General features: G+C 45.7%; 3 protein-coding genes across 6 annotated transcripts; all 3 read right to left on the bottom strand.

Annotated features, from left to right (window-relative positions):
* Positions 1–7,800: 7,800 nt before the first annotated feature.
* On the bottom strand, positions 7,801–23,165 carry RCC1L (RCC1 like). Its single transcript, XM_082068456.1, has 11 exons — positions 22,847–23,165; positions 21,809–21,938; positions 19,552–19,680; positions 18,614–18,680; positions 17,449–17,500; positions 15,749–15,833; positions 14,602–14,783; positions 13,136–13,220; positions 11,912–12,085; positions 10,513–10,598; positions 7,801–8,935 (listed from the first exon to the last, which is right to left on the bottom strand). Exons 1-11 carry the CDS (start codon positions 23,150–23,152, stop codon positions 8,858–8,860), a joined length of 1,374 nt encoding a protein of 457 aa, XP_081924582.1. The 5' UTR covers positions 23,153–23,165; the 3' UTR covers positions 7,801–8,857.
* An 839-nt stretch (positions 23,166–24,004) lies between these two features.
* NCF1 (neutrophil cytosolic factor 1) lies at positions 24,005–31,907 on the bottom strand. 2 transcript variants are annotated; one of them, XM_082068610.1, is made up of 11 exons: positions 31,814–31,907; positions 31,265–31,345; positions 30,865–30,940; positions 29,757–29,922; positions 29,563–29,618; positions 29,174–29,296; positions 28,535–28,642; positions 27,651–27,768; positions 27,054–27,161; positions 25,314–25,456; positions 24,005–24,685 (listed from the first exon to the last, which is right to left on the bottom strand). In XM_082068610.1, the coding sequence occupies exons 1-11, from the start codon at positions 31,883–31,885 to the stop codon at positions 24,567–24,569; spliced, it is 1,170 nt and encodes a 389-aa protein (XP_081924736.1). In that variant the 5' UTR covers positions 31,886–31,907; the 3' UTR covers positions 24,005–24,566. The 2 variants fall into 2 exon arrangements, with proteins under 2 accessions (XP_081924736.1, XP_081924737.1); XM_082068611.1 differs by having other exon boundaries at positions 27,058–27,161.
* A 4,110-nt stretch (positions 31,908–36,017) lies between these two features.
* GTF2I (general transcription factor IIi) lies at positions 36,018–96,729 on the bottom strand. Of its 3 annotated transcripts, XM_082068340.1 has the most exons (33): positions 96,473–96,727; positions 90,154–90,259; positions 88,749–88,887; positions 79,640–79,774; positions 79,041–79,224; positions 78,847–78,875; positions 77,638–77,686; positions 75,812–75,852; positions 74,484–74,561; positions 67,421–67,483; positions 66,702–66,806; positions 63,464–63,529; positions 61,063–61,246; positions 58,692–58,750; positions 56,672–56,743; positions 56,306–56,489; positions 55,929–55,987; positions 54,844–54,915; positions 53,153–53,336; positions 52,622–52,680; positions 51,253–51,336; positions 50,685–50,780; positions 48,735–48,800; positions 47,618–47,801; positions 46,992–47,044; positions 46,069–46,179; positions 45,208–45,291; positions 43,092–43,275; positions 42,476–42,504; positions 41,050–41,106; positions 39,932–39,970; positions 37,866–37,941; positions 36,018–36,600 (listed from the first exon to the last, which is right to left on the bottom strand). In XM_082068340.1, exons 2-32 carry the CDS (start codon positions 90,250–90,252, stop codon positions 37,883–37,885), a joined length of 2,907 nt encoding a protein of 968 aa, XP_081924466.1. In that variant the 5' UTR covers positions 90,253–90,259; positions 96,473–96,727; the 3' UTR covers positions 36,018–36,600; positions 37,866–37,882. The 3 variants fall into 3 exon arrangements, with proteins under 3 accessions (XP_081924466.1, XP_081924465.1, XP_081924467.1); XM_082068339.1 differs by lacking the exons at positions 36,018–36,600; positions 37,866–37,941 and adding an exon at positions 38,540–39,301; XM_082068341.1 differs by lacking the exons at positions 36,018–36,600; positions 37,866–37,941; positions 39,932–39,970 and having other exon boundaries at positions 41,090–41,202; positions 96,473–96,729.
* Positions 96,730–103,692: the final 6,963 nt, after the last annotated feature.

Here is a 103,692-nt window from a genome sequence, read left to right as displayed (position 1 = left end):
AGCAGCAGCAAAGCCAACGTGGAGCAAAGCTGCGGCTCCTCCGCCGCTGCGAGGGGCAGAGACACAGCCGCCCGTTCGCAGCATCGCGTTTTCCTGCACAACACCCTGTTCCTCTTCAGCTTGGTGCCCCGAGCACAGAGACTGTAGGAAAGTTGCTCCTTTTTCTTCATAGATATTTAGCCCTGAATTGCTTCAGCCCGTAAGCAGCGACGGTTTGTTTGCAAAGTGCCCGCAGTGGGGTTTGCAATGGGGCTTCCAGCACCTCCGAACCTCCTGCCACCTGGTCTGGGGTGGCCTGTGCTTGTCACCGTGTCACTCCATGGTGGCCTTTCCCAGCGTCTCCGGCTGTTCTGCGGGTGTGTGGTTCCCTGGGACGTGGCTGGTGGTGGTTTAGTGGCCAGGAGACACCCAGGGCTGACGCAGAGAAACTCGCATTTGTTGACCTATGAGGAGCTTTACATCGGTGGGTTATTTTTATTATAAAGAGATGAAAGTGTTGGAGGGCTAAAAGCAAAGAGCTGCTGTTTGGACTGCATCGCTGGGCTCTCTGCATCTCAGCCGCAGTGTCCTGCTCAGCTGTTTGGCAGGTCCAGCTGGGACGAGGTTTTTACCCAAAACATCCCTGGTTTGATATTTCAGCTGCGCTTCCCCAGGTGCAGCTGATCTCCCGGCTCTTTGAGGCCCCTGGTTTTCAACCCGGCCCATCGGTGTCTCCTCACAGTGGTTTGTGCAGCGTTTTGGTTCGTGTCAGACGTTGGAGTCAGTTTGGTTTGCGGTTGGTAGAGTTTCTGAAATACTGTGGTTTACGTGGCGTGTGGTGTCGGTGCCGTGGCCAGAGGGGTCAGTCACATCCCTGCGGTTTTCCCTGTACCCACATGTCCTGTTTGAGAGCACCGGGATGTTCAAGCTCTTTGTACATCCCGGGATGTTCAGACACTTTGGAGCCAATCAATGACTTGAGTTGACGCCAGGTCCTGTGTTGGCACAGTCCGTGCTCAATGAGAGAAACATTCTTGTCTTGGCACTGGATAATTGGTATTTTCTGATAATGACAAGGGAGAAGTTCTTCGTTCAGCCCGAGCCCGAGCGTCTCTGCCGGCTCCCGAGCGGAGGTTTCTCACAGCAGCGCTCGGTGATGGACAGGAAATCATTTTCTGATGAGGATTTCATTTCTCTCTTACTATGACTGTTGGGGACATCTCCAGTAAGCAGCTTAAGGCATCTCACTTACCTGTTCCAGTCCTGCCTGCAAACATTGGATTGGATTAAACTTTTATTCCCTGCTAGAGAGTAAAACCCAGTAATCCTTTGCCAAATAGTATTTACATTGTATAGCAAGTGCTGGGATGTGTTTACATTGGCTGAGGTGTGCAGAGCTGCCTCCAGATTTAGATACCTTCTCCCCATGAGCGCATCTGTCTGTCTGTCTGTCCCCTGCCTGGGCTGTATGTACCAGGGGCAGCGATACCAGTGATACCAGCAGCATCCCTCGGGCATCCTGGCAGCCCTGAGCCACTCTGGAAATGTTCTGTGCACGTCCCCACCGAGGGCTGTGGGACCTTCCCAGGAGTGAAGGGAAGCATTTAACTGTGAATCTTGAGTTACTCTGTTGTCTCCAACCCACGCCCATTTGCCTTCCCTCCGCCGCCTCCTTTATTTAATCCTCATGAAGCACAGCTGGGTGGAAATACCAGCTCTGGTGAGCACAGGTGAAGAACGATGGGGTTCTGCACTGGAGGCTGATCTGCAAGTCCTTGCTGTGGCAGCAGCAGCCCCTGCAGCAGCTCTGCTGAACATGGAGCGATGCACAGACCCCAGTGAAGCAGGGGAAAGAAATGAAGTATGTGTCAAACATAGTATATTATAATGATAGGGTGTGAATGTGCAGGCAAGCATACCTCTTTGGAACATATCGAGCCAAGATGTCCCTTTCTTGGTCTCTCTAGACAGCACCAGCCATTTCTCCCTCAGGTTGGGGAGATGACGTGTGCACTGAAGCCAAGGACTGAATGTTACCTGGGAACTGCAGATCACAGGTAGAAGCTTCTCCCCGCTCTGTAATTCCCTCTTGGAGATGATCTGTGGCGCTGCCTAGTTTGCCCAGGATGGAGCACGAACCCTGGGCAGCTCATCCCCCCTAAAAGCCCCTAAATTTAGTGTTCAAAGTGGGGGGACAGCAGCCCCCACCTCCTGCCCTGGCTCCAGCCCAGCTCGGCTCTGCCCCAGCTGGCACCAGCTGCCTAATTCCCTGGCCTCCCTTGGGGTGTTTTACCCTTTTTTAGCTTTCTGTAGAATTTTGTAAATGAAGTGTGGGTGGATTTTGGGATCAGCGACGGATGGAGCTGCCCAGCAGGAATCTGGCAGGGTTGAAGTTTTGAAGTATCCCGGGAGCGGAGCAGCAGCGCGGTGCTCCCTGTCTGAGCTGTGTCCCCCGAGCAGAGCTGATCAGTGGCTCTGTCCAGGGAGACCCAGCGGTTTTACCGGTGTCCTCCCACCCCTAAAAGAGAATGCCAAAAAAGGGCTTCTTCCATCCTTCATTGTGCAGGGCTGGTTGTTTTTGTCCTCCCTGGGGCAGCGTCTGTGTCTCTGGCGTGGCCCATTTAGCCAGACGCAGTCGGGGGCTGGCTGCAGCGCGGGGTCACGCTGCTCCCCCGGCTTTCTGCTGCTAGCTCAGCATCCCGAGGATTTGAAACCAGCTTTCTGCCTTTTGTTTTTTTTTTTTTCCCAAAGGATTCCTACCAGCTCTTCTGTAACTTGAAAAATGCAGTTTTTCCAAGGACCCGCTGCCCCGGCTCTTGTGGGAACGGCGCTGGCAGCACCCGCTCGCTGGCACGGCCGCCCGGGGATTTAATGCTCCCGCGGGTCCCAGGAGGGGAGTTCAGCCCTGTTTGCCGGCTGAAACACCCACTGGAGCGGCCACGGGCTGGGGGGCTGCCCTGGGGAACGGGTTGTATGGGACATGCAGCCCCGGCAAAACGAGCCGCCCAGACCTGGTGTCCCCGCTGCCCGCACAGTCTGTCCCAGCGGCTGGGAGGGAATTCCGCTCTTGCTGAAGGAAATCAGCAGGCTCCGGTTTGGGTTTGTGGTCGGTGGGACGAGCAGAAGACCATTTGCCATACGGGAGGATGAAGGAAGGGCCGAGGGCGTTGTGTGCATGGGGCAAAGGAGAAAAAACCCACAGCCTTTTGGTGTAGTTGCTTTTGTAATTATTTTTAAGGGGATTTTTTTGAATTATTGAGGTGACTGAAATTACCTAAAGAGCTGTCTCTGCTTCTACAGCTGCAGGAACCACAAACCTTCCTCCGGCGGTGTTGTCTCTGGGCAGGACTGGGCTGTTGGGGGCGCAGGGACCGTTCGGACCCTTCCCACCGCAGCTCCCGCAAGGCCCAGGGTGTCAGGGCTCTCCCATCCAGCCCCACGGTTCATCTGCAGCAATATGTGTAGGCAGCCAGTTTAACTAGACTTGTTCTTGAAGAATTCACTGGATTTTGAATGTCTCCTCTCATGTTTCCCTCACGGTGCGTGTTGGTGGCTCCAGCCTCGCGTGGGATGGTGCCCGGGTTGGGGGGGGTTGAGCGTATGAAAAGGACGGCTCTGCAGTAGGAACTCCCTGTTTATCCTTTGAAGGGTAGGAAGAGACCTCAGCCTTATTTTAGTTTAATCATAGGACTAAAAAATGAATTGTGCCCTCGCTCTCCCCACCCCGACCCTGCCTGCCAGGGTCCCCTCTTGCAGCCCCAGGGTGCCCAAGCCACGTCTCTGTTCTTCCTTTCTCCAGGTTCTTATTGGCATTTGTGAGCTGCTCTGATAGCATGGGGGGGGTGGGGAGCACAGGAGCTGCAGCTCCCAGGGGACAGGCTGGGTCCTTTCCCCGTGTTCTGGTTGTGCTGGAGCTGGGACCCAGACCCACCCTCGCCTCTCACTCACAAACCTCGCTGCTGCTGCTAAAAATATTCATGCGAATTCGGTGGCCGTCACTCGCGGGGCTGTGAGATCTGCATTTCGGTGCCGCTGGTGCCCAGATCAGGGCCTGGTGCCGCAGAGGGAGGTGGCCCTCGCCAGTGCTCAGTGTCACAGCCAGCGTGGTCCCGGCCCCGGTACTTCGCCCGTTGTCCCTCCTGCGTGGGGGCTGCAGGCTTGGATTTGGGGTTCATGAGACATGAAGTCGAGGCGTGGGCCCTTTGTTTTTGCACTGTGGCAGCCGTGTTTGCTGGGCGTGGCGGTGACAGGGAGGGGGACACTCGGGGACGCTCATCCTGCCGACTCGAATGGGACAGGCAGGGAGCAGGAGGCTGCTGGGCAGTGACTTGCGGCAGGATCAGGCTTTGGATGCTCCGATTCAGCCTTTGGAAGAGCCCATCTCCCTCCCTCGCCATTGACTGCCCACTCTCCCCTTTTTATTTTTCACTAAAATTAGGGACTGTGATGATCCCAGTTTGGTGAACACACACAATGCTCCCACCACCGAGCTGTGCCAGCAGGTCCTGGTGGCACTGGGATATGGCTCATCTTGTCACCTCCTGCTCCTCGGGCACGGGGAGGCACCGGGAGGGTTAATTTGGAGGGAGCCTCATCATCCTCATCAGTGCTTAGGGACACGTTTTCAGTTTGGTTTCTCTGTTGCGCAGCGGGGTCCCAGTGCAGGTTCACACTGTAACTCCCCTGTGTTGGGCACCTTCAGAGCTGGATGAGTCTGCGTCAGCCCTTTATAAGTGTCTCAACTGGCTTGAACAAGACTAAGGAGTTCTTTCTTTCTCCCCCTTTTTTTTAACTTAAGAAGGAAACCAAGTTGTCTGCAGGTGCCCAGGACAGCTGCAGCATTGACCCAAATTTCTAGCGGGCAGCTAAGAGGCTCCTGGTGCAGCCTCTGCCCAGCTCGGACCAGGGTCTGCTCCCCAGGGCCCACGCTGGCAACACAAACCTTCCAAAAACTGTTATTGTGTCATTTCCTCCGTCAGTGAAATACCACTTCTGGCCTGGGACACCCACCAGACTGGCTGAGGACACCGGCAGCCCTGGGCACCCCTCCTGCAGCCCCCACTCACCTCTGAGAAACCTCTGGGGGGAGCAAATAATGCTTTTTTTTCCTCTTTAATTACCAGACTAATGGAAAGCGAGTGGAGGGATCGACCCTGTGCAGGGGTCTGTGCTGCACCCATGGGAAGGGGCTGCGCTCCGTGGGGCAGCAGCTTGTGCGAGTTTGGGGCACAAGGGACGGACAGAGTCAGTGGCCTTTGTGCTGGGGCAGCAGTGGCCTTGGTGGTGGCTTCTGCGTGGCTGGGGGGACGTTACACTGGGGGGACGTTACACTGGGGGGCAGGAGCGGCAGCAGATGAGGATCGTGCTCTGGGCACAAAGCGTGGAGCTGAGAAGTGGATGCTTTGCTTTCCCAGCGAGTGCACACGCTGCTTTTCTTTGCTGGTCTTATGCTGAAAAGCTGAGATTTATGTACTGTATGGAAAAACTACAAAACAAAACAAACAACAAAACACACACAGAAAAAGAAAAAAGAAAAAAAAAGTCCTAATGTTCCAAAATAAATGACAGTATATTTTGTACTTTGTAAAGTGTTAATTAAAATGAAAAAGAATAAAAAGTGAAACATACGCTATCTGCTTTTGTACTGATCAAACTGATGAAAATAAAGCAGAGCTTGGCATTGTCTATAAGCTGTAGCGCTCTTTTTGTTCACCCTACAACCGCGCTGACCCTTATGCCCACCCTTCACCTCCATACACCCGTTGAGGTGTCCCCAAGGCACCCAGTGTCCCACGTGTGCAAGAAAAACCAATGAAATTAGAGGCATCACCACCCCATCACAGTTACAACCTTTTACAATGGATGTTTAAAGGAAAGCAGCTTGCCGACACAAACCGAGATCAATTATCCCCTTTTTTAGCATAGCGTAACCCATTTTTGACTCTTCTGGTCAAGTGCAAGAGCATTCACATCAGAATTCAGGGTGGGATTGCTAATCTGGGATGCGGCCTTCATGCAGAGTGGTGCTGTGAGAGTTTAATCCCGTTTAAAATAAAATCAGCACCCGCAGTGCTGTGCAATCCAGGGCTGCCTGCAGCCACCTGCAAAAGCAACGGGTGCCTTAGGGTAAATAAGGCTTTAGGCTGTTAAACCTCCTTCCCGCCCTGGTGCAGGAGATGCTGAGGGGGCTCCAGCCCCTTGTGAAAAACAAAGCAGCTACAAAAATAGATTCTGATGAGTCATGACAAAGTAATATCATTTCAGGAGTATTTTCAACACTTCGGGCTAGTCATTAGTTCTCTGAGTCATTTGTTTTTGAAGGATCCTGTAGAGAAAAGCGTTTGCTGTAATAAAGCAGTTGCCTGGAATAATCTTTGTTTTTATGGGCTTGCTTGTGTTTTATCCGCTCCTGATGGGTGTCGCAGCCCCGCGCCGAGGTGCCACGATCCATACGTGTACACGGCTCCGAGTGTCGTGTCCTGAAGCATTTCAGGCTATTTTAAGCCAAACACAACAGCACAGTGGTGTTTGGAGGGCAAATTACTCTTGCTAATCAATGCAAAAATCAAGAAGGTTATTTTAGTTCTAATCTGCGCTGCTCCTCGTTTGCATCCCTGGCCTTTACCCACCCTCACTGCAGGTGTGTTTAGGGATGCAGGTATATTTGGGGCTGGCTGATTGATGACCTTGAAGGACAAAACAGTGCAAAGTTACTTACCTGTGATGAGCTGGGGTTGCTGCACCTGCATGGGCCTGATCTCCACCCACACGTTTCCCAGTGTATTTTCTCATTTTCTGTTGACAGAGAGGAGGACAGAGCAGCTGGGGAACACCTGGCCAAGGTCAAGACCCCACTGTAGCCCAAACAGGGGGCAGTGCTGGTGTTTCCAGCCTGCGGGCTCTGCCGCTGACCCAGCTCCATCAGCCGCGTGTTCCGTAATGCCCACAGCCTCTGCAACAAAAGCGCAAACGCTCCCACCGCCTTGAGCCACACAACACACACATCTAGGGCTAAAGTCCTTGCTGGCATCTAATTAACACACAGAGTTTGCAATTTACTGCACAGCAAGACTGCAACACAACCAGGTACGACACCGCATTAATTCTCATCCCAGGCCCCGAGTGGCATCAGGAAGCGCTTCTGAAGGAGCGGCTCACACCCCACAGCGCTCCCGGCACCTCCAACAGCAACATCCACCAAGGGAAGTGCTTGAAACACCTTTGTACCGCCCTTTTTTCTATTTGTTTTCAACACTTTAATAAGCTTCCTCATGTTAAAAAGGCATAGTTACTCCCACAAGGCCAACCAGACCTTTGGGCAGCTCAAATTGCCCAAGTCACACATAGAAGGGATAAATTAAAGCTAAATTAATGGGAATTCACAGCAGTGAAAGTCTGCCACAATTTAACAGCAGCTTTCTGCTTGTTCTGCCTCAACCCACCACAGCAATACACAGTCACATTAATAACTCACACACTCTTTATTTCTGTGTACTGTTTCACCTTTCCTATATTTTATGCAAAGCCCTTCAAGAGTCATTTAATCAAGGCAGAGTTTACCCCCTGAGTTTCAGTAATTACGCAACAGATCTGATACAGAATTCCAGTTCATGGAGGCAAAATACAAGGCCATGGTGGTCTGTGGATACGGTGCCTGCCTACAAAGTCTCAGTTCTGCAGGTGTGGAGGGGTCTCAGCTGGCAGAACAGGTTCCCCTGTCACATCACCGTGAACCAAAATGCTTGTGTTTGAATGCAGAGTGCAAGACAGAGCAGCTCATGGGTGACATCAAGCTCAAGAATACTTCCATCACTCCTGATAAAGACTTCATAATAACTTTATTAAAAATATATTAGCTTGGATTTTGCCCATTAAGCCTCTTTCCCCTGCTAGGCACTACCAAAAAACCTGGCTTATTTAAAAGGGCTCTTTGCAACTAAGAGCCACCACACACCTGAAGACAGAGAGCACAGGGACACCCAAAAAATAATCTAAGGCCGCTGTTTGTGATCAGCACATGAAGACACAAGGACCCCATGAGCAGCAAGCGCTGCTCGTGTCCACTGCGCAAGCACCGACCCCGCTGGAGCCAGGAGGAGCTTTGTTCCAGCTGACCCCACGAACAGGCTCCACTGGCTACTGCCACTATCAGTCTCCTTGCACAGCAACGGCAGCGCAGACAGCCTGTGATTTATCTTCCTGTGCTTAGTTAACAGTCCTTTCCCCCTGCAGATGAGTTCTCACCTTTCCAGTGTAACAAACATGTTCCTTGGGTGTTCAGAGTCCACGCAAAAAGCCGCCACGGCCTGGGTGAAGAGCACAGTGGCTGCGCGACCAGCTTCTGTGGGGACAGCAGCCTGGGCAGGGTGCAGCTGGCAGGGGACACCCAGGACAGCCGTGCTGCACTCCAGCAGCCAGCATGACTTCTCTTCCACATAAAACATAGTTATTAAAAAACCCCTTTCCCTTGAGAAATGGTTTGGCTCAGCCCAACACCGACACGCCGGAGCTGGTGACAGGGAAAGCCTCCATAAATGTGCTACAAATTTCACCTCGTGCCAGTTTTCCCTGAGGGAGCTGCTCTTCATACTTACACGAGGGAATCACCAGCTGCGGGCTGGGCCTCGGAGGCTTTGGGAGATCGCCATGAACCAACCAGAGCTCTCCCCACATTTCCAGTCTCCTCAGGGAAACGCAGATCTTTCCTGCAGGCGGGCTGGAGCATTTCAACAACACGGACATGACAACACGCACTGCTGTGGCTGCCTCTGCTCGCAGTCACTTCTTGCTTGGCTTCACGGAATGAGTCTTCCTTTCCAAGAAGCTCGTCACCAAGTCCCCCATCTTCTTAGCGCAGTGCTGAGGCCCAGCAACATGCCTAGATGAAAGACTTAACCATGCTCACCATATGATCCACTCCACACGCAACATCCACCACCTCGCCAGGTACCGTCACCTGCAGCAGACACACAAGAGTGGATTACTTCTCAAGTACCTGATACTTCCTATTTCTCATCCTCCTTCTGCTTAACACGCCAGTTGGTTTCACATGTACCTATGCAAGTGCCATCTTGAAAACCCAGAGAAAGCAAGATTCAGCACCAGACATGCGTGTGCCCTGAGCTGTGAAATATTCCACTTCTCCCTCCGCAGAAGCATGTCAGCCTTGGGAAGGACAGGGAGAGAGGTCTCACCAGCAGACAGCGAGGAGGCTGTAGCCTCAGCCCATCTGTTCCGCAGCAGAAAGAGCATGACGGAGCAGAGAGTAATCCACACAGCAGGAGGATCTGCTCAAGCATCACAAGGATTTGCCTCTTCTCTCATCAGCAGGGACTGGAGGGAGGCAAAAGCTCAACTCAGCCTAAAGCAGGTTTTACTTTGATGCTCAGCAGACCTTGCTCGCTCACGACTGTAGTTACAGCTCTTCCACTTACAGTTGACTTCAAACACAAGGAAAGCAGAGGCTGTAAACACCAGTTTTTCCTTACAGCTAAGGGAGAGGGCTGGTTCTAGGAAAGGAGGTGACAGATAAGTACCCTGGTAGCGGCCCTTGTTTTGGTATATGGCTGTAGCAGTGTCAGGCGTTGGCTGTTTGAGGGAGCACAACCCTCTGTGTCCACACAGGGAAACCTGGACACGCCACGCTTGGTGAATCCAGAAGCTCCACTCAGCCACAGTGAGATTTTAAGCAAATGCTCCAGAGTTGGTTTTGGTTTTTTTGTTCATTTTTAAAAGAAAGCATGCTGAAGAAACACATCCACACACGGGTGGATGTGGGTGGTCCAACTGATTGCCTCCCTCCTCTCCTACTTGGCTTTCAAGAAGAGCAGGAACATCTGTTGGGCTGAGTACTGAACTCCAGAGCCAAAGACTCTTCTACACCCACAGAGTCTGGCTCTCAGAGCCACCCGAGAGAAGGGTGTGGAACTGGAAGTGTTGTGAAAACAGTTATAAAACCAGTTCATGGCTAAGGATCCCCTGTTGAACCACACGGCGACCCACCACCAGAGCTGCTTGGCTCGGAAGAGCAGCAGGGGAGGGCAGCTCACTGTGGTGTGGACCTGCTGCCACCATAGTCTGACCACCAGGACTAAAACATTCATCTCATTCAGATGTGCAAAGCAAGTCTTTTGGGTCACAGATGACCAATACTGGTGGTTTTCTTTGCAGCACGTACAAAAGCAAAGTGCAGGTTAGAAGGGGAAGGGTCAGTAAGGGGAAGCAGGTAGAAGACTGTGGACAAGAGCAAGTGAAGAACCACTCAGAAGTGATGGCACAGCATCGGATTTTCCTTTGGAATGTGAAATCTATACTGAAACAGCAGAAACAGAAGACTAAAATTTACTGAGTATCTCCATCCCTAAGTAGGCTAGGCAAGGATCTCTGGAAAATGAAGCAGTTCTGCAGTCATCTTAGGCTTCCACTCTTTCAAAATTACTCTACAAAACCATGCAGCACATGATGTTTCTTAACCTCAGGATAAAAAAGACCAGCTAAAGAACATACTCATGGCCTTAATACTACCATCCTTACCCTCCATGGGAAGTACTGGTCTTCCATTCTTCCAGTTCCCAGGCACCCTCTTAGATTCTTGCCCCATACAAACAGCTCCCCTCTGTCTATACAGGAAAAAAAAAAAAAAAGAATAAAAAATAGGGCAGAGACATTAAAAAGGAAGAATTCTATTTGTGATGCTGGCAAGTGTGGCTTCAGTTCTTCTGGGAGTATAAAGGGTTATACATGCAGCATGAAAGCCATCGGGTTTAGTCCCAAGTACAATAAATGTACTTGTGCTTGGAGAAAATGATGCCTAATGAGCAGGACAAGCATCAAGTTCTGGGCACAAGTCTTTGCTTCCCCCTCTTGCAGCTCTTGCTTTGGAATATTCTTTGAAGAAAGAATGCAGCAGAAGAGATTCCAGGGGATCATTTGTGGTGAACTGAATCATTTGTGCTGGAAGTCAGACAATTAGAGCTGATCCACAGCAGCTACCAGCACAGCAAACGGGGTAAGCACGGCGGTGAAATCTGCCCCCAGTCAGCACCCAGGGACTGGTTATTCAGCTGCCTGACAAAAGTGACCTAAGAGCAACTGGGGAAAAGAAAAAAACTTGTGTTCAACAGAGTTGGAAAGTTTTAAGCTCCTCAGCAAAACATGCAGATCTCAAAAGCATTCAGATCAGCCCCACAGCAGAGGCAACCAAAACAGTCTATAATTAAGATTTAATGGGAACACAGTTTCTAACGCTTCCTGAATACCCATGTCACGCACGCGGCTTCCCCACGAAGGACCAAGCACTTGGCACTTTTCACCAGTGCACGGTGACTTTTCTCTACCAAGCACATGAGTTTGTGCTGCTGCCCTCTGCTGCCCATTTTTAAATGACCTTCACATTCAAAACTTCTTTAAAGGCTGGTATCAAGTACATGGTGTACATACCTTGTATCGTACCCTGTGCATGTTAAATGTGCAGGTCCTCTCACCTCAGATTCCTAACTGAATGGGCCAGAAGAGCCAAGAAACCCTGATATCTACCTCTGATTTAGACTCCCAGTTTTGTCCATTTATCACACGAATTCCTGCTGCTTCTAAAGTGCAACTGACTGTCATTCTGTACAAGGAAATGAAAAAACCTTCCTGGGTTTCCTGTCTGAAATTTTTTGTTTGCTTGAGAAGAATAACACATCCTTAATTAAAGCATAAATTACTTCTAGAAAGGACAGGTATGTAATAGCCTTATGTTCGCATTGTAATAAGCTTTATCACAAGAGCACCTATGGTAAAAACCACGCTGACACCTGTAAATGTGCTGCCCGCCCCTCCTGTTGCGTTCCAGTCTAAGTTTAAATAAAGATGGGAGGGGTTTTTTTCCTTCTAACTACCAGTAACCTGGCAGCGCAACATCCCCACAAGAGCAGGACTAGCAACTTACTTGTGAGTGCTGCAAAATGGCTGAGTCCACAGCGAACGTGAGCAACGCGGATGTCCGGGTTGAAGTCCGACCAGCCAAAAAGACTGGGTGGGATCATCTCTGGCACTGCTGTCTCTATTAGGTTTGGTCCTTTCCCAAGAATTCCATATCCCCAGACAAAAACATTTCCTTCTTCTGCATTACAATGAGAACACATTCTGTAAGAAAGTCTGTGCTTGTGCAACGCATGCCATGACCAAAAGTTAATCAAATCCAAAGGGATATTTTCCTTTCTCCCAGAGCAGTCTAGCACCTTTTGATTATATAAATTAGCAAACAATGCATTCCCATCCAAATGCCTTAATTTTTTCCTAAGCTGTGCAAGTAGATCAGGTTTCACAGGCAAAACTTTCATGGGGAAATAATGTCAGCATAGTGCTGGCTAGATTAAATACCTCAGCTTAATGACTGATGGGACAGAGGTTGAGTGTTTATTATTGCCGCTTTTTCCTTTGAGGCATGGCCAAAAGAGCAGCAACTGGCTGCTCTGCCTGGCATCCTGCCTTACCTGGCTGCCTGGGAAAGGCAGCAGTCAGACAGCACAACACAGTAAGGTGCTGTGTCTGCTCGCTCTGCTCCCTTCGCCCCAGAAGCTCCAAAGTCTTGTTATCACAACAACTGCATCATATATATGAAGGTCTTCCTCGAGATGATCCTTCACAAAGGTAGTACACTCCTCTCCCTGTTTCTCAGTGACTTTGAAACTATGTTCTCCTGGCCACTGCCAATCCAAAGCAGCACTCAATAAGAAGCCTGCTGCAGAGTTTCACTGTTCTCAGAACTCTCTACTCTTCACCCCAGTTTTTCAATATTTATTTACATGTCAGATTTACAGTAAGACTGAAGGGCTCTTCTATCTCTCAAGTGTTGCTCTACTTCCTATATCCATCTTCACTACAGACCACACATGTAGTGATCAGCAAACAAGGGATCTGAAGAACAAGCAGTGACCACGCTCTTGTTCTAGTTTGCGTGAGCGCTCACAGCAGCACATACTGGAAGCTCTGTGGCTACTGAAAATAACTCCCCTAGTACATTCCTAAATCACAGGTTTCCCAGTCTTCCAGCTTTCCTCCTAACAGACAGTACTTCCCTGTTTCCATTGAATAAGATGTCTTTCCATGATGTTCCAATCCACCTGCTGCACAGCTTTGCACAAGACGACGATTGTAAAAGCAAACTCACCTGTTAGTACGACATTGCCAGTCCCTCCACACGCAGCCTCCTTTATCTTCCCAATCTTGAACGGCAAATGTCTGGGAACATTCACCTGTATGAGGTTGCAAGAGAATCGTTAGAGATAAGGTAATAAACTGCAAACTAGAGGTACACTTTTACCTTGTTCTTTAGTTCTGGTTAGAGCTCACATACACTCAACTCCTGATAGAGTCAACCTTTATTGCCTGAATAACAGAATGAATGTAAGTCCAAAGGTTAAAAAAAACTATGTGAAATTCATTAAGGCTGAGAGTGCAGACAAAGTGGAAAAAGTTACCCACTGGAAAGCCTACGTGCATGGCACAGAGCTGGGAATGCTTAAGGTCCGCTTATATCCCTGGCTCTCCAAGTCAGACACAATGGAAATGTCAATAGCTGACACTAAAATTGGTGGCATTTTACATGGTAATACAGTGGCATTTTTAACATACTAGGGAAAAATCACGTGAAGGAGAATCACTCTTATTTTGTACATTTTAACACAACAGGAACCTACATGGCTTGACACATGTAAACAGTGATCTCAGATTTCACAGACAACATCCAGCTCTTCTATTCCACAATTTGGACTTTATCTATATTGTACCTAAAACTCGCGCTAACTTGCCATTCATCTGCTTCAGACATCTGACCTCCACCAAGCACCCAGCCAGGAAACTACTGCACTATTTAGCCTGGTCATTGTCGTCAGGCCTTACGGGTCTCAGTAATTAGCCCTACATTGAGGATGCATCAGGAGAGGTGTGAATAACACAGGTACGTATTTTACTACAGCAACTGTCCACTCTCAGCCTTCTGTCAAGAACAGCTTGAGAATTAATTCCCTGATTCAATTTCCTACACTAACTGTAAGAAGACACCAACTGCCTAATGACCTCAGTACTACAATGCTTAGTGTCAAGTCAGTGCTACATTTTTCCACTATGTAAGTTTGCTCCAAAAAACTTTTATCTGTGAAACACTGGAATTTGTTAAGGATTCAGCTATAAACCTACTAAGGTCATTGGTGAAAAATTCACCAACAAAAGGGTTGAGTGGAAGGGACTTTCAAGGGTTACCTGGACCGACATCACGCTCAAAGCAGGACGGCTCAAAATTCTAGCTAGCCAGCCAAAATACTAATTCCTGTCCAGCACAAGCACTCAAGCTGGATCTCAATTTGGTGGAAAGTCCATGGGATGGGGAAAGGAGAGAAGAGGGTGGACTCCTCCTTTATAACAAATGACACAAACTAGGGTGAGGCGACACAAAGCTGTACAACAGTTTCAGACAGATGCGGTTTGTAAACAGAGGTAAAACCAGCCTGCTAGTGGTGTTAAATTGATTTATGCTGCTGTCAAAAGAACCCTGAGCAGGGAAAAGTGTGTGATTTTTAACTCTGTGTGCAGCAGTTGAACTGAAACATGTAAAAACACACCCTCAGGCTCACTGACCTGAGTGGTTTCTGTCACAGATGCCAACTGCAAGTATTCTGAATTTCCCCAGCCAAAGACGTCTCCTTCATCTGAAACAGCCAGACAACAGTCCCCATAGGAAGAGACCTGGATAATGTTCACTCCAGCGATGTCACCACGTAGCTTAGTAGGAACACTGGTGATGTTGTAGTGTCCAAGACCTGAAAGGAAAAAAGCAGAGAGATGACAGAAATTTTTCCAGACAAACTTTCAACACCTACATAGGACCATTTTGTCATGTTATAACCCAATCACACTTCCTCCAAAAGAAATCTCTTAACTACTAGCTTCAACAAGCAGTCACAAGCACCAGTTCTACTGGTCAAAGCTATGTCTTTAGAGTATGAAACAACTTTATACAATCACATCTGGAAAACTGTCCACATCCTCATCTCTCATCTGCGTGGACCAAAGCGTTTGAGAGAGCATCAACCAAGCTAGGCAGATATCCTGATGGAGGTCAAGATTCTCAAACTAGCTGCGTCCTGCAAGGAGACCCACGAGCGACAGCACACTGCCATCAGGTTATACAACAGCAAGTGAAGCAGCAAGAGGCTGGGAAGGACAAACAGCTGTCTGGACAAGAGGCCTGAATGTAGATGACAAACAAGATGTGCTACAGTATGTCCATCCAAGAGAACCACGGGCAGAACCCAGCTTCAGCAGCAGCAGGATGGAACAGCAGGAATGACTGAAGCTCTCTGACAGGAGGAGCAACCAGAAAAATGGCCTGGCGAAAGATCCCATGATAAGAGCGTGGTACCAGCCAACAATCTCTGTTGGTTCAAAAGAAGGAAGAAGTAAAACAGACCCCAAAATGAGAATTGGTAAGGCAAAGTCTGCACAGAATGAGGGAGCTAACCTTCCCATGCCATTTCCACATCCCTCCACAAGCAGACACATTCTCCTCAGACTGCATGCTTGGATCACCAGCAAGGCACCCTAAAGCTCCTCTAAAAATGAACTAGTTTGTCTCAGTTTGGTTACACAAGAGTATTGGGAACATCTGCACACAGCTGGAAATATACCAGCCCCTTTCTGTCCACATATGCATGACAAATATATGTCACAATCTCTGAATCAGGACAGCTTGCTCACTGAAACACAAGCTGAGCTGAGCTCCTACCTGTTTGTCCATCAGCTCCCCAGCCACACGCATAGACCGCACCTTTCTTGGTTCTAAACAGGCTGTGGTCCTGTCCGCACACAACCTGCACACAAACAGAAGGTCAGAGTCGGTCAGGAATGGCCACGTGTTCAGAATCGATTCAATGAAGCATTACTTGGCAGACAAACTGAGCAATGAACCTCTAACAGAGCCCATCTGCTCAGATTTTGACCTTTTTCTCTAGATCGAATGGCTCTACAGGCAGGGCAGGCCAAGAATAGCACGATGCAGCACAGAAAACAGCAGCATTTTCTTGTGGAAAGTGATTCTGCAGTTGATGTGCTCTGAGATCCACAACAAGGCCTAGTTAACACAAAGCTCAGTTCAGGAGTACAACACAATAAACGAGCGAAGAGTCAATAAGAGATCTCCCTTCCCAGAGTGCTACTGCATGGCTCTCAATGCCAGCTCCAAACTGCTACCGATTCCTTGCCATGCGAGCACTCTAGGAACACATCTGTTCTCAAACTGACATTGATGTTGAACTAGCAACCCTGTCTGCCACAGGCTTGGCGTGAATTAAAGCCAAGATCTTCAAAAGCAGACATTAAAAATTAGCCAAAGATTAAAGGGATCCAACAGTTAAGAGACTGATTACCAAGAATATTAAGCACATAAGTGCTGCCCTCAAAATACAAACAGGTACCAATTATTCAACCCCCTTGAAAAAAATAAAATGATAAAAATCCAAACAGAAGTTTACAAGCCTAATTTAAAACATCATTAGAATGTACCACAGCACATTCTCATCACGTGGACCTACATGAATGACCTTTGCTTTCTAGGATGCTGCATGGCACAGGAGCAATGTTTGCCCAGAGCACTGTTCCAGTGGCACAGACCAGTGAGCTGCTCCTGTGTCTGGAAATTCTGCAGCTCTGCAGTCCCTTGCCCTCCTACAAACTTGGCCCTAGGGAAATGCTGGCTCACCTAACAAGACAGTCTCACAGCTCACTGTGGAAATGGGGAAGACAAAATTCAAAATAAAACAATTCAAGTGGTATAGAAGTGCCAAAGGGGAACAAGAGCAAGGAACCAGGAAGAGATGACATTTCAGAACAACCTCCCTGCCGCAGGTGTTACCTAGAAGTCGAGCAAGCAAATGCTGCATCGAAATTCCCAACAAACTCTTCAGGAAGGTCAGACCCTGCACTGCCAGTTGCAACTGCTCCACTCTGCAGAGGCACGGAGCAAAATGCCACCTTGTGCTTTATATAAGCAACCATATAGTAGATCACCTTATCATTTCAAAGAGCTTCAACTACTTCAAAATCACAGACTGGTTGAGGTTAGAAGGGACCCCTGAAGGCCACCTGGCCTAATCCCCATGCTCAAGCAGGGCCACCTACAGCAGGTTGTCCAGGACCATGTCCAGATGTATCTGGAATATCTCCATGGATGGAGACTCCACAACCTCTCTGGGCAACCTGTACCCGTGCTCAGTCACAGTAAAAAAATGTTTCCTGATGTTCATCGAGAACCTCCTGTGTCTCAGTTTTCATTAGTGAAGATGATCGGACCCAGTACTGATCCCTGGGATACCCCATTAGTTACTGGCATTCCACTAGTCTTCGTGCCACTGATTACCAGCCTCTGGGCTCACTTATTCAGCTAGTTTTCAAAGCACCTTCAGAATTCAATAAATAAGGTCCTCTTACCTGGACAACTCTGCTGTCAAACTCCTTCAGCTGATGAATTAGATGGCTTTCACTGGAGAGCAGCAAACAACCACCGAGAAGAGAAAAGGCAACACAGAGGATTTCAGAGGACTGCAACTGGAAAACGTGAAGGTAAAGCCTGGCTTTACTGAGAGCCTCTTTGTTATTACATGAAGAGAGATTATTTCACATATTCTTTAATACAGACAAAGAGCACAGATCCAGTGTAAAATTACCGTGCAAAGAAGGAAAGTAATTTTGCGTTCTCTTATTTAAGTAGTTCAGAGCTGTCACTTTTAAAATATAACCTCTCATGGGAATTGGGGGTGGGAGCAGCCCCCAGACACGTTCCCTAGTCTGGAGTGAGCACAGACACTCGATAATACTGCAGCACCTACATAAACACTGCACTTAACTAGCAATTAACCAGATTTAAATCCCAGAGCACAAACAGAGTAGTGTTAACATCCATTTCATTCTTTTACAAAAAGAGGAATCCTGAACAATCCAGCTACAATACTAACTTTCAGTATCAAGGCAAAAAAGCAGGGTAAATCACAGCTATTTTCTTAAGCTGTACAGGCCAAGGCTCGTGGATCACAGAGAACGATCAGCAAGATCTCTTCTACACCCTGCCAAGGAATCAGTAACTGTCAACATATTCCCACTATCCACTTACATAGCTACTTTACAGAGCATTTTGAGAATATGCCTTGGTGTGGCCCACAAAACCCCTGTAAAGGAAAAGCACTACGGATTCAAAGGCAGATACAGCAAAGAGATTTGTCAAAAGGATGCCTCTTTTATCGTTAAATGGCATTTCTAACACCCTCAGAAATAGCACCTGCACTCTGACAGGCTGAAGGGAAAAAGAGCGACTGCTAACACCAATTACCTCAGGCTATTTATGAAGGTTGGATATTCTCACTCTGCCTTGTGAAAACTGCCACCTGCTGACATCATTCTGTCTTTTGTGAACGTGGTCACAAGAGAGCTTGTGCCCAGCCTGGGTTTAAAGACAGGCCGTTTATATGACGCCTGCAACGTTCTCAAGCTCCTTAATCTTAAATGGTACCTTATGTTACCAGATTTTTCCCACCCCCAGGTTGTTTTCATGCAATTTTGTTTTTAACATTAAGGAAGTTCAGGATCTTTGGATTCTCACCTGTAAGTTTCATCTTCAACAACCTTACGGCCACACTGTCCATAAGAATTGTTCCCCATGGTGAAAACTGAAAAAGAACGATAAAATGCACTAGTTTTATTACTGTCCAATCCCGTGAAAGCCTCTTTTCAAGTACACAAAATACTTTCACATGGTCCTCAGTGTGAAAGCTGGAACACAGCACTGTAAAAATTGGCATAAGGCTCCTTCAAACCAAGTCCACCTCAATTCAAGGGACTGAACCCATTTTTCATCAACAACATCCCGGTGATATTGTTGCAGGCCCAGTAGCGGTACCTGGAGTCCACTGGCTGTTTGTCAGTAATTGCCTGCTTCACGCTGCCGTTGCCAAGGAGACGCAGAAATAGATCAGCGCTCCCACAGGAGCCTTAAATCAACCAACCAAGCAGCTCACCCGCTGATAAGCAGCACTGGATCACTCAGCACAGCACGGAAGCCACTGCACAAGAGAATTCTCAGAGACGTGGAGAGCCAATTCACAAACAGAATCTTCTGTATAAAGGCCTACTAATTAATCGCTTTTATAAATGTAGCACTCTGGGGCTTCCAGGGGAAAGTAACACAGGAGTATTGGCATAGCCATCCAAAACTGAATTCCAAACGACATCAAACTGAACAAGACAAATCGGCTATGCTTAAATGAGGCCTGGGGCTAGATAAACAAACAGTATTTTGCAACACTTGTAGCGAAAAAACTTCCAACACATTTACAGCTGAAGCTAAGCAGAGCTCAACACACAGTTATCAGCTCACAACTCCAGGGAGCAATTGCAGCAAGGCCAACAACCACCTGCACCACATTTACAGCACAGACAGCCCACCAGGGTCTAGCTTGGCAGGACAGAAGACACTATTTTCCAGAGGTTTTAATGGAAGCGGTGAGGTGTCCCCTGTCAGCAGCACAAGCAATACTGTACCTCCTTCGCTGTCTGTCAGGACCAGGGAATGGGCTCTCCCACAGGACACTTGCAAGACTCGAGTCTGCTGCGGCTTCTCCAGTGGTAATGGAATTGGAGATGGTTCCAAGACGTATTCATAGCCTTTAGCTTAAGGAAGAGAAAAATTCTAAAAGTCGGTAGCTTCCACAAGGCAAATTCATAATATATTTGCCAATCCTGTTGTACTTACACTCGTATTTTGTTCCAAAAGCAGATACATTTTAGAAAGCCATGATACTAACCAGAGTAAAAGGGTGACTGGGATTCATCAGGGGGAGGCGGAAGTTAAAAACTATAGGGATGACTGAAACCAATAATCACTGCCTAATCAAAAATCGTCCATACTTAGAATCTGAACATTATTAAGGCTTGAGGTGGCCAGACCTGAGAAACAGAAGCTTTCAGCCATATGTTCAACCACTTTGGTGAACCAGGCTGGATTACTGGAGAGCTTAATGACAAGCACCAAGTAAGTACTCTCTGCAAGTGGGGATATTCCAAACGAGGTACAATCACCAGCACCAAACCACAAAAAGACAGCACGAAAGCTGAACAAAAAAATCTCAGGGCTTCATAGTTAAAAAAGGGTAGATTAAAGGCCCTTTCAGAAAAAAAGGAATGCAAGAAAACATTAGCTAGCCTGGCTCCATAGGGGATAAGAGAACTAAGGTTTACAAGAGAAAATGACAGGCTGTACTAGAAAAAGAAGATTTAGTAACTTGAAGAATATGTAATCAGTTACGGTCAGCTGGGGAAAAAAAGGAAAAAAAAAAAAAGAACAGCAAAACATAAATCAGTACTAGAGAAAAGGTTAAGGGGAGATAAAAAGCTTTGATATCAAAGAAAGTCACTCTAACAAGTGAAATCAAATCCCAGAGGACCCAAAGCAGTATTCCGCTCACATGGAGCAGTGCTTTAACTAGTTCTCACTGCTTTCAATTAAAAAAATAAAATAAAATAAAATAAAATAAAATAAAATAAAATAAAATAAAATAAAATAAAATAAAATAAAATAAAATAAAATAAAATATCCACACACTCTTTTTTCCCTTTTCCAGTCAGACACTACTTTATGCAAGGATGGGCATCACAACTGGCTGTTTACAATGGCAGGAGCTGCCATGCAATACAGCAGGAACTGAAAGACAGTAAAGTCTGTATCCGTCTAAAGATGTGGAAGTCAAAAAGCAAAAAACCTTTTCCCCTCTCTCTGTTCTTTCCAGCAGAGCAACAGAGGCTACCGGGATCTGCGGGAAACATCACTGATATCTGAGGGATTCTGGAAAAAAAGAGGCAATGAAGTGGCTAAGGCAAAGGAAGGCGAGAGTAAGGTATTAGTAGTCTAGCTCAGGAACAGCTGAAGTCAGAGCATGAAATACGACCACCTGAGAGAAGGTTGCAGATTGCCCTGGAAACGAGCCATCTACAGGGACACAGCGTGAGAACTCACAGGTGCCAAAGTGAGGTTACGGAACTGAGTACCGAGCAGCACATCCAACGGGAAGCTTGTCTGTGGGAAGTTAAATACAGAGCAGTAGCAATCCCGATGGTCTGCGCTGCTCTTCCTACAGATCCTACCAAGCACTGAACGGTCCCCGACTTAGAAGGGCTTGAACTGCATGACCATTTAACCTATTTCTGGATTCTCTGGCAAAAATAACCTGCAGGTCAGATGGAAAACAGGAACAGGTTTGAGAGCCTGGTATGCAAGAGAATGACTGAATCAACATGTTTTTCCTTCAAAATGTAATTTGGTATTAAAATTTAAAAAAAACTACAGTTTTACCAAAAAAAAAAAAAAAAAATCACTGACTGTATAACATGATCTCTGTGGGAAAGCAAATTAGTTTATAGATGCAAAGGCAACAGAAGCGAGCAAACCACCTTGCCAGAATAATTTTATTAACTAGTTTGCTACATTGTCTAGTATCAAACTATGGAGAGTCACAGCAACGCCTTAACCAAAACACATGCACTTCTGCAGAATAAATAGTTACTTAGATTTCAGTTACATCCAGTGCAGTGCAAAGAATTGATGTATATCTTGACCAACTACAAAGCACACAAAAAAACAAGCTAAGTTCCAAAAACAGAGCTCTTTAAAAAAATAAAATAGAATAAGCACAGTCCTGCCATCTGCAGCAACACCTCCTAGATGTTTCCACGCCTTCTAATGCAAAGTTTCCCAGTAAGGGAAACTTCGCCCTGTAAGTCTTTAAAACACCCCAATCCTTACTGCGATCTCTCCTGCTCCTCTGGAAGCCGAGCTGGGAATCCTTGTTCAGCCCCATGCCCCACACCTTGATGATGTCCGTGGTGGAAGAGGAGAGCAGCGTGAATCCGTACCCGCAGGCAGCAGAGGAGATCTGTGAAAACACACCAAAAAAAAAACGCACACCGTGAAGTTATAAATTATGGCCTAGAAAAACAAGAATCACCATCACTCATGCTTCTTTAAGCTATACCCAAATATGGCCCAAATTCATGGCACGTATGGTCTTTGCAAAAATGACCAGAAACATGCACAATGGTGTAAACTTAAGTCCAGCGTTCCTGACTTAGAGTTTTGAGTTTGTGTGCACACATCTTTATTTTTGCATTATTTTGCAGCCACTCAAACACAACAGGAAGACCCATCTGCTGACCTGCAGCAGCAGCAGGTTAAGAAAAGCCAAACACAAAGAGATACTAAGAGAATAACCTTCTCCCATTGTAGCCATTTTGCCAAAAAAAAAGCCGTATTACAGCTCTGACGTTTGTTAAACTGGACCGCACAGAAAGGGCTGCGGGGCACTGGAACAGGCTGCCCAGGGCAATGGGGAATCAATCCCCGAGGGGTTGAACAGCTGCGGACATGGTTTAGCGCTAGACTGAAGTTACGGTTGGACTCGATGATCTTAAGGGTCTCCTCCAACCAAAATGATTCTATGATGTTTCAAACACATAGGCAAAAGAATAACATGACTTTTAACACAAGGTTTCAACTTGGTCAAGGTAAAAATAGCCTCGAAAACCACTGAAAATGAGGCCTTATTGCTCTATAATGGTGTTTACACTCTTGCTCTCCTATGGCTCTGATAAAATTATACGAGTACTTTTTTTCCTGCCTGCTACTGCTGTTATACCAAAAATCACCCTGATGAACAGCTCCACGCCAAGAAAAAACAAGAACAAAACTACAACCGAAACAAAACAATGACAAAACACTCACCAAACCAAACCAAACCCCACAAAACACAAAATCCAACCCGCGTGGCAATCACCCCCCGCCCACCTTCTCCGCCGTCTCCAGCCGGTACGGCGTGGACTGGATCCGCCGCGGCTTCTTCCAGCCCGCGTCCGGCCGCACGAAGCTGGGGACGCCCAGGGCGCCCGAGTAGCTGAAGCCCCACACGAAGACGCGGTCCTTGCGCTTGGCCGCCTTCCCCGCGTACTGGAAGACGGGGGCGGCCTCCTCGGCCTCCCGCAGCTGGCGGACGCTCCGCGGCCGCGCCGCCTTGGCCAGGCCCCTGCGCAGGGCGGGCGGCGGCCGCGCTCCCCTCAGGGCTCCCCTCAGGGCTCCCCTCAGCGCCCCCCACATCGCTCCCGCCTCCCGCTGCCCCTCAGGCCGCCGCCGCCATCTTGCCGGCCTCCCGCCCCCTGCGCGCACGCGCCCAGCCGCGGTGTCTCGGTGACGTGCGACGTGAGGGTCGCGTCTTAAAGGGGCTACACCGCCCCGCGCAGTTGGTGGGGCCCACCGCACACGCTGACCCAAACCCAGATCTAAATCTAAACCTAGACCCAGACCCAAGTCCAAAACCAGAACCAGACCCAGTGCCAGGGTCAGACCCAAATCCAACCCCAAACCTAGTCCTAGACACAGAACTAGACCCAAACACAGACCCCAACCCAGACCCAAATGTAGTCACATACTCAGAACTAGACCCAGATTCAGACCCAAATCCAAATCCAAACCTATTCCTAGACCCCAAAGCAGACCTAAAACCAGACCCAGGCCCAAATGGAGTCACACACCCAGAACTAGACCCAGATCCAGACCCAGATCCAAACCCAGCCTATTCCTAGACACAAACACAGAACCCAATCCAGATCCAAATGTAGTCACATACTCAGAACTAGATCCAAATTCAGACCCAAATCCAAACTCAAACCTATTCCTAGACCCAAAACCTAGCCGCTCACCCCTCATCGCTCCCACCCCAGCAAACACCGTACCCCACATCCCAGCCCTCGCTTTCCACCAGAGGGAGCGAAGCTGCCGCCCCCAGGAGGAACTTGCCGTGGTTCATCCCCCCACAACCAAATTCCGTCCCCACCGGCATCTTTCGAAAGACACCCTTGCCCCAACCTCCGCCGGACATGCAGGGGAAAAACGCCTTTCCTGCAGCCATGCGGTGTCTGCATTGACCGAACATCCATACAGATATTGAAATACATCTATAAAGTGTCTCTCCTTTATTGGAAAACCATTCAAAATACAGATAGGGGATAAAGGTGTTCCAGTGGCGAGGGGTCTCCAGTGGCTGTGGAGGCCTCAGCCCCCCAGGAGCCAGTGGAGGGCCTGGGTCACAATCATAGACTCGTAGAATATCTCAAGTTGGAAGGGACCCACAGGATCATTGAGTCTAACTAGATCGGGACAGATTAATGTACTCCACTTCTTCACTTCGTAGGAAAAACAAGGGTTATCATTACTTCTCAAAAGAGCTCATTTACAATAGCAAGATAATACTAAAGCAATACCGAACACTTTCTAGAGTGTATTTGGAATTTTATACAGTTTGGCAGCAGAATAATTATACCTATAAATGTGCAAAACCCTCCTCATGGCGTCATTAGGACAGCTCGGGCTCGCCGTGCCGGTGGGTGAAGACGGGCCCTGGGCTGAGCTGGTCCGGCCGGTGGCCACGGGGATCCCCTGGTCCGCTCTGAGCCCCAGCCGTGCAGGAGCTGGTGGAGGTGAAACGTCGGCCCGATGGTGCGGGGCTGAGCCCTCACAGGATCTTCCTCCGGGTGCTCTCAGTACAGCGGTTCAGGATGAGATCTTTGCTGGGTCGGGGAGGAACAGCAGGTTGAGCTTTGGGCTTGTTCTCCTCTTGCTCATTTTTCTCAACTGCGGATAAAGCAAATGTACGGATGGATCAGAGCTGTTCGCTGCCCAGCACCTTCATGTGAACGTTCAAAACTGTTATGACCACCAAACCTCCTGTCTCAGCCACGTATGAAGGCCTTCCCAGAGGTCAGGGTAGTGGTGTAAGCCCACCAGCTCCCGGCTGGGAGCTCTGCTAGGGCAGGAGCCCAGTTCCAGGTCTGTGCAAGGAGCTGCTGTCTCTTGGGACGGTCATAGATCCCACATGGGGACTATCGGATCTAAAGCATCGGCCTCAATAGCAGCCTCCTCCTTTATGCACCACCTCCCTGTAGGTGCTTTGCTGACAGCTAACGTACACGATAATGACAGTAACAGCAGCACAGGTGAGGTCAGGTGCACAGAGGAAAGCACAAGTCCCAAACGTGGGCTGACCTCCCACCAGCACTATATTCTGCTCCTTCTCCATCAGTCCTATAAGCAGAGGTGAGAAACCTCATTGGAAAGAAACATCTCCCTGCACAAGTTTTCTCCACAGGAGAAGGACGGACAGGCACGGTGTGACCTCCATGTGCTGTCCTGCTCCAGCAGCCAGCACTGCAGAGCACAGGCCGTGCCTGCAGGACTTCAGCCGCATCCCCCTGAGACTTACGGATGACGTTGGCCTTGTTCTGGAAATCTCCCTTCGTGCTCCTCCGGCTCTGGATGTACTTCTTGCTGTTCCTCCTGTAGATCTCCTGGCTGATCTGCTTCCGGCTCTGCTTGTGGATGCTCTTCGCATTCCGGATGGTGGATCTGCAGCAGGTTAGAAATAAAACTTTCAGTTCCCAGGTCAGCAGCTCTCACACTGTGCACTTTTCTCACTGAGGACTTCCATGCCACACTTCCTCCTCTTCCTCACCCAAACCCCAAAATCTGCTTTTTTGGTTTTGCCTGGCAGAGGCAGAGGGTGAATGCCAGCTCTCGAAAGCAGCTGGAGGTGAGACGTGATGTACAGCACATCAGGAGGCGGCTGGAGCAGCGCTTTGGAAGCAAATACTGAAAGGTGAAGCTGAGAACAAGCCTGGAATGTAACCATGGGGGTGGTGAGGCAGATTGGGCATAAAGCTGAAAGGATGAGATGGGCATGAGATTTGTTCAACAGAGTTTGAGATGCCCTGGAAGTGATCTATAGCTCTCGGATGGATGGAGATGCAGCATCTATGCTGGTTGCAATGTTGGGATCCCTGCTGTGAGGTTTGGCGGGGCTCTCCAACACGCGAGGATCAGGGAAGGGCATGTGGGGTACGTGCCAGCCTGCACCTGCATGTGCCACGTTGAACCCACAGCACAGAAACTACTGAGAGAAGTGAAAGCGGAGCAGCCCGGGGCTGTGTGTGCAGCCTCAGGGGAACCCCCCGCGTAGGGGACGTCCCCAGGCAGGCAGACAGATGCCACCACTGTGTCTTTATTGCCATGGGCGAGGTGGCTCCTGACATCCCCCCGTGGCATCGTCCCCCTGCTCTTGCAAGGCAATGAACACCCCTTGCTGTGCCCACCTGCCTCCACCTCCCTGCTCGGAGCCCCTGTCCACCCCAAAGCAAAGCTCTTGCCCACAAGGGCAGGTCTCCAGCTTTGCAGCAGAGCTCAGCCTAGGGACAGCATTCACCATGGCAGGGCAATCACTGTCCTTGAAACAGGCCACCTCACCTCGCCCAAGGGTTATCGGGAGGCATCACTGCGCTCAAATAGGTGGATTTGGGACATTTTACACTGTTTCACACTCAATTTGTGCTCCAGCAGAGCTGGATTTTGTGAGGTTTTGTAGCAAGGCTGCTGTGTTTTCTTGTAGGCAAAAACAGATAGCAGCAAGCTCTGCCTTTCCTAGCAGTCTTCTTTGCATCGTAATTAATGAGTTATTTTTGCTTTCTATCTTTTTAATAAATATAAAATCCCTTCCATTAGCTCAAATCCTCCCATCAGATTAGGCCATTTAGCAGCTCTGATTACTCAAATCTCCCCTCGCTTCTCAAAGATTCAGTGGATGCACTTAGGAAATAAGAAAAAGGCCAATTTGAAAATTAAACGAGATTAGCCCAGAAAAGAAACTTTGCAGAAGGACAAGGAGAAATACACCAGGCTGGAGGCCCTGCTGGAGCAAGGACCGTGCAGCCCCACGTCAGTGATGCTGGGGTGCCTCTTGGCCCATGGAAATTGGGGAGCACAGAGCTGTCTTTGCTGCAGCCCTTCAGGATCTGCCTCCTGGTCTCTCTCTGCCCTGCTCACGTCTCTCCTGGGCAGTTCCTCATTGCCAGGGCGAGCAAGGGACACCACAAACCACCGTCTGGTTTCATTTCACCCCCTTCGAAGAAAAGCTTTAGTCCTCCTGCCCCCCCGCCAGGGCTGCTTCTACCTGCGTGGAGGAGCGCCCCGGTTCCCCAGCTCGCTCTTCACAGGGGTGTTTGCATCCCCGGATTTCTGCAGGTACATGGCGGGGTAGTAACCGGTGGTTTCGTCCTTCCTGCAGTGCAACACAAAGCGACGTCACCAGCGGTCTTGGCTCTGCAACCAGCACCTCCCAGCCCGTGTCCCCGCTCGCCGGGGCACAGGTGGGGCAGGAGGATCCCCAAGGTTTGCACATCATGTCCAGTCTGTGACTCTCCAGAGCACAAATGCAGCTGAGGTTCCCCTTGGAAACTCCTGAGTTTGTGGGGCAGGCCAGGGCTGGGATGAATGCTGAGGTTTTGCAAAGCAAAATGTGACAGAATACTTAGAGGAAAATAACAGATACTTTATTTTCCACCGGCCTCCTCCTTGGCTATTTCTGAAGCCCCCAGCTGCAACGTTTAACATCTGGCAAAGCCACAGGCTACTTGAAGCAGCCCTGCAGGTGCTGGGCAGCGGAACCAAACGGTCCGTGGGTTTCACAGCCCCAAGGCACAGAACCGCTGGTCCATCCCTTCCCTCCGCCTGAATCCCGCTTGCCTGGTTTGTTCACAGCATCTCTCACCTGACGACCCACCAGCCATCAAGGAGCTTGTGGATGACTTCAATGGTGTCACCCTCCTGCAGGGTCAGCTCATCCTCCTCCACGGCTGTGTAGCTTTTCTGGACAATGTACTGCTCACCTGCAGAGAAAACAGGCTGTGTGCTACCAGCCCAGGATGGGCTCAGCCTCTCCAGCCCCTGGGAGGAGGCACCAGAACATCTACCCTACGTTTTAGGCATGGCCCAGAGTACTTCAGGTCTCCAGGTTTGGGTTCAAAATTCCCCCAGCCGTGTCAGTGCCTGTGGCTCATCCCAGCCCCTCTGCAGCAGAAAGCTGGTGAATGCAGGCAGCGGGAGCACACCCGTCTCTGCTGAAGAGCATGTTTATAATTCGGGCGATTAAATGAGGAAGAAGAAAGTGTTGTGCTAATAGAGCCTGTTGCAGTGTTTCGAAAACCATGAAGACAAAGCCCAGAGAGCAAGCGGCAAGAGTCTGCGGGATCCTCCCTCTGCTCTGTGCGGTAAGGCGCCGCTGTCACAGCAGGATGATGCAGGGCGCTGATAAGGAAAGTGCAGAAGCCAAGTGCTTGGAAAGCCTGCGTCTCGGTTCGGATGCTGCACCGAGCTCCTTTGCTAACCCAGCAAACTCAGCTTGCACCCATCGAGCTTAGGACGGACACTGGACGAAGATGTGCATCTGTGATCAGCCAAGCAGGATTTAATTTAGAGTTGCAGGTCATGGGAAGCTCCTGAGGTTGATGCTGAAGCACTAAACCATGAGATTTATCTCTCCTGGCAGCTCCTACAGCAACATCTTTGTGCCCAGTGGTCCTGCTGCAGTGGGGGCTGCCCAAATGGAGCGGGAGCTGTGCTTTGGTGCACACCCTGCTCACCCCAGCATTTTACCTGCATAGTTGGGCTCCTGCTCTTCAGATTCATCAGGACCATCCATGGGCTCCAGATAGGCAGCTGGCACCCAGCCCCGTTTATTTTTCAACTGGCAAAACCACCACCCTGCCAAAAAAAAACCCAAAAAAAGCAGCTGTAGCAAGAGCAGAGTGTGTTGTGGGAGCAGCATGGGGGCACCAGGTCTGTCCCCAGCCAGGGTGGGCACAGAGATCCCTGTGGCCTGGATGGTGCTGGGGCCGGTCTCTGTTTACATGGTGCTACCATGGAGCTTGGCCAGTTCATCCAGTTCCCTTCTGGGCAGGAAACCTCACAGGCTGAGGCATGCGAGGAGATTGCAGGGTTTTCTAGGATTGCCCCACACTGGCCAAAACTGACTGTCATGTGGCTCCATGTGAATATGATATGTGTCCCAAGGGGGTGGGAAGTGCCAGGAGGTTCAGTGCTGCCAGTTGCATTTGCTCTGAGCTTCTCCTCTCCATCAGGAGACCCTGACAGAACCGCCTCCCTTTTGACACATGCACCCGCATTAACTCGCATGCTGCATTTAGATGTGAGCTGCAAGCACAGTCCTCATGCTGAAATGGTGGCCAGGAGGGGTCTGGCCCTTGGGGGCTCTCTGGAGAGATGGACACATACCGCTCTCAATCTTCTCCACGACATCCACCATGTCCCCGGCTTTCAGAGCCATCTCAGACGTGGAGCTCTTCTCGTAGTCGGCGATGGCTCGGTACGTCTGCAGGACGATGGGGCCCGTGATGTCTGCGGGGCAGAAGTGAGACATGTTCCCTTTCCCAGCCCTCTGGCACAGAAATACTCTGTTTCAGGCAGGCCAAAAGCAACCCAGGACAGCCCAAATCACTCTCCCAGCATCTTCTGGACCTAAACCAGCCAGACCCCAGGACATGGACTCATTGTCCCCAGGCTGTGATTTCCTCCCAGATGCAGCTCTGGCTCAGGAAGGGATGGTTCTTTCCCCATGATCTCGGCCACAGAGGCAGCTGCTCATACCCCTCAAGGCTTCTTACCGCTGGCGTTTTTCTTGGCATCCTTCGGCAGGAGGAAGACCTCGGGCTTCTTGATCCTAGAGGGTTCAGAGCAAAGGCAGCTCGATGTCGCAGCCCCTCACCACCAGCTGCCATCTGCTCCCCACAGATGCTGCCAGCGCCTGGGGCCGGGACGCAGGATTTTCCCAAAAGAAGTGGCAGACGGGGGGACTCACTGGCTGTCTGTGACGGGGTTCATGTCATCGGGACGGACCTTGAAGAAGTTGACCACATGCAGGCACCGGGAGATCTTGTGGGGCAGGTTGACCAGCGCATAGCAGTACTCGGACAGCGTGCCCTGCCTGTTCTGTGTCGAGCGCTGCCCATCAAACCACTTTGGGGCTGCGGGAGAGGGGACAAAGCAGACAGACCACCCGGTTTTTACAAATTTCGCAAGCAGACTGCTCTGAATAATTATTTCTGTCCTGAAAAAGAGTAGATTTGGCCCAAGGGTGCTGCATGGTGTCCATAGGGTGATCCTGGTCCAGCCTCCCCCTCGCTGCTCTGCCCCTGACAGACGTGGGGGCCACGCGTGGTGCCAAAAAAAAGGGGAGAAGCTGTTCCCAGGGCCACAGCTGTTTTGCAGAAGTGCTGAAGCTGTGGGTTCCTCCTTTTGAAAGCTCGGCCGGGGAGGCCATGGGCAGAGCGGAGCAGAGCGCGGTGCAGCCGGACGGGACCCGCAGCCCTCGGCACCCGCTCTGCAGCACCGCGCAGGTTTATTCCTCCTCGAGAGGCGTCAGCCGCCACCCGCAGCTGTTTCTCATGCACCTTCCCACCTTCGTCAAAACAGGAAATTAAATAAAAGGGGGAATTTTGCTGACCTACACCATGCTTGGGGACAAACTGCCTGCTCTTTGCATCGTTTCTTTCCCTGTGATTGAAGACATATTGCATCACTTCCTCTTAGAATTCTCTGTGTTGCTGCAACGGCACTGAAACCAGTCCCAGTGATGGTGTCACTGAGGAAGGGCTTAGCTGAGCTCAGCTCAGGCTCCCCAAAGCCAGACCCTTTGCACTGGCCACTGGTCACAGCGGATGCTGCAGCTCGTGTCCCTGGGGTGCCCAGCTTTTGGGGAGCAAGGATGGGGTCTGCAGGGCTGGCAAGTGTTGGGAGAAACCCCCACCGCTGCTCAGACCTTTCTAGGGTTTTGATTCCAAGCCTGGCGAGCAGGAACAGAAATCGCAGCGAGCACCTGCGTGGGAGGCGGCCGGCAGAGCTCGGCCCGCAGGGGAATTTCCCAACCAGCTGCAGTTTCTATTTCAGCCCCAGCACCTGCCCCTCACCTGGCAAGTGCGGGATGATCCGGTTCTCCATGTTGATGTCCCCGGATTCGATAGGAAACATCTCCTTCAGCGCTTTCTGCGGAGCAGAGCCAGGCTGTGAGACCGGCACCGGGGGACCCCAGTGACACCCACGGCCCTGCCCGTGTCTCATCCCCTTCCCACTGCCCTGTGCTGGCTGAACCCTGCAGCTCAGCCCCAGAAACCAGCCGAGGGAGCACAGAGCTGACAGCTCCCCGTTTCAAGAGACAAGGGAAACTGAAGCACTGGGACACGGGAGCATCTTTTGAGCCAGATTTGTTTTGAGGCAATTTCACCTTGAATTTGCCCTCCTTTTATTTTCCCCCACCCCATGCTTGCGGTGCAGCAGTCTGGGGCCATTGCCCACCCCAGCATGACTCACGTGGAACTCGTATATCTCGGTAAACCGGCGGTAGATGAGCTTTTCAGAGAGGTCATTCCACTTCACCAGGAACATGTAGACCTGAGGGGCAAAGCAGAGGCGCTGCAGATCTGCCGGTGAGAGGGGCCCCGCGCCCCACTGTGACCAAAGCCTCTGGGAACCCCGTGGATGGTTCCATTTCAGATAACTTGCGTGTTCTTCTTCCACCACTCTGGTGGGAGCAGCTCGGCTCAGGCATCAAGCAAGGTGGGCATTAGGGAAGCTCAGCAGGGAGAGAGAGGGGACAGAAACATGCAGACGGGTGGGAATCAAAGAGAGAAAAGCCCTTTCCAAGACTGCAAAGTAACCAATGGCTTGCAAAAGATCTGCCCAAACTCTTGTGTATCCAGTACCTTTTAGCCTCTGGCTCATGCCAGCAGCCATGACCCCCCCAAAAAAAGGATGCACTTGAGCCCCAGATCACATTTATCTAAAGAAATTTGCTGGCCAGCCGTTTTACCCCAACCAGTCCTGGCTGCTCAGCTTGCCGGAAGGTCGCTGCGTACTCACATAGTGCTGGCTGGGGAAAAACCTCTTCTCATAGCCCAGCAGCTCGATGTGCCGGATGAAGACGTCCCCCATCGCTGCTCCCCGCTCCGGCCCCTGCTCCCGCCCGTCTCCACGGCCCAGCTCCCCTCTGCCTTCGCACGGCTCCGCTTCACCGTTAAAGCCCCGGGGAAGAGGAAGTCCCGCTGCAATCGCACCCGTAATTGTTTACCCGCTGTGGTTTGTATTGAGTCGGTGTTTCCCGTGGGGAGTCTCCAGCCTGGCCCCTCCAGCAGCTCCAGGGCTGCAGAGGAGGCCTTGGGGACACCCCTGGGATCAGACAACAGAGAAGGTCCAGGGCCAGGTAGGCTGCCCCGATGGCCAAGTGGTCCCTCTGACCGCTGATGCCGTTCCCTGACGGCACAGGGTGCTGCAGCGCCTGCTTTGCAGAGGGTCAAGGACAGACAAGTCCCTTGGCAATGGTGACCAGAGTCTTTACACTTTGGCGCAGAGCTGGATGGGCTGAATGAAGCACACAACTCTCCCCCAGAGCCCAGGGGTGGCAATGCCATCCTCTGCATGGCTGGGAGACCATCCTGCGCTCCCGGGGCAGGTGGGGGGGCGCAGGATGGGCCAAGAGCTCCTGCCCTCACATCACCGTTTCCTTTCAGTCACCTGCAGCTTCTCCAGAGTCTGCCACCCTCAAGCAGCCCCCAAGGACCTGAGCCAGCCCTCACCTGGGCACAGGGACACCCAGAACACGGGGGTCCCCAAAAATACCCTCTGAAATTGCACCAGCGTCCTCATCAGCCCGCAGCTTTGAGCAGAAAGGCCAGAAGGGAGGTGAGGGCTGCGCGGATCCATCCTGCGCTGCTCGCAGGCAAAGGTGCACCCGGGAGCACGTCTGTCCCCAAGCAAGGGCACCCTTGGTGGCTGCTGAGGGCACACAGAGCTGGGAACCCAGGGTCAGCCCTGCTGCCCTCACGAGCTGTGAAGAAAAAGACTTGCTCTGTCTGCATTAAAAAAAATCAAATACTAACTATAGCTTTCCCCTGGATCACAAGTATGGTGCTTTCAGGTGCTGAGATCAGAAACATTGGCATTTAAATTTGGTTTCGAATTATTTTAACACGGGGACTTCCCTGTACACAAGGCAAAATTACACAACCGGTAATATTAAAAAAAAAAAACCTCTGGGGCTGTTCAGCTTGTGCTCGGCTAATAGCCAGATCACTGCTTCTTATGCAGAACCACCACCAACTTTGTCACAAAAGCTAATTTCATAATTGCAAATTCTTTGTACTACATTTAGAACTGCTTTACGGACAGCGCATCGCTGGGAACCACTTCATTCATGTTTCTTCCTGTTTCCTCATCTTGTGATGTGAGAAATGAAGCGGAGCTTGCAGATCTCCGTGCTGGCGATGGGTTTGTCCGCAGTGAGACAGAGCCTGGAACTCTGTGACACAACGTTGGCGTTTCCACCAAGCGTCCCATGGTCACCGGGCATCAAGGACGATTTTAGAAGAAAATTCTTGGAGGAGTAATGACCCATCAGACGGACGGGCTGAGTTCATGCAGTTAAGGAGCTGATTCATGTTCTGGACAAGGCTGCTGTGTGGCTGCAGGACCTGATCTTCGAGAAATGAACTTGCACTGGCCTCTGGACAGAGAGCTGGTACCAGAGCTGCGCTGGAGCGACAACAGTAGATACAGGACATCAGGTGACAGATGCCAATCAAGGTTATTGAAGACAAAGCACTGGAGGTTCAGCCTCTTAGGCAAAGGGACTATTCTCATTTCTGCAGTGCTCCACCCAAAACTAGTACCAAAACCTCCAACAAATTGAAAGCTGAGGAAAGGAATGACACCCTCATTTTGTTCAAAATGTGATTTTTAAAATTTTTTTGGTAGTTTAAAATTAAGCTTAATTCAATCTAGAGCCACGGGAGGCCTTGCTTACTTCACTGATGCCAAATTGCTGTGTGTGAACAGCACGATGTGTCCTGACATCACAAAAGCCCAAGTCTGCCCTTAGTGGTCTGTCAGAAATGAAGGAGAAAGGGTTCAAGTTTTGTATGTGGAAAACCAGTGGCGAGCAGGCAGATGCCAGAGATGCTGGAGCCCACCTGAGCTCAGGCGGCCGGCGCTGTGGGACCATCGGGGTGCGGTACCCGAGCGACACCCCGCTCCACCACGGAACCCCCGGCTCCTGCACTGCTTGGATCCGAAACCCCTGTTGGACAGAAAGGAGCCGGCCCAAGGCACAGGACAGGCTTTGAAAAGTTCAATAACACCTGGGGAATAAACATGGTTTGCTGCTTCATCGCCACAAAGCTTCTCTGCTGGAACAAAGAGTATTCGGAGCTCTGGTAAGTTGTTTCAAGTTTATTTATTTATTAGTACAGCCAAGGGTTGTTAGGGCATTATCACTCAACACCCAAAGAGTGACAACACCTCATGTATTAGTAATTTGGAAATGAGATTTTCATACATGGTCAACATCATAAAAGTCTACCTGTTAGGACTATATATAATCTTTAATATAAAATTTATATTTAGACGGTATAAATATTGGCGCAATTATTTTGTCGGTCTATTTTTTTTCTATTGAACACAACTCAAAAACGTCTGACAGCAAAAAGAAACCTCAGTGTTGAACTCAGGCGCACCCACCAGCATTACTGCAAGCCCAGCGGCGGGACACACACCACCACCAACTCCCAGTCCTTCCAGTAACACCACTGCAGCAGTTTTCACTTCATTTTTCTTCTCCCAGTTCCTGCACACGAAGTTGCGGGGTGTCCACACTCTGCTGCTACACACCTGACGAGGCAGCAGCCTGGAATTATTCCACAGTTCTTTCTATGATGTCTCACCCTCATTTGGCGTGAGCCCTAATGACTCCAGCAGCAATTTATAGCAGGCAGCTATGCAAAAAGTGTCCCCCAAGACAGCTGTGAAGGAGGGATGGACCATCCTTCTGCTTTTGCAAAAGGGGAAGCGGAAAGCAGCTGAAAACCCAGGGAAAGCTGCAATAACTCATTTCCCCGTTCTACACATTTTTAGCAGCAATCACGAAACTGGCTGTTGCTCCGATAACAACCTGTTTATGGAAGGTGAATGAACGGAGCGTGTCGATTAAAGTAATCAGCACTGAAATACCTTGGTGTTTGTAATTCGGGACAGTACCCACAGGTAAGTGCCCATGGGACTGAGACTGGGGCTGTCTGTGCTGCAGATCACTGGTTCCACTCTGGAGCTGGAAGGTACAGCTGGGACCAGCGCTTTCCAAAAGCCTCAGTGCACAACTAACCCTGCTCCTACTGACAGCAACAGCACAAGCTCCGAACGTTTAAGTGGGAGCTGCTAGATCTGCACAGAGCAATCGTGAGGACGCGAGCACACGTCCTACAGCGCGCCCTTGCCTCCAGAATGAGCTCGGAATGCAGCTGCTGAATGTCAGGTGGCTCCCTGGGAACAGACACTCCACCCAATTGAATTTAAGGCTTCAAAATTTTCCTTGCAGATACAACGATCTCACCCACCCGGAGCTGCGTTTCTGTCTGAAAGGCACGACTGGAACTTAAGTTCCTTCGCTGGAACGAATATGCTACAGCGTGTTCTACCTGACTACAGAATTACTGCTAGAACTTGACTTGTTGTAAAATATACTGCATGGACAGTCATGAAAACCACCAGAAAGGTCTTTATTTCTTAATCAGGGAATAAGATTTACCATTTGTGCATAATGCAGTCATCCCAAACTCATGCCAATAAAAGAGAAACCTTGATAAAAATCTGCATGTTCTCTCTAGAGATTATCATTGAACCAGAACTTTACATCCCTTATGGTTTGTGAAACTTAAAAAAAATGTATACATGAGTTTTTAATATGATGTGGGGTGCAACCAGGACTATAAGAAACTTATCTTTTGACATAGTGAGACTTGGAGCAGCTTGTAGCGTACGTTTCCATAACTAGTTCTGGATGACCAGAAGAGCATCTGCCACAGCTCCAAACAGCTCTCACACAGCTCCACGCAAGTTCTGCGAGACCAGACCCATCGTATCTAAACCATCTGATATTCTGATAAAACATGCACTTACTACTTCGAGTTAAATGGAACAGACTATAACAGGGTTTATTTTAAATTGGTTCCTAATCCACACGCTGAAATACTGGCCATTTCACAGTCCATCTCATTAATGCGTACTGACGGTCAAGTGAACCACTTTATCTTTTATTTATGAAAAACATATGAATTGTGATAGATACCATAGGAAAAATTAGTTCAAATATACAGATACTATTGTCCATTAAAGGCGTAAGAACCAAAACTTAATGTTTGTTTGTTTGTTTTCTTTTCCCCAAAGTAAAACTAACAAACTGAACTACTTGCAGGAATTTTTCTTCATTACAAAAGCTGAGATGCATTCAGGTGGGGTGAAATTCAGCTTGGGAGATGCAGACAGCCTCTGTGATGTCTTTGTTGATTTTAGCCCCTGTCATCTCCCCAGCACTGTTGCAGCAAATTTAGTCCTTATATTCCAAAGGAAAACGAGCTATTCCAAACCACAGAATAGTTTGGGTTGGAAGGGACCTCCAAAGGTCATCCACCCTGCCATGAGTAGGGACATCTTCACATCTCTAGTCCTTCTTTAAGTCAATTCACAGAACCGCTGAAAAAGTAGACATTTCTATCTAAAAGTACAAAACTGGTTTGTATAGAAGGTACTTCTCTTATACAGTTATATTACACAGCTCAAGACAGTCCCAGCGGGCTCTTCTCAGAACTGGATACTTCTGACTAGAAAGAAAAATTACAAAAAGGAGTTAGTTTCATCGCAGCTCCGTATCTTATTACAAATACGAGTAGTTTGCGTTTCAAAACAGAACTTTGAGTTCTTTAGGCCTCGGTTCAGAGAGCACGCAGAAGCTGAATATTGCTCTCAAGAACTATGAGATTAAGTGCGTGCTTGAGGGCTCTCTGTAAGAATTTAAATCCAATATTTGCTTTGGTATGGCCTAAAACATTCGAAAATCCAAATCATGGCGCCGCTCTTGGCTGCTCAGGCTGGCAGAAATGAACCTGAGCTGGGTTGTGCTGAACGCTCGTCTATGAACAGAACAGTCCACACGCATTTTCTTCTCTGGGACAAACACAATGTCCTTTTCTTACTAAACCCAGGTTACAGCTCGAGTGGACTAAACAAATGCACCTGACTTTATGTCAGCCAAATGACTGAAGTATCAAACACCACGGAACAAGGAAAATACTTGGTTTGGGGCATTATCAAAAAACTGAAATGGGAAAAAGTATTACAGAGCTGTGATCGCTGAACATGGCCCTTTCTGTGGCTGAAGCGCACAGACTCACAGCCCAGTGGGTCAGCACGTAGTGACACCACAGCACCACTAGCATTGCTCTCCGCCTCCAGCAAAATGTCATTGTTAGGAATGAGCAAAGTTAAAAATAGTATAAGAGAAAAATCTGGACATTTTTGCATTGGAAATGAAACAAAGCTTTTCATAGAAGTTACTGGAAAAACAAATTTAAATTAACTTTTAAATTAAATCAACTTTCAAGTTGGTTTGTCATCACAGTTAATAGCGTTACCAAGCGTCCTGAGCTTAGACAATATTGCAGCCATAGTGAAGAGCTTTCCTGCCCAATTACAGTTTGGAAATACACAGGGTTTACCAAGAATAACAATTCTCTTTCACACAGCCACGTCAGAGCTCTTCACAAACACTAATTCCCTAGGCTTTCATTTACTCTGCCTCCGAGGTATGTAATTACCATCACCCGCTTTTCCTTATAGGCCACATTTTCCCAAGACTCACTGCCTGACCAATTTGAACACAATGTGATTTACGTTGCATCTGGATAAAGTAGTGAAAACATCCTACATTTTATAGGTGAGAAACAAGACAAATAAAATAATTCACAAGTAAAGGACTGGCACCTGCTGGCATTCAGTCATGGATCTCAGCCCTCTCCTTGCCCCCCCAAAATATAAAACCATTATTCCTTGACAGGTGTTGACTTAAAGAAACACTAAATTCTTTTACCCAGTATTGATGAGGTCCTACCACGTTGGGCCCGGTTCTTGCTTTATTTGAGAAATTTCTTCTGTTTCTGTGATACCTGTTGAAAAAGTAGTAATGAATGAAGAAAAAAGGGTCCAGGACTAGGGTAATTCACCACTACAAGGCCAAGCCACTTCACCATATTTTACACCTTCCAGCCTAATTCTCAAGTGATTTTGAGTTCCTTAGCAATCGCATGCCTTTTCTCAAGATCATTCCTCTGGTAACGGCGTGTGAATCCAGTTTGAGATGATAAATTCAAAAGCACATTTCTTCCAAACCACCACTTTGAAGGCCCATATCTAGATTTCCTTCACACAAGGGTATTCATGAACAACCATCTCTCCTCCATCATCTAACAACTTGAGTGATCCCACATGGTTTTGGCATTATAAAGGCATTTGATGTTTCAGCTTTCAATAACTGTGACTTTAAGTTTTGGAAGAACAACAACAGTCCCCTCCCCAATGCACCCTCCCAGTATATTCAGGCCAATAAGGCATTCAAATTCCCCAATTATGGCAATAATTCATTAGCATAAATTGTGGAAACCACTGTGCTGAATGACTAGATGCATCACTCAGGACACGATCAATCACTCAAAGCCTACCCTATTTCCCCGAAAATAAGACAGGGTCTTATATTAATTTTTGCTCCAGAAGATGCATCAGGGCTTATTTTCAGGGGATGTCTTATTTTCCCATTAACAACAATCTACACTTATTCTTGAACAAAAAAATAACATTTATTCAAATATAGTCATGTAATCACATTCTGGAACATCATCACAACTCTCCAAACCCTGAATTCCATCATGAATTTCTTGTGACGCTATTTCCTTTTTCCATGTACAACAATCTACATTTACCGATATTCATGAACAAAAAAGAAATCAACATTTATTCAAATACAGTCACGTCATCATCTTCTCGAACATCACCGTAACTCTCCAAAGCCTGAATTCCATTGTGAATTTGTGACTCTATTTCCTTTAGAGCCCTTGGCCCATCTTCTTGGAGACAGTTCGCATCGCTGCAGGAAGCCATCCAGCCAGTGTTGCGATGCTTTGAATTCTCCTGGGGAGATTTCCAACTGCGGTGCCACCGCGAGGGCAAATTCTTGGATATCAGCCCTGCGCACAACCAAAGCCTTCGCTCTCCTGTCCGCGACCCACTCACAGATCACGTCTTCCAGCTCAGGAAACAACGGCTGCCGACCCGACCCACACTTGCGCTTCTCGGCGTTGCCCTCATACGCCTGTTGACTGAGGTTATTGTACTCCGCTCGCCATTTTCGGACCATTCGGATATCCAGCATCTTCTCTTTGCAGAAAGCAGTCAGATTTTTGCCCTGGGAGTCCTCCACGATTCCTTTCTTGTACTCGACGGAATAGCTCTTTCTCTTTGCGCTCGTGTTGTCTGGGGGTCAAAATACCAGTACGGTATATTTCTTGTTCATCTGTCTACATATGGCACTGTATGTAGTAAATGGTCGATAGACCCTTCCCCAGGAAAAGCAGACACCCCCAAGAGAACCACACTTAAAAGACCCCACAATTGTTTTGGGGGTGTCTGCTTTTCTTGGGGAAGGGTCTATCTGTCCTGCCGCATTCTATTGCCAATTAATCTTACTTTTTTACATGTATAGCTAGCTCCCTGGACACTATTTAAATTGACTTGTTATGAACTGTAATGAGGGCTTATTTTTGGAGTAGGGTTTATATTTCAAGCATCCTCAAAAATCCTGAAAAGTCATGCTAGGGCTTATTTTCGGGGTAGGTCTTTTTTTCGGGGAAAAAGGGTATGGTCACGACTTACCAACCAAGAACGAGAGTTCACAAACTTCCCCTGTAGAATTAATTGAATAATAACTTTTGCTGCTGAGCAGTTTTCACATGATGCTGCATGACATTAATACAGATGAAAAAGTGTCCTGAGAACCAATAAAAGCCCTTTTTTTTTTGTTTTGATTGACCTGCCTCCTTTAAAAAAAAACATGCAATTTTCTTCAAAATGACTTAAAAATATTTGTTGAAGACAAACACTCACCTCCTACAGATACTTCTATTCGGCTTGGTTCAGCTGGATCTTAAACGAAACAAATATAGTCAAATGAATACGAATATAGTTTCAACAATATCATATAAGTATCATAGACAAATAAGGGAAATTGTTTTCCCTAAAAAAAGCTTCATTTTTTTCTCTTATGATCAGACTCAAGTATATTTGTCTGCAATAAACATGTGTATCTACAGAGTCTGCAGCAAAATAAATTACAGACTGACAGGTGCTGGAAAAGCCATTTAACCTTTTTAACACTGCGGGTGGGTCAAGGACAGACAGAATTCAGCATGCTCCCTGCCCATCAGCAGCTGTTTTCCTCCCTCCTGCCACCTCCAAAGGTAAATGGAGGAACCTGTAGTTTCCTTTATAGTTATTTCCACCATACAAGTGTCCCTTATTCTTAAAGTGTTTATTGAACGTTTTCATTTAGCTTCCCAGTTTCTTTGAGTAACAGCTTATTCAGTCAATTGCTAAACTATTTCCCCCACTACGCCAACTTGGGATACACACTTTTTAAAGGCCTGTGAACACTCAGAAACCATATTGGGTCAAAAGGAAGTTGCTCAACTACATTTACTTCAGCTATTCATAGCATAAAGCTAAGTTCTTCATTCAGACTAAGCGTGGTGATGTCTGTGCACTCTAGACACAGTCTAGCAGGGGTTTCAGAGCTCTGCAGTGGGCAGAAATACCATCAAGATCCCATTCTAGGTCCTGACACGTTACACAGGCAAACTGCACTTGGCTGAACATCTATCTGGCACAGACACACACTTGGAGTTAAGCAGGCATCAATAAATGGATATTGAATTGCCTTTATATATTGCCCTTACTAATCCTTCTTTTCAGCTCACTCATCAGCTGCAAAAATCAAATCAAGGAACACGCCGGTGACAGAGCCTGAGGTACGCAATGGCTCTTTCTATTAATTTATTAATATTTAATAGCTATAAAAGTCCCCGTCGCACACCATCTGTCAAAATAAAACGGCTCATGATGGGCAGCGCGGGCCCGGGACATGATTACTAATATCATCTGCCAATAAGATGGAGAACTCCGCTCCCTCCCCGTCCTGCAAGGACACGCGTCCCGCTCTGCGTCACCTGGTAGCACTGGTGCTGCTGGGGGTGCTGCTTCTGCTTCAGCTTTTTCCATCAGCTCTAAGATGAGACATGATCACTGTTTAACTTCACAATGAAAACGGTCCACATGCAACACAAGGGCAATCTTACTTGTCGAATCTGCAAATCCTGAAACTTGTCGCATGAACAGGTTACTAACACTTGTGATTGAGCTGCAGTTCAGCATTTTTTGTTACACAAAAAACATTCCCTGTCTTGCCTGCAAGCACCAAAAAGTTCCTTTTAAGTTCTGACACATTCAGAAGAATAAGGCATCATACCTATGAGCAGTAGACTCAGAGCCTTTCAATCATTCACTGCAGTATTTATCAATATCAGATCATCATGATCTTAATTAATGGATATGGATAATGCACAAACCCCATGTGTTGAATGACCAATCGTCTCCTCCAGTGATGGAAGATGATCGATATCTGTGTCGTTATTACTCAGCATATGATCTCACACCAAACACACGCTGACAGCTACGCTGGATAGACAACAGTTCAATAGATCCCTTCCTTTCTTATTCAGTCCTCTAGAAATGCTATTACACACTTATCTGCCTGGAAGGTCCCCTGTTACAGAGGGATCTCTTTCCCTAGGACTGCTGAGCAGGTCAGCACGAGTTACTGGCTGTAAAATCCTCCTGAGAACAGTTCACAGGCCTCCCTGTGGCTGGATGCAAATGAACAAACGCTGGGTCGCTAAGGCCAAATTAACAACAGGAGGTTCTATTCGGCCTCTGAATTTCTAATCTGACATTGGCTCAGAAAGAACATGACACAAGGGACACTCTAATGACAGTATTTTGCGGTTTGTTTTCTCCCTTAAATAAGACCTAAAAAATCAGGTCACCATTATTTTAGGCAACTGAAAATACTAAGACCTTTCCCCCCGCTCCGACAACAATTCGTTAATGTGGCCAAATTGGCCACAGCATGTCAGGTAATTACACTCTGCCTCTCTAAATTGTTCCAGTTTCAGTAGAATGCAGAATTTTTCACTGGAACGCAGTTGTGCAGCTACTGGAAAGTTCTTGCTTATTAACTGCTACTGCAATGGGTTGATTAGAACCCAAAACGTAGGGACTCCCATGTAAGGCTGCTGCTCAGTCTGTGTCCTAAATCTCTTTGGGACTTTGCAGCTGAAAAATACAAAATCAGTGTCTTGCATTTTCATATCAAAGTTAATGCTAATATTATACTGTTCTGTAAATTTACCACCCTGCTCTCAAGTTAATTGCACATGCATGTTTGGTCAGGAAATCTTAATGAGAGAGACACAGACAAGAGTTATACATAGACCTTAACCACGGTGATGCCTCTGCCACTAAGCCAAAATGTAGAAAACTAATCTCAGTAAATTACAAAAATAAATACGCCATCAGTGTCTCATAAATACTTACGATTGTTAATCACAAGTCCTGGAAATGGTCTGTAAAAACGAGAAGAAAAATTACTGATTCTAAAATGTACTGCATGGGGTCTTCCTCCCAAGGCAACCTCCCCAATGTTTTGTAACAAGAGGTTGTGCTAAAATACGAACAAAAAGTCAAACAAAACAAAGGAACTGTCATAGCAGCTCTTGGGCACCGTGGTTTGTTCACCAGCGTTTTGAAAAGCAACATACACAGAAAGATCTAAATCCTTCCCTTGCTCAGCACTAATTAACAAGGGAGTCACCTCTTCTTCAGAGCCCAATTAAACAAAACGTATCATGCAAGGGTCCTTTCAGTCAGAACACTTGGTGATTAAGATATTTAAGAAATTTCTCTCTCTCTAAACTGACGCTTTCAGACTTCTGAGAAAGATAGAATGGACATGTCCTTCAATCTTACCATCTTCATTCACACTACGAACATTTCGGCTTCATTTGTCCTGATATATTGTTATCCAAAAGAGCCAACCTCTTCCACTATTTAAAGACGCACTGCAACTTCTATTCTTTCAAATCTTAACTTATCCAAGCTAGAGAGTTGTCCTCGCAACACCTGTACCATCTGATCACTGGCAATCACATACCGAATGACAGTAAATTTGATGAACTCTGCTGATTCCAAAATCTTCCTCATCGAGCTGATTTCCAGGTAACTGGGAGCTTTAAACACCACGCCGGGCGGCATCCCGTCCACCACCACACAGCCGGGGTTGACAGTGATCTTCCTGTACGGGACTTTCACAGGAAAATTCATACCGATGGCTTCACCTAATCGAGAGAGCTCATGTTTATTTTCAAGTCTGCATATTTATGATTATGTTGAAGAAAAAAAAGTCCTCAGATGTTTAAGAAACTAAAAGCAAAGCCAAGCTTTCTATCTGGTCTGAAACTATGGAAATTCACTGGACAATGAAACAATTACAGTGTTAGAAATAGATGTTCTGAATTACACTCATGAACCTTACTATGAGAGCATTAGCTACAACTCCAACTCCGACAGCTCATCACATAAAGAACCCAGATTCTGTTTTTACCAAATAAAAGGTATAGAAGAAGAGGATATCTAAGGAATCAGCTACCTGAAGGAAAACAAAGCGTTTCCTGCAATGCCATGAAAAGCAACTAAACACAGCACTAATGAAGGTATTTCAGATAAAGAAACTCAGGTCATTATTGCTGTACAATGCAAATAAAAAGTAAAAAGAGAGAGAAAAGAGACCTATACACAGCAAAAAGGTTAAGTTACACTTTTAAAATGACCTTATAACACTACTATTAAGAGGTCAGGATTATGAAGCCCTAAGAATCATGGATTGCCAACAAAGTAAATATTTCATCCATGTTTGCACAGAAAAACCACGAGGGGCAGGGAAGAACATAAAGCAACCTATATTCTTAGGACTTCTTGTTTAAAACACCAGAGTGCATCACTTACAAAAGACTCTTTTTGAAGTCAAAGCACAACATCCATATACAATTCTCATATTTCACAGAATCCCAGAATGTCAGGGGTTGGAAGGGAGCTGGAAAGCTCATCCAGTGCAATCCCCCCATGGAGCAGGAACACCCAGATGAGGTTACACAGGAAGGTGTCCAGGCGGGTTGGAATGTCTGCACAGAAGGAGACTCCACAACCCCCCTGGGCAGCCTGGGCCAGGCTCTGCCACCCTCACCAGGAACAAGTTGCTTCTCATCTTTAAGTGGAACCTTCTGTGTTCCAGTTTGCACCCATTGCCCCTTGTCCTATCACTGGTTGTCACCGAGAAGAGCCTGGCTCCATCCTCCTGACACTCCCCCTTTAGATATCTGTAAACATTAATGAGGTCACGCCTCAGTCTCCTCCAGCTCCAGAGCCCCAGCTCCCTCAGCCTTTCCTCACACGGGAGATGCTCCACTCCCTGCAGCATCTTGGTGGCTGCGCTGGACTCTCTCCAGCAGTTCCCTGTCCTGCTGGAACTGAGGGGCCACAACTGGACACAAGATTCCAGGTGTGGTCTCCCCAGGGCAGAGTAGAGGGGCAGGAGAACCTCTCTGACCTACTGACCACCCCCTTCTAACCCACCCCAGGTACCATTGGCCTTCCTGGCCACAAGGGCCCAGTGCTGGCTCATGGTCATCCTGCTGTCCCCAGGACCCCCAGGTCCCTTTCCCCGACGCTTCTCTCTAATAGGTCATTCCCCAACTTATACTGGAACCTGGGGTTGTTCCTACCCAGATACAAGACTCTACACTTGCCCTTGTTATATTCCATTAAATTTTTCCCGCCCAACTCTCCAGCCTGTCCAGGTCTCTGGATGGCAGCACAGCTTCCAGTGTCAGCCACTCCTCCCAGCTTGGTGTCATCAGCAAACTTGCTGACAGTCACTCTATTCCCTCGTGCAAGTCATTGATGAATATATTGAATAATACCAGCCCCAGTACTGCCCCCTGAGGCTCTGCACTAGATCCAGGCCTCAACTGGACTCTGCCCACTGACCACGACTCTCTGGCTTCTTCCCTTCAGCCAGTTCACAGCCACCTCACTGCCCGGTCATCCAGACCCAACTCCCTCAGTTTAGCTGTTTGTTTTAACGATCATATACATATTTGTTTGTTTTAACAATCATATATATCATTCACCGTGATGTTTCCGTAAATTCAATATGAACAACCTTAACTGCATTCACACCTATGTAAAAATGGAGAGTAAGAAGCAATTACCAAATTTCCGGCTAAAAAGGTCATTTACTTGCTCTCTCAGTTGTCTTGCCTTTTCTACTTTTGACAGCCTCTCACTTTCATCATCTGGAAGAAATTGTTATAATAACATCAGAATCAAGCAATTATTTTTTTCCCCGAAACTCATTTATCTCTGCATGTTTACTCAAAGCAGCTACACCCAAGTGCTTCAAAACAGGTGCTGCCTTTGCTCCTGGTTTTAGCAGTAATGCAGAATTGTAGAAATATGTAAAAATAGATGGTTCTTAAGAAATCCATGAGAAGCTTCAAAATATTTGCACAAACAACATTAGCTTTACTGCCTAGAGATGATTTTTCAAACTTAATCTAAACCCACAGATTATATTTTATTTTCTTACAGTATATATAAAGGTGGGGAAAGCTAAAAGCAAAGTGACCATTCAACAGACGGCCACAGCATGCAATGTTCCTCACAGCTTCTAATGAATGTAATAAATGCCTGAGAAAGTACTAATTAGCTTTGGGACAGAGCAGTTCAGTCTGCATGGTTATTCAACTCAGATGGAATATTTATCTCTTGAAGTTGAGAAGAAATCAGAAATTCAGTATTTAATTTATTACATAAGAAAAAAGGGAAAAATGTGGATACTTCTTAACTAGGGGGCCGGACCAAGAATATTCTAGAGATGTCACTGCACAGATATTCATGAGTGTTAGAAAATACTCGACATCTCAGCACAAACAGAATACTAAATTATGCTCTTTGTTGACTGTATTTGCAATTTCAGTGAACCAGCTTGACCGCAGGAAAAGGCTTCAGGCTAAACAAGTGTCATGAGGAATGGGACAAAATGATGATGTGAAACCAGACAGTGTACACACCTGGGATAGTCACCTGAATGATGTTAAGATCTTCAACACCTGCAGCTGTGTTCACCACTGTGTTTGTTGGGGTGCTTGCTGTATTTGCTATATTGGATGAATTATTTTTCCCTAAAAGTAAAATAACTAAATTTTAAAAACATTCGTAGAGAAACGAAAATCTTGAATATCATATATAAAGAAAATACTGCAAAATAACAGATGTTTACAAGTTTTGAGAGCAGACCTAGTTCCATTTCAAAGCAGGACATACTGAAGGTACATGTTACTGTCTCTTTGCAACCCAAGGGAAGAGCTAGATTAAAAGTAACGCTAATCTTTACCTAGCTGGTTTTCTAAGAAGTTTATAAGATTATTAAGGGGGCGTAAAAAAAGAGTATATGGAGCATGTGTTTTGGTATTCTTATTACCAGAAAAATCATAGCACTTGCAGTTAATTCAGTAACTGATCATTCACCAAAGAAATCCCTTAGTTATATTTGTGAGCCACACTGTCCAGTAGCACAAACCAGCACAGTTCAAGCAACTCAGCTGAGTTGTGCAGAGTTTACACATAATAATACAACTCAAAACCTTTCATCCATGACCTGACGCAGTTCTCCTATCAGCACTCCTGACTCTGAAGTGCTTGTCATTTCTTAATAGATGACTTGCGTATTAGGAGCAAATAATTCATCTCTAGACGTGAATTACTTCTGTGAATCACACATTACCTGTCACATTTTGATAGAAGGTATTAAGGAGTATATTAGAGGCATACTCCCTTGCTAAAGCATAATTTAAACTGTAACTGGTAGGTGTTTTTCCCATCTCAAAAACAAACCAACCAACCACAATGTAGAATGAGTCTTTCAAGAATTCTTTAGCATCATGCAGCTCTCCTGATTTGTATTTAATCCTAGAATGGTAAGCGTAAAACTCACTTTGGGGGCTTACAGCAGAACTTTCCTTAACAGCTGCCTCAAGCATCTCGGGCCTGCAAACAGATCGAGCATATCATGTACAATAATAACATTACATTCATCAACATTCTGACATTAATTTACTAAAGACAAGGACCAAGTTATATCCTCTCAGCCAAACAGCCAGCCAAGAATGCAATGGCGGAGAGGCTCCACGACTTCTCTTGCCACTGTTTCTACACTTGCACGTGGGTATCTAAGCCTGTTCTAGACAAGAAAAATAAATTCTTACATTCCCCAATACACCAATCATCAGTTCTCAGCTCTTAGTATGCTGCCAGCAAGTTTTGTGAGTAACCCATAAGCATTCCATGCAGTACAAACTAAACCAGTGGTGTGATAACTGAAATGGGTTAAGAAATCTGGACTTGCTCTTCCTCCCAAAACAGGCTGTGAGGCTCTTTCAGAACAGATTACTGTATCTCGCTCCACCTCCACAAGAGCTTTCTGACCATTTCGTCATTTACTAAAAATACTCTAGTGCGTACTCTAATTAGTAATTTAGCAACTCGGCAACACAATTTCATTTTTTGGTCTACGTTTCAATTCCCATAGAATAGATTATCAAAGATGCATGGCAGTCTTACTTTTTAATAACGAATTTTATCTTAGATTTGTTTCTCAGGATCTTCTCCAGCCTTGGAATTCCGAAAGTGGAGGGTCGGCGGAACGGCACCCCCTCAGGTAGCCCTTCCACATAGAAAGCCTCCGGGAAGGATTCGAACAACGCAAACGGCACCTGCACTGGTTTAGTCAAGCCCAGCGCTTCCCCTGAAATGCAACAACAGAGCAAATGAGCCACCAGCCAGATAACTGCTGTGTATCCAGAAAGGAAAACCTCAGGTATAAATGGTATGTTGTAGTGGGCACATGCATAGTAGATTAAGCGGAACCAGCAGGCTTTGCGTTTTTGTGGTTGCAGTTATGAGTAAGCTGGAAGAAAATGAAAAAACAGTCTCAAACAGAATTCATCCTGTTACAGTAAATCTGATCATAATTTGCAGTTGAAAATGAATAATCTGCAGCCAGCTCATGCCACTGGCTTGGTCTGCACACCAGACTGTCCCATTTGTACTCCGCTTTCTTACAGGCAACACAGAATCACAGGATGTCAGGGGTTGGAAGGGAGCTAAAGCTCATCCAGTGCAATCCCCCCATGGAGCAGGAACACCCGGATGAGGTTACACAGGAACACGTTCTGTCTCTGCTAGAGAACAGCACCAAGGGCAGGTGAGATCAGCGCTCTTGTTCCAAAAAACACAGTGATAAGTCAGTATTTCCAAATTCATCAGCTTCCAAACAGCCTGCGCTAGAAGAAGCGCTGGGATACGATGGAGCATGTCTCTGCAGATCCCATCCATACGTTGAGTCACGCAGAGACTGATGTCACACAAAGTCCCACTCATAGGAGCGAAGAAAGCTCAAAAAGATGTGCCAGGATGTGGAGTCACTGTGTCCCTGGGTCATTAAAGAAGCAGTAATCCAACCACAACTTCTCCATTTCCACACCCAAATAAAAATAACTAGTGGAAATGTGACACAGAATTGGAAGCAACCTATGTGAGAATGAATGCAAATGAGAAATTGCCTGGAGTACACAGGGACTGCAGGACCTTGGGAATAAACGCATGAACGTATCTCTCATACATCTAGCTGCATGTTCGTAAGGAAGACATCTCAGAGAAAAAGAATCAATAAACTTACCACATTTTTCATTAAAAAGGTTTTCAACTTTCTGCTTTAAGTCAGTAATTTTGGCATTCCACGCCTCTGCCAGGAGGAAATTGGAAGAATTAAATCAATACTCACACAATCAATCAGGCCTTGAAGAATATTTTAATAAAAGTTTAATAAACTATTATGCTTGATAACTGACTTACTATGGCAGTAAAATGAGCAAAAATGGCTTTCATTCTGCAGACGGCACTGAAACCTCCTGCTGCAATCTGAACTTACATCCACGTCAATCCTCATTTTCCTAAAGCTTTGAAAGACACTGCTACTACACACAGCAAGGGCAATTAAAAACTAAATTAATCCAAGCGTGATCGAAATTTACGGTATCAGGCAGCAAAAAATTTACTCATCTGAACCAGCACTCAAAATAGTGGCAGAAAGTTCTTCATATGTTCCATGACACAGCCCTGAAACACAACTGCACGGCTTCCAGTCTGGTCTGGCTTTTCCTTTACTGTTTCCCAGAACTGGAGAGGTCTATAATGGTGACCTTGTAAAATCAGCTCCAGTAGATCACAGCTCACTCATGTTAATTCACAGAATGTCAGGGGTTGGAAGGGACCTGGAAAGCTCATCCAGTGCAATCCCCCCATGGAGCAGGAACACCCAGATGAGGTTACACAGGAAGGTGTCCAGGCGGGTTGGAATGTCTGCAGAGAAGGAGACTCCACAACCTCCCTGGGCAGCCTGGGCCAGGCTCTGCCACCCTCACCCCCAACAAGTTTCTTCTCATCTTTAAGTGGAACCTCCTGTGGTCCAGTTTGCACCCATTGCCCCTTGTCCTGTCACTGGTTGTCACCGAGAAGAGCCTGGCTCCATCCTCCTGACACTCCCCCTTTAGATATCTGTAAACATTAATGAGGTCCCCCCTCAGCCTCCTCTTCTCCAGCTCCAGAGCCCCAGCTCCCTCAGCCTTTCCTCACACGGGAGATGCTCCACTCCCTTCAGCATCTTGGTGGCTGCGCTGGACTCTCTCCAGCAGTTCCCTGTCCTGCTGGAACTGAGGGGCCACAACTGGACACAATATTCCAGGTGTGGTCTCCCCGGGGCAGAGTAGAGGGGCAGGAGAACCTCTCTGACCTACTGACCACCCCCTTCTAATCCACCCCAGGTACCATTGGCTTCCTGGCCACAAGGGCCCAGTGCTGGCTCATGGTCACCCTGCTGTCCCCAGGACCCTCAGGTCCCTTTCCCCTACGCTGCTTTCCAACAGCTCATTCCCCAACTTATACTGGAACCTGGGGTTGCTCCTGTCCAGATGCAACATGCTACACTCGCCCCTGTTCTATTTCATTAAATTTTTCCCTGCCCAACTCTCCAGCCTGTCCAGGTCTCTGGATGGCAGCACAGCTTCCAGTGTCAGCCACTCCTCCCAGTTTGTTGTCACCAGCAAACTGGCTGACAGTCACTCTATTCCCTCATCCAAATCGTTGATGAATATATCGAATAGTACTGGTCCCAGTATTCAAATCCTTCCTAGGTCTTGCACACCACTCGGATATTTCCCCACAGCGATGCCTGATATCTCAAGTGTGTGGAGCTTTTATTAAGCTAATGCACAATATCCAATCTCAGCTGGGTTTCTGCACCGTGGTGGCACCGTGCAACAGGCAAGGGCTCCTCAGCACTGTGCAATATTAATAACAGAGCCGCAAAGATCTAAAGGGATTTATTCTGAACCCAAGTGAATAAGATCTAATGGACCTGTGCTGCATTGTACAGTATTCTCACCCAGAATTTCTCCAATGCAACTTATCCTACATGATGAAGAACCGAGTGTAGATGAAAACATGAACTTCAGTCACTCACTAACTGTAAAATAAAACACAAATTCAAAATATCTTTGATACGTAATCACTAGAATTTTCGGTACCAACATTAACAGAATGCATGTGTGCTAATTCCCACAACACTTACCAAAAGAGAATTCTTTTCCTCGGGGCTTGAAACTCGTACTGGACCCATTGGTTTGCGAATTAGTTCGAACATCTGGTGTTTGTGGTTTGTTAGGACCTGTAAAAAGACATTAGATATATACATGCAGACAGCAGCAGCAAGCCATCATATGAAAAGAACACCACATCAAACTTGATTACTAGAGAGAACTTAGATTCCGAATCAAGAATAGAATTTAAAAAAACCCTTAAGAACTAATTCTAGGGTTTTATTTGAGCATTTGATACTACTGATCACAGCTGTCGTGTCTCTGCTCAGGACTGCATCAGCTTCCGCATCTCTGCTTGGAAATAAAGGCCCAAGGAAACTGTTAAGCTCCAACATTCTACATAATCATCACCTGCACAGAATCCACTGGTATTCAGAAACAAAAAATAAAACCGTTTCTATAGAAAAGTTTATCTAAATCCCTGAAATGAAACTGAGTTTGCTGCATGAGGTGCATGTATAAGTTAATTATGGGCTACGAAAACTGAGAAGAACAGAAAACATTAGAAGAATAGAACATTAGAAGATATTCCTTCCATACCTTCTTCAACAGTAACTTCAATCTCTGGAACCTTTGAATTCCCTGGAGGACTTCGTGACCTTTTCGATCTCTTTGGACTCATTGCTGGAAGTCAACACAATAAAAGGTGTAAAGCACAAACGCCCTATCGTTGTATATCCTGCACAGCTAATGGAAAAGCAGCTGCATTCTGAAAGTTCCAACAGACCGAAGAATCACTTGTGTCTGTACTAAGTACAGTCTGCATTGTAAAATTTGAACAATACAGTGATGCTCACGGCCTTAAAAAGTAGGTTTAGTGCTCTTGAAAAAGGCAGGTATCACACCTAGATTTTCACTCCATTAATTCAGAACAGAAGACTCGAGGTGGGTGCCCTGGTGACAGAAGATACAGAGAAGGCAGAGTTACTGAACGCCTTCTTTGTCTCTGTCTACTCTGCCGGAGCTGTCCTGAGGAGCCCCGTACCGCTGAGGCCCCAGAGGAAGGCAGGACAATGGAGGAGTTTGCCTGGGTTGATGAGGACTGGGTTAGGGAGCAGTCAGGCAATCTGGACATCCATAAATCCATGGGTCCGGATGGGATGCACCCGCGGGTGCTGAGGGAGCTGGCTGAGGTCATTGCTGGACTGCTCTCCATCATCTTTGCCAAGTCTTAGGAAACGGGAGAGGTGCCTGAGGACTGGAGGAAAGCAAATGTCACTCCAGTCTTCAAAAAGGGCAAGAAGGAGGACCCGGGTAATTATAGACTGGTCAGCCTCACCTCCATCCCTCGGAAACTGATGGAACGACTTCTCCTTGATGCCATCTCAAGGCATATCAGGGATAAGAGGGTCATTAAGGGCAGTCAACATGGCTTCACCAAGGGGAAGTCGTGTGTGACCAACCTCATTGACTTTTATGAGGACATAACAAGATGGATGGATGACGGCAGAGTGGTGGATGTGGTCTACCTTGACTTGAGTAAGGCATTTGACACAGTCTCCCACAGCATCCTCACAGCTAAACTGAGGGAGTGCGGTCTGGATGAGCGGGTAGTGAGGTGACTGTGAACTGGCTGAAGGGAAGAAGCCAGAGAGTCGTGGTCAATGGGGCAGAGTCCAGTTGAGGCCTGGATCTAGTGCAGTGCCTCAGGGGGCAGTGCTGGGGCCTGTATTATTCAATATACTCATCAACGATTTGGACGAGGGAATAGAGTGACTGTCAGCAAGTTTGCTGATGACACCAAGCTGGGAGGAGTGACTGACACTCTATGCTAGATCATATTAAATAATGTCTTTTGTTTGCAACACCTGTTTTTTTTTTTTTAACCACAACAATCTCTCAGTCTGCTAAGGAAGCAGAAAGTAAATATTTATGACTTGATGGCAGCAAATAATAATTAATGGTTTACCTCTAGCATTTATTTTACTGGCCAGCCCTGGAGGCAAATAGGAAGTGACAAGCTCAGGCCTAAAAGTTGAACAGAACACGATCCAATCAATCACACACGCGAGAAAAATAATACCACAAAATGTCACAAATTACTTGGAATTCAGTTGAGTTCCAATTTACATAACATCAGCTCCCTATAATAAAGCTTTGCTAGAAGCAGAGGTGACTCTTCATCTACTATAACCACAAAAATTTAGAAAACATAAAGCTACATTTTCTACTCTGTAATCTTCTTTTGGGTTCATTTCTCTAGGTACAAGGCCATTTTTTCCCAAAGATCCCTGGTGTATGGAACATGCAATTGATACATCTATACAAGTTAAATAAGGAAGGTATATCCTTTTATGAGGTAAAACATATGAGCAAAATATTCTGTTTCACGGGAAGCGAATTTAGGTAGCATTTAAAGCCTAAAGCTGCAGGGAAGAAAATAAAATAACTTCAAAATCAGGAGTGAAAAAAAAAAAAAAGAACTGAATTACAAACATACTTTTTAACAACAAATTTGATTTTGCCGCTCCCACGGACAATCCTTTCAAGGCGTGGAATTCCAAACCAGGTGGGACTCCGGAAGGGGATTCCTTCGGGCAAACCTTCGACGCACAGGTACTCGGGGTTTGATTCAAATACAGGATAGGGAACCTTCACCGCCTCTGAGAGCCCCAGAGCTTGGGCTGAAAACAGAGAATGAACGATAGTTTACACACTCAAACGGGGGCTATGTGATCTCAAGTGATTCTAAGGACCTTGGCGTACAGAAGTTCTGCTACTCAGATATAACAAAAAAACCCCAAGAGAAATATTAAAATAGATTTTCTGTTATTTTCTGTAGAATAACTGCAAACAGGGACTTGGTCCATGTTGTTAAAAAAACATCTAAGCCTGCAGTGCCAAATATTTTCTCTGACAACTTTTTTCATCCAAAAGTTTTTTGTGCACATAACATTTCTTGTCACACAACTGGAAAAACTATGACCTAGGATGAACAGGGCTGCATCCAGCTGGCGGCCAGTCACTAGTGGTGTCCCCCAGGGGTCAGTGTTGGGTCCAGTCCTGTTTAACATCTTTACTGATGCTTTAGATGAGGGGATTGAGACCATCATCAGCAAATTTGCTGATGACACCAAGTTGGGAGGGAGTGTCGACCTGCTGGAAGGCAGGAGGGCTCTGCAGAGGGATCTGGATAGACTGGAAAAATGGTCCGATTCCAATGGGATGAAGTTCAACAAGGCCAAGTGCCGGGTCCTGCGCTTTGGCCACAACAACCCCCTGCAGCGCTCCAGGCTGGGCACAGAGTGGCTGGAGAGCAGTCAGGCAGAAAGGGACCTGGGGGACTAATGGACAGGAAGCTCAACGTGAGCCAACAAGTGTGCCCAGGTGGCCAAGAAGGCCAATGGGTTCCTGTCCTGTATCCAAACCAGCGTGGTCAGCAGGACAAGGGCAGTGACCCTTCCCCTGCGCTCTGCATTGGGGAGGCCACACCTGGAGTGTTGTGTTCAGTTCTGGGCCCCTCAGGTCAGGAAAGAGATTGAAGTGCTGGAGCGGGTCCAGAGAAGAGCAACAAGACTGGGGAAGGGACTTGAGCACAAGCCCTATGGGGAGAGGCTGAGGGAGCTGGGCTTGTTTAGTCTGGAGAAGAGGAGGCTTAGAGCTGAGCTCAGCGCTCTCTAGAACCACCTGAAGGGCAGCTCTAGCCAGGTGGGGATTGGGCTCTTCTCCCAGGCAGTCAGCAATAGGACAAGGGGCCATGGGCTTCAACTCTGCCAGGGGAAATTTAGGCTGGAAATTAGAAAGCAATTCTTTGCAGAGAGAGTGGTCAGGATTGGAATGGCTGCCCAGGGAGGTGCTGGACTCACCGGCCCTGGAGGTTTGTAAACTGAGACTGGACATGGCACTTAGTGCCATGATCTAGTCAATGGACTGGAGTTGGACCAAGGGTTGGACTTGATCTCTGAGGTCTTTTCCAATCCAGTCGATTCTGTGATTCTGTGTGAAAGTCATTTGTGTCATTTATAGGAAAGAGTCAGTAAAAAGCAGGTAAGAATACTCAAGATTTTCATATTTACCCTAGTACAACTTTGATGTTCAAATAAGTGAAGCACAGTAACATTTAAAACTCTTTACAGATGAGTTTTAAAATGCAGTAGCATTATAAAACAGTTCATTTAACATTTAACTTACCAAACTTCATATTAAATATCTCTTCTACTTGTTTTCTCAGCTTTGTGATCCTGACATTCCAATCGTCTTTCACTGAAAATTGGGAATGTGCATATGTCAGAGTATTACCCAGTTCTAGATGAAGTGGTACATTCAAACACTTTTCTTTCAACACGAGAACTTGTAAACTATCAACACAATGACATCTGAGTAGACAAGGACACATGAGTAATGATTATTAATGGCAGCTTAAATGATACACACAATTGCCTCTACATAACAGAAGATCATTTATATATAGTTACACATTTCAAACATTGGCCCAAGTGGGAGAACTTGCTCTTCAGAGCCTTGAGATGTAGGAAGGAATTACTCTTGTGGCTCTTATGACGTTGGAATTAATTCATCATACCGCATAAGAATAACGCTCTTTAGATCAGAAGATGAGGATTTAAAGAGTGCTTTGCTAAACATTTTGATTAGCATCAAAAAATCATCTCCAGTTGTGCTCTCTATTGTCAATAAAAGCCAATTACAGGAGTGTTAGCCAGAGCAGGCTATTTGTAGCTTAGGTAGAGAAGAAAGCAAAGGACACTAGCAGCAATAAAAAGCACTTCATTTCTGACAACCGGCACCGCAATTCATTACTTTCCATCATAAACCACAAATAACAATTAACCACTACTGAGCTAACACCGTTCAGGGTTGTGGACAGCACGCATGAAGGAAGCTATGCAGAAAGTTTTTGTTTCCAAATTGTATTTTTGACTAAAAAAATCACCTGATCTTGTTAATTTTTAGCTTCTTATATTTCCAAGGCAAAATATATTCATGCTTTTTGCAATCTCACCTACTTATTTGATAGATTTCACAGATATTTAACACCGGCATGTGTGTTTATACTTATCCACGTGTTGTAGTCTTACTGGCAAAGGAGTGAGACTAATTTACTTTAAATGATCCAAAAAGCCACCCATGTTCACAACGACCCATTTATTCTTTTCAGACCTCAGGAAGAGCGTGTCAGCACACCCATCACCAAACGCTGCACTGACCCAAACGTGTTTCCCCACCAAAAGCCACGATTCCCACTCGGAGACTCTTACCCAGAGTGTTTGGCTTGGGCTGAATAACTTCAGCTGAAGGGAGAGTGAGCAGCTCTGGCCTGCAAGCAGAAAACAAACCACCTGTCCATTCTTGACATAAATTCAACACCAGTACTTATTATGACATGAATTGAAAAGTTTGGGTTTTTTGACTATGTCTTTCACACCTGTGAACATGCTACAAAGATATTTTTGAAGACTTGTCTGGATTGCAAATACCTACTTTATAATGCAGAATATTTAATCTGCCTATTTAGTAACCAAATGCTTCATGACTTAACGAAACCAAGTGCCTGATTACACAAAGGGTGCTTTGTTTGGCCTCTTTCTTAAAAAGAAAAAAAAAAAAGTGTTTGGGTATTATAACAAACACGTACCTTTTGATCACAAATTTTATTCTGTTGCCCACTTGAATTATTTTTTCAAGGCGAGGGATTCCATACCAGGAGGGGCTCCTAAAGGGGATGTTCTCTGGCAGCCCTTCGACGTAGAGCTCAGTAGGATGGGCCTCAAATTTCTGGTAGGGAACAGCTTTCGGCTCCGTGCTCCCCAGGGCCTCGGCTGTTAGAAAAAAACACATCCAGTAACTGGACAGTTTGGCCATCAACTTTTTTTCGACAGTTCGGTCATCATCTTTATGAAAAGCTACCTAAGCTCCCAATTCCTCAGGCTGTTGCAATCATGTGATTCTGTGGAACCTTCACGAAATACAAAGCCATGAAAGAAAATAATACTGTACTCACCAAACTTTTTAGAGAAGAGTTGATCTACCACCTTTCTGAGTTTGGTGATCCTGGCATACCAGTCCTCTTTCACTGTATTTGAGAGGGACACAGAACAAAACCAACATTCCCTCATTATTTCCAGTTGTTCAGCTTATAGCAGGCACAACTATCCCGCATTTTCAGGTAACCCAGAAAATACTATGCAAAGATTCAACTTGCAACAGGGAAAATTAATTATTAAAAAAAAAGAAGGACAGAATATAAAACTGTATAAAAATCCGTTGAACAAGTGACATCGCTCATGCTACAAATGGCAGGCAGTGTACTGGCAGGAAGAACTGCAATGCTGCCATCATCTGCCCCCAATCCATACATCCCGTTTGGAGATGGGGTTAGATTTTTTGCCAGTTTCATTTCCTAAAAAAATGATCTTGATATTCAGTGCAGAGTTTGGTACATGTATGGGGTGAAAACTTGCTTTTAAGGAATTTTCACTAAGCACTGACAACCCCAAACCAAGATGTTGCAAATGGGTGCGCTCAGCAGTTTGCTCTTTGCTGTATATTCTTGTTGAATTTCCAGCATCCACTTCTCCCACTGTTCACGGACAATACTTTTTGAAAGGTGATTAATAACTATATGGAATTATTCTGGGGATAATCTGGAGAGTTCCAACTCTCCAAATGGTTCTTCGACACTAACTGAGACATGAGTTTTCCTAGCTACAGGGGTTTTACGGGATATGTAATGTACCTGCTTTGTCTTCATGATGAGTACAACCATATTAAATATGACAAAAACAGAGAAAAGGGTTAATTAAAAAACCCACATAAGAGTACAGTTAAGTCATTAATCTACCTACTATTTTTGTAGTCAAATTTGGTGCTCAAAGGAACAGCAGGTTATTAAGATTCAAGACACTAGCTTAACTTATACTGCAGGAAAGGTTTAATTCCTGCACACAGGCTGAAGTGACATCCTTCTGACACAATTTCTTCGCTTAGTTTAGATCCTTAATGTTCACTTTAAGTACAGCCTTTGATAGAACTTTTTACAACAGAAGACTATGAGTATACAACACAACCTAATCGTGCTGCAGTGGTGCAGATACGAGCACTGAAACGCTTGTGTCCCTGTCTGAACTAACAATTTTTCTGGTATTATTACAATTCACGGTTCAGCCAGGCTGAGGTTGGCAGTTAGCATTCTGGGGTTGGAATCAATTTGTTTGCTGCCACTGGTTCATGCCTACAAGCTTTCAACACTTGGCTTAATTGGACAATTGAAAAAAATGCCCTGAAGCCCAAGAGACAGTAGAACACAACTGAAGAGAAAACACGAGTCCTGGAAAGTAATTTACCAACTAATGCCCAAAGGCATAATTATATCAAAACTTCTTTTTTTTTTTCCTCCATACTAAACTTTTTTTCTCCCAGCTTGCAAGGAAATGAGTTTGTGGGTGCAATTGTAACAAACGTCTGTTCTTGTAGTCTTGGTTTTACATGGGCATTTTTGTTACCTTTGGATGGGTGCTCAATGGAGACAAAGCCTGTAAGAGCATCTGCTGAGAAGTATTGCAGACAGCAGAAGCGTGAGAACACGTTGTTTGCATGAAAATGCAGTCTCATCATCCAAGCAAGTCACATGCAACAATAACTGTCACTAAAAGCAGTATGTTCATTATTGCATTTCAATTAATCTAATTTCAATTAATCTTATTTTGGCAAATACCATATATAGATAATTATTCCATGCGACAGACAGTTCCCTACCCTCTATCAGCTATAGAAACTACTACCTTTTCTCTACATCTCAACAGACTAACACTTAGCTCATTATTTTTCCTTCTGGCCAGTGGAATTAAATCCGTTGATAGTTGTCACTAACACTGGCTTGGAGTGGAAAACAGCTGTCACTCTGTAGCTAAAGAAAATTCAAAACAAGTGGAATTATTTGCTATCTGTTATTAGTAAAAGCAAAAGACTGACAAATGGGAAATTGTATTGTACTTGTACAACTCGCAAGTTTGAAGACCTACCTCCTGCAACCGGTTTGTCCAACGGTGCATCTTCTTGTGTCAAATTCAAAAGCTCATGCCTAAAAGATAGAAGATACACACTTCAGTGACGCACACTTTCATAAACCAGAATTTACAGCCTACAGCTACCTGATTAGAAAATAAAAACCACAGGGGGCATCACGATCCCCAATGTTAAAATCCATCAACATCAAAGTATTGTAAGAGCTGGTTGGAATCCTACTAACAGAAACACTGTCAGTTCCTGAGATCAGCTGATCGGAGGCAGCTCGGCAGGTCCCGATTAAGCAAAATCTTCGAGGTACAGAGAAGCCTTTTTATGGGATTTTTTCTCTCTCAATCGGGCACTTTCATTCTCTAGAGACCCGGAAGCTCCCGGCAGCCCTTGTGAGAGCAGCTGACGCGAGTGGGCGTTACCGCGGCGAGGGCGATCACACCCCCGCCCCTCGTCTTGAAGAAGCCTCCAGGACGCTGCCCACCAGGCGCTGGAAGGGGCAGTCGGCTTGTGACACGGGTGAGTAGCACCCACGCTGTGCTGCAGCAGCGGGTGTGGTAACTCGTGCACTAGGGTGCACAGGTTGTCACTTTTGCTAGTTAGACCCTCTCACCTATTGCCACTGTCTCATACTGTTGCTGACCATGGTCTTGACCAGAAAGAGAGCTTGTCTGAAGAAGACTGTAGCAACTCAGACAGACTGTCTGCCCCGAACCGTGGCTGTTCAGGTTTCTGGCTGCAGGGAGAGCCAGAGCCTGCTGCTGCCAGATGACGATGGCAGCATCCCACCTGTGTGAGCTGTGAGCAGGTGCAAGATCTGCTCTACATGGTTGCAAAGCTTAAGGAGGAGATTGAGATGCTGAGAACCATCAGGGAGTGTGAAAAGGAGATCGACTGGTGGGGTAACTGCCTGGCGTGCCATTCAGAGAGGCTCCAGGGGGACACCCCCAAAAGGTGATGAACTCCTTGTCCTGTCAGGCAGAGGGAGAAGACCTGAGACAGCCCCTGTCGCTGTTGGGCAGAGGTAGGGGACAGAAAAGATGATGAGGGTTGGAAGCAGGTTCCAGTTTGGGGCCATGGGCAATCCCCCTCCCTACCTGCTTTGCTTCCCCAGGTGCCCCTCCATAATAGGTTTGAGGCCCTGGATCTTGAAGAGGAGGTAGGTGAGGATGTGGTGCAAGGCCCACCTATGAGGTCACATAGAAAGAGGCAGCTGACTCCACGCCTCAAGACCACCTCAGATGAGAAAGAAAGGAGGGTAATTGTAGTAGGCAATTCCCTTCTGGGAGGGACAGAGGGCCCAATCTGCAGAGCTGACCCTCATCGTAGGGAAGTGTGCAGTCTACCTGGAGCCCGGATCAGGGACATCACCAGGACGCTCCCCAACCTGGTGCACCCAATGGACCACTACCCACTGCTGATCTTCCAGACAGGTGGGGAGGAAGCTGCATCCCGCAGTCTGACGGGAACGAAAAAAGATTTCAAGGCCTTGGGATGGATGGTAAAAGAGTCTGGGGCTCAAGTGATTTTCTCTTCCCTCCTTCCAGTTTTGGGTAATGATATGGGAGGGAATAGAAAAGTTCAGTCTGTAAACAATTGGCTACAGGACTGGTGCTACAGGCAGGGCTTTGGGTTATTTGATAACAGCTGGTTTTACAAGACACCAGTCCAAACAGTGATACATGGGAAAGGTTTCAGTCCAAACAGTGATACATGGGAAAGGTTTCTCTCGCAGGGGCAAAAGGATGCTGGGACAGGAATTAGCAGGGCTCATTTGGAGAGCTTTAAACTAGACTCGAAGGGGGATGGGGTTGTAGCTGGGCTTGTATCAGTAGGGCATCACTCTAGAGTTGATGGAGGCTGGGAGGCCTCCCATACCCCTGGGGTGAAATCAGTGTGCTCGGCTCGCTCTCTGAAATGCCTGCACACCAATGCGTGCAGCATGGGGAATAAGCAGGAGTGATTCTGTGAAACGTTTTTGATGCCTGATACGCATATTCACCTGAGCCATAACATTTCATGGTCACATCCAGACTACATTAAAATTACCTGGGAAGTCTAAGATGCACTTAATCAGAAACTAAGATCCAACACCTATTATAGCTGCAGAGATTAAAATAGTACAAAGAGATCTGCCCATGACAAGAAGGCCATAATATCAAAATGTTCTGATCTCAGCCACCACCATGCTGCTCTGTGGATCTGATAAGCTGAATTTATATGAGTGATGATGAGTGAACATCAAATTACTCATCAGTACTGCACAACAACAGCTCAGTACAAATCAGTTCGGAAGTTCTTGAGGATAAAATGAAGCAGAGCGGAGGCAGCAAAAAACAATCAATCCTATAGGGACAAAAATGCAAACTTCCTTACTTTTTAATCACAAAGCGGATTCGCTCCTTTGCTAGAAGTATCCTCTCCAGGCGGGGAATGCCGTACGTGGACGGACGCCTGAAGGGAATTCCCTCTGGCAGCCCTTCCACGTATAAATCTTCCACATGGGACTGGAAGAGCGGGTACGGGACAGACACGGGACCTTTTGCTTTTATAGCTTGAGCTTCAAGAAAAAAGGAGAAGAAAAAACATTAGAGTAGTTTGTGGTTCTACTCTGATATCACCCTGAAAGCTTCCAAACTAGCGAACAGGCACATTTAAACACGCAAGCATTCCTATTTGTGGGGATTTGTTTTTGTTTTATAGCTAAATCACTCTAATTCATAGTAAATAAGCTGCAGACCTGCATATATATGCAGATTCTCCTCTTTTCCCTTTACTCTGTAAACGTTTAATAACAGAGACAGCACCTGTTACAGTGAAATTTCACAGTATTCTGGTTTTATTTAATAACACATTTTGAAAGATGAAATTATCTAGACTTAATTATAGACCAAACATTTAATTAGCTCTGATTATTATTATTATTTGTTACTACTATTGGGTTACAAGAGTCACTAATACCTTGGAGGGGGGACACAAATCCCTTCTTTTGAGTGAATTCCTAAAGCTTTGGGTATTTTAGAAATGCAAGGAATTGCTAATAAAAAACCAATACACTTCTAACATCATCCAAAAAAAGCATGGCCCTACTAATGAAATCTTTGAAGCAAATGAAAAGCAAATAACAGGTTCACGCACAGCTGGAAAATAACCTCGATGTATTTCTTTAAGTTATGAGAACCGCAATCCTAACAATACACCCATCAGGCTGGCAAATACTGGAGAGTGGCCCCATGGTTTGCAAATACCAAAAGGGCTGATTTCTTCATACTCACAAGGGTACGTTAATTTTGTAGGCCATGCAACAAGAATTCTCTATTACCATCTGACTGGTCTGCAAATAGTTTGGTACATTCTGTTGGTTTGCTATGGAAATTAGATGCAAAAAATTATTTGAGGAGAGAAAGGCCAAGCTAATGCCAAATTAGAGTCCAGTGATGGGGCAGCATTTCTGAAAGCAAAACTACTCAGGACAGCTTTTCAAGGAACTGAACGTACCATGAAATTGGTCTGTGGTTCAGACATTGGTGTACACCAAACAGGCTAACTCAGAAATTCTTAAAGGCAATAGGACAATTTAGGTTTTAAAGGCATTTGGGTAAGATACTCTTTGAACCACTTGGAAGCTCATCACAAAAGAGGGAGGCTTTGAAAACACTGTGTGTATCTTAGTCTTTGTTCTCTGATGAGAATCAAGTACCGACATTTTAGAAAATGGTGAGAAGAACCTTGTTTCAACCAGGCTTGGTTTTAACTGCCAAATAGAAGATGGCCCAAACTGGAGCACTCTGGGAATTCTGGACATCTGTAACTCATTTCGGGAAATGGGAAACTGTATGTCCATACAAATAGAAAGCACTGGAATCTGGTATGGAATTGGTTCATGAATCAATGAAATGTTGTCATCCATGGGGAAAAAAAGGGATCATTTAATACCATACGGCCTGCTGTGGCAAGTCAGGAATAGCTCTGTATTCGGAGTCCACAGGAGATTTTTAGGCTGGCTACATGCTAACACCAAAATCAAAATTAAAGCAATTCACCAAGAATGGTGCTCCCTTCTAGAGCAATTAGAATACTGTGAATCGGATTCTGAACTGTTTTTACTTGGTGTGAGTTGCTTTCAGAGGGCTGTTCAAATCTCAGATGACAGTCACACCCAGAACGTGTAATAAGTCCAAATCACAAGGTCCGTTCTGAAAGCACTTCCACTTCTCACGGCAGAGGAGCACCGCCATTTATTCTGACACTTAATGCTGACGCTGATTTAGTCTGCGATACGTGGACACAAAATGCGTCTGGATGCAACATCTGGAGACAAATCCCCAAGTCTAACACGCGCGCTTCTTTTTCTCTCCTTCTTGGAGAATCTTGGAATTGTTGTTTCACTGTACATCAATCATAATCAGAAAGGAACAGTGGTAACATCTCCCCAGAGCCATTTTAAAAGATTATTTCACTTAAGGACACAGTGTAATCACTGAAAAAAGGCCAGCTCTCAATGTGGGTGCACACTGGAGCTCCAGGAAACTGAGCACAACTGAAAAAGAAAATCAAGTTTCACACTGAGGTGCCACACAGAGGCACCAACTTTCATATTACTCTGCTCATCAAAAAAGCTACTTCCCCCTGTTTCAAGTCTCCTAATAATATGTAACCCTTTGGTGCCGTCAGTACTGGTGTGAACCTGAGCCAGCCATAAGACACGTGCCAAAGAGCTGTGATTTACAGTGCAAAGCACTAGAGGTAATTGTTTGGAAAGGAGCATAACACATACCGTATTTGATTTCAAACAGCTCTTCAACTTGCTTTCTTAAGTCTGTAATTCGCGCGTTCCATTTCTCTGCAAAGAAAAGAGAAGAACGTGTCAGACTACAAACAAAACCGAGAATCTCTTGTAAAATCTGTGTTACCACTACCTGGAAGTACACAGTGTGCTTTTACTGCTCAACTGCATACAGGTGCCTATGGACTATAGTATGGGCAATACATTCAGAAAGAAAGAGGATAGAATGTTTCTGATTAACTCCAGAACTTCTGCAGATATTAAATCAAGGTTAAAACAACAAAACAAAAACAAAAGCACAACATAAACCAAGCTAAAGTAACTTCCACAAATGGTTTCCCTTTGATGGCTCTCACTACTGTTGACAGTCACCTAAATCCGGGTGCTGAAAAGCTTAATTATTGAAGCTTGATAAAGCTTACAGCGACTACACGAAGTACAGATTTGTGCCAAAACAACAAGTACGTGGGTCAGGAGGCATCGTGCCATCCTCTACCTTAATCCAGTATTTCTCCAAGTCCTGATGTTGCAAAACAACCCCATAAATCCTACTTCTGAAAGAAGGTAGCGGCTGCACGACAGAAGTTATCCAAATCCAAACGTGTGCTCCATGGAGAGCTGGATTAAACAGCAGAATTTTAACATCTCATTTTCTGCCTGTGACAGAGGGCACACGTTTTCATAGCTTTATTTACTATCTCAATGCTTTTCGGAAAGTGCCACAACTCTTTTGTAGATGGTACCAGATGCTGGTTGGCCTTGTAAGGATGAGTTAACAAGCAGATGTACTTACAGCTTATTCCTTACACCAAAGACCTGAATCTACAGGGGTCAAAAAATGAGACCATTCAAGCCATTACACTTCCAGTTGTCAAAATAACTCTTCTATCACACAAGACAGAGGACTGAATTTTGACTCCGTATCGAAAGGTGTTTAAATATTCATTTTCAGACCAGCGTACAGAACTTTGGCCACATTTAAGCTTGTATTTTTTAGGGTAATTTCACAGATATCAGGAGGACACCACGCTTCAGGTGTGGGCAAGAGTAAGACCTTTTATAGAGGGAAAAGGGTGTTTCCACATGCTGCCTTGCTTACTTGAAGATCTGTCCTGGGGTGTTATCTTCTTGTTCTCAGACTAAATACAAAACAATGACTGTGCTGGCTACAAAAAAGAAAAGTTTCTAACTGCACGAAGAAAATCTACTCACTTTCAGTCAGACCAGCACAACAACACAACTGCAAGACACAACCTGAAGCCTTTGAGCCTTTGATAAAATCTCTAAGAAAGCAAAAAAACATTGTGGGAAGAGATTTTTACTGACAGTGTCAGTTCCTTTCAAAGATATTTTTACCCTTAAATAGTTGGCTCAGAAAGATTTTTGAAATCCAGTCGCCCTTCTCAAAGATTATCCATTTCTATTTTACCAGACACTTTTCATTCTCCCCCTGCTTCCAATTATTTTGTTTTCCACTTTGTTTTCCTGTTTCCATGAAACTAAGAGCCCAGCAAATTATTCACCCTGTTTCTCGGGTCACTCGGGGTACCTGATCTCTGACTCAAGACACATACAAAGACTCTCCAGCTCCAGCTATCAAACATCTGGATCTCAGCATTATGTAAAATACTGAAAGTCCTTATCAGATGAGGCAGATTTCCCTCTCAAGCACCTGCACCTCCTTTCCAGTCTTCAGAGTGCATGTAACTTTGTCATTCTGCAGCTATTCATGACAGAATTCAACACCTCTTGTCTCCTGTCTATTAACTAACACTAGACTTCACCAGACAAAGGTGTAAAGTCTTTGGAAATGTCCAAACTGCAGCACTGCAACTACCAACAGTTGCGCTTTCTTTTGTTACAGCAAATGAAGTCTATTTCTGCAAATCTCACATTCATTTTGTGTTTTAACCAGACACGATAAATACCACTTTTTGCAGGTGAACCCCAAAAGTGGGTATGAGGGGCAATAACCTCAGTACCATTTAGGAAGCCCAGGAATAAAGATCTCTCGGTAAACCGTGAGCTGCAAAACACTGTAATCTAACTGCACAGCCGGTGGTTAAGAGAAAACAGCCCAGAGAGAATCTACCAGGTCAGCTCAGAAGCACCAGTGAGCAGTAAGTGGCGACACGTTCTTTAACTGGTCTTTCAACACTGCAAGCTCAACTCAAACTTTCATCATCCTGATATTTTAATACCTTTCTTCTCCGTGTTTAATTAAACCCCTGTTTATTCCCTTCAAACACTGCTGGCCTGTCAAGCTTAGATATTCCTTTCTACTAAGGGAATATATTTTAGCAAAAGCTTCTGCAGTATTAAACGCTCAGTCTTCTCCTCTACTAATGTTGCCATTATGTTCTCCTGACCCAACCAAAACTAACTAATGCTACATGTGGAACTGCCTATTAGCATTAATGATCTTTTGAGAATGGAGATCTCAACAGTGTGTTGTTATTTTTCGCTGAAATTAGCGTGAAATAGCATTTCACGCAAAACAGATGTCAGAAGAGGTTCCGTGGGGCTTTTTCAATTGACCTCACATCCCAGCATCTCTAATAAAATTTCAAACACTGTGCCAAAGGACATATTCCTGACTGCAGAACCTTATAGAATTACAGATTCATAGGTTATCCATCTAGAAACCAAACCAAAACAAGAAATAAAGGAGAAGTATGGGGCTGCAACAAATCACATGGGACGTACCCTTTAACCAGAACAACTACAGGGTGTAGATGTATTTCTGCAGTGAGAACTCCATGTCAGGTATAATGAAAAAGCACTGCCACAAAGACCCAAATTTGTGTGTCCAGAGGAATCAAAGCAAGCTATTCAGTGCAACAGAGTCATTTGGTTATCTTCTCAAACATGCCTCCCTCAGCCATCTCCATTGTTCACAGCAGTATCAAGAGAGACAGGCTCCTTGACCTCGGGTTTGCCGTAATTCAGCGCACTAGTAAATTCAGTCTTATCTTGTCCAAGAAATCAGCTGACAAAAACCTAAACTTATTTTTATTCTATTAAAGTACTTCAGTGTCTATTTAGAGGGTCACTTTGAATAACGAGAAACAGAGGTAGCCTGCGATGATGATCATACTGCTGCGATATATCTACAAAGAGCCCCGGGCTCTTAAATGAATACCTGCATTGGTGCCTCTCACTCCGGCAGTGTAAAAACGTCTAATAACTTCTTATAAAACTGAGCAGACACAAAATAATGTTTTCTTACCAAAATTGAACTCTCTCGCTTTTCTTCTCCCAGTACTGGCAGCTTCACTAGGTGACTCGGTGCTCTTTGCTCTCTTGTTAGGGGGTGAGTAGTCATCGTCATCATCTTAAAGAAACAAAAATATCACTGTTGTCAAGTCCAGAGAAGGCATGTGTAACATTGGAACTGCTTTGAATTTCAAAGCTCTAATGCAAGTATTGAGCTGTGCTTCATCAGGGCATCAAATTTTGCTACTAGTTACTTATGTGAGTAACTTTAGAAACCTGCTGGCCTGTGTATCAGCAATTTGCCCAAGAGAGCAGCACATGGCACAAGACAGCCAAAAGCAAATCTCCTTCTGTATCTCCTAAGGAAAACAATATTGTGTTCTGAAACACAACCGGGCATCTCATGATCATAAAATGACTACACAAGAGCAAAACGAATCAGGAAATAAATTGTGCGGGCACAGATTGTATTTTTTATCTAGTTGGAAGTGTCCTTCTGCTGAAACACAGCACCTAAGTTTGATCCTGAAGCGCTCAAAGTGCTAAAACTTGTTTCAGACCAATGTGAAACTCATGGACTAGGTATGTTTACCAAGCAGGGCACAATCCAAACTGCAGCCAACACTGGCACATAATCCTGGTTATCCAGTGCCAAGTAACGCAGGCATTGTAAACCAGATTTTGGACATCAAAATACCCAACAGCTTGAAATCAATGGACCAGAGAACTAACCTTCGATGGTGACCTCGACCTCGGGATCCTCACTGGTTTCTGAGGAGGCGCGTTGGGAGGGATCTGAAGGGGGAAAAACAGGAATGCTGAGTGATGGACAGAGAAAAGATGTTTAACCAAACACTCTGTGATTTTGTATTTAAACAAACACTTGTCAAAGAAGTTCCCCAGCTCACTGAAATGTTTTGCATTCACAACATGATACAAAACCAGAAACAAAGATATTTTACCATAAGCCTTTAAGCAATTCTGTAGACAAGGGTAAGGAGGTGAGGATTATACTTGTTAAATTGTGTGTGCAGCAGCACAGAGTTGGTGCTAATGACAGTAAGAAATTCCTTATTCTTGGCTTAACAGGATTAATACAATCATAAATATTTTCCCCTTTGTTATCAAGGACTATTGGAAATACAAACAAAGGCTGTGCACCCCTACAGATGATGTATTTCTTTACCATTTATACAGATCCATAGTTGTTGCACTATAATGATCTCCATAACAGGCTGCAAGGCCAACAGTGAAAAATGAGAGGGAAATTCATGATCACAACGCTTTTGTTGGGGCAGTCTGCACCAACGTAATAAATAGAATTAGCCCTATCAATACACAGTGGGAGAAAGAGCAATTCACATTTAACTGTAGTAAAGTAAAATAAAGTGAAGCTAATTATATTGGATTTTTTTTTCCAAACTAAGCAGCAGTGCATGAAGGAATATATTTTAATTACTCTGGCAGAGTGATGCTGCACTTGTGTATTTTGAAGAGTATCTTCTTCCAGATCTCTGGAAGCTGGGAGTAAAATATCACTTGGGGAGCAAGTTGGAAGGAATCTCCACTTCAAAGGCTCTTCCCATGATGTCACGTTTAGCAGAGATTCAACAATATCTACTGAGACACCTTATCTATATATTCAAGCTATGTCAAAAATATCATTTAGTTCATGGAAAACATGGTATGATATTTCAATCTAATTCAGAGTGGGTGCTGGGTAGATAACCAGCAAATGCAAAGCACAGCAAAAGAAAATAAGGTAATGGTTTTTAGCAGATGTGAACATGAAGTATGGTCATAAAAATAACCATCACATCAACTGATCACCTGGAACCTTTTCTGAGAGCATCAGAAAAGTTCAAAGAAGAAAAACAACAGAATGATTTTTTTGAAATTCACAGAATCACACAGAATCCCCGAATGTCAGGGGTTGGAAGGGACCTGGAAAGCTCATCCAGTGCAATCCCCCCATGGAGCAGGAACACCCAGATGAGGTTACACAGGAAGGTGTCCAGGCGGGTTGGAATGTCTGCACAGAAGGAGACTCCACAACCTCCCTGGGCAGCCTGGGCCAGGCTCTGCCACCCTCACCCCCAACAAGTTTCTTCTCATCTTTAAGTGGAACCTCCTGTGTTCCAGTTTGCACCCATTGCCCCTTGTCCTGTCACTGGCTGTCACCGAGAAGAGCCTGGCTCCATCTTCCTGACACTCCCCCTTTCCATATTGATCCCCATGAATGAGTCCCCCCTCAGTCTCCTCTTGTCCAGCTCCAGAGCCCCAGCTCCCTCAGCCTTTCCTCACACGGGAGATGCTCCACTCCCTTCAGCATCTTGGTGGATGCGCTGGACTCTCTGCAGCAGTTCCCTGTCCTGCTGGAACTGAGGGGCCACAACTGGACACAATATTCCAGGTGTGGTCTCCCCAGGGCAGAGTAGAGGGGCAGGAGAACCTCTCTGACCTACTGACCACCCCCTTCTAACCCACCCAGGTACCACTGGCCTTCCTGGCCACAAGGGTCCAGGTTGTGGAGTCTCCTTCTCCACGTATCCCGCAATAGTGTCTATATTGCATTATCTTCATGCCAAATATATGCTGTGACACAAACAAAAAAGGAAAAATGAGAAGTCTTGGATGCATTGAAACTTGAAGAAAGATTTCTTTAGTTAAAAAATACACTTCCTAGGCTTACAGCCCTTGGGATTTAGCACAGCAAACTCAATCACATAATCACAGAATGTGATTCCCCCCAGCTTTAATGTCAGTGAAAACCACAGTACATGTAGTAAACCCACCACTTTTTTTTTCAGGTGACCCACACAGATTATTTTATGAAACTTGCGGCTTTGACAGAGGAAAAAACAGTATCAAAAAAATATTTCAGAAATTAAAAAGTGTAAACCTATATATTCCGGTAGCTTAATTTAGTAAAGCCTAGAAAATGAAATTTAAAAGAATTTTGAAAGTTCTACCACCAGTAAATATTAACAAAAGCAGATACTTCTCCACTTTCATACATTCATGCACAAAACAGGCAGATACACCCAGATCACATTACTAAGAGAAGCCAAAACCAATTATGGTGGTAACAAGATCAAAAAAAAGTTCCATTTAGAAATCAAAGTAGGAGGAAATCACAAAAATGAAAAAAGAAGAAAACTCAAGAGGTAAGAATTGAATTCCACTGCAGCAGGTATAGAAGAGGAGGGACAGTCACAAACGTGGGAGATTTAATTACTAAAACCACAGGCATTAGAAGCAAAACCTTGCAGTACGGTAAGATTTGTAGGATTCCGCAACACTTCAAGTACAACTTGGTCCTTTGTGAGCAGATAAATACCAACCAGCACCTAAATCATGGACCTGGACTGGGATTCTGCACTGAGGTGAAACCTGCATAAAACACGGTTATTGCCATAAATCACAAACTTCTCAAATGCCTGTTAGAAATATGTCATTTTCAACCTTCTAACAATTCCTTTAAAACAAGGAGCAGCTGCCATTCCCTCCAGTCACAGCTATTCCTTACACCAGCTTCAAATCTCTCAGTTCCTAATGGATTATGACCTGACACCACACTCCAAACCTGCGCCACTGGGCAGAAGCATCAGATTTACCATCTCCTGGATTTGCACCGTCGGTGATGCTCACTTTTTTGGGGTGTTCCTTTCACGCCGCAGATGGCAGCAACGTGCATATGCAACCACCAGGGTAATCTCCGAATGCCTTCAGGAGGCACAACATCGTGCTTTCTTGTTTTCTTCAATATATTCTCTGGAATTTCTTGGTTTAAGATAGAATCTCCATGCTGAGTGTCACATTATGGTTGTTAGAGTACTGCCGGGCTAGCTTTACAGTTTTAGCCCCATTAAAATGGATGTTACTTTGAGTGTTGCGAGAGATCCCCAAAGAAGACATATTTTGTTGTTGGAGACACATGGAAAGATGTTGATGACTTTCAATGCTCCAGGGTGAGAATAAAAGCACAGTTTACATTCCCGTTTGGGGCAGAGAACATTTTCAAACTCATTTGGTTTTGGATGAATATCCTATATTTTAAACGCCTCCCTCTAGCATTTCCTGAAATCCCAAAACTGTCAGCACTGTTCAACCACCCGGTGACCAGTGACACAGAAAACATGTCAGTGGTTTATAAGTCGGAGCAGCCAATTCCCAGGACACATTGTTTACAGCCTTTTCCTTCCGCTTCCAGTTCTCTCGGTTTTAATTTCAAGGTGTCAATGGTAATTCAAGACTTGCATGCACACAATTCACAGGATAACACGTCTCTGCCAGCAAATGTTTGGTCCTTTGTCAGCAAATTACTCAGTTCTGTGTGGGCTTTGTCTCTAAAAGCCTTGCTTTTCCCTGAAGATGGTATGTCTCCCAAAATAAGCAGGAATATGTTAAGAAAAGTCTTTGTAAATTGGGAAAAAACAAGTAAGTAGAGCTCTCAATTCTATTCTGTTAATTGATTCGAGTTGTTCACATTGGTGGTATTTTGAACTCATTTTTTTCCGTGAAAAGCCTTTAAGGTAGCCTGGCTCTTGTGGGCAGCCTTCTAGTAAGAAGCCAAGATGTGTGTCTGTCACCATCCAATACATTTATGTATCAGTGACACATTCTCCTGTCTGCAAGGAGGCTCATATTGAAGCTCAGAGGATTTATGGGCACAGAGATGCTGTGTTAACACAGTGCAGAACACGGGAAGTGCTACTTCGCTTTAGGCTCAGGCCTTGCACATCCCCAGCTGGTGCGGAGCTTGGGCTGGATTAAATGCTGGTCCCTCCGCACCAGCCGTGCAAAAAGAATCATCCGCAGAGCACAGGAACATGTTCAACCTAAGAGTACAAGGACTAAACCACATTCCAACCACTAAACTGAGAAACAGCGTTTTAAGAAGAGCAATTATAACTGGTACTTATAGATAAGGCATATACAGAAATACTAACTGTGATAGCTGAAATGCTCCAGTGTGTTTTACTCAGTCCTGTAGATCTCCGCTCAGTTCTTTTCCTTATTGAGTCCACCATCAAAATCTGGACCTTTCTTCCAGAACAGGATGTCTTTGGTGTCACACAAAGCATTTAACACTGCACTGACCTTCACATTTGTCCAGGACACTGGAAAAAAACCACCCACTGCCATATTCTAGTGCCCACTGATGGAAAATCGCCCCTAATACTCTCAAAACACCCACATGAAGTTTTTGATGGCTAAAGTCCCTATTTCTCAGTCTTCTTCCTGAGTACTGCTACACCATTGCTAAATTTAGTAATTCAGTATTAACTCATGGCGACATCCAAATGCTGCAGCCGACTACCAGATAATAAAAGATTAGAAGAACATCCACCTACAGGTGTAATTTTCCCCTTGTTTGATTAATGAGAGCATTTTGCGTGCCACCAAGGCACACAGCGCCCTGGTCAGCAGTGCAGACTGGTGAGAGGAAACACTCAGAGAACAACAGTAACTGTGAAATGTCATCAGTAAATCATTTTCTCCAGGAAGCCCCAAGCAGATTGCTACTTTCTAACAGTTAAGTTGTTTCTTCTCATAAATCGATAAGCCCAGCTTTTGCTGGAGGGTATTTTTAGTAAGCACCACGACCCTAGCAATTTTCTTTATTCTGTAGCAATTCTTGTGCAGGCTTGTGTCGTTCCTCAGGATAACGAGACTTTTCTAAGGTTTCCTTCTCTGCACAGCACCTTCATGCACACACAAACCCCTAAATTCCTCTCGAATTTGTGTCCAGCTGTGGCCCCTCAGTTCCAGCAGGACAGGGAACTGCTGGAGAGAGTCCAGCGCAGCCACCAAGATGCTGAAGGGAGTGGAGCATCTCCCGTGTGAGGAAAGGCTGAGGGAGCTGGGGCTCTGGAGCTGGACAAGAGGAGACTGAGGGGGGACTCATTCATGGGGATCAATATGGAAAGGGGGAGTGTCAGGAGGATGGAGCCAGGCTCTTCTTTCTGATAACCAGTGACAGGACAAGGGGCAATGGGTGCAAATTGGAACACAGGAGGTTCCACTTAAATTTGAGAAGAAACTTGTTGGGGGTGAGGGTGGCAGAGCCTGGCCCAGGCTGCCCAGGGAGGTTGTGGAGTCTCCTTCTGTGCAGACATTCCAACCCGCCTGGACACCTTCCTGTGTAACCTCATCTGGGTGTTCCTGCTCCATGGGGGGATTGCACTGGATGAGCTTTCCAGGTCCCGCCAACCCCTGACATTCTGGAATTCTGTGATTCTGTGAATTTGTACTTTGTACAACCTTTGGCTCAAATCTGAGCAGTAGCAACTTGAAGAAGCTGCTTCACTGCAGGGAAGGCGGCACGACTGGGAATAGTAAAATCTCTTTTAAGCCACAGGACCCCACAGCCTCTACCAACATACTCAGTTGTGTCTCGTTTTAAATGCAAGGTTGGAGGATTACACTGGGAGGGGGCAAAGGGGAAGTTATTCATTGAATGATGTTTTGTCTGAATGAGATACACATTGCTCTTCACCACTCAGAAGATTCAAATTTAGAGTTCTGTAAAAGCCGACAGAAATTCCAGACTCCAAATTCACGTTGCTTGGACTTCACCATGCAAGCATATCGTATAAATGGTGTTTTTCAGCTCAGAAAAATGGGTTACTATTTTGTAAGGAAGCAGTTTCAATGCACACTTTCTTCAAAGGACACTGGATTACATACTCACACTGTTTTTATGCATGAAATGAAAAGCCGCAAGGGGCTGAAAAGCAAAAAGATGACAGCGCTTGGCTTTGGAAGGAACATGATTAGGTTGTCTCCAAGAAAGTACCTATTTTTGCTACATTATATTGAGCCTGTAAACCCCCATGTCCCCTGCAGCTAGGCAATGTACAAATAATGAAAAAAAGATAATCCTAACACTAGAGAATTCACCTTTCCAATTCTGATCTCAAGTGGTGACACTTTGCTGTGCTGTAAAGCACATTCACAAGAATCTGTGTGTCTAAACATGTTATCTCGATAATCCCTAATATTACCAAATGAAAGGCTGTGCTGTTCTGCACTTCGTTGTTGAACACGCAGCTCACCTGTGTTCCTTTGTATTGCTCAATCAACCTAAGGACAAATGCAAACTGGCTGAAATAATAAATACAGGGTTCTAGTTATTTTACATTGCCATTAATAGTCACAACTTCTTAGTTACTGTTCATTTCAACCTACAGAAAGAACAATTTGTTTTTTCCGCTCCTAGTTGAGGTTGATACGCAGTATTAACTGGATACATAGAGATGAGGCAAGGCAACTGAGAGACACATTAACACATGCACAAGTCATGGACCTCACACATGGTGTTATGTTATGTCTATATACAAAAACCTTTCGATACTATTTAGACACACAGTGGTCATTCCATTCAAGAAAAGTGATTGATACACTATGAAAGTTATTTAAACTAAAGAAGTGATCCAAGCAGTGCTCTGGGCAGCATCTTTATTATGGTTTATTTCCTGTTTAAAGAAATCACTGGAATCAGAGTCTGCACACCAGATCCTCAGAAAAAACCCCAAGCAGTTCAAAAGACCCCATGAATTTCTCCTCCAGCCCACACACACACATATGTATATGCTGAAGTTGCAGTTGAGCTCTTTTGGTATTCCTCAGAATAACTTAAATGATAGCCAGCATGGAAATGTAACCTAACAGAGCCAAGTAATGGCATGTTTAATGACCAAAATAAGCAAAAAGAGAGGCACAGAGAGAACGACACTTAAGCAATTCACCCTTTCATGAGATAAACACACATGAAAGTTGGTATCATTACCTGGAATAGTAAATTGATAGTAGTCAGGATCATCTGATTCCTCCTTCACCACCACTGTTGCCATTTCCAGAGAAACTCCTGTAGAAACAAAGGAATTGAATACGGAAACTAATAATAACCAGATTGTTAAAAGCAACGCCAAACATCCACCGAGATCCTAGCTCATCTCTATTTAAAAGAAGAAAAAGATTTTCAGGTGCTGAGACACTTAATCACTGAGCTTAACCATCAGTAACGAAGCGACCTGCTGGTTTCTGACATGTCAGGTTGGTCACCCTCAGAAGGGATTCAGGATTAAAATGCTTCTCTACAAATTAGACGCCCTTGCAAATGCTACCTCGGATCTGAAGAATGAAAACAAGTAAGTAAATAAATCTTCCTTATTGCCCACTACAAGAGGCAAAAACCCAAATGTTTTATTACTACTTGTGCTGAAAGTACTTGCAGACCTATTCCTGCTCGCTCATCTGTACAGCCAAGTTCAGATACAGTCTGCATAAGCCTTCACGGCATTCCCTAAAATGTTTTCAAAACAAAAGGAGAATGACTTAAAATGCCTAGAGAGCAGTGCTGCAAAGAGCCTGGGACTGACTGGACAAAACGCTCGAGTTAACTCTTCATGTACGTCGAGTCAAGCATGAACCACAAAGGGCTCTCAAACCGCAGGTTTAGAGTCGTGAAGCACGAAGAACCAAAGGAAAGAACAAAACGGGACTAAATACAAAACCTGAATTCCTACACAGAATGCTGAGCAATGTAGCACATCCCAAGAAAAGGGAAAGTCACCGGGTTATCTCTAAGCACACCCGCTCCCTTGCTGGCTTTAATGGGATTATTCACATCTTTACCTCAAAGCACACGCTGCTGCAATCCCAAATGGTGTCCTACCTGCTGGGGAACTTCACCATGCTCGGGCACTGCTTTAACCAGAAATAACACATTTTGCTGTTTATTATTTATTTCCATTTTAGCTGGAAAATGGACATCCCGACATTTTCAATATTTTAGTAACGTTAAGAAATACACCGAGTGATCTCGAACTAGAACAAAATAAAAACCTGAGGGTTTTCTTCTTCTCCACTTAAAACTGTTTACAAAGATAAATCATTTTAGTCTACAACATTTTACAAATCTCCTCCTCCTAGAAATGGAAACATACAGCTAAGGTTCAGTACTTGATAAAAACTCCAACTGAAAACAGACAATTTTGAGGAAAGCAGCTTTTCCTTCTCACAAAGCATGTGTTTTTTCCTATCTTTGCTTAAATTCAGCCTTCTCAACAGAAATTGGCCATTGCTTTGCAAGTAAGAGCAAAAATTGGAACCTACCAGAATCCTCTTTGGGTTCCGTTTTCACTTTAATAGGACAACTACAAAAATAAACAAAGCGAGCACATTGACAAAAGAACACATTGGCAAACCCAAATATCACATTTCTGCACAGTTCCTCGAGCTTTACAGGTTGTCAAATAAAATCAATCTCCCAGTATTTTTTTTCCAAGTAGGAACACAAAAGTGAAACCCTGCATATTGGTTCATCTGATTTATCTCAAGGGAATTGCCAGGAATCTCCTATCACTGTATTTTTGGGACATGCACAATATTCAAAGCGTGTTTACCCTTTAATAAGAAGCAAACTCAGGAGCAGGAAAAACTGATCCCTTGTTTTCACATTGTTTTCACATGATTTATTCCAGATATAGCCACTTCATTTACTAAGAAACAAACAAGTTGTTTTTTTTAATGGAGGAGGGGGAAGGAAGCAACATCATATCTGTTCCCCATCGCTGCTGTATCATAAAACGTGACGAATTTATCCCTGACTGTGAATTAAGAACACTCGTTAGGCTCATTAAACTGAGGGGAAACTTTGCCATCTCACAGAATCCCAGAATGTCAGGGGTTGGAAGGGCCCTGGAAAGCTCATCCAGTGCAATCCCCCCATGGAGCAGGAACACCCGGATGAGGTTACACAGGAAGGTGTCCAGGCGGGTTGGAATGTCTGCACAGAAGGAGACTCCACAACCCCCCTGGGCAGCCTGGGCCAGGCTCTGGCACCCTCACCAGGAACAAGTTTCTTCTCATCTTTAAGTGGAACCTCCTGTGTTCCAATTTGCACCCATTGCCCCTTGTCCTGTCACTGGTTGCCACCCAGAAGAGCCTGGCTCCGTCCTCCTGACACTCCCCCTTTCCATATTGATCCCCATGAATGAGTCCCCCCTCAGTCTCCTCTTGTCCAGCTCCAGAGCCCCAGCTCCCTCAGCCTTTCCTCACACGGGAGATGCTCCACTCCCTTCAGCATCTTGGTGGCTGCGCTGGACTCTCTCCAGCAGTTCCCTGTCCTGCTGGAACTGAGGGGCCACAACTGGACACAATATTCCAGATGTGGTCTCCCCAGGGCAGAGCAGAGGGGCAGGAGAACCTCTCTGACCTACTGACCACCCCCTTCTAACCCACCCCAGGTACCATTGGCTTCCTGGCCACAAGGGCCCAGTGCTGGCTCATGGTCACCCTGCCGTCCACCAGGACCCCCAGGTCCCTTTCCCCTATGCTGCTAGTTGCCTCCCTACACCCTCTGACAACTGCCTTATATTCTCCCCAAGTGGCCAGCCCCTCCTTCCATGATCTATACACTCTCCTCTTCCACTTGAGCATACCCAGCAGTTCCCTGCTTAACCACGCAGGTCTCCTGGCTCCCTTCCTTGACTTCCTACGTGTCGGGATGCTCTGATCTTGTGCCCGGTAGAAACAGTCCCTGAACACTAACCAACTATCTTGGGCCCCTTTACCTTCAAGCAGCCCTGCCCATGGGATTTCTCCCAGCAATTGCCTGAAAAGGCCAAAGTTTGCCTTGCTGAAGTCCAGGGTTGCAATTCTGCTTATTATCCTGCTCCTGCCACATGAGATCCTGAACTCCACCATCTCATGGTCACCGCAACCAAGGCAGCCCTCGACCTTTACCGCTTCAACCCCAAGTTTAATTTGTAACAGCTTCCCCATAAATAATGGTTGAAAGGGAAACTTTAGCTTTATGCTTTTTGTAATCCCAGGCAAGCAAAAGTTATCCAAAGGTCAGCTGGACATTAGGGAAGGATTAAGTATATGAAAATACATAGACAATAACAACAACAAAAAAGACATTATTTCAGATTCACCTTCCACCTGGAGGTATAATTGAATGTGAAGGATCTGTCATATGAGCTCCTGAAAGTTAAAAGACAAACTTTGAATTTCCTGTATGCCTTTTACCTTAAATACAAATTGAAAAGGTAACATTGATTTAATGAGGTGAAACCCTGTTCACGTTTTACAAGCGTATGTGCATATTTTCTGTATTCACAGATCTGAGGGAAAGATGTTGTTAAGCTGCTTTATTAATCTCTAAAGCAACACCCATATAAAATTACTTGAAATGTGCATCACACCATGCCTTTCACTGCTCTCTTTCATGATGCCAAGTGAAAATCTTGGGAAGCAAAGCAAAAACCTTGCACTTAAACTTTGCTAAAAGAAAATGGGAGAGTTTTATAGAGATTTGGCTTAGTCCTAAATCACAGCTAGACACAAATAGCTTATTTTTTTAGAGTGTCGTTTACCACACTGAAAACCTGCCTTGCATTTTCAATAGAAATATATTATTACCAGAATCTCTGTAATTTCCCTCACTCTGCTCTTCTCACTGGGCACAGGCAACACGTTGCTGATTTTACTAACCCAGCATCAACCTGTTGCTGGTTCACCTGAGAAAGTGGAACTTTTCTGACTTCATTCCTATAGAGATTGCCCCATCCTCTTCATAAAACAAACCCTCGCGTGTGCGAATTTTGCAAGTAAAGCAACATGACCCCGTGAAAGGAACAGGAGAAGGGATTTTCTACTGAGCCAGAAGTGAATCTTTATGGAGTTTTAAAACACTCACTCTAGCTTAGATTTTTTAATTTATAGAGGCTTTCATAGGAACTACAACACCTAACCACTTCAGAAGATTAAATTAATTTTTAAAATGAACTATAAATGCCCAAATCAGCCATGTGTTGGAACGCAGAGCATTGTAAAGTCTTGGCATCTTTTAAAAATGCAATGCAGTTCACTTCTCCTTTCCCTAGGATACTATCCAATTCACATTAAATTTAAATTCAGTAAAAGGCTGAAGAATGCAACAGAACAAATTTTATCTCTAATTAGTAGCTCCTGGCAAAACGCATAAAGGAAAAGGTTATAGTTTCATAAGTAAGACAACTCACAGTCTAGGAATTTATGCACCGTTTGCCACTTTATGCACTTGAATAAATCTTGTACCTGTAGTGCTATCTAAACTAAAATTCTGATCTGTTTCTGCTTAGTCTGAGTAAGTAGGAACTTACCGAGGTGTTTCTTCGACTCTAGGAAAGGCCTGTGTGGAAAGAGGGGAAGAAAAACCCACAGCTTTAGCAAAGACATCATTATTTACTTGGGAGTTTAACATTAAAGAGAGAGCTCTCCTGTTTAACAGCAACAGGCTGCAATGTATTTAATTAAAATTAATTGGACAGACCAGCACAAGAGGGAAAAAAATAACCTTTTGATGATAAATGAGATCCCAGACTTGTTTTCCAAAATCCATTTCAGAGTTGACACATCATAGTTTGCTGGATGTTTGAAGGCAAGTCCTTCGGGCAGACCCTGCACCACCACCGCGCTCTGGTCCCTCTGGATCTTCTCATATGGCACAGGTACCACTGTTGACTTCCCTAAAGCTTTACCTATTAAAAAAATAAAAGGATATTGCTTTAAGGCAAAGTTAGCAAAAGGATGAGTCCCTCATATAATGTTTTATTTTGGAGAGGCTGGGAGTGAAAGCAAAGTGCAAATCCCACCAGGAAACCAAAGACTGGTCACGTTAACGTGCGCTGGAACCCACCAAGATAGAGAGGCTTTCCTGAAAGTAAACTAGAAATGAGCTGTGCTCTGCAATAATCTCAAATCACATCCCACAAAACACATCAAGAAGAAAACTATCCAATATATGTGTATGTTACAGAATCACTTACTAAAATTAAACTTATCACCTTAACAGCAGTATAGTTGGAAGGCTAAGCTCATGCAGTACTTTACTCCCAAGTGGAATAAAAGCTTAGGAAACCAGCACAGCTATTTAGAAAACTCTCAAGCACCAACCATAGCAAAAGCAGAAAAAGTCCTCCACGGACTTTCTGAGAGCTTCCAGTTCCACAATATCCACTGTCAGTCTGTTCACGGGTGGTCCAGTCTTTGTTTTCTGCTGTTCTGCAGCCCTCTCCTCTTCTGTAACACCTGGCAAAGACAAAAAGAAAATAATAGGTTATTAAAACTCCCAGTACCTATTCCCTCCAGTTTAGATTATAGACACTCAGGGAGATTCCTGACAGAAAATTGTAAGAACTGATTTGCCTTAGAAGCAAATGCACTTATCTACACACATAAGCAATGAGTCAATTTAAATTTATACCAAGATTATTATACCCTCCTTACAACCTTTGTGAATATCACCATCTGAGGTATAAGTGCGATGGATTGAGACACACACCCAAGCAGGTTTTCTTCTGCATAAAGAGGTAGAAAACACTATTAATCTCAGGATGGGATAATACAATAGAAATAAAATGCAAAACCGCCATGAAAAGGACCAAGACAGTCACCAGGGAAAAAATCAAATGCCTGTGTGGAGGGTCCCGCAGCTGCTATATGTGATGTCTTACGCAGCAGTTCTGTTATATCCGGCTTTGTTCGTGCTGTATGTGCTAAGCTGAACTTTTTAGAGAAGGGATCTGATTTTTGCCACAACAGCTCCTTTATCTTTCAAAAGACATTTTAAGTACACATCTCTTATCGCCAAATAGGAGGAGCTGCAAACAAACCATCACCACACACAATTCTAGAAGAATAAAGCCCTATGCTTTTGTTCCAGCCTCTGAGCAAAATTCATTGCAAAAGGAGTCAGGAGATAACAACGCTTCCAATATTAAAAAGCAAACAGAAGGGATTGTTTCAGGTGGCAGCCTGCCTTTCTTATGGCTCAGTTCTTGCGAAGGTTTACTGAGAATCACCAGCAAGAATAGAGGAACACAAGAAAGATATTCTGCATTTGAAAGAAGAAGGGAGCCGTGTGTTCTGTGTGCACGGGAAGGATCAGAGCGCTGGTTGTGTCACGACTTGCCCGTGAGCAAACGCGGTCTGAAACATTGCGATTTGCATTACCGGTGCTGCTGGGATCGTAATCTACATTAACGCAAGAAAACAAACAGCAATTCGAACAACTGATTACAAATGGGTTGCGAAATGAGCTGAAGCAGCAACGCTTTTAGTCAAAACACGTTTATCATCTTAAACTTGTATCTTCATTGAAAAGAGAATCTTTTCCTTCCTTTACAGATCCCATGCCTGCTTTGTGCCCTGGAAACCCACATCCACGTGACATTCAGCTCTCCAGGCCTCCAACTTTTGCTTCCTCTGCAATCATAATACAAAAAAACCGCTAAAGTAGAATATTATTCTAACTAAGCCCCTGTATATAATGACAGCTGATGGGGTGTGACTGCAGACTCAGGGGTAAGAGACATCAGGTTCCATTTACAGCTACACGCAATGTCGCTTTTTGGGTGGGTTTTTTTCCCACACAAGAGACTGATTCACTGAAAACGCCTTTATTGCCAGTGGCTTCTCAAAAATGTACCCACACTTCCTAAAAATAACGAGCAAAGCAAAAACAAGATGACGACACCGCTCGCTTCCCATTCAAATGAAAAGTAGGCAAAAAGACCAAAAAAATGTTCCTTCTTAAGTAAAACACTTAGTGTTTTTTATGACATTATTTTTATCTGGATGGACACATCTCCACAACAAACAGGCTCTGCCGAAGCCCTCGCCACAATTACCTGAGCACCCGGCAGGATTGGGGCTCCGTCTGGGAGGGGATGTGCAACAAGGTGGGCAAGAGGGATCGGGGGGCTGAATTTACAGGGAAAATGGCTCAGGAAGGGCGAAGAATATGGTAAAAGAATTGCATTCTACACAGCTGGGAGTATCACAGAATGTTAGGGATTGGAAGGGACCCGCTGGATTAGTCCAGGTACTTTGCAAAAGCTCTTCTGGATTCAGCAGGATTACAGTGACCCAACTCAATCAAATCCTCATTTTCTACTGAGAGTCCATAGATGGCTGAGTGTCTCGTCTCTTCTGTATATCCAGGTGTTTTGGTTATTCACAGAATCACAGAATGTCCTGATTGGAAGGGACCCACAAGGATCCAACTTCTGGTCACACTGGGTTTGACAGTCCAGCCTTGGCCGGAAAAGGAATCTCTCAGTTGTCACCATCCTTATAAAACGGATATACTACAAAAGGAATAGGCTGTTTTAAAGTTAAAAGAAAAAAAAAACAACTCTTACAAAATTTTTTATGATGGAACAAAAAAAAAAAAAAAAATAGAATACTTGAAAGGATCAAATGTAAATTTGGCCATTTTTTCTCGTTGCACGGCAGCAATGAGATGGCTACGCACTGACCTCTGTCCGGGCAGACGGGACAGCCACCTGCCTTAAATACGTGCTGTTATGCGCATAAATTGATGAAGGGAGTTCATGCTCAGCGGTGTTACACAACACCCACTCTGAAAGCCTCCTACAGCGAGGTCTGAACACAGCAGACTAAAATAGGTCATGAAATAGGTCTGTCTTCAGAGCACCTGACGGGGAGGCAAGGGGAGAGCTGCATCTTTGCGGAGCTGAGCTCATCCGCTGCAGACGAGAGACAAAACCAGCCCTGTCTGCATCTCACCACAGAATAATAAACAACAAAAATCAAGCTTTAGCAGTGTCCTGGTTTTGTTAAAAAACAAGCTTCTCTTTTAGTGAATTTGCCTGTCAGCTAAAGCTTCATATTAGCTGCATTTTCCTGGAGAACCAGATACATGTTTTGGTAAACATAACAATGGAATGCGAAGTTATTGATAAGGATGGATGGACATCTCGCGAGAGGGGCAACGAGAAACAGATGACCAAGAAACTGACCAACTGTGTATAACATTCCATTCATGTGAATACTTCATATAAAAGTGGGAGATCACGAGGATCTCGTCCCTTTTTTCCCTTTTGCTTATGGCTGACATTAGGAGAGGACCTTGCTAGTCGTCCCTGCAAACTGAGGCCAGTGACAGACTGAATCCAGCTCCGGTTGGCTGCAGAGTCCAGTCCAGGACTTCGGGTGCCGGCTCTGCAGTTGCTGGGACTTTCAAGATTGGTTTTGTATATTTTGTATTATTTTCTCTATTCTTATCAGTAGCATTAGTAAAACATTTTTAATGTTTCCAACTCTCTTCTCTCTGTCCTTCTTTCCCTCCCGATCATCTGTGCTGAGTGGGAAGGGGGGAGAGTGGGGGGCTGAAGGGGGTTGAGAGGAGGTTAACAATACAACTGCCAGGGTTTTATTGTCACCCCGCAATCACAACCCTTGACAAGCAGGGAAACAATCCACTTAACTGAAATTTCCTCAAAAATGTGACCTGAAGGTGAGGTGCCACGCAAACAACAAGAGAAAAGGCAGCAGGTTGAGTATCTGGAGCTGATGGAGCTCAGCGCTCCTCTAGCAAAAGAGCTACCAGTCCCATTGCACTTAAGGCATCTCACAACACCAGAACGGTTTTAATCAGGTGGGTTTTAATCCCCCCAGGTAGAGAAAGCCAAATAGTGATTATAAGAGTACGAACGTCACCCCTGCGCAGACACTCCAAGGGGCAACTTAAGGGCAACAATTACTTTGCGACAACACATATTTTATCATTTGTGCTTAAGGAAAATTGCCCTCTGAAAATAACCAGGAGCAATGAAAGAGGGAAGGTAACTGCGTGTGACCAAAAGCATTTTGCTTTGTTTTATAACACATCCACCCAGTTCACCTGTGAGCTTTTTAAGGCCATCCAGTGTTACAGTTCAGGAAATTAGACAATAACCTCAAATTAAAGAAAAATCACTTTACGATTATCAAAGGACCGCTTAAACCACAAGAAAAGCAAATCACCCAGGGGAGAATTTAGGAGCCAGCAAATTTCAAACAGATCAGCCACCTACGGTAATTTTCTGTTGGTTTGCGACTCTGAGGGAACGAGGTGGGTGTTCTCCACTGAAACGGGACTGAACTTTCTTAGCGAGTTTTTTAAAGTAGCTTTTAGCTCATACCCTGAAACTGCTGGGCAGAGACAGAACCTGAAAGGCTTCTGACAATCAAGCCAAGCGCCATAGCTCCAATTAGGTTGTAAAAGAGGCCAGTTAATGAAATCTGAAATAAAGCCAGAAAAATAGCACGGAGCTCTGAGCTCGGCCCGGCTAAAGCTAAAGGGGCTGGAAAAAGGCACCTGGACAGGCACACGACCTGCAAGAGTCTCTGTTCCTGGCACATCTGTGGAGCCAGCCAGGCAGGGATGGAAGCAAAGGAAGCAAGAAAGTGACCCTATAAAACTCCTTAAAAATAACTTGTGTCTAACTATGCAAACAAATTTTGAAAATGCATTTGTCTTTTCATTTTGAGAACCTGGAAAAAAGGGGTAAGCTGACTTGCAGAAACAAGGAGAACTGCCAGTAACATAAAATTTGAGAAAAACAGATTAATTCACCCCTAATACCATGAGAAAGAGCTCACAAAGGGGACCAACAAAAGTGCACAGCTAGCCAGGGCTGGCCATCACAGCCCGAAAAGACAGCAGAATTATGTCCCTGACTTTCACAAAGATCTAGGCTATTAATGGAGAACTCAGCTAATGAACACATATTAATATGTGAGAAATATGCAGCATGGGACAGCTCAAAAATGACATTATTTGCATTAGAAAAGGTCAGGCAGAAGGGGACTGTGAGCTGAGCCATCTAAGCGAGCACAAGTGCAGACAGCAATGGAAAAAAAAAGCAGCTCTTACAGTAAGAAAGATGGAGATGATTGCTTTGGATTTGATCTTTACTACTTGTAACTGCAACTGTTTGGTGAGTGCTAGGAATGTTATCTTTAAACTAACTTCTAAGCACGTGACGTATTCTGAATAAACTGATCAAATCTTTAAGGGTAGATGCTGTAACTCACAGCTACATTCTGCAGATACAAAATAGAAAGTGATGGAATCTTAGATCTTAAAAAAGCTCTTAGAGATTCCAAGAATGAACACAGTTCAGTTAATTTATCAAGCAGTTACAACCACAACAGAAAAACTCCCCAAAAAATTAGGGGTGGGGCAGAAACAGATGCAAAATAAACAGAGTTAATACTTGAAGAGCCTGGGAAGGCAGAGTGCTGCAGGCAGTCAGTGGATGTAGCACAGTGCCTGGCTTTCCACAAGGAACATATGAAGCTTTTTATTAAATAAACAAAGACATCTCATAAGCTTTAGCAGCCAGGGCACTCCAGACACCTCCGTAGCATCCCAGGGAGATGGGGAACCCAGAAATAACAGTGCTGAGGCTGAGCAGTCGTACAGAGGCCTGGGTACAAATGCAGAAACACATCTTGCACAGAGAGCTGTGGACCTGGAAAGGAGATACACAAGAGGAAGCCAGTGGTTACCATGCTCACAACCCTCCCAAGCAAAAAGGATTATTAAACTGTTCCCTAATTAAGCCCGGGCAGAGCCGGCTGGGTTAGCATTAGCACATCACTGAACAGGCATGATGCAACCTGGCTCACGTAACGTAAAACGGACAAGTGAACACTCACAGGACCCCTTCCCTAGCAGAGATGCAGAGTCTTAACTCCCAAGTGACAGACACAGCATGAGTAAATATATCATGTTTGCCAGCACAATTAGGCTGGGGAATGGTGACGGGTTACAGTCAGCGTGGCCAGAAGCAGCCACCCAGCTCTCCTGGTCTTGCAGTTTGGAGAAGTACAAGTTATTCCAAGTCATCTGCTGCAAAAACGGAGGTGAAAACTCAGAAACACTCAGCTGTGGCTCTCAGTTGTAAGTTCCCAACAGAAGAAACTGGGAAGAGCCTGTTCCAGCACATGCTCCAACAGAACAAGCATGAGCAGAGGTTGTTTTACAGAGGCCGTTCCCAAATAGCTGGAAGGAAATCTGGCATGAAAAAAGAGGCCGAGAGTTACAGAGGTGTAAACCAGCTCTGGCTTGGCAACAGGAAAGCATCCTGACAGCCACTGCTTTCATAAGCAACTACTCCAACACCCTTTTTTCAGGTTACACATTCTGTAAAGTTTGCCCGTTTTGAAGTGCACTGGAAAACCAAAGCTAAAACAACAATCAGAGATCTGGCCCTCCATTTGCATTCAAAATAGGTAACAGATTAGTGATGGCACACATGCACCACCATAAGTGTTTTGGCAGGATTAATCCTCCACCTGGCTCCTATTGTTTTTCTTTCATTTACTATTTATGTCTACAATTTAATGACTCCTTTCTCTTCCAAAATATTCTGTGGCTTCAGGAGCAGCAAAAGCCACAGAAGTCTGAGCTGCCCACAGAAGAGTTTAGGGCCAAAGAAAATGACTGTGGGAAACCAGTTTCCACACTGGCACATCACCATCAAAAAGAACTGGTATTTTTAAACCAGCTGCATTGGTGCCAAGGGATTAGCCTGTGAGCAACATAAAAAGATGCTAGCTAGTTAGAGAATGGTGTTTTCACTATAATACCACAGCACATGATCAGAGACGAAGATGATGATGAAGATTGCCCTTTAGATACTATAACAAAGACAAACACACACAATCAGTGGCAGTTAAACCCACTAATAAGCTCTGTTATTAGACTAATCCAGAAGAGGTGTTAGGCTGCTTCTGTCCAGGTCAGGGGATTCAGCCTGTACTCAATTCCAAATCTGAGACACTCCACTTGAGAGCTAAAAAGCTAAACACCCCATTTAGATACTGCTCCAGAATTACTACCGGCATGATAAGAAAGATATACAGAAAATAATCAGAGGTAATCACAACAGTAAGGTTCAAATCAACTGTATTAATGCTTTATTTACATAATTACTGGAGCATCCAAGTACCACGCAAGGACTGCGTCCAGACCAGGGGCACAGGACACGCACTAGCACAGTGCCAGGGGCTTAATCAAAGACATTTTTAAGCACAAGCCTAAAACTAACCCAGAGTTAATAAAAATATTCACACTACTGTAGCTTGACCCCCACCTATCATCTCCTGAACACCAGGGCTGTGCATGATGCTCTCAGGCCTGCAGTATCACACTGTTCAGCGTTGCTTATAGTGAAAGCACAGATGACACACAGATGGGATCAAACATGTAAATAGCTTCATCCACTTGAAAAACAAAAGAAAGCAGCAAGACATGCCAATCACAGAGTTTCAGCACATTAAAATTTATATTTATACCAATATGATGTACACTTCACTGAGCTTCGGTTAAAAACAAATACTGAAGTCATGTATTTCTACACCACGCTTTTTGGATATCATCACCTGCAAAGATAACACAGCGCAAGACAAATTTAGTTAAGAGCTATTTAGATACCTACAGGTAGACGTCATGGAGACTTTCAGCAGCTTTGCTCTAGATTTTTAGGCACGTAAGTTGCTTTGCAGATCTGGCCTTGTGGCTAGCATTGCTTTTATTATTGCCAATATTAGAACCAATTGCACCTGTGGTGAGGCTATGGAGAATATTAACACCTTTTAAACCTCAATCGCAAAATACTTCTAGTTTGAAAAACATATTATAAGGCAATTCGGAGTGCGTGTATCTCTTGTCAATAAGTAACAGCATAAGACAGATGATGACAGGCAAACAAACTTAGTGAAGACAGATCATTTTACAGCTATTGCTTTTAAACTCCCCCCAGACTGATTCTTCTCTCACACCCTGCTCTTGACCTGCATTTTCTCCCTTTCCCTAGGTAGGTAAAGGAACGGTTTGTTAAGCAGTGTCCATCAAGGTCACTTTCCTAACTGAGCACATCAACACTTCCCCCAAAGAGTCACTGAATCTTTGAAACATGACTCCTAAAAATACTGTCCTGTACTCAGTGGATCATGTTTTGCAAACACAGACGTTCCACTGTTTTACTATGAGCATGAAATTAAACAAAAAACACGCCTATCTTGGTTTTGTTAAAAACCAAGTTTCTCTTTTAGTGAACTTCCCTGTCAGCTAAAGCTTCATATGAGCTGCATTTTCCTGGAGAACCAGATACATGTTTTGGTAAACATAGCAATGGAATGCGAAGTTATTGATAAGCATGGATGGACATCTGGTGAGAGGGGCGATGAGGAACAGGTGACCAACTGTGTATAACATTCCATTCATGTGAATACTTCATATAAAAGTGGGAGATCACGAGGATCTCGTCCCTTTTCCTTCTTTTTTCCCTTTTCCTTATGGCCGACATTAGGAGAGGACCTTGCTAGTTGTCCCTGCAAACTGAGGCCAGTGACAGACTGAATCCAGCTCCGGTTGGCTGCAGAGTCCAGTCCAGGACTTCAGGTGCCAGCTCTGCAGTTGCTGAGACTTTCAAGATTGGTTTTGTATATTTTGTATTATTTTCTCTATTCTTATCAGTAGCATTAGTAAAACATCTTTAATGTTTCCAACTCTCTTCTCTCTGTCCTTCTTTCCCTCCCGATCGCCTGTGCTGAGTGGGAAGGGGGGAGAGGGAGCGGCAAAAGGGGGAGGGGGGGCAGGAGAGGAGGTTAACAATACATCTGCCACGGTTTTATTGTCACCCCGCAATCTAAACCCTCGACAAGGCACTAGATGTGGAGTACAAAAGTAACGCAGATATAATTTCAAGGCATTATGGCATAGATGCATATTTCTGTCTGCTACACAACAGCAATATAAGAAAGCTAGACAAAAAAATATATTGTAAAGAATATGTATCTGCTTTCATAAGGCCTGAAGTGATCTGAAGAACCGGGACCGCCTGAGCTGACAGGAGCAGCACGACCCATTCTGTGTCTTCACGAGGGGAAAAAAAGAGGAAGAAAAATGAACGAGCACCAGGAAATGCAGGATGTGTTGTGAGTGTGGACAGTATAATACTTCTCATTGTACTTATAAGTCACATTATCTAAGAAAAAATGAACCTTTCCAGACACAGCTGAGATAACACTCGAAACAAGTCTGCTGTTACCTACCATTTTTGTGTTCTTAAACAGCTGGTTTGCCACAGGCAGTGTAACGATAACATATAGCCATGATATTATTAACTTTGCTCCCCAAAGTTATTAGCATTAGGTAATACACTTTAAGCAGCTTGAGAAACAAAAATACAACATTGAAACTCACAGAATTTGACAAAATCCTTCTGAAAATCTTTCCGAGAATTGACAAAGGCTCTTCCTCTCTCGGTTCCAACTACAAGCACATCTGTTTCATATACAGCAATACAGGCGACTTCTGCCTTGGACTTGGCAAGTTCTTTACACTATAAAAAGCAAAACAAAGCGTTTATTACCGCAGCAAAGAGTACAGTTAATAGAAACTTACGTGGTATGATGTAAAACAGTTATTACTTCAGCTGCCAGCATTCACCCTTCAGAATGTACTGCAAGCAATATAACATCAGCCATTGGCAAAGGGTACTTTATACATTTGGCGCGCTTTTCATCAGGAATCTGAAAAGCATTTGTAGATGCATTAGAGAAATTAAGGCCTTGTCTAGACTCAGAGATCGCACTGGTTTTAATTAAACCGATTTATTACTTCAATCCACATGAAATTATCGCTTCCCTGCTAGATAATCATACTGAAAGTTGGAGTAAGGCACTCAGTGGAATGTGCGGGAGCTTTGCTGGTTCTCAGCACACTTGTCACACGTGTGTTCTGGTCGGAAAGGGGTGGTTGCCAGCAGGTCGCTGCGGTCGGCTGTGAATTCCTCCCGAGCAGAAGGATTGCACCTGCCTGCGTGGGTTCTGCTGGGGGAAACTCCTGCCAAAGAAGTGAAGCAGAGAGCCTGCAGTGCAAGGAGTGAGCAAAGATCCTCAGAAAATCAGTGAGTGCTCACAAAACGTCGGTTTCTCCCAGGAACTCGGACAATCAGACTTTGCTGCAACCTATAGACAGCAACAACTGCAGCGTGAGAGGAAAAAGCAACACAAAGCCTTCAGGAACCAACTATACCCATTGGGAAAAAAAGGCTTGCAATCAATTCTCTTATAACCATCCCAACTTTCATTGCTAAAAATAAAATTTTTGTTCTTGTTGATCATTTAAGAAATCAATATTAAAGAAGCAAATCTTTGACAGTGCCTCAGGTTTAAGAAAACAGGATAGGCGTGTCCACTTATCAACCTAAAACCCCACCACAGAGTCAAACAGGTGATGTGCCAACTTAAAAAAGTATTTCCTGAACAAGTGTTGTTGAATCGGTGCAGTAGCTGAGGACAAGGCACAAGCCTCAAGACCATTAATTCTCTCTGTATTACAGGTGACAAAGACCAGAACACACTCTCACCTTTCACCCATGCTCTACCTGAGCAATCAAGAAATACTTCCCATTTATTTATTTGACCAAATGAGTTTTAAAACAACCACATCACAACAAGAAACGACTGTTAAGAAGAGCGTTCGCTTGGTTTTCCACAAGCAAAGAGACAGCGTGCAATAAGGTACAGATAGAACATCACCCCTCTCCTGCTCCCCAGTGGAAGATATTGGTGTCATCAGAGCTGTGACCAACCCCTGTACTCACCATGGACTCCAGCGCTGACATGAGGAACGTAACCACCATTTTGCTTTCAGAGGAGTCCTCGTCGTGGATGGATGCTGCTGGCTCGGTAGCTTGGGCCATTTTCCTCCTATAAAATGAAATAAACCTGTTCAGATACGCACAACAGTGCAAAAAACCTAAAACCTCTCTTAGGCAAGCAAAGAAACAAAAAATAGTATTCAAAAACCCACAACACACTCCACCACAAACACAAGCAAATAGGTAAATGAACAGGGGGAAGTGCTCGCTTTTCTATTCTTTCATGCTTCCTGGTGTTTCATCCAAAGCTAGAATTAAACGTTCCGTTAAAAACTTCCGCCATGTCTAGACAAGAAGCCCTTTGTGCCTAGAAAGATGCATATTAATTGATTTGCCCAATTAACAAGTTTTCTTTCTAAGCCTGTTTGGAACTTCAGCAGTCTACATAAACACCAGACTGGCAAACCAGACTGGCATTAATGTACAGCAATGGTAAATCATAGTTAAGATACAAATATTACAACAGTCTCTCCTGTAATTATCATGATCTGGTCCAAAAAACCACTACCACCCTGCCCCGAAATCATGGCCTCGGAGACTATATTATCAGTAACCAGGATGTGCCATTGTCATTCACAAGTTTTTCAGTTGTAGGATTAACTCCAAAGCGAAGTAGCCCCAATTAAGGTACTAAAATTAAAAACTGAATTTAAGCAGTGACACAAAAAAGAGATTTAAACCTATTTTCTGTATGCCATTCAGGAGACTTTCAATTCATTTAGTACATAAGTAATGATCAGAGTTGGTTTTGCTTCTGCTGGCAGAATCATCTATATAAGAATGAATACATTGAGAGTGAAGTTTCAGCAGTTGCCGAGAGCACATTTTTATATTGGAGTGTTGCAACTTATTATGTTTACACATATCTAATGCAAAAACCCGACATGCCTGGAGGAGGAGAGAACTGGTGGAGATTCAGCTGTTACAACTCCATGTGCAAATCCCAAGAAAAATCACCTCGAAAGTCAAGATAACTCAGCCAAATGAACCATTTCACAGCAGCTCGATGGGACAGCTCGGGGCTCCTGCGGAACCCGGACACACAGCGCGGCTCCGGTTTGCAAAGGTGACAACACGGACCCTGTCACTGTGGTTTAACCGAACACTACACAGCCAATCGCTCACCCACCCACACCGTGAGCCCAAAAAAACTCAAGGGTAAGACTGTTTAATAGGATAGCAAAGGAGGAGAGAATAATAATAATAATAATAATAATAATAATAATAATAATAATAATAAATTAATACACAAAACAAGCGATGCGCAAAGCAGCTACTCACCACCCGCTGACTGATGCCCAGACCATCCCAGCGATCGCCATCCCCCCGGCCAACTCCACAGGTTTATATACTGAGAATGATGATGTATGGTATGGAATATCATAGAATATCCCTACGGTCGGTCCGGGTCACCTGCCCCCAGTTCCTGGTGCAACTCCAGCCTCCCGGCTGAAAAGTCCTTGACTTGGTATAAACACTGCTTGGCAACAACCACCAGAGCAGCGTGTTATCAGCATCCTTCTCATGCTAAACCCAAAACTATAGCGGCTACTAGGAGGAAAATGAACTTGATCCCAGCCAAAACCAGGACACCGACAGAAACTGGAGGTACAAACCCAGACTAATCGGCTAGAAAGCAGCATCATGTACATACAGCTCTTAGCTAAGACTGAACCCAGGCTATTAACCCCTCCTAAAAATGAATAAAGGTAACTCTCAAAGACAGCAGAGTAGCCCCAAAGAAGCCTTAATGTCCCAGGAAGACTCTGCCCCCTACGCTCCACAGATACTCCCTGAAATAGCTCCACTGCCTGTTTTTCCAGCCTCTTATCTGAAGCAGCAGAGTGGCTGACTCAGGAAAAGCGCACATCGCAATTCAACTCAACCTTCTCACTCCTTTGCTCGCTAAAAATTAAGCGTGTTTATCTCCCTAACCTTAAACTATATATTAACATCTCCCCAGTCCAAGGCAGTAGGGCTGCAGCCGTGGCTCTGGTGGGTTCCATTCACACCGACACCGGCGCAGCCGCGGTGACCCCAACACGATCACCGTCGCCATTTCCATCCAGCTCCCACCGCTGGGATTTAACTCGCAGCAGCAGAACCCACCAAACACAGCACGGACTGCTTTACACAAGGGTGCAGCCCAACAAAACACACCGGCAGCACTACCCGGGGCACCACGTCCTGCTCTAATTAACGAAACGATTCGCAGAATCACACCGCTCAGAAATGCGATCTCGCCGTGAACCAACACGCTGCCCCAAATCCCTACTGCAGTGCTCATTGTTTGCAGGGTTTATTTTCTCCAAGGGCAGCCGAGCAGAAGGTCGGGAAGGAGAATGAGGGCCCCAAACAAGCAGAGCTCCGAGGGGAAACACCTGTTCCAGGGACCCCGCAGCCCTTTGCTGGGGCAGGGATGCAGGTTCATTACACAGCTGCAAGCCCCCCGTCCTGGTTTCGGCTGGGATCGAGTTAATTTTCCTCCTAGTAGCTGCTATAGCACTGGGGTTTGGGTTTAGAATGAGAAGAATGCTGATAACACGCTGCTGTGTTGGTTGTTGCCAAGCAGCGTTTATACAGAGTCAATGACTTTCCACAAGACGCTGGAGGGGGCACAGCCAGGATAGCTGAACCAGACTGGGCAAATATTCCATACCATACAACATCATATTCAATACATATTTTGGGGGAAAAAGAAGGAAGAGGGGATGTTTGGAGTGATTCTGTTTGCCTTCCCAAGTCACTGTTACACATGACGGAGCCCGGCTGTCCCGGGGACAGCTGAACACCCGCCTGCCCATGGGAAGCGCTGAATGAATCCCTCGTTTTGCTCTCCTTGTGCACATGGCTTTTGCTTTACTTATTAAACTGCCTTTATCTCAACCCACAAGTTTTCTCTCTGTCCCATCCCACCAGGGAGGAGTTGCCAGTTGGGGTTAAACCACAATACCTTTCTAAAAACCAGTAAGAGTTAATTCACTTTTTTAAGGTACTTTCATGACACTCAGCACCTTGTGGTGACTTTTTAGCCAGTCCAGATGGCACCGACCTCCACTGCTCTTACGAATCATTAAAAATGTAAAACACAATTCCACAAACTTTTATTTGAAAAGCACCTCTGATTCCTCTTATTCATGTCAAAGTTCATGTTTGCAAAGAGATCTTTAAATTTGATCTTCACTATTCCTAAAGATTCCAATATAGACCAACATATTGTCAAATTTCAGATAAAATTAAAATGCAGTATCTAACATACCGCATAGGCAGTTACGTAAAAATGAATATATTACCTGGTTTGAAGTAGTTAAGAAACCATTAGTGTAACAATCCATTTCTGTATGAAAGTCAGACAGACTCGGGGAACAATTCACTTAGTTTTTAAGCACAGAGTGTCCTACTGCAGCACCCAGGCACTCGTGAATTGCAGTGAATCCACATAAACACAATGAAATATTAATCCCAGCAGTCCTGACCATCTGATAATTTCTGTCTTTACCAGTGTAATTATATTTACTTAGTCAACATGACTATCATGTTAAGTAACAACTACTTTAGTTCTGTGCGTCCGTCAACACTTACACGTAACATTTAAGAAGTGAAGTAGTCTCAACTCTATTGGTATTTATTTAATTATAACAAAACTGGTGCTGGCAGTCCTTCTAGAGTGAGAAATGGTTGTTCTCACTAGCGCGAGCTCATCCTTTGGATTTCTATGTCATACTGCAATGGTCACAGCAAACAAAAGGCTCAAACCAATTTAAGGGCAAACAGAACCCCTCTAATTCCTCCAGGGTTCCCCCAAAGAGCTAAACCAATGCTAAACACCCATCTGTGTTCTAACACCTTGATAAAACATCATCAAATCAGTATACCGCCAGTACCTGAAGTGCCCGGTGTCCGCAGCTCAGAGTAATCACCACTCTCTGTTTAGTCACTCAATTCCCTCTGCATCTCTCTCCCTTCTTCCCTTTATTGTATTTAACCAAATAAACCAGAACACCCATTTCCATGAAACCAATTACATGTGACCTTCCTTGAACCAAAGCATTTGTGTCAATCCTATTACAAGTTTCTTTCCACCCAGGATCTGAGACCAGAAACATAAGTCAATTCCATAAGCAAGAGTTTGGGAATGGGTCAGTAACTTTTTGTCAGAAAATTACAAATTCACAGTCTTTCCAGAGGAACACAAGTTTCAACCAAACTTCTATGAAAAGATTTTCATGTCTTGATGGAGAAGACAAAGAGCTGCCAGCAGCCACTTATAGGGAACAAGCTTTTACACTGTCTAATTTACCTAATGGGTTCACAAGCCTGATTGTTTGTTTGCTTTTTAATGTTATATAGGGTTTTGATATTTTCAGTGTAGAGTTACAGTTAGACACAGAAACAAATACCAGCTATGTTTAAAAACGTAGTATAGAAGTTGCTCCTTGTAGTGAGATAGTAACCCAAAGATTTGTACACATTGACAACAACTCAGCTACACGACCAGCTTACAGGGGGATGGCTGCACTCACTACACACTCATCACCTGGATATTTCTCTCAAGCAACTTACATGCCAAACCTTTGCCAAGAGAATCCTGCAAATAAAAGAACTGGAAACACAACAGCTAATTACCAAAGTATTGTGATGACTAAAAACATTGTCACAAATCCAAGCGAGGCAGGTGATGTTATGCATCCAGACAGGTGTAGGATTTTAGGTCGACCTCCCTTGAGCATCAGGTTGATGAACTTGTGTAACAATTCTTTGCTGATAAATAGGTTAGTTCTTTGCTGCTGTCTGCATTTCTGCACATAAACCCACCTTTGCTGAGTTCCTGCCTCAAGCAACCCCTCTGCAGAAGCGCAGTCTGGGGTCTCTGCCCTGATGCCCTTCCCCAGGTGATCTGCTCCCCTTGGCCGCTAACTGAAGGTCAATCATATCCTGGGCTGCATCAAAAGAAGTGTGACCAGCAGGTCGGGGAGGGGATTCTGCCCCTCTGGTGAGACGCCCTGCAGTGCTGGTCCAGCTCTGGGGACAGCACAGGACACACATGGAGCTGCTGGAGAGGGGCCAGAGGAGCCACAGAAACGATCCAAGGCTGGATCAGCTCTGCTGGGAGGACAGGCTGAGAGAGCTGGGGTGTTCAGCCGGAGAAGAGAAGCTCCGGGGAGACCTTATTGTAGCATTTCTGGACCCAAAAGGGGCCAATAAGAAAGATGGGGACAGACTTTTCAGCAGGGCCTGTTACAACAGGACAAGGGGTGACGGTTTTAAACTAAAGGAGGGAGATTCAGGCTGGACATGAGGAAGGAATTGTTGGCCCTGAGGGTGGTGAGAGCCTGGCCCAGGTTGGCCAGAGAGGTGGTGGCTGAACCATCCCTGGAGACATCCCAGGCCAGGCTGGACGGGGCTCTGAGCAACCTGATCTGGTGAAGATGTCCCTGTCATGGCAGGGGGGGCACTGGGGAGCTGGGAAGGGCCCTTCACCCCAAACTGTTCTATGACTTGAGCGCAGATTTGTCACCTGCAGGGTGAAATTTCAGTGCTAAACTGAATTCAGAGTTCAGTTGCCTTAGAAGGAAAAAAAAAAAAAACAAAATACGAATGCCTCTAGATTATAAGAAAAAAAAATTAAAGAAAAATAATTCTGCTTACTCTGTGTCACCACTGGCACTCCTCACCCCAGCCCCCTCTGCTTCCTCCCCGCTGCCTGGGCACGAGGGCCTACCCAGGTCCCAGGGGAGGGGCTCAGGCCTCAGCCCGTGCCCACAACCCCAATCGCTCACCCTCCCCCAGGGCCCGGGGGGTTCCCGGCGCTGGGAAGGACACGGACCCGCATCCCCGGCCAGGGCCCGGCACGGGCCGCACCAGCGCCCCCCGGGGGCGCCTCCACAGCGGCTCATTTGCATACCCGCCTCGCCCCTTCCCGCCCGCGCCCAATCGCCGCCGCCGCGCACAACGCTCCGGCACGTGCGCGCCGCCCCAACAGCCAATGGGAAAGGACGGCGCCGTGGCAGCGCCCCCTGCTCCCGGCGGCGGGGGCCCGGGGCGGCGCAGGGCGTGGCGCCCCCTCGCCCGCATGGCCGCGCCGGGAGCGCTCGGACCGCCAACCGCCGAGCGGCGGCACAAACCCCCGGGGAGCGGGCGGGATGCGCCCCCCACCCCGGCTCCAAAGCCCCTCCGGGCCGAGGGGGTTTCCCCTCAGGAACCCGCGGCGTAAAGGTCCCGTCCACCGTACCGGCGAGGCCCGATCCGCCCTCCCACTCACCCGCCTCCGGGCGCGCACAGACCGCTCCTGCCGGCTGGAGACGAGGAGGCGCCGCCGGCCTGCGGGGGAAGGCCGGGCGCGGCGGAGCCCCCCGGCGAGAGCCGCTTTCCCCGCGGCCTCAGCCCGGCCCCGCTTCTCCCCTCGCGGTCTCGGGCTGATCCCAGCGCCGCTCCGGGGGAGGGGGCAGGTTTTTTGTTCCAGGAGCCGCGGCCGCGCAGGCGCGTCCCTCGCGGGGGCCGCCGGGAGCCGCAGTCCGGCCGTGGCGGGCGGGCCGGGCCCAGGGGCGGGCAGGACTGCGGCTCCCGCCCTGCCCCGCGGCCGGACCGGGGCGGGGAGACCGGGCTCCCCCAGCGGCCCCGGGCTGGTGCCGGCCCGCCCGCCCGGGCCCTTCCCCCGAAACCCGTCCGGGTTTATCACCCAGAGCTGCTCCCAGAACCCTCCCGCAATCCCAGAATGTCAGGGGTTGGAGGGACCTGGAAAGCTCATCCAGTGCAATCCCCCCATGGAGCAGGAACACCCAGATGAGGTTACACAGGAAGGTGTCCAGGCGGGTTGGAATGTCTGCACAGAAGGAGACTCCACAACCTCCCTGGGCAGCCTGGGCCAGGCTCTGCCACCCTCACCCCGAACAAGTTTCTGCTCATCTTTCAGTGGAACCTCCTGTGTTCCAATTTGCACCCATTGCCCCTTGTCCTGTCTCTGGTTGTCACCGAGAAGAGCCTGGCTCCATCCTCCTGACACTCCCCCTTTCCATATTGATCCCCATGAATGAGTCCCCCCTCAGTCTCCTCTTGTCCAGCTCCAGAGCCCCAGCTCCCTCAGCCTTTCCTCACACGGGAGATGCTCCACTCCCTTCATCAGAACCACTGCATTTGAGTAATCTTCAATAAAGGGCTTTATAGCAAAATAACGTCCATGTTTCTGCAAGTTGTTACTTTTGTAAGGAACATTTAAGGAAGAACTGTTGTTTTTACATCACTGAGGACCTGGCGCCTGACCCCAGCAGGGGGGAAGGACCAAGAGACATCAGACTATGAATCCCTAATGTAAAACACAGTCTCTTCCCAGAATATATACTGACACCTGTATGCATACTGATACCTGTATTTACAAGCTAATTTAGGGGGAAGGGTAGCCAAAGTACCATATCTTAAATAGATTGATAAGGGGAAGGGTATTGTATGTAAACTGAGGCAGGATTGGGTGGTCTGTAAACCCTGCAGTACCAACCAATGGAGAACAGGGGCGGGAAATTGTGGCCAGGATTTTGGGGGAATATAAGCAGGGGCTTTTTGCCCTATTATGTGTGCCTGCCTTTAGGGAGAACACCTGGTGTTGCAATATCATCACTAAAAAAAACTGCTTTGCTGAGAGATCCTGCCTGAGCCTATTATGTTTGCAAAATAATTGTTTCCTACCCTTTTAACAAAGGTGCTCCCCATAAAAGGGATCGATTTTCCTGGGTATGACTGGAAGGAGGCATTGAAGGAGGAATGAGGGACATCAGACTATGAATCCTTAGTGTAAAACAAAGTCTCTTCGAACTAATCCCGGAATGCAAACCAATTACTATATTTAAAAAGTTAAGCTAGGGGGAAGAGTAGCCAAAGAGCCAGGATTCTATATTTTAAATGAATCAACAGGGGTAGGGGGTTGTTAGAATTAGATGAATGACATGGGTAAACTGAGGCAGGGCAGGTGGTCTGTAGACCCTGCAGTACCAACCAGCAGGGAACAGGGGAGGGAATTTGCGGCCAGGATTTGGGGGGATATAAACAGGGGCTTTTTGCCCTATTCCATGTGCCTACCTTTAGGTAGAACACTCAGTCTTGCAAAATCATTAATATCACATGCTTTGCTGAGAGATCCTGCCTGGGTCTATTATATTGGCAAGGTAATTGTTTCCTACATAACCAGGCAGGTGGTTTAGGTGGCATCACTCTTCCTTTGAATTTAGGTTCAGTACAATAAATCTGGATAGAAAGTTTCTCATGCAAAGGGAAACACTGCATTTCAAAATTTGTTCCAAACAAAAACAACCATGCTGTTTAGCTAGTTTTCAAATAAAACTATTTTAATAAATTTCAACATTGTTTGTAGTGTGTATAGGGCTTTTACGATTTATGTATGACTGTTAATGACAATTTTGAAATGTTAGCAGTGTGTTTAGAGTTGGTCAAGAGTAACCACCAAACACTATGATTCCAAGTAAATCTCATTTGTAAAGGAAACGGAAGCGTGCTCAGTTGAAAGCTTCCAGCTTCCTCATAGCTGCCATAAATAGAGATAAATCAAACCTAGGAATAAATCTTCAGAAGGCACCTTCTGGAAAAGGACCATGCAGGAGGCACCGTGGTGGTTCCCACCCCACTGCTCTCCAGGCTATAGACTGTGCAAAACAAACACCATCCGCAAACGCCGACCAGCGTCCCCTGAGTGAACAGTCTGAGCGATCCAAGATGTTGTGGCTCTCGGTGGTTCCTTGCCAGCGTTCAGCTGGATGTGACCGTTCCCATGATTTACGCTGTGGGAAAGGAGACAGCAGCCTTCTGCAGCGGCCTACCAAAACAAGACAAAAACCAAACAAAATCCCACACCGCCCACTTTCATCGCCACCTTAACCAAAACCAGAGGATTTCACCCTGCAGCGCTTGAGTGGCTCCTTTCCATGGATCCTGCGTGGGGAAAGGCGTCACGTCACCTCTGGCGAAGGGCTGCAGCACGGGGACACCAAATCTAAGTAGCCTCAACTATTTCCTAAACAAATGTCAGCTCCCTCGGCTGTTGGCAGGTGGCATTTTTAGTGGAAGGCATCACTCCATGCGGTCATCTTCCAGCTGTCCCTCACTGCACACATAGCCCGTACTGGCCATTTCATACAGGTTGAGATGTCCTAAGTCCACCCTGTCCAAAAATGACTCAAGGAAATCCTCCTGGAGGGCAGGAGGAGTTTTACTGAGTGGGAAATTGCCAGGACATCATTCAGGGGCTGCATCCAGACCCATGTCCCGCAGACACAGACTGCTCTGGTGCCAGTAAAGATGAGTTTTGGTTACACAGCATCACATTCCGATTTATTTTGAAAGTCATACATGGCAGCTGCTTCCCACCTGTAAGGCCATCATTGCTGTGGCTCATTTGCTGCCATGTGGGTCTGTGGAAGAGTGGAAATTTGGTATTTCTCCAGGATAGGGTTCCTCCTCCTTCTCTGCATCCCTGTCCACCACCTGGTCCAGCCACACGAGCTGTGGAGCTGGATAAAGCACACCAGTTATTATAACTACAGTCAGGGTTAACTTGAGCCGTGCTTTATGTGGAACAATGTTTACCCATTGTGGTTACCAGATGACTAACTGAAAATTAGTTCCTTAAGGCTTCTAAATCCATCAGAGACATTCACTGAGTGTTGTAAATGAGTGCTCAGACTAGAAATAACTTGTATGGTTTTAGTAGCTAGAGTAATTAACAACTGTAATCTATTACCATGGACCGCGAGAATTTCTCCATCAGTTCAGAGCCTGGGAATTCAAGCAGCTTCCTTCCAGAACAGACACCCAGCTCCATACGCAGCAGATTCCTGAACTGACTGTTAAGTATAACATCCAACCACTTAATCCTGATATTCTTTCTAGATTTAAAATTCAAGGCCAAGCTTTCTGGCACAAAATACTTTGATCTAAATGCCTTGGTTTAAAAGTGTTTTGTATTGCTTCGCTTTGCCCTCTACTCATTAACCGGCTGGGCTTCAACTGCAGATTGGACAAGATTTTCACACGACTATAAGGCAAGCAAAACATTTCTCTTAAACAGGGGAGCCAGACGGTAAAACTAAAAACATTGGAAGAGAGCAGGAGAATTGATGGTTATTTTTATCATCATTAAAAAGGAGAAATTCCATTTCAAGCTCATAGCCTTCTTCTGAAAAGAAATTGAGACCAATACATGCCTGTTTGTCTTTTAAACTTACTTGGTGACTTGCCATCTCTTTCTCAAAGTGGTTTGGTTCCTCTCTACATGAATCCTGGAAGTGCAGAGGGAGAGGAAGGTGGAAACCCCAACCTCTCAGAAAAAAAACAATGCAGAATTCTATTTTCTGTTCCATTTTGGCAGAGGTCAGCCTGCAGCGCCTGGAAGCTGCGTGCAAACCTGCCAGACCCTCAGAGCTCATCGTTCCCCGCTGTGCACTATTTCTTTTATATGTGCATATACTCTTTCTCCTTCTCCCAGATAATTTTTTAATTGCAGCTCCCAGAGCAGGACAGGAGCAGCAACGTGCTCTTTGTGGCAGAGAACAGTAGTGACAAGAGACTACAACGAGACTACAGCCATCCACATTTTTCCGGCATGCAGTTCCAGATAAGCTTATTTCATGCTCCTTTACCAATTTTCCTTTGCTCCAGTTATCTGGATTCCTGTGAGTTTTCTTTCCCTGAGCTTTTCCTCTGTTGAAGAGTAAATAAGGACATCCTGTATTTTTCCTTTGAACACTGTGCCCGTGATCAGGCTGGTGAACACGCGGGCAGCACAAATATTTGGCTAATAAAGGCATGGGCACTGCATTCTCCTGTCATTTACTCCTCTGCCCTCAATTAAGGGTGTTTTGGGAAATCCAGCAAGGAAGGATCTATCAGAATGTCTCAGCTTTTCCCTCCATGTTCCCCCACAGGGATGATCTTAAACCAAGTGCCTTTTATTACCACCAGGTTTAATGACAATAGAAGGTCTATAGAGCAGGCAGGAGTTCTGCACAGGCTTGTGTACTGGAACTCTTCAAAAGAGGAAGGAAGTATTTAAAAATAATTTACCATTTCTAAGAGATGATTACAGGAACAGCAAATACTTATTTCTCCAAAGATCAGGAATTAAAAAACCCAACTTGACACAATATCCAAAATTGCAGGGACCAACAATACGCCACGGCGACCCCTAAACACATCTATTTGTAGCACAAAAGAAGTTGCCACTTTGAAAACACACAGCAAATCTGCAGTAAGATGCTTATTTTTTTTGCTATTAGAATGAAATTCGATCAGGAGTTTGCCAACGATACCTTAACATCCAGTGGAGTGGTTGGGGGGATTTTGTTCTGGTTTGTGTTTTTCTTCTCCCCTCCGTGCTCCACTCCAATAAATCTTTGCTTAGATCCAGCTGTTGTTGAACAGACCAGCAATCTGGGCAGCTACGTATTTGAGACAAATACCCACAGCACTGAAGACAGAAAAAAGATTCTTGTTTGCAAGTAAAGAAGACAGACCTTTCTATTCAACCTACATTTCTAGTAGAAGGGAATTTGGGAATGGTTTTGCTTTATGTTACAGAATAATTTGTCAATTAAACTGAAAAAAAAAAAAAAAGGGTTTATAGAAAAGTAAAAAAAAAAAAAAAAAAAAAAAAAAAAAAGCTAACAAAACAGGCAGCCAATTTAGGGACTCACCTATGTTGAGTTTATAGTTCTAGTTCAATCTTCCCAGACACATCCATCCCTTCCCCTTGCACACTCCTGCCCGCACGGGCTGTGCGGGAATGCAGAGGGAACCACAGCAGTTGTGATGGGGACCATCTTGCTTCCAAGTTACTTCTCCAGCCTCCCTGTGAGCTCACATACTCCCCATAACATCCTTTAGCACAGATGCCTCAAGGACCCTTGATGAACTATCCCAGCACCCTTCCCCTCCTCCTTTTGCCCTTAAAAAGCTCCTGCCCAGGTGCTTCTCAGGGAGATGTTGATGAGTGGGTTAATGAGGAGCCTCATTACCCTCCTGTGACCACACAGCTGCTACTGGGGGATATGCCCATCAGTCTTCTCTGCCACCATCTGCGTCCTCCCCGAGCCCACCGACGTCTGTGCCGCGTCTCCAAATCCCGCGGGCAGCAGCGAAATCCCAGCCCCTGCCACAAGAACCGTGAAGCCGTTTTATTAAGATGAACGGTCTTGCTGGGGATTCGGCCTCTCCCTTCTAGGAGTGCCCATTTCATAATGTTATCGGGGAAAAAAGTTAATAGATAACTTTAATGATGGCTCATAGACATTCATTCCACTTAAACGTCACCCCTTGAAAAACCCCACTCATGAAAAGATGCTAATCTTCGCATGAGGCTGCGCCGGGTCAGCTACATCAATCTGCCTTTATACCCCACAGGCCTGTTAATCTGAGTCTGAGACAGCTGTTTAATACATGCATTTCACAAAAGACTTGGATATTCCATCGGCAGCGTCTTCATGAATTACAGCACCGCAGCTCTGTCCCCTCGATTGACCCCGGAGCCACCAGCATCACCCACTATTACTCCCATCCAGCAGCACAGGCAAATCAGGGAGGTTTCTTTCTCTGGATTAGCTAATCCCAATCAATAGGATTAACGGTTTAAACTAAACAGCGTTAGAGCCAGTAACCGGAGAAAATAATCCAAGAAATGGCAAAGTGCCAGTTATATGTTATATACAAGTTATAGCGGAGTTATTAATATATATATACACACAAGTTATATGGGGGGAAGGTTCCTCTGCACCAGCCCATCGAGCTGCAGTCGACAACCCACGATTGCTTCCAAAGGGCTTGCAAAGTGTTTCCTCACAAATGCATTTGTGCTTCTGAATAAAAGCCCAGATGCTGTTTATGCTGTTCCCTAGCATCTCGGTGCACTATATTTTTTAAAAAATGATGTGAATCAAAGCTCTCATTCTTTAATTAAACTTCATTTAGCTGCCATCTGCCTGGGATCAAAATGGCTTCATGTTTTGCAACTCTTAATGAGGATTGTTATTGGATTTGTAAACACACAAACAACAAAAAAGCCCCACCAAAGTCTTTGAAAAGTAATAAATGAGGAACGTGGCTCAAGTGTTAAGATCTGCATCTTCACTTGTTTAATTGTAATGGAGCGGATCCCATTCAGCAGATAATCATGTTATACACAAAAACTGGGTATAAAAATACCCTGCGACTGCAGGATTGAGATTAGGGAAGCTGCGGGAATTACAGTTGAGGGAAAACGGTGACAAAGCGCCTGTTTTCCAGAGCGGGAAGGTCGGTGCTCCTGGGTTGCAAGCAAACGCAGGCACTGAGGGCAGCTGTTTCCCACCCCAGCCACGGAAAATGAAAAGTAGATGTTGTGGCCCTGGGACTCCCCAAGATTACAGCAGGAATTACAGCTGTTCCCTCCCCAAAATATATGTTACCAGAAGCCAGCAGCCTCAAAACCTGGGGATACTGGAGGTG

The sequence above is a fragment of the Streptopelia decaocto genome (assembly GCF_964273445.1).
Source record: "Streptopelia decaocto genome assembly, chromosome: 18".
Classification (NCBI taxonomy): domain Eukaryota; kingdom Metazoa; phylum Chordata; class Aves; order Columbiformes; family Columbidae; genus Streptopelia; species Streptopelia decaocto.
Note: the sequence above shows the minus strand (reverse complement) of the source record. Positions and strands in the feature narration are given on the sequence as shown.

Coding starts and splice junctions, on each gene's coding strand:
- RCC1L (XM_082068456.1), bottom strand. CDS start 23,152: ATGTGGGGGGCGCTGAGGGGAGCCCTGAGGGGAGCCCTGAGGGGAGCG. Junction 14,784..15,748: donor GGGAGCTGATGGACAAACAG/GTAGGAGCTCAG, acceptor TTTTCCTTTCAG/GTCTTGGACACTACAACATC. Junction 8,936..10,512: donor ACCAGTACTTCCCATGGAGG/GTAAGGATGGTA, acceptor TGTCTGCTGCAG/GTGACGGTACCTGGCGAGGT.
- NCF1 (XM_082068610.1), bottom strand. CDS start 31,885: ATGGGGGACGTCTTCATCCGGCACATCGAGCTGCTGGGCTATGAGAAG. Junction 28,643..29,173: donor CGTGGAGAAGATTGAGAGCG/GTATGTGTCCAT, acceptor TTTTTTTGGCAG/GGTGGTGGTTTTGCCAGTTG. Junction 27,162..27,650: donor GATGGCTGGTGGGTCGTCAG/GTGAGAGATGCT, acceptor GTTGCACTGCAG/GAAGGACGAAACCACCGGTT.
- GTF2I (XM_082068339.1), bottom strand. CDS start 90,252: ATGGCCCAAGCTACCGAGCCAGCAGCATCCATCCACGACGAGGACTCC. Junction 75,853..77,637: donor ATTATACCTCCAGGTGGAAG/GTGAATCTGAAA, acceptor TTATTTTTGTAG/TTGTCCTATTAAAGTGAAAA. Junction 51,337..52,621: donor CAGTAAAATAAATGCTAGAG/GTAAACCATTAA, acceptor GTTGACTTCCAG/CAATGAGTCCAAAGAGATCG.